We start from the raw sequence: 144,179 nt of genomic DNA, 5'->3' as shown, positions 1-144,179 counted from the left end.
CAGGCTTGGGCTGATAAGTGGCATGTAACATTTGTGCCACACAAGTGCCAGGCAATGACTATCTCCAACAAGCAAGAGTCTATCCACCGCCCCATGACATTCAATGGCATTACCATCGCTAAATCCCACTTCATCAACATCCTGGGGGTCACCAGTGACCAGAAGCTTATCTGGGCCAGCCACATAAATACTGTGGCTACAAGTGGAGGTCAGAGGCTGGGTATTCTGTGGCGAGTGTCTCACCTCCTGACTCCCCAAAGTCTTTCCACCATCTACAAAGCACAAGTCAGGAGTGTGATGGAATGCTCTCCACTTGCTTGGATGACTGCCACTTCAACAACACTCAAGAAGCTTGACACCATCCAGGACAAAGCAACCAGCTTGATTGACACCCCATCCACCACCTTAAACATTCACTCCCTCCACCATCGGCACACCATGGCTGCAGTGTGTATCATCTACAAGATGCACTTCAGCAACTCACCAAGTCTTCAACAGCACCTCCCAAACCTGTGACCTCTACCACCTAGAAGGACAAGCAGGTGCATGGGAACACCATCACCTACAACTTCCCCTCCAAGTCACACACCATCCTGACTTGGAAATATATTGCCATTCCTTCATCATCGCTGGGTCAAAATCCTGGAACTCCATCCATAACAGCACTGTGGGAATACCTTCACCACACGGACTGCAGCAGTTCAAGATGGCGGCTCACCACCACCTTCTGAAGGGCAATTAGGGATGGGCAATAAATGCTGGCCTTGCCAGTGACGCCCACATCCCAGGAACTAATAAAAAAAATATGTCTATGTGTCTAGAAGGAAACAGCTCATTGGGATAACCCAGCCCTCCAGTTCCTACCTCTAGTCCAGGTACTTCAAGCTGCTCAACTTCTCTACCAAACCTCATCCTTATATATCCTCTCATAAACTGCTTCCTTCTTGTTTCATCATTCTTGCCTAATTTGTGCAAATGTGCAGGTCAGCACATTCCCCAAAGACCCCTGACCACTAGTAGTCTATTTAGCAGAGCCTGACAGACCAGGAATATACTTCTAACAGAACCAGACAATTCTGGAGAGACAGGACAGAAGCATAGATTGTCAAGGCACTTTACACAGGAGATGATTAGAAGTAGATTATCTAGTTACTGGTTAATCACATCGCAAGTTGGTACCAAACAAAGATAACGAGGCAGCCTTGCAAAGTGAAGGATAAGGAAAAATGCCAGTCCTATTATTCAGATAAGGGATGTCTGCTTATTGCACCAGTCAGAATATACGATGCTGAGCAGTTTTCACTATATCCTTAACCCTTGCTAATTAACCTTTCCCGTAACCCTTCGCATCTTTGCTTTTTTCAGAAAACGTATCCTAAAACCTCGTCTACGTGACACTGAACACAACCTCATCACCACCAACACCATCTTCTGGTTGCCAAGTAAGAACAAGACATCTTGGATGCACCCTCGTTTCAAACACCGGAATCTACTTAATTACATCTTAGTCAGGTAGAAGGACATCAACGATGTCGAGAGCACCAAAGCAATGATAGGTGCTGAATGCTGGACAGACCATCGCCTCATTCGTGCAAAACTAAATATTCATATTAAACCTCCACTGAGGCCCCAGGAAAATAAAGCACCCAAGAAGTTAAATGTCTGTCCTACAAACTAGTCTAGCAACAATAGCTGACCTAACTGTGCTCACAGACTCTTATCTTTCAACCAACATTCCAGACTCCTCCATCACTATCACTTGGTATATCCTGGTAGACCCACCAGAGGTGGAAGCACAATGACGTGCACTGGGAGTTCTCAACATTGAGTCCAGACCTCATGATGTCTCATAGCTTCAGGTAAAGCAAGGACAAGGAAATCTGCTGATTACCACCTAACACTAATGAATCAGTACTTCTCCATGTTGAACATCCCTTAGAGAAGCACTCAGGGAAGGAAAGGCAAAGGGCTGGATTTTCTCAATGGAGACGAGTTGGAGGCAGGACTGCTGCTTGTCGTGTCAATGTCCCGCCTCCATCATCGTCTGACCAACCAGAGGGATTTTCCCCTGATTGACCTTGTTAACCCTGCCCTGCGGACTCAGCAGGTCAATTAGGGAGGAAGTCATTGACAGAGCACGTCAACGTGAAGCTGTCAAACACTGGCATTCTCTGTAGTTTGATGAAGCCTTGTGTTCAGGATTCATCAAACCTTTCAACTTTGTCGATTTCAGATGGCTGTTGGTTCGGAGGATCCAACAGCCAGTCTGTGAAATCAACAAGGAAGGTATCGGGTATCCCGATCCAGGGTGGATGAAGGCTGTAGGAAGAAAACAAGGTAAGTGAACATTTTTTAACACTTATCACTCACCTTACATGCTTACCACTCCACACTTGCACCCATCACTCACTTCTACATCTAACTTCCAGGTGCCTCTGACCGCCGCAGACCTCCTTCACGTCTCCTCCAACCCGGCGAGGCTCTCCGAGGTCGGGAAGCCTTCACCTGTGAAGGTAAAATGGCACTAATCTTTTTTTCTGCCTGTTAACTACCTGGAGACGGGACTCGAAGCAGCACATCTTCCCGCCTCCTGGCAAAAGGGCACGGAGGCGGGATGGGGGTGGGTTTGCCATCCACCCCCCATGTTCTGCTACTTTACCAGCAGTCCTGCCTCCATGCCTGCCTCCTCGCGGCTTGGAAAATCCAGCCCAAAGACTTTCATGTCCACTACTAAGAGTTATTCAGTAAGTTCTCTTTTTTGAAGGGTGTTAGGACAGAAGTACCACTGCTGGCCAAGACCTGAAGGATATAGGTTCCAGACTGGGCTTGCATCAGATGGTGAGGAAAAACCTGCTTGACCTCGTCCTCATCGATCAATCTGTTGACCTCGTCCTCATCGATCAACATGTCTTTTCATGACAGCATTGGTAGGGGTGACTACTGTACAGCCCTTGTGGAAACAAAGACTCACCTTCACAGTGAGGACATCCTCCATCATGTAGTGTGGCACCAAAACTGTGGTAAGTGGGACAGACTAAGGACAGATCAAGGAACCCAATATTGGGCATCCATGAGCATAATTGTCTATCACCACTTTGTTCCATGCCTGATATGAGGTGGCAGCCAGGTTCAATGGTGTATATAGTACCCGCAGGACCTTGGAACACAAGAGGAACAGGATGGCATAATTTAAGGAATGTGGTGAGGTAAGTACCATTTACCAGGTCGGCAACAGAAGATTGTATCCCACAAAATGTTGCCTGTCAACTTGTTCCACATTTACTGCTCACTCATGCCAAACCTTAAAGCTCTTTCATCACATCTCATACATAGTCATAGCTCAGCAGGGCAGAAAAACAGTACAATTGCAAGCCTTGCCACTTACATCTGACAAGGGGGTAGATTTTTAACTTGCCACCTGGAAATAAAACTGGCAAAAACTCCATTAGTGAAACACTATGCACCAGACACCGTTGACCAGCTGTCTTGGCACATCTCAGTCAAGGCACCTTGAAATGTGCCAATGCATAAAGGTTCAAGGCTATGGTCACATTTATTTCTATGGGTAGAGGAATTCCCATAGGAAAGCCCATCTTAACATTTTGGAGTGCTTATGATCAGTTTTAGGCTCTGTGAAATGCTGTGAGATGAAACAATAATCTAATACAAAATAAATAAAAATGCAAAAAAAAGTCAAAAACAAAAGAATAAACCAATGCACCAAACCACGTGCAACCCTCCTGCCCCCACCCCCTTCAAAAATGCAATCACAACCCAGTACAACATACCTTTAAAAAAGTAATTCTTAATGCCAGGAAGTTAACGCTCAGGTATTCCCATCTGAGGTGGGCTACAATGATGGTAAGCCTTGCCTTAATTTAAATGGTTTTTACACTTAATGAGCCTCCTATGACAGCAGCATAGGCAACCTGGAAAATAATTGCACTTTGCTCATCAGGCACATAGTTGGCCTAAAGCCTACCGGCCCGATTTTCACCCCACACCTCACCGACTTGAAATGTGCTCACTGGTGCTGGCAACACATTGGAAATTTACCCTGCGATGTTTTTTACCTTGCTATATAAGGTACAAAAGTTAACTTGGCAAAGCGTGTAATCTGCAAAATTGACTTTCTGCTGAACCCAGTAAATGCAGTGCTAATTTTGGAAAATAAGTTTTATTGTTATATTAATAACTAGCTGAAGTGCCCGGCGGTGCCGAGGCTTTTTCGAGGGCATGTTGTTGTTGGAAGAGAGAGAGAGAGCGACTGGGGGGAAGAGAGAGAGCGACTGGGGGGAAGAGAGAGAGCGACTGGGGGGAAGAGAGAGAGCGACTGGGGGGAAGAGAGGGAGGGGAGGGGAGGGGGGGAGGGGGAGGGGAGGGGGGGAGGGAGGGGGAGGGGAGGGAGGGGGGAGGGGGAGGGGAAGGGAGGGCGGGGGGGAGGGGAGGGGGGGCGGGGAAGGGGGGGAGGGGAGGGGGAGGGCGGGGAAGGGAGGGGGGGAGGGGAGGGGGGAGGAAGGGAGGGCAGGGGGAGGGGAAGGGAGGGCGGGGGGGAGGGAGGGGAAGGGAGGGCGGGGGGAGGGTGGGGAAGGGAGGGCGGGGGGGAGGAAGTGGGGGGGGAAGGAGGGCGGGGGGGGAAGGGAGGGGGGAGGGCGGGGGGGGAGAGGGAGGGGAGAGGGAGGGCGGGGGTCGCCCCCCCCCGAGGTGAAGACCGCCGATTGAGCGCGCAGCAGGAGCTGAGACGCGGCGTCTCTCTCGGCCGGCGGGCCCGGTTGCCAGGGTAACCGTGACGCTGACCAAGCCAGAGAGAGAGACGCCGCGTCTCAGCTGCTCCTGCTGCGCGCACGGCCCCCCCACCCCCCCGCCCGAGGGTCGCGGCCCCCCCCCGCCCCCCCCCCGAGGGTCGCGACCCCCCCCCCCGAGGTGAAGACCGCCGATTGCGGCTGTGCGAGACGTCCGGCGGACCCGGTTGCCAGGGTAACGCTGGACGCTCAGCAAGCCCCGCCCCCCGGCCAGCCAGAGAGAGACAGCGCGTCTCAGCTCCTGCTGCGCGCGCACCCTAGCGGCGCTGGGCTGAGGCTCGGCCCTCCAGCCTTCGAGTGGGGCCGGGAGGTGCCTAGCTCGGGCGTGGGTGCGGAGGAGACGCCGAGGCTTCTAGGCCTACCTGGAAAAACGGGGAAAGATAGGAAAATTAATGAGATTAGATAAGTTAATTACTTTCTAAATCATTTTTTTAAAAAACAATATGTGTTTTAAAAGCAACGTTTTTTTTTAAGACGCAGAAAGCGGGAAAAAGAAAGGAAAAGTTTGGAATCAAGATGGCGGCGACTCACCTCGGTTCAGAACGATAAAGCCCGGCCACACACGCACCGATTGGCCCGGCAGCACACGCCAGCAACCCAGCATACGATTGGTCGAGCTCGAGGTCACTCTGTCGCTAATGAGCGGATAATGAGATGCTAATGAGCGGAACGTTGAAGGTTTTTGGGATACCGCGGGCGCAATTTTAGCCCGGCCGAAACGTAAATACGCTTAAAACCGTCTCGGAAGCGTAAGCTTTCTTTGGAGGTAACGCGCGCGTAGGTACGCCCTGTAACTTTCGAGCGCATACCCGCAAGACGCACACGCGATGACAGACAGAATGACAGAATGACAGAATGACAGAATGACAGACAGAATGACAGAATGACAGACAGAAGTACCGATTTATATATATAGATTATATTACTGTTGTATGGATAAATATGATAAAATAATTTATTGATAATTTAGTAAAATTGTAGATGCTTGTGTAAAGAGCACATTTATAATTTTGTTTCCAATAGCGAACAGAGGAAATCTTCCTCCAAAGCGTGGCACGAAGTCTTTGTCACCTTCAAAGTGAGTTAAGAATTGTAATTCCTTGAAGTGTTTGCAGTGTATTGTCTGTGACAGTGTATGGACAACTCAGGGCCATTCGCCATCACAATATAATCTTAGACCATAAACCTAAATCTCAATTAATGTCTCCTACATTTGAAGGGAGGCCTTTCCGAGCCACCATAAGAGGCAGCAGCTGAAGCCACCATGATACATACATATGTTTAAATAAATTGTCATCAGTTTGCTTACCAAAACATACCGGAGAAGACTCCACTGAATATAGGCCCCATTGAAACAATATTACAATGTAATTGGAATATCCTGTTTTTAGTCAAACTGGAAGAAGAATACCCTATCTGGTTTTAATTTGCTGAATTGTTTTGAGAATTCAAATTGCAATGCTTAAATAAATTTGGTATTATGGTTATAATATTAGATAAGGTAAGGCATAAATGTGTTACAGTTTTAGTCAAATGTGCAACTATAAAATAAAAGCAGATTTTCCTCCATGCCACAACTTTGGCTGCCCCTTGCCTGACCTTGGCCCATTTCCTGGGGTCAGGATAATTTAAATAATTACATAGTATATTAATACTGAAGAGGACTGCGACAAAATATAAGACGTTAACAAACTTGCAGAATGGTTGTGTAAATGGCAAATTAATTTCAATATAGGTAAGTGTGAGGTGGTGCATTTTGGTATTTGGTAAGAGGATTTTGGCAGGAGGAATAAGGGGGCTACCTACTCCTTGGAAACTAAGAGACTAAATGGGGTAGAAGCGCAAAGGAATCTAGGGGCACAGATACATAAATCATTAAAAGTAGCAACGCAGGTTAACAAAGCCATAAAAAGAGCAAACAAAGCACTGGGGTTCATTTCTAGAGAAATAGAATTCTAAAGCAGAGAAGCTATGTTTAACTTATATAGAACCTTGGTTAGACCACACTTAGAGTACTGTGCACAATTCTGATCTCCATATTACAAAAAGGATATAGAAGCACTGGAGAATGTGCAAAAATGATTTACAAGGAAATTACCAGAACTGAGAGGGTACAATTATCAGGAAAAACTGAACAGGCTGGGGCTCTTTTCTTTGGAAAAAAGACTGAGAGGCAATCTGATAGAGATCTTTAAAATTATGAAGGGGTTCGATATGGTAAGCGTAGAGAAGATATTTTCAATTGTGGGGGAGACCAAAACTAGGAGCCATAAATATAAGATAGTCACTAATAAATCCAATAAGGAATTCAGGAGAAACTTTTTTACCCAGAGAGTGGCGAGAATGCGGAACTTGCTGGAGTGGTTGAGGCAAATAGCATACATAGGTTTAAAGGGAAGCTAGATAACTACGTGAGGGAGAAAGGAATAGAAGGATATGTTGATAAGGTGAGATGAAGTAATGTGGGAGGAGGCTCATGTGGAGCATAAACACTGGCCTAGTTGGGCCAAGTGGCCTGTTTCTGGGCTGTAAATTCTATGTAATTAGGGCCATTTTTGGTGCTGCTGGCGTGCCTGCCTCAGGTTGAGGAAGGAAATTGCCACGGCAACTTGTCAATGTATGGCTCAACTGGCGGTGCCAAGTGAACGTAAGAAAAATGTATTGAAATGTTTTAATTTGCCACCTTGACTAATCCAATTGGCCAGGCCTGTGTCAAAGCAGTCTTTTAAAATTTAAAACTAAAGCGCCAATGACGGGAAATATGTCATATGACACAATCACATCTTTATCGTCTTATTAGAAAATACCAGTCATATGCCACTTCTGGTGGAAGTGGCTTTTGGGTGGCACGTTAAACAGCAATTACCATGGAACAGTCAAATTTACTGAGGGTTTAGCTTATTCTCACAACACATTAACTTCTCCTATTTACATATGATATTAAAGCACTGAAGGCAGCTGGCAGAGTCCCAGTGGTAGCAGAGCAGGAGATATTGGCTAAAGGAGGAGTTCATCAGGAAACACTGCAGCATGAGCAGCACTTCAAATGTATCAATGCTAGATAATTTTGAGAAGGAAAAACAGCCAAGCTTATGCTGAACCTCTGCACAGCAACAGCCAACTCTTCTTGATCCACCACCTCTGCCCCTTCCTCACCCTTGGTCAGTGACTAACCCTATGTTGCCTCATCAAATACCTTCTGGGGTGGTGGCTGCTTCAAGTGATGTGAATTGATGTAGAACACTGAGGTGTAGATGGCAGTCTTATAGTACAGACTTGTTCCTCTTGGGCTGTGGCCTTTCTGTAAAAGCAGAAGACAATTGTAGCACCCCTGTTACTACCTTATGGAAATCAATTAACACACTAAAGACCAATAAAAAGGTTTAGGGGGAAAAATTTGGTTGATTTGCGCCTCCTGTTAGCGTCCTAAGAGGGCGCTAACAGGAGGCACAAAGCAACTAGCGCCTGGGCACGGCGCTGCCAAAGCCTCCCGCAAAATTCAGTGGGAGGTTAGCAGTGGCGGTAACCGTAGCGCCCCGCGGTGCTGCACTGCCGGCGATGAAGTCATCGCCGTGCGCAGCGCTCTGCTCATGCCCCGGCTGCGATCTTCGGTAGCACCCCCTGACTTACCGCCGGACGCTATGTCCGACAGGGTCGGGGGGCCTACCTGCGGCCGGGGCGGTGCAAATTAAAGGGGAGCTGCCGGGCGGCCATTTTTGTTGCTGGCCGCCTACCAGCACCTGCCTCCGTCGCTGTCCCAGGCTTTCTGTGCAGCCCCCCCGCAAGCTCTTTTGCCGGCACTCCGATCCCTGGTGGCCCAGCTGGACTCCGGGTCGCGCTGCGCAAGGCCCCGCCCCTTTAATAAGGGGAGGAAGGCCTGCAGTACCGTGGCGTGACGTGCCGTGATATTCACTCACAGCGCCCCAAGAAGGAGGCGGGGTGCTTCCAGTAGTCCCCCGCCTTCCTCTTGGGGCGCTACCAGTGAATTTTGGGAGTGGGGGCACTAATTTTATCGGGGAGCTAAAACCCGGCAAAGTTAGTGCCCCAAAGAGGGCGCGACCCAATTTTTCCCCCTTAGACTTTATTACGGGAACGGTGGCATTGTGGTTATGTTGCTGGACTAGTAATCTAGGGGCCTAGACTAATGATTCAGAGACATGAGTTTAAATCCCACCATGGCAGCTGTGGAACTTAAATTCAGTTAATTAAATAAATCTGGAATAAAAAGCTAGTATCAGTAATGGTGACCATGAAACTACTGGGTTGTTGTAAAAACCCATCTGGTTCACTAATGTCCTTTAGGGAAGGAAATCTGCTGCCCTTACCTGGTCCGGCCTACATGTGACTCCAGACCCACAGCAATGTGGTTGACTCTTAACTGCCCTCTGAAATGGCCTAGCAAGCCACTCAAGGGCAATTAGAGATGGGCAATAAATGCTGGTCTAGCCAGCGATGCCCACATCCTGTGAATGAATAATAAAAAAAGTACAGAAAATATTTGTGTTGTCTGTACAGTTGCCTCATTATCTCTTTCCACCCTCTTGTGGATGTGAGTAAAATAACACCCTGTAACAAAACTTTCATATTGGTTATCACAGAATCACAGAATCACAGAAACCCCACAGTGCAGATAGAGGCCATATCGGCCCATCGAGCCTGCACTGACACATATCCCACCCGATCCCCGTAACCCCTACACCAACACATATCTCACCCTATCCCCGTAACCCCACGTATTTAATCCCCCTAACACTAAGGGTCAATTTATCATAGCCAATCAACCTAACCCGCACATCCTTACATTTAAAGCCTCATTTCAGCTGTTATTTTTTGCCAGGTTTTGTTCAGGTGTACTTGTATAAACCACTATCAAATAAATCTCCATGACATTAGTTTCTTCTGTTAAATTTCTCCCTGATCCTCAAAGTCAATTGAAAATATCTCCAGGATATCAATTTAACTTTACACCCTACATTAAACAGTTGAATCACAGATAACAATCCTATGGTCTCAACAGAACAGGAAACATATGTTACACATATAGCCGAGCCTCAGAGCCAGAATCTAGACATATATGGGCGCGATCTTCAGTGCAAGTTGGGAATGGGCCAGCTGCCTTCCGGGTTCCGGACCCGCCCCCAACGACGTCCGACGTACAGACGCTATTTTGCGTCAATTGGCCTTGTTTAAGCCCGCCCTGCGGGCTTGCCGGCCAATTAAGAGAAAGCCGGTGTCAGATGACGTCAGTTGATGACGTGTCATCTGCCGGTTTTCTTAAAGGGGACACGCACATTTTTTTTGGAGAGATGATGGCCCAGAAATTCCATTCCCTACGGGTGTTTATGCGCTGTGTACTCACCCGTAGGGCCAATGGAAATGCCAGTTTTAGGCATGCACTGCACATGCGCTGGAAACCGGAACTTCCGTTCTGTGAAGAAAGGGCTTGACAGGTCAAATGCCGACACCGGATAGGCAGCGCGTACGGCTGAAACTTCTGTTTTTTTCACAGTTGCTTCAGTCCAGGTAAGTCAGAAACAGCTGCACCTAGAAAAGCAGGAGCAAGGCCTGCTTTTACCAGGCTAAGAGTTGAAGAAAGTAAAAAAAAAAAATTCCACTGATTTATCATTTTAAAATACTTTAAAGAAAGGTAAGTTTATTTTTAGCCCTATTAAAAACTTTAATTATTTTTTTCAAAAATTTAAATTTTTGTTTAAAATAGTTAATTTATGTAATTTATAGTCATTTAAAAAAAAAATTATTTGAAGTTTTACTTATGTTTTGGGGCTTCCTGTCAAATCTATGAATGGAGATTCCCTGTTCTGATTGGCTCTCCATGGCCCATGTGATCCCAGGGACACTGCAAACTACCTGCGCCCCTGGGATATGCATGCCCTGCACACTGGCAGTTTGAGGAGGCACAGCAACGGAACTTTGCGCTTCCTGGGAGCCCTCCGGTCCAGGCGGAGATTTTTCCAAATTGCAGCCCTCCGTCCACAGGAGGGCTGCGAACGGAATTTCTGTGCCGATTTTTCAGTGTTTGACAGCATTGAGATGCTGCAAACACTGCCAATCACTGTACAAAGGTGAACCCTTGAACCCAGGCTCTCCAGTGACTCTCTCCTTAGGATAAAACAGATGGCAGCTGCAGGTGAGGTTGCAGAAGCGATCTGTCACTGGTGAGAGAGGTTCTCCCAATGAGGTGGGACTACACAAACACTTCAAACTTTGTTACCTACAGAAAAGTCTAAATACATTAAAAATGATTTTCCCAACATTTTCTTACCTCTGAAACTCACCAGTGTACCATTGGATCCTTCACACCACTTCTGCAGCTATCATCAATGCACAAACCGTACAGTAGACCCACAGCATGCCACACTCACCCTGATGTGGTGTCTGGATGCCGGGAAGCTCGCAGTTGACCTGTCAAAATTGAAAAAAGCCTGTTAACTGCCTGTTAACTATCTGTTAACAAGCAGTTAAGTGCCTATAATTCTCTTCCCGCCACTAGGTGTCGGGTCCCTGTGCAAATCGGAGACCCGACACTTGGGAAGATTGTATGGAGGCGGGTTGACAGCGGGTTCGGGACCCGCTGTCAATCTTTGCAATTTTGCCAGCAGTCCCACCTCCAAATCCGCCCTCTGAGCGCTGGCAAAATTCACCCCATAGTATTGGAAGCGAATGCCTACTATTTCATTTAAAATCCCATTTTAAAGTCCTCACACAGTTTGTAATTCACTCCGTTTAGCAGATACACTCAACTATATCCTTGCCAAGGTCTGTGCCTAAGCTTTGTACCCAAGAAGTCAAGGAGGTAGTAATCTTTGCTGTTCTTTCTTCTCCTCCTCCTTATCTTCTTTCTCCTACCCCCACCCCCACCCCATTGCTGTGGAGGGTCTGCAGGAAAGGGGAGCAGAAACTAAAAATGGATGAGCAATAGCCCCTAAGGATTAAGGAGACAGAGAAGAGGGTGGATGCTTGTGCCTGTGTGAATCTTCACAGGGATGCCAGGATGACAGTTACTATCATGGCACTGGCAATATGTTGCAGACCGTACCATTTCCCACTGCATGCAGAGTAGCTCACTGCGAGCTCCATGGCCTTCTCCTCGCAGTGTGCAAGTTGTTTTAAGGTGGGGATGACCCTCTGGTGTGCACCAATTTCTCTTACAACAAGATTGAGTAAGACAGGGAGGCTCACAATTGAGGATGTGTGCCAAGTGGCATGGGAAAGCTGAAGTAACAGATGTGGGGGTATCAGCCTGGTAAAGTGGAGGAAGGGATTTTAGGGTTGTATGTGTAAGTAATTGCTGTTAGTGGAGCTGAGTAGTGATCATGCAGGATCATGAGTTAGAGCCACCCTTAACCAGAGTGCAGTGTGATAGGTTAGTTGCACAAGTGTTCCTTTAAAAGGGTGAAGAGTGTACTGATGCCCAAGGAAGAAAGGGAGAGTGTCTAGTGTGTTACTTTGCCTGCCATTCAGGCCATTAAACTTCTTGCGGTACTGGTGAGCGGTCCTGGGGGTAAGAGAGTTGGCACCCAGTGCCACTGTCTCCATGTGGCCAGATTGAGATTCTTGGTAGTCTTGCTGGTATGACCACCTAGCATTCTGTATCTCCTGAGCTCAATTTCCTTCAGGAGATTTTGCAGGTTTGAGTCTGCAAAAGCTTGTGCTCTTCTTCGGTACCTGAATGCCTAGAATATGAGATATGCAGTGATGTTAATTGAGAGTCAAATGAGTGAGCCAAGCACTGCTCCATGCTTACCTCATGTTCCCCAGTCTGCTACTGAAGCGTGCAGGCTAAGCTGTCTTTTCAAAGGATGCAATTACATTTCCACACACTGCAGCAGCTCACACGTCTCTTACACAGGATTTACACCAACCACTACTCCAATGGGTTTTCAAATTGGCTGACCCAGGACCTGCACCCACCCCACCCCCCACCCACCCAACCCCATGTAAATATGTCTCCAGACGACCAGGCGGGTGTGAATCGTTTCAATTGATGTAACAGTGGCTCTACTCTGTGGAAATTCACTTCCTTCGTGCTTTCCATTTGATTTTACGACATGAGTACCAGCAAGAAGAAGACCCATGGGAGAAAGGAAAAAACACAGGGTGGGAAACAAGGAAACTGGTAATGAGAAGATGGGAGTGGCAGAGATTTGAAAGAAAACTGCCTCCCAGTTTATACTTGATTCTGTGTGCTGCTGAATGGATCTGGGATCAAACCGTAAGGGAGTTCTGTTGATTTTGATGCTGATTTGCATTGGAACAGTTTGGTTTGTCTACAATATATATACAAACAGCCTTAATTTCCAGATGAATGGAAGCATTTTATTACTATGAAGTTGACTTTTGTGTTTTGTGCAGTATTTGATAACTTATGCTGAAGTTAATAGAACTTTCAATCCCCTTTAGAATCATATAGTCATTTAGCTTCTATTTGTTGGAACTGTTAAATCATTTGTTAATGTTTCTGGAGTCTGTTCCAGCCATTTACAACACCCTCGGGGTAAAAACATTCCCCGTCAGGAATTTCCATGGTAGTTCTCTGGCTTTCCTGCTGTTTCTCTGGGATTTCCGCCAACCTTCTGCCAAAGTTATGGCGGGAGATTGGGAAAATGCCCATGAAAATTCTACCCCCCACCCCACTCTAATTCATTCTAGATTTGTAAGTTTCCCATGGCACTAATCGAAGAAGAACACGAGAGTTCTCCTGAGGTCCCACCCAATATTTATCCCTTAACCAACTGTTACATCGTTATATTATTACATCGTTAAATGGAACTACTTGTTACATTGTTATATGGAACTGCTTTGGTTAGTGTATTTATATTGCTATGTGGCACACTGTGAAAGGCAGTGCGCAGTGTAAGGTCGGACATCTTGTATCACTCCGCACCATGCGGCAGCAACGTCATAAAAGCAAGAATACAACTGAATGAAAGTCGCAAACTAAATGAGTTAAAAGTGTCTGTATTACATAGTAATAAGAACACAAGGAGACACAACATGGTGGCAGCGGTATAAGTGAGTACAACTTGTGCCATACGAACTACGAATAAGACGAAAAGTGAATATATGAGCTGATCGTAAGTGCCGGTGTCTGTGGTGATTGAGCGTGAATCGTACGGGCAACTAAGATGGCGGCTGCCACTGCACTGACTGCGCAAATGCAACCCCTCATGAACTGGGAAGCCGACGATATAGTAGAGGCATTCCGCAAGTTCAAACAGAAATGTGACCTTACATTCAAAAGCTTCCTGAAGGGTACTGCCAACGAAGAAAAGGTTAGTTACATTCTGTTGTGGACAGGAGAAAAAGGTCTAGATTTGTATAATAGCTGGAGTTTGACTGAAGAGGAAAAGGAAAACCCTGCGACAACCTTTGAGAAATTCAGCAACCATCTAGAGCCTAAATCCAATCACCGTATACACAGATACAAATTTCAGAGTCTAAGACAGGAATCCAGTGAAACAGCTGACAATTTCCTGACAAGGCTGAGAAATGAAGCCAGCAAGTGTGCATTTAAGGAAATGGAGGAAAGGCTTGTGGACCAGCTGATATGGGGGTCAGCGCATGCAGAGGTACAAAAAACCCTGATAGGGAAAGAAAAGCTCGAAATAACAGAGGCTATAGATACTGCGAGAGCTCATGAAGCCATGAAGCAGCAAATGAGAACGCTGATTTCTCAAACGGCTGACATGCGGATGGCTTCTGAGACGGACAACAGAGTGGATACAGTGAGAGAAAAGTACAACACACAAAGACATGCACATGACAATGGGAGAAACATGTGCAGAAACTGTGGAAGACCACACGATTATACAGACAGGAGGAAATGTCCAGCATATGGAACAAGCTGCGATGTATGTGGCAAACTAAACCACTGGGAAAAGAGGTGTAGAACGAAGAAAGAAGGAACATACATCAAAAACAAAGGCGGACAGCAGAACCAGAGAAAGAAACACAATATCCATGCCATGGATGAACAGGATGATGATGATTATGGTTATGACAATACACTAAACATTGAAACCATAAAGGTACAGCTTCACGAGATGTCCAGAGCGGAAAATGCTCCGAAGAGAGAATTGCACACCATCATCCAAATCGAAAAGAGGGTCAAAGGTCAGCCCACAACCATCAACTTAAAGTTGAAGCTGGACACAGGGGCTCAGAGCAACATTCTCCCATTGAGACTGTACCAGCAGATCTTTCCCAAAAACTTGAGAGAAGATGGCTACCCGAAAAAGGGTTGTTTAAAGGCAAGTAATGTCACGCTGACAGCATACAGGGGGAGTGAGATTAAACAACTTGGAATAACCTTTGTCAAAGGGACACATAAAAGAAAGAACATCAACTGCATGTTCTATGTCACCGACACTGAGGGGCCAGCGATCCTGGGATTAAACAGCTGCGAGAAGTTGAGATTGATCACAGTGAATCATGAGCTGACGGAAACGTCACTGAGGATAGACAGCAACACCTCGCTGGTGAATCGCCCACAAATCAAGAGTAAAAAAGACCTGATAGACATGTATCCGGAATGTTTCGATGATACAGTGGGATGTTTCGGAGATTTCCAATACCACATCACCATCGATCCAGAGGTAAAGCCCGTTATCCATGCTCCACGAAAAGTACCCATCGAGCTGAAGACAAAGCTTGAAAGAGAGCTAAAGGAGATGGAAGAAAAGGGAGTGATCGTAAAGGTCACTGAACCCACAGACTGGGTAAACTCAATTGTGGTACGAGAAAAGCTAAACGGGTGTCTCACAATATGTTTGGACCCCAAAGATCTAAACCAGGCGATAAAGAGGGACCACTATCCCACCCCAACGCTAGAGGAGATTACGCCATCACTGGCAGGAGCCAAGGTTTTCTCAAAACTAGATGCCAGAAATGGATATTGGAACGTGAAGTTGGATGAGGAATCAACAACACTGACAACATTCAACACACCATTTGGGCATTACAAATTCCTGCGGCTACCATTCGGGTTAAAGGTCAGTCAAGATATCTTTCAACAGAAAGTAGACGAGACATACAGAGGCTGTGGAGGAGCTATAGGAATAGCTGATATTCAGATCTATGGAGCAGATGAAAGCGACCATGATATGCACCTACATGAGGCCATGGAGCGTACCAGGAAGGCTGGCATCAAGTTAAATGCCGATAAGTGCATAGTTAAAGTCAAGGAATGCCAATTCTTCGGTATGATTTACACACCAGAGGGAGTCAAGCCAAGTCCTGAAAAGATTGCGGCGATTGCTGAAATGAAACCACCCAAAGATAAAAAGCTGAGGAGTTACCTCGGCTTGGTCCAATACATGAGTTCTTTCATCCCAAACATGTCGGAACATACAACAAATCTCAGAGAGCTAATGAAAGAAGTCGCCGAATACCAGTGGTCTGAATCACACGAAAGGAATTTCAAACAACTTAAAGAATTGTTGTGCAAAGAAACAAGTCTGTCATATTATGACAAGAAAACCAGTCACTCTACAAGTAGACGCTTCTACTAGAGGACTAGGAGCAGCTCTTGTGCAGGGAGGAAAGCCAATAGCTTTCGCATCAAAGGCCTTGACGTCAGCCGAGACGAGATACGCCAACATAGAAAGAGAACTATTAGCAGTAGTGTATGGATGCGAGAAATTCCATACATACCTGTATGGAAGGCAGTTTACAATAGAGAGTGACCATCGTCCACTAGAACAGATCTACAAGAAGAATCTGTGCAAAGTACCTCCAAGACTGCAAAGACTACTTCTAAGGCTCCAAAGCTATGACTTCACACTTAAATATAAGCCAGGAAAGGAAATGGTGCTAGCAGATGCGTTGTCTCGATTGTCACCATATGAGAAACACGAGGTGGAGGGTCTAACAGTAAATATCCACCACCTAGTGAGTGTTACCCCTACAAAGCTTAGTCAAATCAGAGATGAGACTAGCAAAGATGAGGAATTGCAACTACTCACACAACAAGTGATACAGGGGTGGCCGGAGAGAATCCAGCAGGTACAGGCAACAATTCGTCAATACTGGACAATTAGAGATGACATCGCAATAGAAGACGGTATTCTCCTTGCTGGATCGAGGATCATCGTGCCAAAGACGATGCAGACAGAACTTCTCCATCTAATACACGAAGGCCACATGGGAATGGAGAAATGCAAGCTGAGAGCCAGATCAGCTGTATACTGGATAGGCATGTACAAAAATATCGAACAGATGGTTTCTGCATGTGGTATATGCCAGAAATACAGAAATGCTCAACAGAAAGAAGAGATGATACCTAGTGAAATACCGTCAAGACCATGGCACACTGTTGGGGCAGATCTCTTCATGTGCAATCAAGAATGGTATCTCATAGTGACAGATTACTATTCCAAGTTTCCTTTTGTGAGAAGGATGAAAGATCTGAGAGCCACAACTGCCACCAGAATTGCAAAGAGCTTGTTTGCTGAACAAGGAATCCCGGAAAAGGTAATCTGTGACAATGGAACCCAGTTCACATCGAGTGAATTCAGAGCTCTGGCAGAAAAGTATGGGTTCAAAATAGTAACCACATCCCCACATTTCCCAAGGGGACACAGGTTCATCGAAAGACAGATCCAGTCTGTCAAGAGAACTCTCATCAAAAGCAGTGAGATGGGGAAAGACCAAGACCTTGCCCTCCTATCACTCAGATCAACACCACTGAAAGCAGACATGAAATCACCTGCGGAATTGCTGAATGGGAGGAAGTTTAAGACTACCCTACCAGCAAAACTACATCCTCCCCAGGACCAGGATGACTTCAGACAGAAGCTGGCAGAAGCACAAGTCGTAGGGAGCAAACATTACGACAAACATGCAAAGATGCTACCAGAATTGCTGAATGGGCAATCAGTGCATGTGCAAGACCCGGTGTTGAAAACCTGGAATCCAGCCAAGGTCATTGGAAAAGCTGATACTCCAAGATCCTACTTCATAGAGACCGAACCTGGTAACCAATACAGATGGAACAGACTCCACATCAGACCTTCGCCTGAACTGGTTAAGCAGCAGACAACATCAGCAACATTGACAACACCAGCTACCACAAGCAGTACAATGCCAGAAACAAACGCCACAAATCAAACAACCACGAGTATGCACACTCCAACTCCAAGTGCGACAGCAACAACAACAAGAGCGGAACACACCAAAACGCCGCAGAGATGAGTGGTCACTACCAAATCCACAAGATGGAGGGACAATATCCAACCACCTGAGCCGCGAATAAGAAAAGAAAACTCACGATTCTTTGTATAGTTTAGATATATTTTTAAAAATTAAATTTCATGTTTTAGTTTTTTTGAGAAAGAGGGATGTTACATCGTTAAATGGAACTACTTGTTACATCGTTATATGGAACTACTTTGGTTAGTGTGTTTATATTGCTATGTGGCACACTGTGAAAGGCAGTGCGCAGTGCAAGGTCGGACATCTTGTATCACTGCGCACCATGCGGCAGCAACATCATAAAAGCAAAAATACAACTGAGTGAAAGTTGTAAACTAAATGAGTTAAAAGTGTTTGTATTACATAGTAATAAGAACACAAGGAGACACAACACCAACATCACAAAAAAAACAGATTAAGTTAGGAATTAGCCCATTTTCGGCCCAGGCTCAAGCATTGCCCATCCAAACAGAGAGGCCCGAAGCCAGCCCAGATTTTGGGACTCAGGCCTCATCTACATATTTGAGGCAAGCTGCGACCACCTGTCATGCCTCCACAGGCAGCTTGGCCTACGAGAAAAAAGAATTGCTGCCTCGCCAGCAGTGATTAAATTCTGGGAGGGAGGGTTGGAGTGTGCAACGGAGGGGAATGGGCGATCACCTGGACTGTGGAGTTGGGTGAAGCACTCCTGGCTCCACAGAAAGGTGTTCTTAAAAAAGAATTAAATTGACAGTTGCCTTTTGTTGGTGGCTGCAGGGGCCACTGAAGAATCCTAAGGGGGGCAGGCCCAATGTCTGCCCCACTAGTTTTGTAAAGAGGTCCTTCAACAGACATTAGGACCCTCATTAACATATTCAAGGGGCCTAACACCTGCTTTAGGCATCCATCCAGGACGCCTAAAAATGGGCCCCTTGAATTTAGCAGTTCGACCGATGCCTGTGCATATTGGACATAGCGGTAGAAAGAGCGAGGAAATTCAGTTCCAAGATATCTTCCCTCTGACTCTGCTATCTTTGACGGGGTCAGTGGCAGAGGTAATTGGCAGGCAGATTCCAGCATTTACGGCCAAATCAATGGCCTGTGGGTTTTCATCCCTTCAAGAACACAACTTCCAACTTTTGTCAATTTATCCCAGCCAATAGAATTTTCTGCATGATACAGGGTCCTGAAATACATGTCTGCAGCTCCAACTTTCTCATGCAAATGAATTCTGTTCCCACCGGCCAAAGAGCGAGTTTAAGTCTCACTATGAAATGTGAGTTTATTTGAAGTTGTGCAATTTGACAAAGGTCAGACAGCTAAATCTTTTTATGTTTAGTCTCAATTATTTTAATGGGATTTTTTTCCTTCAATGGTGAAATGGATATTTTGTTTGAGCCACATTTTATTTTGTTACTAAGATGATGGGTGATTTTGATCTGTTTTGTGACGTGTTCAAGATTCAATGAAAGGCTATTTCCAAAGCCCTTTTCATTTTCTACCAGAGTGAATTTGAAACCAGTCTATCTTTATGTTTTGTTTTTTGACTTGCTAGATTATTTTGTTTTTTTCTCCTATTTTTTCTCTATAAATCCCCTTATACCACGCACCTTCGCTAAGCAAGGAGTCTGTTAAGTATGTGTATTGTATTGAACAATTAACACAAAGACTTAAACGTATAACTCAAACAGGTCTTTACTGGTTGGAGGTAGGGACTGCACGTAGGTCTTTACTTCATGCCCACAGGCGGGAACTGAGGGGAGATCAGTACCCACAGTACTATTTATACCCCTATGGCCAGGAGTGGTACTGCGTATCACTACGCCCTACAAGTAGTGCAGTCCTGTCCATAGGTTCAAGTAGCACACATATTACATACACAACAGAGTCAATTGCAGATCTGCTCACATCTATCTAATAATAGCAAAGATAGCACAATGGGGACAACATCCAGACTAGTCTCATCCAGGTAGATAACTGCCTGGAGGCTCTGCATCAGATTACAGTTAGGCTTGGAACAGTTTACGCAAGTCAATTGGGATTTTCCTCCTCTTTAATGCCTGGGCGTTAAATGAAGGAAAATGAGATGGAGAGGCATATCGCTGGAACCCCATCCCTGGCAGCGCCTCTGGGAATTTTCACACCCTTCAGCAAGGATCTTGTGTGCCTGTGTCTTGAAGGCCACACAGCATTTAAATGACTTCGGGAAGGTGAGGCAAGAGAAACTGACATGTATCTCTGCCTGCCGTTTCAAGTGTCGCAGACCCCAGGGACCGCCAGAAGAGGGGTGGCGGGTCTTGTCAGATGAGCGTTGGGAATCCCATTGATGGCCATGTTGGAGGGAGAGAGCCTGGTAGTGGCCACCTCATTCTCTCTTCTGCCGCCATACCTTCACCCTTCTATTCATGCTTTGCCTTTTCTAGAAGTTAATAAAAAAATCTTCATGGTACTTCAGCCCCTTTAAAACAGGCTCTTCCTCCTAATCGTGCTGCAGAGGGTGTCCTGATGCAGTGCCAATGAATTTTGCTGCCTGGCAGTGGCAGGGTTTCTCTATGTGGTGGGGGATCCTGACGGGAACTTGCCATAAATTTTAATCAGCTCTGACTGTTGGGGTCAAGGCAAGGTCAGGACCACGGGTAGAAAGAAAGAAGAAGCCTTTCATGACCACCAAACGTCTCAAAGTGTTTTACAGCCAATGAAGTACTTTTGGAGTGTAGTCACTGTTGTAATGTGGGAATCGCAGCAGCCAATTTGCACACAGCAAGTTCCCACAAACAGCAATGTGATAATGACCAGATAATCTGTTTTTTGTTATGTTGGTTGAGAAATAAATATTGGCCAGGGCAGAAGTCCTGTCCTGAGCCATTTCCAGCGGCGAACCCGCCCCAGAAGAAAATCCAGCCCAATGTCTCTCCATCAGGGCAAACTCAATCTTTTCCAGGATCTCATGACTGTGGAGCCTGTCTCTCCTACAATCAAAAGGCTTTTAAACCTCAATTTTAGAGTCACCTAATCACCTCATCTTTGCACCTATTCTTTTCAACCATGGTGTTGTCCTATACAAGCTTTTGTCTCCATAGAGCCTTGGGTGTTACATATAAAACCACGTTCCCATTAACTGACATATGTGAATGGTTATTTTGGCACCATTTGGTAGCATAGCAATCAGCAATGAAATGATTGCCAAGTGAAAATCCTTGGCCTTTAGCATGCCCTTGTCTAACAATATTACTTCAGTCTGTCTGCACAATATGCATTACCCTGTCAATTTGGTTACTAATGTACAGTTGTAGTTATTGTGTAGCTTATGTCACCTTTTTTTAAGACAACCTGAATACATTTTTAAGTCTCAACTGTTTGATTGCTTTAAGCATTTATTTAGCTCTCGTCTTGTATACTGCAGCTGGAACATACTGCTTTGCCTTAGCTATTGAAGCTCAGATCAATGCAGGAGCCTGTCAACTCAAAGTTAGATTTGATGAAATTTCTAACAGCAACATTTGCTTAGTTGGCCATAATTAAAAAAAATACATAAGTCAATGGATTAAGGTTGATTCATTTTCAAGGCATGGTTATTTTATGTTTTTTTGTTATTAAACAAATTTGCTCACCTGGATTTCAAAGCATTAAAAAGAGGAGGGTGTGGCGACACGCCACCATTGGACATAATCCGCTCACGGCGGCACGGACAGTTTACGCAGGCGCACTGCCGGCAGCAGCCGCCCCCAGCCGGGGGCCCTTTCCTCCGGCAACTTGTTTCCCGCAGGGACAGGCTGCCGGGAGCACTTCCTGTCTGGGGAGTATTTAAGTGGTTGCGCGGGCTTTTCAAGCTCTCTCTTTGCCATGATGTAAATTAAAGCAGTTGTGTTCCATCAACTCTGGTCTCGACTCCCACGTTTGCCACGGTATCTCAACACTGGTGACCCCGACGCTCAGGACAAATCCTAAGCTAGCATGACGGATACAAACGCAGTCACGGTTAAACTACCGGACTTTTGGGCGAACCTGGCCGAGGCCTGGTTCGTTCAAGCCGAGTCCAGATTCCGGCTGAGAAGCATTACAGTCGACGCCACGAAGTACGACTACCTCGTCGCCTCTCTCACCTGCGCCACAGTCCCCAAGGTTTGGGCAGCGCTGCAGGATCCACCAGAGGAAGGCAAGTACGAACATCTGAAGGCTGCGCTTCTTAAAAAATTTCAGGCGTCCTCTTACCAGCGCAACTGCCAACTCCTCGGCCTCCCAGGCCTTGGTGACGCTTCACCATCAGACCTGCTTTCCCACATGCTGTCCCTCTCGGACGACAAAAACCCCGGCGCCCTCTTTCGCACGCTTTTCATTCGGCAGCTTCCCGCCAGCATCCGCCTGCTCATTATGGAGTCTGGCTCCACGGACCTCGCAGGCCGCCGCTACCGCTGGGAGTTCCTCACAGCCAAGGTCCTCTGCCCACTCATCGGCGCCGACTTCCTACGCGCCCACGGCCTCCTTGTCGACATTCCGAGGCACCGCCTCGTCGACATCAACACTATGGCCCCCATCCCTGGCGCATTCACCCCGGCCCGTTCAGCCGGCCTGACGACCTACTGTCTCGCCAGAGCCACGGACGACTACTCGGCACTACTAGCCGAGTTTCCCGCCCTCACTAACCCGACCTTTTCGGCCAAAGCCGCCAAACACGGTGTGGAGCACTATATCCCCACCACCGGCCCCCCGGTCTCTGCCCACGCCCGCAGACTCAACCCGGCCAAGCTGGAAATCGCGCGGGCCGAGTTCACCACCATGGAGCAACTCCGCCGCTCCAGCAGCCCTTGGGCCTCGCCCCTCCACATCGCCCCCAAGCCCGGCGGAGGCTGGCGCCCCTGCGGGGACTACCGCTGCCTCAACGACGCCACCACCCCCGACCGATACCCGGTGCCGCACATCCAGGACTTCTCGGCCCGACTGGCCGGACGAACCGTCTTCTCCAAGGTCGACCTGGTGTGCGGTTACCACCAAGTCCCCGTACACCCCACGGACATCCCCAAAACGGCCGTCATCACCCCATTCGGCCTGTTCGAGTTCCTGAGGATGCCCTTCGGCCTCAAGAATGCAGCCCAGGCTTTCCAGCGCCTTATGGACTCAGTCATCCGGGACCTGAACTTCCTATTCGTCTATCTAGACGACATTCTCGTGGCCAGCTCCTCCAAACAGGAACACCTCAAACACCTTCGCATCCTGTTCGGGCGCCTAGCCCAACACGGGCTCATTCTCAGCCCGGTGAAGTGCCAATTCGGCCTAGCCGAGATCGATTTTCTCGGCCACCACATCACCCCTGCTGGGGCCGTCCCCCTGCCCAACAAGGTGCAGGCCGTCCAGCAATTCACCCGCCCCAAAACCATCAAGGGCCTCCAGGAGTTCCTCGGGATGGTGAACTTCTACAACAGGTTCATCCCCAGAGCTGCAGCCCTCATGAAGCCCCTATACGACTCCCTCCGAGGTAAATCCGGCAAGATGGCCGTAGCCTGGACCGCTGACACGTCAGCTGCCTTCGACGCCACCAAAAACGCGCTCGCCGACGCCACCCTGCTCGCGCACCCGAGGGCCGATGCCCGGGTCGCGCTCACCACCGACGCCTCCGACCATGCGGTCGGAGCCGTGTTCGAGCAGTGGGTCAATGGCGCGTGGCAGCCACTTGCCTTCTACAGCTGCCAACTGCGCCCCCCGGAGGTCAAATACTCTACTTTCAACCGCGAGCTCCTCGCGCTCCACCTGTCGGTCCGCCATTTCAGGCCGCCCGTTTACCGCGTATGTGGACCACAAGCCGCTCACATACGCGATGGCCAAGAACACCGAACCCTGGTCCGCTAGGCAGCAACGCCAGCTCGCGGCCGTGTCCGAGTTTACCACGGACATCCAGCACGCCTCCGGTAGAGACACCGTTGTCACCGACTGCCTTTCCCGTCCCGCCATCTGCGCGAATCACCTAGCGGTCGACTACGCGCAACTAGCAGTGGCCCAGCTCACGGACCCAGACCTCCTCTCGGCGGCTACCAGTCTGCCAGGGCTACACCTAGCCAAGGTCGTGCACGGGCCCGAAGCCACGGCAGTCACTTGCGACGTCTCACTCTGCCAACCCAGGCCGGTCGTCCCTGCAACCTGGCTTCGACGCGCTCCACGGGCTCTCCCATCCGGGTTCCCGCACATCTGTCAAACTCCTCTCCCAGCGCTTCGTCTGGCGCGGCCTCAGCAAAGATGTTTGGACTTGGGCCACCTCCTGCCTTGCCTGCCAACGGGCTAAGGTACAGCTGCACACAAAAGCACCCCTGGGAGACTTCGAGGTACCCAGCCGCCGCTTCGACCACGTACACGTCGACATCGTCGGTCCTCTGCCGCCATCGCAAGGCCAAACTTATCTGCTCACGATGGTCGACCGCTACACACGCTGGCCTGAGGCAGTGCCGCTGACCTCCACCACCACAGCCGACATCGCCAGGGCGTTCGTTAACACCTGGGTCGCGAGGTTCGGCGTACCGGCTGACATAACCTCCGACAGAGGCGCCCAGTTCACCTCCGAACTCTGGACGGCCACAGCACGCAACCTCGGGGTGACGCTCCACCGAACCACGGCGTACCACCCGCAGGCCAACGGGCTGTGTGAATGCTTCCACAGGTCACGCAAGGCCTCACTCCGCGCCAGCCTGCAGGACAGTACCTGGACTGACCGCCTACCGTGGGTGCTACTAGGCCTACGCACCGCGGTCAAGGAAGACCTCCAGTCCTCAGCAGCGGAGTTAGTCTACGGACAACCGCTGCGAGTACCAGGCGAATTCCTCCCGGAGGCTACCACGCCTTGGTCGGCCGAACAGCAGCGGCTCAACTCTTTCTCTTCCGCTCAACAGTTCGCCCCACTTCCGGTCAACCGACACGGCGAACTCGCACCTCACGTCCCGCCAAACTTACAGCAGGCACGCTTCGTCTTCGTACGACACGACGCGCACCACGGACCCCTGCGACCCCCGTACGACGGACCGTACGAGGTACTACAAACCGGGGACAAGGTCTTCAAGCTGCGACTCGGCGACAGGGTCGAAACAGTCTCCATCGACCGACTCAAACCAGCACACACAGAACCAGGGGAACAGGTCCCCGTGGCCCGACCTCCAACTAGAGGCCGTCCCGCCAGCAAGCCAGCACAGCCAGCAGCGAACCGCCCGGCCCCACCAACTAGACCGGCGGCCACCCAGAGCCGCTCCGGCAGAACCATTAGACCACCGTCACGACTCGTCCACTCCTCCTAAGCGGATTCTGGGGGGAGCTCTGTGGTGACACGCCACCATTGGACATAATCCGCTCACGGCGGCACGGACAGTTTACGCAGGCGCACTGCCAGCAGCAGCCGCCCCCAGCCGGGGGCCCTTTCCTCCAGCAACTTGTTTCCCGCAGGGCCAGGCTGCCGGGAGCACTTCCTGCCTGGGGAGTATTTAAGTGGTTGCGCGGGCTTTTCAAGCTCTCCCTTTGCCATGATGTAAATTAAAGCAGTTGTGTTCCACCAACTCTGGTCTCGACTCCCACGTTTGCCGTGGTATCTCAACAAGGGAGAATTTATCACAAAGGGGATATATATGAAGTCAGGTGCTGAACAGCAACATCTTGCATTTATATAGCGCCTTTAATGTAGTATAATGTCCCAAGGTGCTTCACAGGAGTGTTATCAGACAAAATTTGACACCGAGCCACATAAGCTATTAGGACAGATAATACAGACAAAAGCTTGGTCAAAGAGGTAGGTTTTAAGGAGTGTCTTAAAGGAAGAGAGAGAGGTGGAGAGGTTTATGGAGGAAAATCTAGAGCTTAGGCCTAGACACCCAAAGGCACTCGGGGATGCACAAGAGGCCAGAATTGGAGGAATGCAGAGATCACGGAGGGTTGTAGAGCAGGAGGATGTTACAGAGATAGGGAGTGGTGAGGCCATGGAGGGATTTGAAAAAAGTCTGAGAATTTTAAATTTGAGGCATTGCTGGACTGGGAACCAATGTAGGTTAGCGAGTACAGGGGGGGATTGGTGAAAACAGCTTGGTGCGAGTTAGGATATGGGCAGCAGTGCTTTTGGATGAACTGAAGTTTACGGAGGGTGGTAGGTGGGAGCCCAACTAAATGCAGCAAAATGCATGAGAGCCAACTGGAGATCAGACACTATACAAATCTAAACACGTAATAACAATCTACAGTGGATTCAGAAAATATATACTTGGACACAAATTCTTAAAAATTTAATTAACAAAAGAAAACTAGGCCCTCGCGGTGCAAGTATATTTATATTGAGCATTTGCCTTGGTATTCTTGCTTAAGGATAATTGGCACAGTCAGGACCGGAAGTGCTTTTGTTTTTTTATTAATACGTTGATGTGCATGGTTTGGCTACATGTTCAAATAAAAGCCACTGTTGAAATCCTGTGATTAGTGTGAATACACACGCACACAGGGGAATTATACAAACCACACAAGGCTGAATTCAATCTCTGTTGCAAAATGTTAAATATTCTCCACATAATAAATTCCTGAGCTCAGTTAGACCATTGGAGAAAGCGGGGGGGGGGATAAAAAAAAATATTTTGGGTGAAGCTCTGTGTGGAGTTTTGGGGGGAGAAATTCGGTATCGCCCCATTTGGGGCGCAATTATCGGCCGGGTGCAAAGTTTAGCGCCTGGTGCAAATTATCGCCTCCGACTACAAACTTGGCTTCTATCGCCCCGGAGGTGATTGGAGCACTAAATCAGGCGCTACACACCTCTCTTAAGGCGCAAAGGCCGAGGAGCGAGGCGCTACCTCAGAGTGCTGGCGAAGCTCAGGTGATGTCAGTTAGCTATGGAACACAGACACACTGGCGCCAGCCAGTTCTTAAAAGGGAGGGTCGATGTTGCTCTCCAGCCACACCCTGCTCATTGCAGCCTTGAATCTCGGCCTGAACAGACCTCAACCTCAAAGCTGCTGCAAAGAACTATGGAGAGGGCCAGGGAACAAGCTCAGCGCTTCAGCGACTGGGCCTTGGTGGCTCTGGTTGGCGCAGTGGAGCGCTGAAGATCAATACTGTACCCTGAGAGTGCCAGGAGGCCATTGCCGCGCGACTACAGAAGAGTGTGGAGGGAGGTGGCTCAGCACTTCTCCTCAGTGATTTGGAGGCGCGCGTCCACAGGATTGTTGCAAGCCAGGTGATAGGTCCCGTCGCCGCTGGAGTGGTCGACCTCCTTCGGCTCAGCGATGGTAAGGTCATCATCAGCTTTCTCTCCTCTCTCATTCTACTTGTCCCTCACAACACCAGCCTTTTACACTTTCAATCCAACTTACTAAATTGCTCCAGTCCTTGCTCCCTTATTGCCCCCCTGTCCTCACACTAAAGCCACTCTTGTACCTCCCTGCTTTTAGATGGTGAACCACCAGCTGAGGAGATGGACCCTCAACCAGCCAGTGGAAGCAACACCGCAGGCGAGGAGGAAGAGGAAGCCGGAGCCTCAACGCCAGCATCTCCCAAGGGAGCCCATGCCCACACTGGCACCACATCTCCCTGGAGGGGAGCAGGGGGGAAGGGTCTGATGAGGGTGAAGTTCCAGGACCCAGCGGACTGTGAGTTGCTGCACTGGATGCTGAAATGAATACCCAGGCAGTGGACATGCACACTCAGCTCATGGGTGCAATGGGAAGGGTGCCTGAAAGCATTGATGGACTGGCAAGTAGTGTGGAGCACTCTGCTGCAGCACAGGCGGACACCACGCAAATGCTTAGTGCTGCAATTCAGTCACTGACTGCCGTGATCCAATCTCAGACTGCTCTCATGCAGTCTCAGATTGAGGCAACGCAAGCACTGACTGCTGCCATTGTCGCTGGTTTGGCCACATTGCCCCGGGGTTCTCATGGCGCCGCAGCAGGCCAGCGATCTGTGCTCGAGCAGATTGCTCCGGATGCTGAGGTGCTGCCCCGTGGGAGTACCAGTGTGTCGGTCGAGCAGGGAGGTGCTGTCCTCTCTCAGGATGACAACATTCCTGCTCCCTCCAGGGTCACTTCCCCATTGTACTTGCCACCACCTGCAACACAGCCTGCCCAGACTGCTGCCGCCCAGGCAGAGTTGGTGCAGTCTGCAGCCGGGGCCTCCAAGCCCAGAGCTGGTTGAGGGCGTCCTTCAAGGGCATCTGTAGTCTCAGGCTCTGACAAACAGCAGCCTTCCACCAGCCTTGCTGCAGCCACTGGGGCCCCATTACGGAGGAGCAGTAGGGTGGGAAGGGGGGAAGTGCGCAAGTGATGGAGATCACTCTCGAAGGGCAAAAAGTAGGAGCTCTCAAGAAATGTTGGGAATTTTTTATTAAAGGTCGAGGTTCATCTGATAACTTTTGTTTAGTGTTTTGGCCATTATCTCCAGGTTGTAAGAACCAGTTATGTTAATTGATGATCTGTTGTGTTTGTTTCTATTAGTTTGTCATGAATAAATGACGCACACAGAGTTTGTAAAATAAAGAAGTTATTGTATTCAAAATGTACATGTTTGGCCTTGGGAATCATTGCTGCCTTGGGGCAGCAGGTTGCGGGTTGCTTTCCATCATGTTGTTCTCCATGCCAGAAGCCATCTTCTGAGTAGGGGCCTAGAAGCGGCTTGTTATCAGCCGTTGACAGATGGCACATGCAGTTCCAACATTGTGGGCCTCCCTCCCGCCTTAGTGCTGCTGCTGATCATCCTCCTCCTCTTCCTCCTCCTCCTTAAATATGGTTTCCATATTTAAGAAAAGATATACTTGCTCTCGAGGCAGTTCAGAGAAGGTTCACTCGTTGATTCCGGAGATGAGGGGGTTGACTTATGAGGAAAGGTTGAGTAGGTTGGGCCTCTACTCATTGGAATTCAGAAGAATGAGAGGCGATCTTATCGAAACATATAAGATTGTAAGGGGGCTTGATCGGGTGGATGCGGGGAGGATGTTTCCACTGATGGGTGAGACTAGAACTAGGGGGCATAATCTTAGAATAAGGGGCTGCCGTTTCAAAAATCTATGAAATTTGCTACCTCAGAGAGCTGTGGAAGCTGCGACATTAAATAAATTTAAAACAGAGATAGACAGTTTCCTAGCTGATAAGGGAATTAAGGGTTATGGGGAGCGGGCAGGGAAGTGGACGTGAGTCTAGGTTCGGATCAGCCATGATCCTATTGAATGGCGGAGCAGGCCCGAGGGGCTGTATGGCCTACTCTTGCTCCTACTTCTTATGTTCTTATGTCCTCCGGTGGTGCTCCAAGGCCTGGTGGCATTGACTGGGTCCTCAGGATTGCCAGGTTGTGAAGCATGCAGCATACAACTATGAAGAGGGAGACTCGCTCAGGAGAGTACTGTAGGGCTCCTCCTTAGTGTTCCAGACAGCGGAACCGTTGCTTGAGCACGCCGATCGTCTGCTCAATGATGTTCCTGGTAGCGATATGGCTCTCATTATACCGCAGCTCGGCAGGGGTGTTGGGGTTACGGAGCGGTGTCATCAGCCAGGTGCAGAGTGGATAACCCTTGTCCCCGAGGAGCCAACCACTTGGCTGATGCGGTGTCTGGAAAAGGTCTGGCACACCAGCCTGGTGCAGGATGAAAGCATCGTGGCTGCTGCCAGGATAGTGGGCATTGACATAGAAACACAGACATAGAAACATAGAAGATAGGAGCAGGAGTAGGCCATTCGGCCCTTCGAGCCTGCTCCACCATTCAATGAGATCATGGCTGATCATCCAAATTCAGTACCCTGTCCCTGCCTTCTCCCCATATCCCTTGATCCCTTTAGCCTTAAGAAATATATCCAACTCTTTCTTGAATATATTTAATGAACTGGCCTCCACTGCCCGCTGTGGCAGAGTATTCCACAGGTTCACCACTCTCTGGGTGAAGAAATTCCTCCTCATTTCAGTCCTAAATGGCTTACCCCTTATCCTTAGACTATGACCCCTGGTTCTGGACTCCCCGGCCATCATAAACATCCTTCCTGCATCTAGTCTGTCCAGGCCTGACAGAATTTTATAGGTTTCGATGAGATCCCCTCTCAATCTTCTAAACTCCAGTGAGTATAAGCCCAATCGACACAATCTCTCCTCATACGTCATTCCTGCCATCCCAGGTATCAGCCTGGTGAATCTTCGCTGCACTCCTTCCATGGCAAGAACGTCCTTCCTCAAGTAAGGCGACCAAAACTGCACACAATACTCAAGGTGCGGACTCACCAAGGCCCTGTACAACTGTAGCAAGACATCCTTGTTCCTGTACTCGAACCCTCTTGCTACGAAGGCCAACATACCATTTGCCTTCTTAACCGCCTGCTGCACCTGCATGCTTACCTTCAGCGATTGGTGCACAAGAACACCCAGGTCTCTTTGCACTTCCCCTTCTCCCAATCTATTGCCATTCAAATAATAATCTGCCTTCCTGTTTTTGCCACCAAAGTGGATAACCTCACATTTATCCACATTATAGTGCATTTGCCATGTTTCTGTCCAATCACCCAACCTGTCCAAATCGTACTGGAGTTTCACGACATCCTCCTCACAGCTTACCCTCCCACCCAGCTTTGTGTCGTCTGCAAATTTGGAGATATTACATCCAATTCCCTCGTCCAGATCATTAATATATATTGTGAACAGCTGGGGTCCTAGGACCGATCCTTGCGGTACCCTACCAGTCACTGCCTGCCACTCGGAAAACGACCCGTTTATTCCAACTCTTTGCTTTCTGTCTGCCAACCAGTTCTCTATCCAAGTCAATACCTTGCCCCCAATCCCATGTGCCTTAATTTTGCACGCTAATCTCTTGTGTGGGACCTTATCGAAAGCCTTCTGAAAGTCCAAATACACCACATCCACTGGTTCTCCCTTATCTATTTTACCAGTTACATCCTCAAAAAATTCCAGTAGATTAGTCAAGCATGATTTACCTTTTGTAAATCCATGTTGACTTTGTCCGATCCTGTCACTGCTTTCCAAGTGCTCTACTATTACATCTTTTATAATAGACTCTAGCATTTTCCCCACTACCGATGTCAGGCTTACCGGTCTGTAATTCCCCGCTTTTTCTCTACCACCTTTTTTGAATAGTGGGGTAACATTAGCTACCCTCCATTCCATGGGTACTGTTCCAGAGTCTATCGAGTTCTGGAAGATGACCAGCAATGCATCTACTATTTCTAGGGCCACTTCCTTAAGTACCCTGGGATGTAGATTATCAGGCCCTGGGGATTTATCGGCCTTCAGTCCCATCAATTTTCCTAATACCATTTCCCTACAAATACTGATTTCTTTCAGTTCCACCCTTTCATCAGACCCTATGTTCCCCGGCATCTCTGGGAGGTTATTTGTGTCCTCCTTTGTGAAGACAGAACCAAAGTATGAATTTAGTTGGTCTGCCATTTCTTTGTTTCCCATTATAAATTCCCCTGATTCTGACTGCAAGGGACCTACGCTTGACTTCACCAATCTTTTTCTCTTCACTTATCTATAAAAGCTTTTACAGTCAGTTTTTATGTTCCCAGCTAGCTTACTCTCATATTCTATTTTCCCTTTCTTAATTAATCCCTTTGTCCTCCTTTGTTGACTCCTAAACTGCTCCCAATCCTCAGGATTATTGCTTTTTCTGGCCAATTTATATGTTGTCTCCTTGGATCTTATGCTATCCCTAATTTCCCTTGTTAGCCACGGTTGAGTCACCTTTTTTGTTTTATTTTTATGCCAAACTGGAATGAACAAATTCTGTAGCTCATCCATTCGGCCTTTGAATGTTTGCCATTGCCTATCCACCGTCAACCCTTTGAGTGCCATTCCCCAATCAATCCTACCCAACTCGCTCCTCAGACCATCGTAGTTTCCTTTATTTAAACTGAGGACCCTAGTCTCTGAGTCAACTACTTCATTCTCCATCTTAATGAAGAATTCGATCATATTATGATCGCTCCGACCCAAGGGGCCTCGTACAACAAGATTGCTAATTAATCCTTTCTCGTTACATGATACCCAGTCTAAGATGGCCTGATCTCTGGTTGGTTCCTCGACATATTGGTCCAGGAAACCATCCCGTAAACACTCCAGGAATTCCTCCTCCACAGTATTATTACTAATTTGGTTGGCCCAATCTATATGTAGATTAAAGTCACCCATGATGACTGCTGTGCCCTTATTGCACGCTTCTTTAATTTCCCTTTTCATGCCATCCCCAACCTCTGCCTTACTGTTGGGAGGTCTATATACCACTCCCACTAATGTTTTTTTCCCCTTAGTATTTCTCAATTCTACCCATACAGATTCCATACAGATGACGGCGGGTATCAGCTGTCTGTGGTCACAGACCAACTGGACATTTAAGGAGTGGTAGCCCTTGCAGTTTCGGAAAACCTCTGCATTCTCATGCGGTGCCCGCAATACCACATGCATACAGCCAATGGCGTCCTGCACCATGGGGAAGCCTGCTATCCTCGCAAAGCCAATTGCGCGTTCATGCTGTTTTGCCCGGGTCATTGGGAAAGAGATGTACTGGCATCTCCTTTTATAGTGGGCGTTTGTCACCTCCCGGATACAGCAATGGACCGTGAACTGGGAGATATTGGCGATGTCCCCAGTAGCTGCTTGAAAGGAGCCAGTGGCATAAAAATTAAGAGCCACTGTCACCTTCACTGCCACCGACAGAGATGTCCTGGTCCTCAGTTGAGGCTGCAGATCTGGTTGCAGGCCTCAGTGACCACCTCCTTGCTGAAGCGCAGTCTTCGCAAACACTGCTCCTCAGACAAATGAATGTAGGAGAATTGTTCCCGGAATACCCTGGGAGGGCAAGGTCTCCTGTGCAGAGGCCTGTTGGCCCTCCTCCCTCTGGCCATGATTGCCACTCTCTGCGTCTCTGATGCCTCCGATTCTGCAGGCGCAGGACGACGCCCCGAATCAGTGCAGTCCCCATAGTCTCTTGATAATTGAAGCAATGAAGGTCAAATTCAAAAGAACCTGCAAAGTGCTGCTCAGTAGCCAAAACTACTTCACACAGTGTTGACTCTCTGCAGAAGTCTCTCTCTCTGTCAGAATCTCTCTCTCTCTCTCTCTCAGAATGCTTGGTGCAAAAATGTCTCCCACAAAAAAAGGCAGGAAGAGGTCGCCTTTAAATAGCGTTCCCGCAGCCCCTTCCCGATTGCAAAACGTTCCAGTCTCCCTGTCGTTGCTAGCGGCAGGCGGAAGGGAAGGGGGCGCCACTCAATATCTGGTTTGGGGCACCACCGGGGCGTTGCACGCTCGACTGATGTCATGATCTGCGGGCGAAGGAGTTTGTATCGGTAGAGTTTAGCGCCGCCGCAAAAACTCTGGTCATTTTTGCGAGCGGCACAAACAGCGCCTGGGTGCTAGTTGCTTTGCGCTGTTAACGCCCTCTTAGGGTGCAAATGGGAGGCGCTAATCAACCAAATTTTTCCCCCTTGGTCTCCTTACCTAAGGAAGGATATACTTGCCTTCGAGTGAGTGCAATGAAGGTTCACCAGATTGATTTCTGGGATGAGAGGGCTGTCCTATGAGGAGAGATTGAGTAGAACGTGCCTATATTTTCTGGAGTTTAGAAGAATGAGAGGTGATCTCATTGAAACATATAAAATTCTTAGAGGGCTTGACAGGGTAGATACTGAGAGGCTGTTTCCCCTGGCTGGGAGTCTAGAACTAGGGGGTCATAGCCTCAGGATAAGGGGTCGGCCATTTCTGACTGAGATGAGGAGTAATTTCTTCACTCAGAGAGTTGTGAATCTTTGGAATTCTCTGCCCCAGAGGGCTGTCAATGCTGAGTCGTTGAGTAAATTCAAGGCTGAGATAGATAGAATTTTGGGCACTAAGGGAATCAAGGGATATGGGAATAGGGTGGGAAAATGGAGTTGAGGTAGGTCAGCCATGATCTTAGTGAATGGCAGAGCAGGCTCGAGGGGCCGTAAGGCCTACTCCTGCTCCTACTTCTTATGTTCTTATGAGAGAAAATGTGGGCTAAATTCATTATGACATAACTGGCAGCGCGCTTCCAGTGCAAGCCCACGACAGGAGGCCTGAGGACTGTCCTAAAGTGGTCCTCAGTCTTCATTGTAATAATCAGAATGACCTGCCGTCGTCTGTCACACTTCCAGAGCCAGCTCACCTGTGTGGCCGAATGGAAATTGGGTTGCTTGCCTTGCCAGCAGTGGCCCTCAGGTAAGTCCTGGGGGGAGGGAGGAGAAAGGAGAGGGGGGCCGAGCATGGACTGGCAACAGCCCGCAGTAGTGCTGTGGGGCCAGGAGGAGCACTCCTGCCCTTCCCGGCTCCACATCAAGTTACGTATGAAAACAATACTTATATTTTTGGTGGCAGCCTTTTAAGGACGGCTCGTTCGGCTGCTTATGGCCCAGGTATTGTTGAGCGAAGCAGATCTGCTCCGCTCTAGACTGATGTATTTCGTGGATGGGTCCTGAAATGGGTGCAGGATCCTCATTTCCATATTTAATCAGGACTGTGCTCATTTCAGCCGGCCACCCGCCGCATGCTCCGCTCAGCGCTGACCAATTTCCGAGAGGGATCCTTAAACAGACGTTAGGCCCCTCATTAGCATACACAAGGGGCCTAACGCCTCTTTAAAGTGGCCGTCAGGGATGTCTCAATATCGCATGAGCCCAAATGGCATCAGACGTATTTCAAGCATCCTTGGGATGTGGCACATAGCCCTGCAAAATTGGATCTTTTTTCTTCCATTTTGTACCCAAAATTACAGCTGCAACAATGTCCAATTTCTCCACCAGAGCTTCTATGCCCCAAGAGGACTCTTCAGTAGGCTGTATTAATTTTCACTTCCCTCATGGAAATAAAAATGGGGATTTACAACGGGCTGCTGACTTGCTATCACCTTGTTTACACTATCGCAGAAAGTCAAAATGAGCCCAAAACAGTTGAATGGTTTTAATGATATCTCCTGCTCTGCTCCGTACTGGGCCATGCCAACACCCTCCACTGCCTTGTGTCACTTTTATTGTAGGTGTCATTAACAGCATGTGGGCGAGAGGGCAAGACTAACCAAATTTACACATTCACTGTTAATTGGTGCTTAAGCCGAAAAATGAAGTGTCTGTGTGTTAACATGCACTATACTGGTTCACTCTAGGGGGAAGTTTTGGGAACCTGGACAGCAATATGTTAGCTCTCTCGCACAGAGCAATTTTTTCCTGCATGTTGGCAGGCTATTCAACAGTGTGGGGTGTTGTGTATGTACCTTTAAGAGAATAACTGGTCTCAGACTGCAGTACCGGCAGTGACCACCCCTGTATAAAAGGCGCTAGTGAGCCTCTGTGTTTTTAGTTTCGCTATTGACTTCCACCAGTAAAGACTTACTTTGTTCACTCCTGCTGTCCGTGTCTCAATTATTCACGGACGTAACATGGGGAGGCACTGCCAAGTCCATCTTCAGCCAACATCCATATTTCCAGCAGCAGTCCCTGTATAGCAATCAGAAGCAGGAACCGAGGCTGAGTTTTTCCCTTTTTAGCCCAGGTTGCTGAGGCTAATTGTATTGTCCCGCCAACTGTTGGCTCAGCACGAGGGAGGCATCAAACTTGGGACTTTCCAGATCCAAATGACTCAGCACCACACTGCGCAATGTGTTTATCCACTGAGAGCTCAATGTGGAAGTTAAAAAAACACATAAACATTAGCGAGATATTCACCATTCATGGTGAATGGGTGGAAAATAAGCACACTCATAATTCAGGCCACACCACTGAACCACAAAAATATAGAAACATAGACATAGAAACATAGAAGATAGGAGCAGGAGCAGGAGTAGGCCATTTGGCCCCTCGAATCTGTTCCGCCATTTAATATCATGGCTGATCATCCAAATTCAGTACACTGTCCCTGCTTTCTCCCCATATCCCTTGATCCCTTTAGCCTTAAGAAATATATCTAATTTCTTCTTGAATATATTTAATGAATTGGCCTCAACTGCCTTCTGTGGTAGAGAATTCCACAGGTTCACCACTCTCTGGGTGAAGAAATTCCTCCCCATCTCTGTCCTAAATGGCTTACCCCTTATCCTTAGACTGTGACCCCTGGTTCTGGACTCCCCCGCCATCGGGAACATCCTTCCTGCATCTAGTCTGTCTAGTCCTGTTAGAATTTTATAAGTTTCAATGAGATCCCCTCTCACTCTTCTAAACTCTAGTGAATATAAGGCTAATCGACCCAATCTCTCCTCATACGTCATTCCTGCCATCCCAGGTATCAGCCTGGTGAATCTTCGTTGCACTCCCTCCATGACAAGAACATCCTTCCTCAGACAAGGCGACCAAAACTGCACACAATACTCAAGGTGTGGTCTCACCAAGGCCCTGTACAACTCATAGAGTCATAGAGTCATAGAGTAATACAGCACGGATAGAGGCCCTTCGGCCCATCGTGTCCGCGCCGGCCATCAAGCCCTGTCTAATCTAATCCCATATTCCAGCATTTGGCCCGTAGCCTTGTATGCTATGGCATTTCAAGTGCACATCCAAATGCTTCTTAAATGTTGTGAGGGTTTCTGCCTCCACAACCCTTTCAGGCAGTGAGTTCCAGACTCCAACCACCCTCTGGGTGAAAAAGTTCTTTCTCAAATCCCCTCTAAACCTCCCGCCCTTTACCTTGAATCTATGCCCCCTAGTTATCGACCCCTCTACTAAGGGAAAAAGCTCCTCAGCATCCATCCTATCTATGCCCCTCATAATTTTGTACACCTCAATCATGTCCCCCCTCAGCCTCCTCAGCTCCAAGGAAAACAAACCCAACCTGCCCAGTCTCTCTTCATAGCTGAAGCGCTCCAGCCCTGGTAACATCCTGGTGAACCTCCTCTGCACCCTCTCTAACGCGATCACATCCTTCCTGTAGTGTGGCGACCAGAACTGCACACAATATTCCAGCTGTGGCCTAACCAGTGTTTTATACAGCTCCATCATAACCTCCTTGCTCTTATATTCAATGCCTCGGCTAATGAAGGCAAGTATCCCATATGCCTTTTTTACCACCTTATCCACCTGTTCCGCCGCCTTCAGGGATCTGTGTACTTGCACACCCAGATCCCTCTGACCCTCCGTCTTGCCTAGGGTCTTTCCATTCATTGTGTATTCCTTTGCCTTGTTAGTCCCCCCAAAGTGCATCACCTCGCACTTTTCCGGGTTAAATTCCATTTGCCACTGTTCCGCCCATCTGACCAACCCATCTATATCGTCCTGCAGACTGAGGCTACCCTCCTCGCTATTTACCACCCTACCAATTTTTGTATCATCCGCGAACTTACTGATCATACCCTTTACATTCATATCCAAGTCATTAATGTAGACCACAAACAGCAAGGGACCCAGCACCGATCCCTGTGGTACCCCACTGGCCACAGGCTTCCAGTCACAAAAACAACCTTCGACCATCACCCTCTGCCTTCTGCCACTAAGCCAGTTTTGTATCCAATGTGCCAAGGCACCCTGGATTCCATGGGCTCTTACCTTCTTGACCAGTCTCCTGTGCGGGACTTTATCGAAGGCCTTACTGAAATCCATGTATACCACATCCACTGCGTTACCCTCATCCACACACCTAGTCACCCCCTCAAAAAATTCAATCAAATTAGTCAGACATGATCTTCCCTTGACAAAGCCATGTTGACTATCCCTGATTAATCCTTGCCTCTCCAAGTGGAGACAAATTTTGTCCCTCAGGAATTTTTCCAATAATTTTCCTACCACTGATGTTAGGCTCACTGGCCTGTAGTTCCCCGGTTTTTCCCTACTACCCTTCTTGAATAATGGTACTACATTAGCGGTTCTCCAGTCCTCTGGCACATCCCCTGTGGCCAGAGAGGTCCTGAATATATGTGTGTTAGAGCCCCCGCAATCTCCTCCTTTGCCTCACACAGCAGCCTGGGATACATTTCATCCGGGCCTGGGGATTTATCCATTTTTAGGCCAGCTAAAACCGCCAATACCTCCCCCCGCTCGATGTTAATATGTTCGAGCATATCACAGTCCCCCCGCCCTATTTCTATGTCTACATCGTCCTTCTCCATAGTGAAAACAGACGCAAAAAATTCATTCAGAACCCCTCCTACATCTTCCGGCTCCACACACAGATTGCCACTTTTGTCCCTAATGGGCCCTATTTTTTCCCTAGTTATCCTCTTACCCTTAATATACTTATAAAACATCTTCGGATTTTCCTTTATTTTGCTTGCCAGTGTTATTTCATGGCCCCTCCTTGATCTCCTAATTTCTTTTTTAAGTATCCCCCTGCACTTTTTGTACTCCTCTAGGGCTTCCTCCGTCTTTAGCCTTTTGTATCTACCAAAAGCCCTCCTTTTTTTCCTAATCCATTCCCGTATATCCCCTGACATCCAAGGTTCCCTGTGGTTTTTGGAACCACCCTTGACCTTTACGGGAACATGTTGCCATTGTATGATCTCAATCTCCTTGACATCCTTGCTCCTGTACTCGAATCCTCTCGCTATGAAGGCCAACATACCATTTGCCTTCTTAACTGCCTGCTGCACCTGCATGCTTACCTTCAGCGACTGGTGCACAAGGACACCCAGGTTTCATTGCACTTCCCCTTTTCCCAATCTATTGCTGTTCAGATAATGATTGGTCTTCCTGTTTTTGCCACCGAAGTGGATAACATTACATTATACTGCACCTGCCATGCATCTGCCCAATCACCCAACCTGTCCAAATCATACTGGAGTTTCTCTGCATCCTCCTCACAGCACACACGCCCACCCAGCTTTGTGTCGTCTGCAAACTTGGAGATATTACATCTAGTTCCCTCGTCTAGATCATTTATATATATTGTGAATAGCTGGGGTCCTTGCACCAATCCCTGTGGTACCCCACTAGTCACTGCCTGTCACTCGGTAAAAGACCCATTTATTCCAACTCTTTGCTTCCTGTCTGCCAACCAGTTCTCTATCCAAGTCAGTACCTTACCCCCAATCCCATGTGCTTTAATTTGCATGCTAATCTCTAATGCGGGACCTTATCGAAAGCCTTCTGAAAGTCCAAATACACCACATCCATTGGTTCTCCCTTATCTATTCTACCAGTTACATCCTCAAAAAATTCCAGTAGATTAGTCAAGCATGATTTACCTTTTGTAAATCCTTGTTGACTTTGTCCAATCCTGTCACTGTTTTCCAAGTGCTCTGCTATTACATCTTTTATAACGGACTCTAGCATTTTCCCCACTACCGATGTCAGGCTTACCGGTCTATAATTCCCCGTTTTCTCTCTACCACCTTTTTTAAATTAGCTAGCCTATTCCAGAGTCTATAGAATTTTGGAAGATGACCAGCAATGCATCTACTATTTCTAGGGCCACTTCCTTAAGTACCCTAGGATGTAGATTATTGGCCTTCAATCCCGTCAATTTCCCTAACACCATTTCCCTACAAATACTGATTTCATGCAATTCCTCCCTCTCATTAGACCCTATGTTCCCCGACATCTCTGGGAGGTTATTTGTGTCCTCCTTTGTGAAGACAGAACCAAAGTATGGCCCAGAAATTCGGGTCTCCACGGGTGAGTACGCACGGGGTACTCACCCGTAGGCCGAATGGAAGTGCCGGTTTTCTGCATGCACTGCACATGCGCGGGAAACCGCCACTTCCGTTCCCCTGAACGAAGAGGTTCAGAGGTCAAACGCGCGCGCAGGAGAGGCTACGCGTGCGCATCGAGCTTAGTTTTTTTTTGCAGGTTTTCCCAGGATCGTAAGCCTGCAGGATTTAGAAATGTAAAAAGCAGGCGTAAGGCCTGCTTTTTACAAGGTAAGTGGTCAATTAATTAAAATTAAAACATTTTTTCCACAGGTTTATTATTTTTAAATACTTTAAAGCAAGGTAAGTTTATTTTTAGCCCCGTTAGAATATAAAATTATTTTTTTCAAAAATTTAAATTATTGTTTAAAATAGTTATTTAATGTAATTTATAGTTTATTTAAAAAGAGTGATTGAAAAAAAAAATTATTTGAAGGTTTACTGCTATTTTGGGGCCGTAGTATTTATAAGTCTTGACAGGTCTTCCTGTCAAGACTTATGAATGGGCTCTTCCCTCCTCCGATTGGCTGCCCATGGCCCACGTGATCCCAGGGGACGCATCGAACTAACTGCGCCCCTGGGACACGCAAGCACTGCGCGCCGACAGCTGGGCCAGGCCCCGGATCGGAATCCCATGGGGCCCTACAGCTCAACTGCCGGTGCGCTAGGTAAGTGCAGGTCGGGGGCTTGCACTCGCGGGAAGCCCCCGACCTGAATTTCTGGGCCTATGTATTTAATTGGTCTGCCATTTCTTTGTTCCCCATTATAAATTCCCCTGATTCTGACTGCAAGGGTCCTACGCTTGACTTCACCAATCTTTTTCTCTTCACATATCTATAGAAGTTTTTATAGTCAGTTTTTATGTTCCCTGAAAGCTTACTCTCATATTTTATTTCCCCCCTCTTAATTAATCCCTTTGTCCTCCTTTGCTGAATCCTAAACTGCTCCCAATCCTCAGGTTTGCTGCTTTTTCTGGCCAATTTATATGTCCTCTCCTTGGATCTTATGCTATCCCTAATTTCCCTTGTTAGCCACGGTTGAGTCACCTTTTTTGTTTTATTTTTATGCCAAACAAGGATGAACAAATTTTGTAGTTCATCCATGCGATCTTTAAATGTTTGCCATTGCCCATCCACCGTCAACCCTTTAAGTAACGTTCCCCAATCCATCCTAGTCAACTTGTGCCTCATATCATCGTAGTTTCCTTTATTTAAATTCATGACCCTAGTCTCTGAGTCAACTACTTCACTCGCCATCTTAATGAAGAATTCTATCATATTATGATCGCTCCGCCCCAAGGGGCCTTGCACAACAAGATTGCTAATTAATCCTTTCTTATTACATAATACCCGTCTAAGATGGCCTGATCTCTAGTTGGTTCCTCGACATATTGGTCCAGGAAACCATCCCGTATACACTCCAGGAATTCCTCCTCCACAGTATTGTTACTAATTTGGTTAGCCCAATCTATATGTAGATTAAAGTCACCCATAATAACTGCTGTGCCCTTATTGCACGCATCTCTTATTTCCCATTTAATGTCATCCCTAACCTCAGCATTACTGTTTGGGGGTCTGTATACAACTCCCACTAACGTTTTCTGCCCCATGGTATTTCTCAGCTCTGCCCATACAGATACTATGCCATATAGAAAAGACAGAACATAAATTGTCTGCAGTGGGTTATACAGAAAACATTTTCAAATGAAAGTGGATCCATCTTCGAAGTTTAATGGAAAATTAAAAGAGAAACAAATGTTTTAATTCTGCAGTGTATGATAGCTGTAGGACATTTTAGAACCAGCAATGCTTTTAGCTTATCTATAAACAGCAGCTGAAATTCCAATAATGCACACAGGCAAGCATATGGAAAGGTAAATTTTTCTGTGAAGTAATCCATCAATATTACACTACTTGTTGCTTGACATTTTAAAATGTGTCAGATGTACTTTAGTCAACATCTGTGAAACAAATGCGTGAATGAATTTGTTACAGATGGCGTATAAACCGTTTAGAAGCAGCTTTTGTTATGTATTTGTCTGCCGCGTTGAATTAAATACTCAAATAGCAATTAAATGAAATTACAGAAATTCAGAACCATTCTTGCTTTTATTGCATTGTGGGGGAGGTGGGGGATTTACTACAAACACAAATAAGTCAGAGCTCATCTGAGACACGTTTCATTGCCATAAGACCCTGCAATTTATATAAATTTAACAAAACTTTGACGTGGGATTTTTATTCTTTTGATGATACTGCCACTGAGGGCTTTATATCCATATGTACATCTATGGAACATTTCCAGAAGCTGACAATAATTATGCCCATTTAAACAATATATAATAATCACAATTGGTTATATATAAAAAGGGAAAGGATATATCTCCCCTAAAACTATAGACATCATGTAACATTATCTATGTATTTGCAGGAGTGGAGAGGAAGTTTCTTTCCTTTTTTTCATAGACTACAGTATTTAAACAAATCTTCATTAAAAAGTGTTGATATTTGCATTACCTTTTTTCAGTCAACATTTGAATTGAATTGAATTGAATCAAATTGAATTGCCGAATCTGCCTCCCTGCAGTACTTGGTACATTCATGTGAAAATATCATTATGGTCCCTGATGATAAAAGACAGGGGTTTTTATATACTGAATACATAAGTGAAACAGATCTTTCTTCCTGGATTCTAGCAACTAACAGCTTAGTGACATATATGGTGAAATTTCACAAGACTTACCCAGTTGTTTTAATTTAAACAGCATGCCAAAGGTGGATGAAAACCTACTGTGGTCCCTAAAGACCTTTCAAGAAGATAATAATCCACACGGATACCTGGCCTGGTGGACGGTGCTTGTTTTTGAATATTGTCTGATGATATTCATTAAAAGAATCAACACTGATACAGAAACAAACTCTTTGGAACAGGTAATCAAAGTTCTTTGGGAGCCCAAAATGAGTCTGAGATGATGAGTTCAACTCACAATCCGTCCTGTCTTCTGCTCCACCACAGAGGGTGTCATAGATACAATTTGAGACGCGGAGGAGCGTGCGAGCTCTACTCGTGCTGCATTTCCCAACGTCGACAGGAACTATCACCTTTCAGTTAATGCTATCCTTCCGCTGCTACGATCTCCAGGGTTATTGTGCTCATGGTTTTTCCAATGCAAGTTTACATGTTTGGAGGTGTCGTTCATGGGCACCACGTTCATGAGAGCCTGGCTCTGGCAACAGCAGCACAAACAGGACTGAAAGACACACAGATAATTAACATATTAGCTTTCTAATTTGCCCGCCAGCAGAAGCAGCTGTGGTGAGAAAAAGGATTGTTGAAAAAGTGCACGGAACAATGCCTTATTATTATGTACACTTCTAAACACAAACACAAGGCGACACATAGGCATCGATTATAATTTGATGCGGGATCGGTGTGTGGACAACCTGAAGTGGGCAGCTCGCTGGAGGAAGAGAACGAAGCGAGGCCTGGACGATTTTCACTGCCGGCCCTCATTTTTTCATTGCACATCTGTCTCCCGCCCTAAGGCGGCGGGAATGATATCAAGGCCGGCGGGAGGGAGTGAGAATTGGGGCGGGAGCATGACGCCGTCAGGAACCAAAGGGAACAGTTGGGTTGGGGGTTGCAGAGCCCATGCTGGTCGAGGGAGGGAGAGTCAAGTTCCCAGCAGCGGAGGACCAAGGATTCCTTGCAAGGCCCGGAGGAGCACTCCTGCTTCTCCTGGCCCCCAATTATTCCTTCCAAAATTTAGTCTACTGTGCAGGCGGCAAGGACACCCACCCAAAGCCGGCGAGTCCTTCCTTACATATGCACGTTAGGTCCCAATGAAGTCATCAAGACCCGACTGCATTTTTAACTGAAGCCTGAGCAGACAAGCTGCCGCGGCTTTCCCAACGGGTGAAGCCAGTTAGGTCCTTCCGGAAAGAGGAGGTCAAAAAAGATATTTCTTTCTTTCCTTTTTGGTGCCAGGAGAAGCAGGAGTTCTCCTCTGAAACCCACAGGAAAGCTTAGAGCTTCCCTGTCTCAGATCCTCCCTCCCCCCTTACCAAACACAAGACCCCAGCGAGACAGCCCCAGAAGCCAATCCCGCCACCTACCTTGCATCGGCGGGCGGCCTCTGGGCTGTACGATTTCTATCCACGACTTCCTGCTGACTTCCTGCCATTCCAGGTAGGATGTCAACCAGCGGGATTTATATGAGGCCCAGGAATTAAAATATCCCAGCCTCATTTCAGGAGCATTGAGTAGGTTTTGAACTCACATTGCTGCCCAAGCGCCCAAAACCTGCCAGGAGTTAACATCAGGACCAAGGTGTTTAGTTGTCACCGAGTGGTTGGCAGCACTAAGTGACACTCTGGAATAAAAGACCATGCTAAGATTCAAAGAAGGCATTTACTCATGTAGAAAAAAAGACTACCTCACCAAGGGCAACAAGTTCCTGGTAATTCTCCTGTTGTGTCAAGGACCTTGACATCCCATGAAGGTAAACAGGAAGTTATTTCCCTGACAGTATTGATGGTGATTCCAGTGGAAAATCTGGCAAATGCCAAGATCTTACATTTTTCCTGTGATAGACTTTCAGGTCAATTTGTAGGTCAGAGATAGGGCTAGAATATTTATTTTTTAATTCAATCTCAAGATGTGGGCGTTACAGGCAAGGCTGGCATTTATTGCTCATCTCCAGATGTCCTGAGAAGATGGTGGTGGGCCTTCTTGAACTGCTGGAGTCTTTGTAGCAGTAATTCTCTGGCTTGCACTCCCTTTGAGAAGGGTCCAATACTTTGATCACTATAGGCTGCTGAATTTATCTTTTTATGTAATATACCCAATTAATAAGTTAGATAAATATGTGTGATCTCACTCATTCTCACTTAACACGCTGAGAATCGTGTATTCTAATTACATATCTTTGTAAATGAAGCACCTACCTGGAAGCAATTTTTAAATTTCTTGCTCACAAAGTATAGGGCGATAGGATTTATACAGGAGTTCAGAGTTGCTAGATGGATACCAACGAAATCCAACACTAGCAGGAAGCTGGGGAAAGGAACAAACCAGTGTTAGTGTAGTTAACGTCAGTGTATTCTCATGTAATCTAAAATTCTCTTGGAGAGTGCACATTTATTTGTTTTCACTTGCCCTGCAACTAAAGATCAAATGCATCAGTTGACCATCTTATTACAGCTGCTGACGTGTAACTTACTAAACCCCCCGTCTCTTTGTAAGCAGACATGCCAAAAAGTTGGGGCCATTTAGTGTTGTCTGCCATGCACTTTTTCCCATCAATGTGCAGGCAGGGCAGACTTAAAACCTTGCAGAGATTAAATCAACCCTCGTCTGTCATGTTCACATTTATGCACCTTTACAAAAACAAGAAAAGGGTTTAAAAAAATTCCTGACCCAATTAGGATAGACTCCAGCATATGACCACCTGCAAGCAACATGCAGACATTCCCTCCACCCCCCCTTGGAACATGTGAGATGAGATTCCTTCCACTCAAAACGTTTCTGGTGCATTTTTTTGTAGACTATTTTCTGGCCGTCTTTAACATGGAAGAAAAATGCAACTGGGGATTGTTTGCACCCAGTTTTGCAGGTGTGCTCTAGGAAGAATTTGAGGGGAGTGTGGGCGGGGGGAAACAGACAATCAGCCCATCTTTGTCCCTCTGAAATTCAGAGTATTCATTTTGTTTCTCCCAGAATAAACCTACATAAGTATTAAAAGGAAATCAGACACATCAGGGCCTATGTAACTTTTGGTGAGAACTGCCATTGACGCCGTCACCTGCCAGGCCTCATTTCAATGCTGCGGTCAGCTGCTTGCCCGTTTTGGGTGAAAAGCGGCAGCTGGCTAGCAGGGGGAGGATGGGACGAAAATCAGGCAGCCCGGCGGCCCCTGCAGCACCAAGAAAAGGCTGCCAGCAGCAAGTTAATTCCAGGAGCGGGGGGGGGGGGAGCCGAGGGTAGTCAAGAGGGTCCCGTGGCTGGGGAGGGGAGCTAGGGGCAGCAGAGGCCCGGACTTTCCTTGTGGGGCCTGGAGGATCACTCCCGGCCCCGTTAATGACACTTTAAAAAAAAAACTTACCTTCAGCCGCCACGCTGACTTCCTGACACCAGTACCTGGCGGGGTGACTCAGCACCAGGTTAAAATGCCATCGGAGTCCCACGTGCGTCATGGAACCCCAATTTGCATTTACTAATGAGGTCCCACCAGAGTTTGGTGGGAGCCTCCTTCACTGGCCAAACCAGTGGCGTTAAAATTGCAGATCGGCAGGATTGGAGCAACAAATGGATCCCGCTGATCTGCGAGAGTTACAAATCCTCCTAGAGATGTGAGTACAATGAAATGCAAATTCTGCTTATGATGCAAGTTGTTGATGACTATAGCCTTGAAATTACCCTCCGGTATACCAAGAGAAAAGTGGACTTGAGAGATACCTTGATGAGTTAGCTACAACCAATAAAGAAAAAGAACTTGCATTTATATATGTAGCGCCTTTCAGGACCTCAGGACATCCCAAAGTGCAATACAGCCAATGAAGTACTTTTGAAGTGGAGTCACTGTTGTAATGCAGGAAATGCAGTGGCCAATTTGCACACAGCAAGGTCCTACAAACAGCAATGTGATAATGACCAGATCTGTTTTGAGGTGGTGGTTCAGGGATAAATATTGGCCAGGATACTGGGGAGAACTCCCCTGCTCTTCTTTGAAATAGTACCATGGAATCTTTTATGTCCACCTGAGAGGGCAGATGCGGCCTTTAACATCTCATCTGAAAGACGGCACCTCCGATAGTGGAAATCGGGGGGCATACTCTCCACTGGCTGGAGTCATACCTAGCACAAAGGAAGATGGTCGTGGTGGTTAGAGGTCAATCATCACAGCCCCAGGACATCGCGGCAGGAGTTCCTCAGGGCAGTGTCCTAGGCCCAACCATCTTAAGCTGCTTAATCAATGACCTTCCCTCCAACATAACGGCAGAAATGAGGATGTTTGCTGATGACTGCATAGTGTCCAGTGCGATTCGCAACTCCTCAGATAATGAAGCAGTCCATGCCCGCAAGCAACAAGACCTGGACGACGTTCAGGCTTGGGCTAATAAGTGGCAGGTAACATTTGCGCCACACAAGTGCCAGGCAATGACTATCTCCAACAAGCAAGAGTCTAATCACTGCCCCATGACATTCAATGGCATTACCATCACCAAATCCCCCACCATCAACATCCTGGGGGTCACCATTGACCAGAAACTTAACTGGACCAGCCACATAAATACTGTGGCAACAAGAGGAGGTCAGAGGCTGGGTATTCTGTGGCGAATGTCTCACCTCCTGACTCCCCAAAGCCTTTCCACCATCTACAAGGCACAAGTAAGGAGTATGATGGAATACTCTCCACTTGCCTGGATGAGTGCAGCTCCAACAACACTCAAGGAGCTCGACACCATCCAGGACAAGGCAGCCTGCTTGATTAGTTCCCCATCCACCACCATAAAAATTCACTCCCTCCACCACTGGCGTACCGTGGCTGCAGTGTGTACCATCTACAAGATGCACTGCAGCAACTCACCAAGGCTTCTTCGGCAGCACCTCCCAAACCCGTGACCTCTTCCTAGAAGGACAAGGGTAGCAGGTGCATGGGAACACCACCACCTCCAAGTTACCCTCCAAGTCACACACCATCCTGACTTGGAAGTATATCGCCGATCCTTCATCGTCGTGTAGGGTTCGAAAATCCACAACCACGTTTTACCAAAAATTGGATTGCCCTATACAGTTTAAAACCAACATTTTCGGCCAAGGCAGAGGTCCCGACAAGCAGGCTGGGATATGCCTGGGACATCCGAATACAGGGGACTGTGGCTCAGAGGCGAGCCATAGATGTCGGCCAATTGAAGCAGAGTGCATTCTCAAAGGCCAATCAGGGGACCGAGTCAGACCTGAAGCGAGGAAACCCCCAGCCAATGGGGACCACCCGGTCCGGGTTTGAATATGTGACTCACCCCTAATCGGGCTATGAATACAAGCCATCATCACCTTAATCAACTCGGACTAGGGACAATAGCCTTGGGATCACTACAGTTAAGAGGTGGCCCAAACTAATCAAGTCCCAGGACTGACACAATGGGGCAGCAGACTTGGAGGAGCCGATATGCACTCAAAACAATACCCCTGTCCTCACACCTACCTGTATAAATATGGAACACAAGAAGGACCAACGCTGAGAGAGAACTATTACCAGAAGAACGAACAGGAGAGCGAGTTAAGACGCTGAGGGAAAAGACGAGCCCGGGAGGGACGAGTTGGGGCGAACTAACATCTAAAGAACTCCAACCGCGCTGAGGAGAAGATCCACCATCAAGCCCCAGGCTCAATTGGTATACTGAAGGTTTACTCCACTACCAGACGGCGCAACATCGCCGCAAGAAGCCGTACCGTATAGCGACTCCCGTTCCGGGGACCTTGACAAGAAGACACCAACGACCGAAGTGGCTGTGGAAGATGGCATTCACTCTAGTCATTTCGGGAACCTTTTCCATCAAGCACAAACCAACCAATGACAACCGACCGAAAGCGCAATCAACAAAACCAAACTTCGAGAAAACCCGACCAGATGCAGCAAGGTCCTTTCCGAGGTTCGGGGTACGGTGAACCCCGAGGCACAGGTCGAATTCCGACGACGACAGCAACAACAACAACCCAACAACCGCACTCAAAATTCCATCTGTCAAGGGAGGAGGCTGTGAGTATAATCCAAGGGCCTGCAACTGTCAGTCTAGTTTAGGTAGGAAAGTGGGTTGGTGGGATTGGACTTGGTAAAGATAAAACTGTGTAAACATTCTCGTTGTGTCCGTTCTCTCTCATATTTTATTTATTATAGTTATAAATGTGTGTGTGTGTTTATTACGTTTGTGGTAGAACTTACCTTGGCAAATAAAATTGGTTGTCACCTGTTCTTTTCCAAGGACTACTTGTCTCCGAGTGTCTATTTAAAGTGCATCGTTCTCCACCCAAATTCTGGAGTTAGAACCAGATAGGGGCATTAGGGCGCTTCGAACCCGCCAAACAAGGGAACAGCAGACTAGGGAAAAGAGAGAGGACTCCAGGAGCACTTGGGCTCAGGAGTACCCCACAGATTAGGTATAAACTGTGTGGGTCGCCACCGTATTTTAGTCCTCCTCTATAAGCTGTTGTTCTCTATCTCCTTAGAGGGTGTTTAGTGACACCCAACCTGCAGGCTAACATAAGCTGCAAGGGTATAAAGGAGACCGAGGCCCAATACATCAACAGGCACTAAAGACCCCTGCAATTGGGCAGAGCAGAGCCCCATCCCCCTACAGTCGCTGGGTCAAAATCCTGAAACTCCCTCCCTAATTGCACTATGGGAGTACCTTCACCACACGGACTGCAGCGGTTCAAGAAGGCAGCTCACCACCACCTTCTCAAGGGATGGGCAATAAATGCTGGCCTTGCCAGCGACGCCCACATCCCACGAACAAATAAAAAAAAACTCCCTCAATACCGCTCTGGAGTGTCAGCCTAGACTTTGGACTTACGTTCCTGGAGTGGGACTTGAACCCACAACCTTCTGAGGATACATTTGTAGGATACTTTTGCAGTGAGTACACTTCAAAATTAAAATGCTTTGGGGCATTTTGAGGATATGAAAGGTGCTATCTAACTCAAAGTTCTTTCTTTCCAGTGTGTGAATGCTTAATGGTTTTTTTAATGACATGCCTTCTTCTTACTTTAAACAGGTAATCTTAAACAGGTTAATATTTCTGTTAAGATAGTGCGGGGAGGAGTTTCATCTGAACTCATTAACAATTCATGTCAGTATCCTACAAAGTGAATTCAAGGTTTATGTAAAGAGAACAGTACTTGTTGATTTCACTTACTTGAGGAATTCACATCTGTTCCGGTCATTTTCTTTGTAAATAGTTTTCTTTAAAATCCTGCCAAGATGGAGAGGGAACCAGCACAGAGCAAAAATCACAACTAAAAACAAAACTGTTTTGGCCACCTCTCGACGCTGAAAGATAAACACACAAAATGAGCTTAAGTTCAATGGGTATTTGTCATTTGTACATAGCCTCAGACAAAATGCTTCCACACAAATGTTCATAAATTGAAGGCTTGTGGCAGGAATCTATTGGATGTATATATCAAACAGATGGACCTAACCAAATAACACACAACACATTCTGGTGAAAGGTCACGGGGAGGTGATTCTGACTTTGTGCGATAGTGTAAAACGTGAGAGTAAATGAAAATTGCCCATTTTACACTATCGCACAAAGGCAAAATTACCCCCAGTTTATCCTGTGTGGTTAATTCAGTAAAACACATGGAGGGTAATTTTGACTTTTCCATTGAAGTCAATGAACGAGAAAATGGGGAGAGATGTATATTGGGGGGCTGATCTGATATCGCCTGTTTTACACTATCAGCAAAGTCAAAATTACTCCCATTCTAATGCTGCTTTCTTCCTTGGAAATTAGAACCATGATGGAAGAATTTGAAAACTGAGATAACCTAATAATTGACATTTACACAGCAGTCCTCATGTAAAGAAAATGGCTGTTTCTCTGCGGGTTCCACTAAAGTTATGGCAGGAGGTTGGGACAACCCCTGCAGAAATCCAGGCCTAACATCTCAAGCGTGCTTAAGGTCAAAAAAGGAGAAAACACCAAGCAGAAAAAAGGAAAATGTACAGGGTGTAAGGTCAAAGAGGAGATCATTTGAAAGTAAAGTGAAATGTCGGAGAGAATTGTGCAGGGCGGAGTACGGTAACAAGTGGCGTGATTCTAATTCCATAAATCACTATTAACCTCGGAATAATCACCTGATTTTTTTGTCCATACTTGCCAACCTACAAAGCCTGGAAAAGCTGATGGACTTCTTTAAAAAAGCTAACACAGCCCCACAAAAGCTGACAATGTAAAAAAATATACAACTGAAAAAACAACAACCCTGAATAAAGGCCGAAGACCAGGCCACTGCCCGAAGGTAACTGAATATGTTAAAATTATTTTTATTACATTGGATTTCAAGATTTTTATTAGTATCTTGGTGTCACATTCCACAATTCTGTGTTTTTCTGTGAAAACAGAAACACAATGGCCTTACATATGACATACAAGAAATATTTTCAATGGGAGTGCAGTGGGACATGAACTTGTCCTGACTTAAGCTGCAGCTATACTCAATAGTCCATCAGTAGCATTATTGGGAAAAAACCCGAAAGTGTACAAAAGTGCAATTTTTGCAGTGCTGGGTTTAGAATATTTTGAAGTGCAATTGTTATATCTTGGGGAGAATCTGGGGGCATGCCCCCTCCCCCCCAGAATAATTTTGATTTTTTAACACTTTTTGGTGAATTTTCCAGCATTTTTAGAGACCAACGAACATGCTCAGAAGAATTAATGCAGGAGTGAGTTTGTTGGGCAAAAAAAAGTATTTCATGCTCAGCGTTCTCAGAATGTTAGCGGTTGCCAACAACATTTGTCTCATATTTCCATGGTAACAATTAAATTGGTTGAACTTAATAATGGCTATAGACTCTTCTTGAACAGTGTGGATCAAGACAGGTGCTTACTTCTGTAGTGTATGTGCTTTAAGTCAGAACTACTTTTTACAGCTCCTGTATACTGTAGTACCGGCAGTGACCACACCGGTATATAAGCTGTGCGCATGCCTCTGTACCCCAGTCTAGAGATTACCCTCCTCCAGTAAAGACCTGTTATTTGTTTATGTACAGCATCCGTGTAATTATTTATCCACTGAACCACGGATCTAAGAGAGAGAGAGAGCCGGGCAGCGTCGACGGGGTAAGAAAGAGGGTGAAGAGAGCAGGGCGCAGCCGAGGGTTGATCACCGAGCGGCGTCGAGGAAAAATACTGCAAACCGGAGAGAGGGTAAGAAACAGCCGGGTTCTAGACTGAGCGGCGTTGACAAATATCAAGAGAAGAACGCGCAGAGCACAGCCAGGGATCACAGGCTGATCAGGGTCCGCGGGGCGAAGCAAGGGGAGACGCCATTGAGCCGCGGAGAAGCAGGGAGAGCGCGGGAGACGCCATTGAGCCGCGGAGAAGCAGGGAGAGCGCGGGAGACGCCATTTTGTGAAGCCGCAGCGGAGAAGACGGGCGAGCGCGGGAAGGAAGGAAAGCGCGGGAGACGCCATTTTATGCCAGCGGAGAAGAAGGGGAAGCGCGGGAGGCGCCATTGGTGATAGTTAACGCACAACCAAGGATGCCGAAGTGTGGCAGTATCTCTACGTTCGACAATGAAGTCGAAGATTGGGCGACATATGTGGAACGTATTGAGGTGTACTGCAGGGCGAATGAAGTGCCAGATGCTAATAAAGCACTGGTTCTGTTAAATTCCATGGGTGCAAAAACTTATGGGTTACTGCAAAATCTAATAACCCCGGAGAAGCCGGTAAACAAGAATTTTGAAAGCATAGTAGAAATCCTACAGGACCACTTAAACCCCACACCGCTGCTGATAGCAGAACGATTTAAGTTCCATAAAAGGAACCAACACAAAGGTGAAAGCAATGCTGAGTACCTAACGGAACTGCGCAAGCTATCGAAATAAGAACATAAGAAATAGGAGCAGGAGTAGGCCAATCGGCCCCTCGAGCCTGCTCCGCCATTCAATAAGATCATGGCTGATCTGATCCTAACCGCCAATCCACTATCACAGAACCATCTCCTGAATCTAACAGAATTAGACACACGAAATAGGAGCAGGATCAGGCTACACGGCCCCTGGGCCCGCTCCGCTACCCACAGGACCATGACCGATCCGAACCTAGACTCATGTCCAAATTCCTGCCCGCTCCCCGTAACCCTTAATTCCCTTTACTTCTAGGAAACTGTCTATTTCTGTTTTAAATTTATGTAATGATGTAGCTTCTACAGCTTTTTGGGGCAGCATATTCCATGGACCTACCACCCTCTGAGTGAAGTAGTTCCTCCTCATCTCAGTTTTGAAAGAGCAGCCCCTTATTCTAAGGCTATGCCCCCTAGTTCTAGTTTCACCCATCATCGGGAACATCCTCCCTGCATCCACCCGATCCAACCCTTTCACAATCTTATATGTTTCAATAAGATCGCCTCTCATTCTTCTGAACTCCAATGAGTAGAGTCCCAATCTACTCAACCTCTCCTCATATGTCCATCCCCTCATCCCCGGGATTAACCGAGTGAACCTTCTTTGTACTGACTCGAGAGCAAGTATGTCCTTTCTTAAGTATAGACACCAAAACTGTACGCAGTATTCCAGGTGCGGTCTCACCAATACCTTGTACAACTGAAGCAATACCTCCCTATTTTTATATTCTATCCCCCTAGCAATGAAAGCCAACATTCCATTGGCCATCTTAATCACTTGCTGCACCTGCATACTAACCTTTTGAGTTTCGTGCACCAGGACCCCCAGATCCCTTTGTACTTCAGTACTTTCCAGTTTCTTGCCATTAAGATAATAACTTGCTCTACGATTTTTCCTGCCAAAGTGCATAACCTCACACTTTCCAGTATTGTATTCCATCTGCCAAATCTCTGCTCACTTACTTAGCCTGTCGATGTCCCCTTGCAGGTTTTTTATGTCCTCCTCACTCACTACTTTCCCTCCCATCTTAGTATCATCTGCAAACTTTGATATGTTACACTCGGTCCCCTCCTCCAAATCGTTAATATAGATTGTAAAGAGTTGGGGACCCAGCACTGACCACTGCAGAACACCACTAGTTACTGATTGCCAGTCTGAGAATGAACCATTTATCCCAACTCTCTGCCTTCTGTTAGATAGCCAATCCTCTATCCATGCCAGAATATTACCCCCAATCCCGTGATTTTTTATCTTAAGCAATAATCTTTTGTGTGGCACCTTGTCAAATGCCAGTTTGGAGCAGGACTAGCAGACACGTTAAGGGACAAGTTTGTGTGTGGGCTACAAAGTGAAGGAACCCAGAAATGGCTTCTATCAGAAAAGGACCTTACGCTGGACAAAGCTTTCAGTATGGCAGTATCACATGAAGCAGCCGCAAGGGGCGCTGCGGAGATACAACGGAGACCGCAAGAATATGGCACCAACGAAATGACCTATGGAACAGGGAAGTGCTATCGCTGCGGCAGAACAACACATGACCAGAAAGATTGTTGGTTCAAGGACCAAGTGTGCAGACAGTGTGGGAAAGTAGGACACATAGCAAGAGTCTGCAGGTCTGGGAAGAAAACCAACAGTAAGAAATCTCCACAGGAGAAGTACAAAAAGGTACACCAGGTGATGGACAGTGGTTCAGACGAACAGAAAAGTGACACAGACTCCGGAAGCAAGGAGCTGGGTTGTCTGAAACTACATAATGTAACCGAAATGGAGGATCACCAGACTATCTGGGTTACACTCAAGATAGACGGAGTCCAAGTGGAAATGGAATTGGACACAGGGTCAGCTCTAACAGTCATAAATCAAAGAGACTACAAGCGGCTATTTTCACACATACCCTTGAAAGCTACAGAGATTGTCTTGAAGACGTATACGGGGCAAAAAGTCTACCCCAAAGGAAAAATAAGGGTGAAAGTGACATATAAAGGTCAGGAAATACCTAAAATGGATATATATGTATTGCCAAATGGAGGACCACCACTGCTAGGACGTGAATGGATCCGGAAGATACATTTAGATTGGCATTCCATACAGGCACTGAAGGTGGAGGCCAAAAAGGATGACGACGTCACACCTGGATGACTGTCAAAAATGCTAACTGACGGAAAAGAAGTGTTCCAGGAGCGACTAGGAATACTAAAAGGAATAACAGCAACAATTAAAATAGAGGATAATGCAAGCCCAAAGTTTCTGAAGGCCAGACCAGTGCCTTATGCGATCAGACCAGCGGTTGAAGCAGAGCTAGAAGGGTTGGAACGTTCAGGAGTACTGTCCAAAGTGGACTGGAGCGAGTGGGCTACACCCATCGTTCCTGTAATGAAGAGGTCGTTGAGTAATACGCCTGGGGAACCAAAGAAGGGCTGCATCTGTGGGGATTTTAAGGTGACAGTGAACCCAGTCCTTCACACGGTGGAATATCCGCTTCCACGAATTGAGGATATTTTCGCCTCGCTATCTGGTGGTAAACGCGTCACCAAAATTGATCTAGCCCAGGCGTACTTGCAAATGGAGGTAGAAGAAGCTTCGAAACATTACCTTACGATCAACACCCATAAAGGTCTCTATCAATACAACCGGCTGGTGTTTGGAGTAGCCTCGGCTCCGGCTATCTGGCAAAGGGCGATGGATCAGGTCCTGCAAGGAATTCCAGGGACCCAGTGTTATTTGGACGACATCTTGGTCACGGGCGAAAATGACGGTGATCACCTCGCTAACTTGGAGAAGGTGCTCGCCAGATTAAAGGAATATGGGCTACGAGCTAATCGCCACAAGTGCGAGTTTTTCCAGAAACAGATCTCGTATTGCGGCCACGTCATCGATGAAGAGGGGTTACATAAGTCCCCTGACAAGATAGAGGCAGTAGTCAAGGCTCCAGCACCGGAAAATGTGTCACAACTGAGGTCGTTCCTCGGGCTGGTAAACTATTACCACAAGTTCTTATCAAATTTGTCTACGGTATTACACCCGCTGAACACCCTGCTGCAAACAGGGGTACCATGGAAGTGGGATGACGAACGTAGACGAGCTTTCCAGAAGTGTAAAGAATTGATCACATCAAAAGAGGTGTTGGCCCATTTCAACCCAGCACTACCAATTCGTTTGGCATGTGATGCATCACCCTACGGCATTGGAGCGGTGCTGTCGCACAAATTCCCAGACGGGTTGGAGAGGCCAGTAGCCTTTGCGTCTCGGTCACTAACCTCAGCCGAGCGCAACTACGCCCAGATTGACAGGGAGGCCCTCAGCCTAGTATGGGGAGTAAAATAATTCAACCACTATCTGCATGGACAGAAGTTCACCTTGCTGACTGACCACCAACCACTTGTCTCCATCTTTAATCCAAAGAAGGGCGTGCCAGTAATGACTGCACAGCGGTTACAAAGATGGTCCCTGTTTCTACGGGTGAATCAATATGAAATAGAATATAAAGGCACAAGACAGCATGGGAACGCTGATGGGCTATCGCGCCTGCCACTGCCTACTGTGGAGGAAGCACCAGCAGTGGACCCTATCGAGATATTTAATTCGTCGATAACTGAACGATTGCCAGTAACAAACGCGGATATAGAGGAGACCCGCAATGATCCGACGCTGTCACGGGTATATGAATTGACGGTGAGGGGATGGCCAACACATGGCGACTCACTGTTGCCAGCATTCTCATCCAGAAGAGAACAGCTGTCAGTATGCCAGGGGACAGTGATGTGTGGATCCAGAGTGGTGATTCCACCCAAGTTAAGGGAGAGAGTGCTAAATGAGCTACATGAAGGTCATCTGGGGGGAGTGAAAATGAAAAGCCTAGCTAGGGCTTATGTGTGGTGGCCGGGAATCGATCAACAAATCGAAGACCTAACTAAGAGCTGCTTAGGATGCCAGAAGGTCCAAAATGCACCACCACATGCCCCTCTACACCCATGGGAGTGGCCCATCTCTCCATGGCAACGGGTGCACATTGATTTCGCTGGTCCATTCATGGACTCAATGTTCTTAATAGCAGTGGATGCTCATTCAAAGTGGCCTGAGGTGATAAAGATGTCTTCAACCACTACAGAGAAAACGATTGCAGTCCTACGGACCATATTTGCCAGAAACGGTTTGCCAGAGCACATCTGCTCTGATAATGGATCACAGTTTGTGTCCGACGAGTTCCAAAAATTCATGAAAAGGAATGGGGTAAGGCATTACACGTCCGCCCCATATCATCCAGCCACCAATGGATTGGCTGAGAGGTTCGTACAAACCTTTAAGAAGGCGATAAAGGCCATTTGCGATGAGGAAATTCCACCACAGCATAAGATGGAGAATTTCTTATTAGCCTACCGAAACGCGACACATGCAGTTACCAACCAGACCCCGGCCATGATGTTCTTTAACCGAAGGTTGAGATCTCGTCTGGACTTGCTCAGACCAAATGTGCGAAGAAATGTTGAGGACAAACAATTCCAGCACATCAACGAGAAGCCGACAAGGAGCTTCAATGTAGGGCAACCAGTCTTGGCCCGGGACTATCGAACAGAGAAGTGGCAACCCGGAACGATATGTACAAGGCAGGGGCCCTTAATGTACACAGTGGATGTCGGGGAGAACATTGTGAGACGCCACGTCGATCAGATCTTAGCATCACAGGAATGCGTCAACCCCATGTCTCGAGTACCTGGGGATGAACCCGACATACCGGTAGCATCTACTTCAGACCCAGTAGCAGTGGAACCCGATGAACTACCCGATGAAAGGGGGTCAGAATCGCCTCTGCACCAAGAACAAGAACCTCCGGAAAGGCGCTATCCCGAAAGGGTCAGGAAGCCGCCCCAAAGACTGAATCTATAAATGGACTTTTGTTATTGAATGTACATGTAAAAATGTAATTGTTATTCGAATATTAAGGGGGTATTATTAATCTAAAAAGGGAGGAATTGTAGTGTATGTGCTTTAAGTCAGAACTACTTTTTACAGCTCCTGTATACTGTAAGTACAGGCAGTGACCACACCGGTATATAAGCTGTGCGCATGCCTCTGTACCCCAGTCTAGAGATTACCCTCCTCCAGTAAAGACCTGTTATTTGTTTATGTACAGCATCCGTGTAATTATTTATCCATTGAACCATGGATCTAACAACTTCTGTTGCTGATTTTGTTGCAGAAAATGACAGCTTCTGTCCGCACTGGAATATTTGTAGAATTCACCTGTTCTGAGTTGAATAGATCTGTAGTAAGACTAAATCGATACCTGAGAAGTTCATCTTTGGGAATGGGGGAGAAATTGCACATTTATTCTTGAAGGTTATACCTTTGGTTGGTTGCCTTCCTCTGAAGATTATGTAGGTTAGGAAGAGTTCATGACTTGGTGAATTGTATATTGTCTGTGGAGCGAATGAGCTTAATGGGCTCAATGCCTTTTCTCATTCCATGTTTTCCTATATTCTTATGTGTACAATGGTGAACATTTGAAATAAATTAGAACCACTGAGCTCAAGATAACAACTATATAAATTTGGTTTGGACATATTGAGGGTGGAATTGACTTGGGTGATAGAGAATTGGCTGCCAGTTTTACACCCTGCCTAATTTTCTTTTCCATTGGGAATGATTTCCTGAGACTGTATCCAGCATTCTATAAGACTGCTTCTCTGACTCTGGCAAGTAGGTCTGAGCACCAGATTCATGAGGGACTGAATTGAACAGTAGAAAATGTTTGCAGATTTTGGAGGCTGTACACTGACAGTGTACTGACATTATACCTCACCATAGCAAATGGCGTGGCTGGCTCCTTCCAAGCCAACACTGGCAACATTTACTGCTTCAGTCTTTTATCCACCAATTCATTAAAAAGTGGACAAGAATCTCATTTGGTGTAGAAAAAGAAATGGTGAGCAGAAGATCTGCAAATGGGCTATGTAAGATAACAAGGGGAGTTGAGGGAGCAAGAGGCCAAAATGGATAAGGGAAAAACAGAAGAGAGATAAAAGTGCAAAGAAAGAATGGAAACAAGGCACTGTTTCCTCCAATTTAAAAGGCAATGACAGCAGAGGTGGAGGTTAAAACTGGTGGAAAACTGGGCGCAAAGCTGAAGCCACCAGTTTATTTTATATAAAAAGAATACTGCATATGCTGGAAATCTGAAATAAAAACAGAAAATGCTGGAGAAACTCAGCAGGTCAGGCAACATCTGTGAAGAGAGAAACAAAGTTAACATTTCAGGTCGATGACCTTTCGTCAGAACTGGAAAAAAGCAGGAAATGGAACAGATTTTTAAGCAAGTGTAGTGGCTGGGAAATGGGGGAGGGGATGAAAGCACAAAAGGGAAGTTCTGTGATAGGATAGAAGGCAGGAGAGATTAAGAGACATTGAGAGACATTAAGAGATATTAAAGGCAAAAGGAGATGGTAATGGGACAGGTTAAGAAACAAAGGATGGCTCTAGATGAAGTGTAAATTGCGTTGGCAGAATGGAAGACAGCTGCCCTGTGGGAGAGAAGAACAGAACAAAAGTGTGGATAAAAAAAGTATATATGATAGGGGCCGGGGTTATGATCTCAAATTGTTGAACTCTATGTTGAGTCCAGAAGGCTGTAAAGTGCCTAATCGGAAGATGAGGTGCTGTTCCTCGAGCTTATGCTGAGCTTCCGTGGAACAATGCAAGAGGCCGAGGACGGTGAGGTCCGAGTGGAAATGGGGCGGTGAATTAAAGTGACAGGCGACCGGAAGCTCGGGGTCCCCCTTACGGAATGAACGGAGGTGTTCCACAAAGCGGTCATCCAATCTGCATTTGGTCTCCCCAATGTAGAGGAGACCACATCGTGAGCAGCGAATATAATATACTATATTGCAAGAAGTACAAGTAAATCGCTGTTTCACCTGGAAGGGGTGTTTGGGGCCCTGGACAGTGGGAAGTGGGGAGGTATAAGGGCATGTGTTGCATCTCCTGCGCTTGCACGGGAAGGTGCCGGGCGAAGGGGAAGGGGTGTTGGGGGCGATAGAGGAGTGGACTAGGGTGTCGCGGAGGGAGCGGTCCCTGCGGAATGCTGAAAGGGGAGGTGAGGAGAAGATGCCTTTGGTGGTGGGATCACGCTGGAGGTGGTGGAAATGGCAGAGGGTGATCCGTTGAATGCGGAGGTTGGTGGGGTGACGGCAGAAGTGCGGGTGATAGAACGGACACGATTAAGGGCCATGTCAACCACTGTAGAGGAGAATCCTCGGTTGAGGAAAAAGGAAGACATGTCAGAAGCACTGGTGGCATCGTCAGAGCAGATGCGATGGAGACGGAAAAACTGGGAGAATGGAATAGAGTCCTTACAGGAGGCAGGGTGGGAGGAAGTGTAGTCCAGGTAGCTGTGGGAGCCAGTGGGCTTGTAGTGAATTTTTGTCAATAACCTATCCCCAGAGATGGAGACGGAGAAGTCGAGGAAGGGAAGGGAAGAGTCGGAGATGGACCATGTGAAGGTGAGGGAAGGGTGGAAGTTGGAAGCAAAGTGAATGAAACTATCTAGTTCAGGGCGAGACGGATCATCCGCCGCCATTCCCGGCATCTCCAGCGCGATCCAACCACCAAACGCATCTTCCCCTCACCTCCCCTTTCAGCATTCCGCAGGGACCGCTCCCTCCGCGACACCCTAGTCCACTCCTCTATCGCCCCCAACACCCCTTCCCCTTCGCCCGGTACCTTCCCGTGCAAGCGCAAGAGATGCAACACATGCCCTTATACCTCCCCACTTCCCACTGTCCAGGGCCCCAAACGCCCCTTCCAGGTGAAACAGCGATTTACTTGTACTTCTTGCAATATAGTATATTGTATTCGCTGCTCACGATGCGGTCTCCTCTACATTGGGGAGACCAAACGCAGATTGGGTGACCGCTTTGCGGAACACCTCCGTTCAGTCCGTAAGGGGGACCCTGAGTTTCCGGTCGCCTGTCACTTTAATTCACCGCTCCACTCCCACTCTGACCTCACCGTCCTCGGCCTCTTGCACTGTTCCCCGGAAGCTCAGCGTAAGCGCGAGGAACAGCACCTCATCTTCCGATTAGGCACTTTACAGCCTTCTGGACTCAACATAGAGTTCAACAATTTGAGATCATAACCCCGGCCCCTACCCCGGCCCCTATCATATATATACTTTTTATTATCCACACTTTTGTTCTGTTCTTCTCTCCCACATGGCAGCTGTCTTTCATTCTGCCAGTGCAATTTACACTTCATCTAGAGCCATCCTTTGTTTCTTAACCTGTCCCATTACCATCTCCTCTTGCCTTTAATATCTCTTAATGTCTCTCAATGTCTCTTAATCTCTCCTGCTTTCTATCCTATCACAGACCTTCCCTTTTGTTCTTTCATCCCCTCCCCCATTTCCCAGCCACTACACTTGCTTAAAAATCTGTTCCATTTCCTGTTTTTTTCCAGTTCTGATGAAAGATCATTAACCTGAAACGTTAACTTTGTTTCTCTCTTCACAGATGCTGCCTGACTTGCTGAGTTTCTCCAGCATTTTCTGAGTTTATTTTATATTCTGGGTTGTTATTTGTTCTGTCCAAAATGAAGGGGAGTGAGATTAACAATATTTATTTTGAAAAATCTGCTATTGCAGAGAAAGATGTGTCAGTTAAAATGACCAAGTAGGAATGTAAGGGCAAATTTACTTATTGTGTGAGTAGAGCTTGCTGTTGGAGCATTGATACTACATTGAGAGCATCTTCAAATAGTTCTACCTCCGGCCCCACTCGCTTTGAGTCTGGCTCGCCATTGAAAGCACAGGATTGGTGAATCGACCTTGTGATATTTTTATTTGGAATTATTAATGGTGTAATTTGTCTTATTGGGAGCTTCAGTTATTCATTTGTTCACAACAGTTGTCACTACATGTACCTGGAAGGGATGTGAAAGGCATGTTAATTATGCACAAACCGATCAGACATGGAGAATTCAGGAAATATCTGAACACTTTGGAATTGGGGAGCTAGGATAAGCTTAGACTTGGGCACAGCTCCTTTATGTCATTAACTAATAGTCAAAAAGATTTTACCCGTTTCAAGTGCTCACTCAAAGCGATCCTCAAGCTCTTGTTCCTCTTGTTCAACATCTCACAGGTCATTAGACTGTAGAAGAAAGCAGTGCAGGCCAGGGGCATGCAGAAATAAAACACAAACAACCACCAGTCCTTCACGGTGATGTAGAACTGAAAGAAAACAAGTAACATTCTGTTAGATGGAAACAGGCCTGATAGAAACAACAAAATACATTGTTCCTTCTAGTCATTCACAAAAACAGCACCTCCAAATATCTACACACCATTATTTTCTTTTAATTCTTTTAAAGCTAAGGTTCACAATACGGGACACCACAATGGTTGAATAGAATAATGAGCCAATTTTCCTGTTGATCGCAATGGCAGTATAACTTTGGCAGGGCAGGATATGAGAACGGATCTGGCCCGGGTAAATTGGAATAAAAGATTGGCAGGCAAAACTGTAATTGAACAATAGGCTGCCTTTAAAGAGATGATTCAGGTACAGTCGAGGTACATTCCCACGAGGAGGAAAAGTAGGGCAACCAGAGCTCCCTGGATGACAAAAGAGAAAGAGAGTAAGATGAAGCAGAAAAAGGGGGCTTATGACAGAGAATACAAGTGAGAACAGGCTGAATATAGAAAGTTCAGAGGAGAAATAGAAAAGGAAATAAGAGGGGCAAAGAGAGATTATGAGAATAGACTGGCAGCTAACATAAAAGGGAATCTAAAAGTCTTCTATAAGCATATAAATAGAAAATGGGTAGTAAGAGGAGGGGTGGGTCTGATTAGGGACCAAAAAGGAGACATACGCGCGGAGGTAGAGGGCATGGCTGAGGTACTAAATGAGTACTTTGCATCTGTCTTTACCAAGGAAGAAGATGCTGCCAAAGTCATAGTGAAAGAGGAGGTAGTGGAGATACTGGATGGGCTAAAAATTGATGAAGAGGAGGTACTAGAAAGGCTGGCAGTACTTAAAGTAGATAAGTCACCAGGACCGGATGGGATGCATCGTCAGATGCTGAGGGAAGTAAATGTGGAAATCGCGGAGGTATTGGCCATAATCTTCCATTCCTCCTTGGATACGGGGATGATGCCAGAGGACTGGAGAATTGCAAATGTTACACCCTTGTTTAAAAAAAATGCAAGGATAAACCCAGCAACTACAGGCCAGTCAGTTTAACTTCAGTAGTGGGGAAGCTTTTAGAAACTATAATCCGGGACAAAATTAACAGTCACTTGGTCAAGTGTAGATTAATTAAGGGAAGCCAGCACGGATTTGTTAAATGCTAATTTGATTGAATTTTTTGATGAGGTAACAGAGAAGTTTGATGAGGGCAATGCGGTTGACGTGGTGTACATGGACGTCCAAAAGGCGTTTGATAAAGTGCCACATAATAGGCTTGCCAGCAAAGTTGAAGCCCATGGAATAAAAGGCACAGTGGCAGCATGGATATGAAATTGGCTAAGTGACAGGAACCAGAGAGTAGTGGTGAACAGCTATTTTTCGGACTGGAGGAAGGTCTAGTGGTGTTTCCCAGGGGTCGGTACTAGGACCGCTGCTTTTCTCGATATATATTAATGACTTGGACGTGGGTGTACCGGGCACAATTTCAAAATTTGCAGATGACACAAAACTTGGAAGTATAGTGAACAGTGAGGAGGATGGTGATAGGCTTCAAGAGGAAATAGACAGGCTGGTGGAATGGGCGGACATGTGGCAGATGAAAATTAACGCAGAAAAGTGCGAAGTGGTATATTTTGGTAGAATGAATGAGGAGAGGAAATATAAACTAAAGGGTACAATCCTAAAGTGGGTGCAAGAACAGAGAGACCTGGGGGTATCTGTGCACAAATCGTTGAAGATGGCAAGGCAGGTTGAGAAAGCGGTTAAAAAAGCATATGGGAGCCTGGGCTTTATAAATAGAGGCATAGAGTACAAAAGCAAGGAAGTTATGATGAATCTTTATAAAACACTGGTTCAGCAACATCTGGAGTATTGTGTCCAATTCTGGGCACCGCACTTTAGGAAGGATGTGAAGACTTTAGAGAGAGTGCAGAAAAGATTTACAAGAATGGTTCCAGGAATGAGGGATTACAGTTACATGGATAGACTGGAGAAGTTGAATTCCAGAGAATTGAGAGTGACTGCCCTTGATATCAAGGCAGCATTTGACCGAGTGTGGCATCAAGGAGCCCTAGTAAAACTGAAGTCAGTGGGAATCAGCGGGAAAACTCTCCACTGGCTGGAGTCATACCTAGCACAAAGGAAGATGGTTGTGTTGATTGAAGGTCAATCATCACAGCACCAGGACATCGCTGCAGGAGTTCCTCAGGGCAGTGTCTTAGGCCCAACCATCTTCAGCTGCTTCATCAATGACCTTCCCTCCAATATAAGGTCAGAAATGGGGATGTTCGCTGATGACTGCACAGTGTTCAGTGCCATTCACAACTCCTCAGATAATGAAGCAGCCCATGCCCGCATGCAAAAAGACCTGGACGACATTCAGGCTTGGGCTAATAAGTGGCAGGTAACATTTGCGCCACACAAGTGCCAGGCAATGACTATCTCCAACAAGCGAGAGTCTAACCACCGCCCCTTGCCATTCAATGGCATTACCATCGCCGAATCCCGCACCATCAACATCCTGGAGGTCACCATTGACCAGAAACTTAACTGGACTAGCCACATAAATACTGTGGCAACAAGAGGAGGCCAGAGGCTGGGTATTCTGCGGTGAGTGTCTCACCTCCTGACTCCCCAAAGCCTTTCCACCATTTACAAGGCACAAGTAAGGAGTGTGATGGAATACTCTCTACTTGCCTGGATGAGTGCAGCTCCAACAACACTCAAGAAGCTCGACAGTGTCGACACCATCCAGGACAAAGCAGCCCACTTGATTGGCACCCCATCCACCACCTTAAACATTCACTCCCTCCACCACCAGCGTACCGTGGCTACAGTGTGTACTATCTACAAGATGCACTGCAGCAACTTGCCAAGGCTTCTTCGGCAGCACTTCCCAAACCAGCGACCTCTTCCACCTAGAAGGATGAAGGCAGCAGACTCATAGGAACACCATCACCTACAAGTTCCCCATCAAGTCACTCACTATCCTGACTTGGAAGTATATCGCTGATCCTTCATCATCGCTGGGTCAAAATCCTGGAACTCCCTCCCTAACAGCACTGTGGGAGTACCTTCACCACATGGACTGCAGCGGTTCAAGAAGATGGCTCACCACCACCTTCTCAAGGGCAATTAGGGATGGGCAATAAATGCTGGCCTAGCCAGCGACACCCACATCCCATAAACGAATAAAAAAAATTCTGGAGTTGTTCTCCTTAGAGCAGAGAAGATTGAGAAGAGATTTGATAGAGATATTCAAAATCATGATGGGTCTAGACAGAGTAGATAGAGAGAAATTGTTCCCAATGGCGGAAAGGTCAAGAACCAGAGGACACAGGTTTAAGGTGATTGGCAGAAGATCCAAAGGTGACATGAGGAAAATCTTTTTTACGCAGTGAGTGGTTATGATCTGGAATGCACTGCCTGAAAGGGTGGTGGAGGCAGATTCAATAGTGGCTTTCAAAAAGGGTGTTGGATAAGTACCTGAAGGAAAAAAAAATGCAGGGCTACGGGGAAAGGGCGGGGGAGTGGGACTAGCTGAATTGCTCTTGCAGAGAGCCGGCATGGGCTCGACAGGTCGAATAGACTCCTACTATGCTGTAACCATTCTATGATTACAATTAGTTTGATCATTTTTGATTCTCTTTCTCCACCAAGTGCATCATAAATACTTTAAAACTCTTGAATCATGAGGATGGGAATATTATACATAACATGTCCACAGTGAAACAGCTAGAAATATGTCTTAATTCATTTTTTTTTTGAAAGTGGAGCCTCCTTTTAAGGTATTTTCCGTCCCTCTTCTTTCTTGAATCTCTCTGCACCATCTCTGGCTGAGACGGGTGGGTGGATGGCCTGCTTCGAGAGCTCCGTTAATACAAGTCTGAAACTGTCTGAAAGCAGTTCACCCAGGGCCTCTCTTACACATCATCAACTAGGCTTGCCAACCCTCCAGGGTTGCCCTGGAGGCTCCAGGAATTAAAGATTAATCTCCCGGACACTGCTACGAGCACCCAAGAGAAAAATCATAAGGGCATTAAAAAATAATTGTGTCTGTACAGTTATAAAAATATTGGAGATGGGGAAAAAGGCTGTTTGACTGGATGGGGCAGTTGATGCCATAAGGTCATGTTGTGAAACCTACAAGAATACATCCCACCAGAGTTGGCAACCGCATCACCAACCAGCTAAATGTAGAGTCACACTGACTGACACCTTGGAGCTGCCCAGCCGCCTGTCCTCATTGGTTATTATTTAAGCGTATAAAAGTAAATTTTCCAATTGCTGTGCCAACGCGATGGGACCGGAGCATGGTGAGCTTGCTGCTTCCCAACCTCCTGCCAGGCTCATTTTCCAGGATTTACTGGGGTCGGCCTCAATTAAATGTACACATGGTGCTCCCGTGGGCCTCTGTGAGAGTGCTCACCAATGGGGAGAGCACAGGGAATTACGTGTCAGCGTAGTTAAAGGACTACAGGCAAACTTCAAAGGGATGCAGCTGTTTAAAGATAAGTGGTTGCATACATCAGGGAAAAACATTTCCAGCCTTTATGTAGGATGTAGATATTTAAAAACTTAATTTTCAGCCTTATCAAAGATTGTACGGGGCAAGAATGTGGCCAGCAAAATACAAATTAACTGTGGAGACAAAATACAGCTTTTGTAGTGACGCAGCAACCCAACCCTTGATTAGATGGCCGGAGGTGTTGTCATATGAGGTTGATGCAAGGCTGGTTGTCCTGTTTGGCACTTAGGGCACCCTCCCTAGAGGACAGCAGCGCAGCCTACCTGGCAGAAGGTGGCAGCCAGGTTCAATGTTGCATGCAATACCTGCAAAACCTTCAAAGAGATGCGGAAGAACATGGCGCACCTTAAGGAAGACAGCACAAGAGAAGACAACCCAGCCATACCATTTAGCAGATAGATGGCACAAGTATAGATGCTGCAAAATGTTGCCTGTCAACCTGTTCCATACTTGCTGCTAGTCCATGCCAAACTCTCACACAGCCTTATAGCTCTTTCATTGTTGACCATGCACGCCCTTACTGCAGCTGCAACTTACAAATGAAAGCTTCTCACATCTTCAAAGGGCTTCACACATAAAAGCACTGTAACACAACCTAGCTGCATGATCAATTGCTGATACACAGGATGGCTGCTGCTGGGATACATGTTTGACACTGTACACATGTTCCTTTCACATTACATGTCAAGGCTACTTCCCTGCTTGCACAAGGTGCCGCCTAATATAAAGGAACTGACCCAAGGCTCAGAAATTACAAGCTATTGGCCTAGAAATTTGATTAAGCCCAAAAACGGACGTGTGCCACCGCGGGCCAAGGTTAACGGCTGCCCGCAAAAAGAGCGCAGGCAGTGGTATTTTAGTGCTGCCTGCTGATTGAAATGATCCGAGCGCAAAACCTACTGTGCAACAGGCAGTAGTCTCAGCAGGAGGCCCAACGTAGTGTGGCCGCAGCATCCCTGGAGCGAGACAGCGTTATCTTCAAACTAGCCTGTCATTTTAGAAAGCAGTGTCAAGCCCTTAAAGAGGAACTGCCTTCTAAAATGAAAAAAAAAACATTTAAATCTAGGCATCTTTAGCCCTTAGAACTCAACTACCTTCTGAAAAAAATAAATATTACAAATAATTCCAAAATGGCAGTCTTCGGCTCTTAAAGCTGAACTGTCTTCTGTACATAAAAAAATGGGCAAAGTGTTTCAGCACCAACAAAAATGGCTCAACAAGCCAGGGAAAGGGCACCCAGGGTCTTGCACGCAGCACAACAGCTTTGTGCAGGGTTCAACACTGCAAGAGAGGTCCTCTACCCACAGGGACCAGGAGCCCTCCAGAAAGAAGGATGTGGGATCAGATCGCTGAGGCTGTCACTGCCAGCAATGTCACCCCCAGGACCTGGCTCCAGTGTCCAAAGAAGTTTCATGACCTCAGATGAGTGGTCAAGGTCAGTGACTGCATCTTCAAAAACCAACTGCACCACTAGCCTCACACACTGCTCAATACACAACTCCCCCTCCACATCACTCACCTATCAACAATCTGTACCAAACACAAGGCACACCTCATATTCCTAGCTTCACCTCACCCCCTTGAAGGAGACGGTACAGGCCATTCTTGGCAGCGGCATGGTTGAGCCCTTTGCCAGTGGCGGGGCTGAAGGAATACAAGATGCTGGTATCCTCATACGTTAGTCTCCTTCTCACATCCCACTTCCCCCTCATTCCACAATATCTTCTGATTTACAAGGTGCGCATAGTGTAAGCATGCACCTCTTGCTTTCCCACCCTCCCCTCACCACAACGCGACCCTTCTGCCTTCCTCATTTCAGACACCCAAGAAATGCAGCCTGCCCAGCCAATGGTTGACCAAGAAGAGGGAGAGGAGAGCGAAGAAGAAGAAAAAGAAGAAACACCATCACTCAATTTGACACTCCCAGCCACCAGCTCCTCGAGGTCGTCCTTCAAGGCCATCTGCAGTGTCCTCCACTGAAAGTCAGCAGCCTTTCACCAGCCATGCTGCAGCCACTGGGCTAGCACTGCATTACATAACTAGGATAGGCAAAGGCACACGCAATACAGTCACTAAGGAATGCACAAGGGTGATTAGTTGATTTCTTGATCTCATATTAGATGTATTTATGGATAAAGTTATATTGGAAAGTTTGCTTTGTGGTGGCTTTTATTTCAGCATTGTGGCCAAGAGGACGCTGTGATGGTCAGTAACAAAGGGAAAGTAAGGTAAATGTTGAAGGGGGAATTGGCGCTATGGTCACTGGTACCGCATGCAGATGATTCCATCCCGAATATCCCGGCCAGAAAGGGGCTGTCTGGGTTGCATCCTTCCTTCCGCTTCCTCCTCTTCTGCATTTTCCTCTTCTGCGTCTTCTTCTTCTGCTTCCTCCTCCTCCGCTTCCTCCTCTTCAGCTTCCTCCTCTTACCTCTGCGAGCAGCTTGTCCCCTTTGCTGCCTCTGCTTCATCTCCCCAGGACTGTGAGCAAGTGGTCTTCTCAGAGGCCAAATACTATGGATGCTGGAAATTGGAAATAAAAGCAGAAAATGCTGGAAATACTCAGCAGGTCAGACAACATCTCGACCTGAGACGTTAACTCTGTTTCTCTCTCCATGGATGCTGCCTGACCTGCTGAGTATTTGTAGCATTTTCTGTCTTCTCAGAGGCCTTCCTTTACCATGAAGACTTGCAAGTGTCCAGCAGCACTCCCTGCATACTTTAAGAATTTTTTTAATCTATTGCCCCAAGCCACTACTTCAATAAAATATTTTAAAATCAGTCCAAAAGCTGAAAGCCAAACTTACCTGAAAGATGTGTGTGTCCCTTTAAGAAGCGCTGACAGTGTCTCTGCAGGGTTGCTTCACGCACGCTTTTCTGTGCGTGTTCAGGACACAGTGTAATGGAGAGCGAGAACGTCCAAAAAATCAGGCGTTGTACGCCGATTGACATCACAATCTGCTTATTTAAATTTGAAAGGCCAGTGCTCTCAACGGCAGCGCAATGGCCCTTACCAAAATGGTGGCTGCTGTGTCCCACACCAGAAGCGAGACAGCCTCCATTTTTTCTACAAATTCTGGGCACCACACTTTAGGAAGGACATGAAGGCTTTGGAGAGGGTACAAAAGGGATTTACTTAAATGGTTCCAGGGATGAGGGAATACAGTTACGTGGACAGACTAGAAAATCTGGGGTTGTTCTCCTTAGAGCAGAGAAGACTAAGAGGAGATTTGATAGAGGTATTTCAAATCAGGAAGGGTTTAGATAGAGTAAATAAAGACAAACTGTTTCCAATGGCTGAAGAGTCGATAACCAGGGGGCACAGATTTAAGGTGATTAGCAAAAGAACCAGAGGCGGCATGAGGAAAAATCTTTTTATGCAACGAACAGTTAGAATTTGGAATGCACTACCTGATTCAATAGTAGCCTTCAAAAGGGAATTGGATAAATACTTGAAGGAGAAAAAATTGCAGGGATACGGGGAAAGAGTGGGGGAGTGGGACTAACTAGATTGCTCTTCGAAAGAGCCAGCGCAGACTTGATGGGCCGAATGGCCTCCTTATGTGCTGTACTATTCTATGATTCTATGAAAACATGCCTTCACGGCCGGCGTTACAACATCGAATTTCTAGGCCATTGACTTTATTGGAGGAGGTCTATAAAAGCATGGCGGTATAGGGACAAGTGAAGGCCAAAGCCTCCCCCAAGTTCTGGGTTAATACCACGCAGCTCTTAAGTTTTGTTGCCCTTCTCACTCACTGACAATCATGTCAAGAGTTGCAGAGAGATCGAGGAGGAATAATGCACCACAGTCACAGTCACAGAGGATTTCATCTTTGGCTTTGATTAGTGCCATGTTAGTTCTGTGGCAGGGGCAGGGACCTGATTGAAGAGATTTAAAAAGGGAGGTGCGGGAAAGATGGGCACAGATATTGGAGAAGAAAGGGAGATTGGAGATTACTTTGCAAGGAAAGAGGTGTCAAGGGTGAGTTTTCTGAGGAGAGGTGTGATGATGGAAGTTTTAAAAAGGAAGGGGACAGTCCCTGAGGAGTGGGAACCATTTACAATGTCTGCTAGCAGAGGGGCCGGAAAGGGAAACTGGTGGTCGTCAGTTTAGTGGGAATGGGGTCAAGAGAGCAGGAGGTGGGTCTCATGGACGAGATGAGCTCAGAGAGGACATGAGGAGAGATGGGGGAAAACTAGAGAGTGATGTGGCTTCAAAACTAGGCCGAGGGGGAAGTCTATGGGGAGGTTTGACTTGGTGGGAAAGGGTAAGGGGGGGAAGTAGTAGAGACAGTTGAACAGATGGTCTCAACTTTAGAGACACTGAAGTCCATGACATCCTCGTACATGTTGTTGGAGGCAAAGGTGTGTACGCTAGAGGAGATGGGTTTAAGGAGATGGTTGGCAGTGGAGAAAAAAAACTGTGGGTTATCCTTGTTCTCCAGGATGATCCTGGAGTAGTGGGAGGCTTTGGCAGAGGAGACTGAGGCCCAATAGTGCTTGATGTGGTCCAGCGAGATCTGGTGATGGATGGCTAAACCAGTTGTGCACTAGATACTCAAGTGTTCAAGTCTGCACCCCTTGGACTCGAGGGAGTGAAGATAGGAGCCATTCCAGATATGTGCAAAAGTTTAAGAAATTAAGGAAAAATCTATTCAGTATAGAGAGACAAATGTTTTTTAAAATTATGGAAGCTTGGGTTACAGAATAAAGATATAATGGACTACAAAGGTCTTTGTCATTTAAGAGATAACATTTTTGGAAATAGTTCAGCTATTTTAAGAAAAGTTTACTTGATTAGGAAGTAAAACTCTCAAGCAGCTAGAAGAACGTGCCAATCATTTTATAGCCTTGAGAGCGAAGGTGAACTATCGCATGGGTGGGAGGTCAGCTACCTACCCCGTCCCACAAACGCTTGGTGTGCCAACTGGTCAGTCTACCCAGAGTGAGTCTAAGTCAGAGCAGCCGAACAAATGCTGGGGACAATGAAATCAGGGGCTAGATTTTCAGTTGCTTGCGCCAGCAGTTAGCGCCTTAAGAGAAGTGAATTCCGGGCGCTATGCGTGTAGCGCCCGGGCGCAGCGCAGTTTGCGCCTCGCCCCAAATTAAGTTGGCCGTTAGCGCCGGCGCAAAGTTTAGCGCCCGCCCGGATGCGTGCGCAGAAAATGACGTCACATCCTCGTGCAACGCCCTTTGGCCGCCCCGATTCCAAACTTCAGTCGGACCGCCCCATTGTGCGGCTGGCGGCCGGAGCGTTTGAAAAAAGGAACGCAACACAACCAGCGCGGGCCCCGGGGGGCGCAAATTAAAGGGGACGTGCCCTCCAGTATAAAGGCCAGCCATTTTTCAGCAAACACTCTTATGCAACGCATTTCTGGACACACAACAAGGAGGATAGCTAACTGGTTTCAAGCAGCAACAGCTCAGGTATTTTTGGACTCAGGCCAGAGCGCTGCAAGTGGCCTTTTGGAAATTTGAGTGTTTGCCAGGATTTGATGGGGGTTGCATGGGGTGCCAACGCGGAGCTGCAGCGCCATGTCCGTAGGGCTCGCAGATGCATTGTGAGAGGGGCAGCCCTGGCTAGAGGCAGAGGGGGCTACAGGCGTCGGCCACGTAGGCCTTACCCAGTCAGGCTATACCGCCAGCAGCGCTCCTACCTAAACATGAGTGCCTTGCGATGTGTTAGAAGGCTCCGATTCCGAAAGGAGGTGATTGCAGAGATCTGCCACCTGCTTCGCAGAGATCTGCGGCCAAAGCTCAGGTGCAGGACGTCTCTGTCGGTGGAAGTGAAGGTGACGGTGGCATTGAACTTCTATGCCACCGGCTCCTTCCAATCCGCTGCTGGGGACATAGCAAACATCTCCCAGTACGGCGCGCATCGCTGCATCCGCCAGGTGACCGAAGCACTGTTCAGAAGGAGAAGCCAATTCATCTCCTTCCCCATGGCCCTGGAGAGCCAGCATCAGCGCGCATTGGGATTTGCCAGACTCGGGGACTTCCCCTTGGTGCAGGGCGCCATTGACTGTACGCATGTGGCTTTGCGGGCCCCTCTGGAGCATGGCGAGCAGTATCGCAACAGGAAGGGCTACCATTCTCTGAATGTGCAGCTGGTCTGTGACCACAAGCAGCGCATCATGGCTGTCAATGCCAGCTTCCCAGGCAGCAGCCACGATGCCTTTATCCTGCGGCAGAGTACTGTGCATGACATGTTCGAGGCACAGCCTCCCCCAAGAGGATGGCTACTCGGGGACAAAGGCTATCCTTTGTGTACCTGGCTCATGACCCCGCTCCGCGCGCCCAGGACCGCTGCTGAAGAGGCTTACAACGAGAGCCATCAAACCACCCGCAACATCATCGAGCAAACTATTGGGGTCCTCAAGCAGCGGTTCCGCTGCCTTGATCGCTCCGGAGGAGCTCTCCAGTATTCGCCGGACCGGGTCTCCCAATTTGTGGTAGTTTGCTGCATGCTACACAACCTGGCTATCCGCAGGACTCAGGCACTGCCACCTGACGTTGGAGCAGCACCTCAGGAGGAGGAGCAGGAGGAGCAGGAGGAGGAGGAGGAGGAGCAGGAGTACGTTCCCAGGAGGGAGCGACCAGGGCCAAGGGCCGCGCGACGCCACCTTATTACACGGTACTTCTAAGCCCCCTGTCAGGGAATGCCTTGGGGCCATGAGGGAAGATGAATGCAGCCGCTCCGCAAGCCCTCAGCCGGCGAAGCCAACAAACACTAAGAAGAACAATCATGGAGACTGCATGAATAAAGATAACTATTTATTACACAAAAATGAAAACCCCTTCCCACATGAATCCCCAAAAACAATCATCGGGCCCCACAAAAAGCCCAACAAACAACTCACTCCCACAAACTGGGGAGGAGTCACTACACATTTGAACAACCCGGGCCTCAACCTCGGCCTAACGCAAAAAATAAGCCCACGAACCAAACAACCATGGGCAATAGAAAGATGGCCACCGCCATATAAAATGAAAGCTGGCCACACCCTCTACTGAGTGGCCCGCGAGGGCGAGACCTTGCCCAGCCTTTTGCCTCACCTGCCCGGCCTGCTGCTCCTTCGCAAGCTCTGCCCAGTGGCTGCTGCGAGGCTGGGGGAAGGCGCCTGAGGCTCAGATGTCCTTCCGCCACATGCCGCTGGGGGGCGGCCTACACGGCCTTTGGGCCTCGAGGGGCCGTCTGCTGAGTGGCGCACCTGAGCCTGGCCAACATCAGCTCCGGCCGCTTGCCCTTGACGCCCCAGTGGGGGAATGGCGGCGACGGATGGCGCAATGTGGGCCAGCTGGCGTCTGGGATGCGCTGGCTGGTGCCGTGGCGCGCTGGCACTCGGCCGGGCCCGCACTGCAGGATCCGCAACAATCAGCCGAGGGGCGGCTCGCTGGGATGCTGCAGCGCGGCGGCTGCCCTGGCGATGCCTGCCTGAGACAGCGCGTGTGGCAGCAGTGAGTGCCCCTGTTGTCCTGGTGTGCGCCCGCATCACACCCGCCAGGGTCTTGACGGCATCAGCCAGCATGCGGCCACTCGCGGAAGTTGATGCCCCGAACTCGCGCACACTGGTCGCCAGCGACTCGATGGCCTCAGGCATGCGCCCCACCACGCTCATGAGCTCCGTGTGGCGCCGGTCCGAATCCTCGGCCATCTTATCCAGCTTCCGCGCCTCCTCCGAGGTGAAGGTGTCCGGACTGGATTCGCGACTCTCCCGCTGGGGAGGAGGGGACCGAAGTAGGGGAACCTTGCCACGTTGGTGGCGGCGAGTGTGCCGATCAACAGCACTCCCCTCTGATCCGTCCCCCCTTTGGGGGGAAGGCCGTGGGCCACGTGCACGGCTCCTGGGTGGCTGGACGCCACTGGTCCCAGAAGCTGCATTCCCCTGCGACAGCTCGTCCAGGCACTCATCCAGTGAGGACGTGTCAAGCATTTCGTCCTCTCCTGCGGGACCTGAGTGTTCCCCCGATGGTCCAGCTTGCTGTTGCTCCTCCTCCTCCTCCTCCTCCTGCTCGGAGGGGCTGTCACTGGCAGCTTCAGGGTCCTGGTCGTCACCAGCTGAAAGCAGGAATGCACAAGACTAGCTTCAGAGTGAGGAGACGGCGTCAGCGAGGGAGTTAGGACTGGTGGCATTCAGCGCATTGGTGGGACAGTGGCAAAGGAGGTAGCTCGGATGCGCAAGTGCGACGCGAGAGGGCCAAAAGGCGAGGTCCTTACCATTGCCGGGCAGTGGAGGCTCGGCTACTCCGCACGCTGTGGGGACGATCAGCCGGGCTCCCATGAGCACACACACGCGCTCCTCCAGCCGAGTGAGCTTCTGCAGCTTGGCGCGTCCTCCCCTGGCCCTGGCACGGGCCTGGCGATTATAGGCAACTTTAGCCTGCAAGAGAAAGGACGGGCTGTAAGTGCGCAGTGTAGCCCTGATGTAGTGTGCACTGCCTCCCATGGTGGAATAGCTTGGCCAGACTGTAGCCCTGATGTAGTGTGCACTGCCTCCCATGGTGGAATAGCTTGGCCAGGGTGTAGCCCTGATGTCCTGTGCACTGCCTCCCATGGTGGAATAGCTTGGCCAGAGTGTAGCCCTGATGTAGTGTGCACTGCCTCCCATGGTGGAATAGCTTGGCCAGAGTGTAGCCCTGATGTCCTGTGCACTGCCTCCCATGGTGGAATAGCTTGGCCAGAGTGTAGCCCTGATGTAGTGTGCACTGCCTCCCATGGTGGAATAGCTTGGCCAGAGTGTAGCCCTGATGTCCTGTGCACTGCCTCCAATGGTGGAATAGCTTGGCCAGAGTGTAGAGTGCAGAATGGCCAATTGATGCTCATGCCTGTCCCAATGCTGCTGGCTGAGGGCTGGCCATTAGGACTTTGAGTTCCCTTTGCCCATCATGTCAGGTGTACATGCAAGAATGAGGAGGAGACTGGAAAGGGTACTCACCCTGACAATCCTGGTCAGGTCGTTGTATTTTTTACGACATTGTTTGTGGGTCCTGGGGGCATCGCCGGTGAACGTCACCCTGTGGGCGATCTGCTTCCAGGCTCTGGTGTAATCGTGGTGGTTCGGATTCCTCCCACTCTCTGGGAACAAGATCCTGCGCCTCTGCTCCAGAGCTGTGACCATTATTTCCAGATCACCCTCTGAGAAGCGCAGGGCACGCTCACGGGCCTTCTCTGGCGTTGCCATGACTCCCTGGGGCTGAGCAGCAGTGTTGAGGCCTCTTTGCAAGGCTGCAGTGTGCAGGGCGTGGCAGCAGACCAATTCGTCCCTTCCCCCTTTAAGAGCTGGTCGGCGCCACGGGGTCTGCTGTCAATCAAAAAATGACCGCACCCGCGCTGCGCCCCGCCTGGGCGCTATCCCTCTGGACCGCCGGCTTAGCGCCTAAAGATAGTAGTGGAACGCCTCTTTTAGCGCTCCAACAACCTCTTAGGGCGAAGCCACTGAATTTCCGGCAACGGGGCGCAACTTACGGGCGGGCGCTAACTTCGGGCGGGCGCTAAGGTTAGCGCCCCAAAACTGGCTATACTGAAATTCTAGGCCCAGGTGTTTTAAGTGTGGCAAGATGGACCACCTCTGTTGGTCTTTTAGTAATCCTGCAACACAAGCTGGGAGACCCTGTGCGGATACAAGGTATGAGACGACCAGTTATGCGGTGACCACAGATATAGACAGGGTAACTCCTTTCCACCACCCAATCATGGTGAATAGAGTTTTCACACATCATATCAGTTTGGTGTTTGTTAAGATATTCTAGTAACATTCATTTCTAATATGTTGAAATAGCTCATTCATTTGGACCAGTCAGGATAACTGACGGGGAGCCCACACCTAGCTGGGCAGAAGCAGGTTTGATTGGCAGCTCAACTGACCAATCGCTGACATGGAAAGCTGGAGGAGGGTCAATATTCAAGTCTTTGGCATCCTGTCCAGCTGGGACACACGGGTAGTCTGGAGATATTTGTAAGGGAAATAATTAGAGAGAGCGAGAACTCTCTTCTAAAGGTTAGAGCTGACTAGTTTCAGATATTTGCTGGTCCCTAAAGTGAATTTAGCCTGCTAACAGGGATAGAGTGACATGTTGTTACTTTCTATGTTAAAAGGAACATTATGGAATAGATTGACTGCCAATGAAAACTGTATTCTGTTCATTCTTTATATTTTAATTAAAATAAACCAGATTGTTGGTTTACAATTGGCCTTGTTTAACGAGAATGTTTATCAGTCTACCTTGTGGGGAGTTAGAAGAAATGCACGTGGTACTATGTGTGAGATTAGTTATTATTATTTTTTAAATCTCCAACAATAATTAAAAGCTGAAGGAATGAGACTCCACACTTGTAAAAGTTCATTTTCAGTGACAGAGAGGTTGTTTGGCAGTAATGAATACTTACCATGCCGTTAAAAATTTACTTACACTGGAATGGACAATCCTTTTGGTGTGTTTAGTGGGTATCTATCAGGTATTGAAATATATGCCGTTCCATGTATTTCAATGCTGAGTCTCTCGCTGCAATACCGGTACAGCACAGCTTCTGGAGGAGCAGGGCAACTCGGACAGCAACTTCCGGATTTCCGCATTTAGCTGCTCAATCAGAAATTGCTTTCTGATTTACTCTTTAATAACAGAGAGCGCTGATAGCCTCACTGTTATTTCTACTGCAAAATCTGAACCATTATATCAGAACTAGGCAGAAAAAGTGATCGTAGGGGACGTGGGTCTGCTGACAGGAGATACTGGAGACTCTGAACCTGAGCAAATATATAGCACAGACCCATCATTTGTAACAAGCACTTTTCAGATCGGCTCTTCTTTTACCATTTTCCTGTTCTGACGAACCTTTGTGAATCTTTCTATCACAGTGGGCTTTTTGCTGATTTTGCAGGCATCTGGCTGTTATTGTTTCCAAATGAATATTCCCAACATGTTCTTATGCCAAAATAGATTTAGAAACACAAAACAAACCACAAAAAACCCCCAAAAAACAGCAACCGACACAAAAATCACATCAAAGCCGTTATGAAACATCAGCATTAAAAAGTCATTTGAAAAAAACCCCAGAAAAATATTCAATCTGCCCCTTAGGATCTCCTTTCCGAATAGAATTTTTCCTTACCCCACTCCAGCTGGGGGAGCACGATCCCATCCCCCTTGTTAAACAAAAAGTAATCATGTATTTACATAAATGAAGACCATATTTAAATATTAAAATTAAGCCCTCACACTAATAGCGGGTCATTTTAACCTGAACCGCCCATTGGGAAACCCACGGGATTGGGTGTAACACTGGTTTTACACCCCAGCTGATTCTACTCTCCATTGTAGTCAATAACGATCCCATTGGTTTCCTGACCAGGAAGTTAGGTTAAAATTACCCACTAAATGTACAGTACAAGAGCAATTTATGAGGACATGAAACCTGACTGTAAAGTTCCATGTGGCCTGAATCTTGCTGGTGGGAATATTTCCCCTTATAGCCACCTATTTGCATATCAGTGCTTATTTCATTCTAGCCATTTTCCTTGCTGAACTATGCAAAATAATAAAATCGGCCAAGAATGCAAAAGTCAGTTCTTATTTGATGCTGAAAAGGATCTAAAATAGATAAATAAATCAGTGAATTTTGATACTTATTTCATGTGTATTACATATAGGGATAAAGCAGATACATTTACTGATCTTCAGAAGAACAGCCTTACCTTATTAAATTCTGATTTTGGAAGAAGGAGGCACACGTTGTACCTATGTGCTCTATACTCCAGCTCATGTATATCAAAGGTGATGGCCTCTGGAATAGCCAGGATGATAGAGAGAACCCAGATACTGATGATCTCTAAGGCTGTCAATAGAGGGACCCCGATTCCCTGAACCCGGCTCCAGGAGATGACAGCCCGATACCTGTTTCATGACAACAAGAGTCTCAGGTTCATTTAAACAGAATGAGTCCTTTTATATATTCACCTCTATCCTCCACAATCTATACAAAACATGTAAGTGGTAAATATATAATACATATTTATCAGTGTGTTATAGAACATAAATGCATTAAAGGGTTCCAATTATGACCAGAAGTGAAGTTTGACCAGTTCATCAACACTGCCTGAACCTCAAAACCTGTTACTGTCTGGAAATATACTACCCCTGCCTGTTGTTCCATGTAAGGTTTACATTACATAGAATTTACAGCACAGAAACAGGCTATTCAGCCCAACTGGTCTGTGCTGGAGTTTATGCTCCACACGAGCCTTCTCCCACTCTATTTATTTCATTTAACGTTAACAGCATATCCTTCTATTCCTTTCTCTCTCATGTACTTATCTAGCTTCCCTTAAACGCATCTATGCTAGTTGGCTCAAATACTCTAAGTTCCACATTCTCACCACTCTCTGAGCAAAGAAGTTTCTCTTGAATTCCTCACTGGATTTATTAGTGACTATCTTATATTTATTCTGTGGTCCCACGTCCACCAATGGGGAATTGAGCATGCAGGGAATGTGGGTAAGAGAAACAGGAAAACAGAATTGTAGCCCTATCTCCAACTGCAAGCTTTCCCACTGGGATTGTGCAAAAAGGTCAGTAATATAAATCTACGTGGGTCCTGAAAATCCATGTGCCTTCCCCTATACTCTCACTGTAAGTCAGGTCAGGTGGCAGTGCAGAGGAAAACCCATGAATAAGGTCAGAGCACAGATCTGCTGGGTCCCAGCTTCTGCTCCTAAGTTCTGTGGGGCCTAGTTTGGATGGATTCTCAGTCTACACGGTGCATATCAGAGGGGGCGTGGCCAGGAGGATGAGACCATCAAGTCAGGAGTGTCTTCTATCCTGACTTGGCATTCATTGGAAGTGCAGTGTGCCAGGTGAAAGGAGCTTCTCCAGGCCGGCAGATATTCAGCCCACGTGGGGGTCCAGGCTAAGGCTTGGCATGAAACCCCATAGAGTGAAGCCAGCATAGAGGAGGATGCAGCCCCTTTAGAAAGGGATCACTTTAAACTCACAGGCTGTGAATGTAAAGAACAGCAGCTGCCCAGCATTGATTTCAATGTCAAGCACTGCCCCCCAACATTGGCTGGCAACCGAAAAACAGACACCCGCCAAAAATATCGAAAGTTTTTCTTTATTCGTTCATGGGATGTGGGCATCGCTGGCAAGGCCAGCATTTATTGCCCATCCTTAATTGCCCTTGAGAAAGCGGTGGTGAGCCGCCTTCTTCAACCGCTGCAGTCCTTGTGGTGAAGGTACTCCCACAGTGCTGTTAGGGAAGCAGTGCCAGGATTTTGATCCAGCGACGATGAAGTAATGGCAATATATTTCCAAGTCAGGATGGTGTGTAACTTGAAGGGGAACTGGCTGCCCTTGTCCTTCTAGAGGTCGCAGGTTTGGGAGGTGGTGTCGAAGAAGCCTTGGCGAGTTGCTGCAGTGCATCTTGCAGATGGTACACACTGCAGCCATGGTGCACTAGTGGTGGAGGGATTGAATGTTTAAGGTGGTGGATGGGGTGCCGATCAAGCGGGCCGCTTTGTCCTGAATTGTGTCCAGCTTCTTGAGTGTTGTTGGAGCTGCACTCATTCAGGCAAGTGGAGAGTATTCCATTACACTCCTGACTTGTGCCTTGTATACATTCTAGGGAAATTACACTCCTTGTATACATTATGGGGAAATTACACTCCTTGTATACATTCTAGGGAATTACTCTCCTTATATACATTCTAGGGAATTACTCTCCTTGTATGAATGGAGATCACCCCCAAAACATAGTAAAACTTTAAAGGCAAAAAATTCAGTATCGCCCCGTTTGGGGTGCCATTATCGGCCGTGCGCAAAGTTTAGCGCCTGGCGCCAATTATCGCCTCTGACGGCAAACTTGGCTTTTATCACCCCGGAGGTGATTGGAGTGCTAAATCAGGCGCTTCACACCTCTCTTAAGGCGCTAACGCCGAGGAGCAAGGCACTACCTCAGAGCGCTGGCGAAGCTCATGTGATGTCAGCATGCAATGGAACACAGGCACAATGGTGCCGGCCAGTTCTTAAAGGGGAAGGTTGATCTTGCTCTCCATCCACATCCTGCTCATTGCAGCCTAAAATCTCGGCCTGGAGAGACCTGTACATCAAATCTGCTGGAAAGAACAATGGAGAGGCCCAGGGAAAGAGCTCAGAGTGCAGCCCCCACAGTCTCTTCTAAATCGATACAAGGAAGGGCAAATCAAAATGAACCTGCAAAGTGCTGCTCAGTACCTAAAACTCCTTCACACAGCATTGAATCTCTCCAGAAGTCTCTCTCTCAGAATGCGTGGTGCAAAAATGTCACCAACAAAAAAAGGCAGGAAGCGGTCGCCTTTAAATAGCGCTCCCCCAGTCCCTTCCTAGCTGTAAAACGCTTCTCTCAACCTGTCGTTGCTAGCGGCAGGCGGTAAGGCAGGGGGCACCACTCAATATCTGCTCCGGGGCGCTACCGGGGCGTTGCGCACTCGACTGACGCATGATCTGCCGGCGCAGGAGATCGTGGCGGTAGTGTTTAGCGCCACCGCAAAATGTCTAGTTAATTTCGCGAGCAGCGCAAACATCGCCGCGCCCGGCCGCTAGTTGCTTTGCGCCCCATTAGCGCCCTCTTAAGGCGCTAACAGGAGGCGCAAACTAACTGAATTTTTCCCCCTAAATAAATTTTTTTTTTTAATCACATTTTTAAAATGACTTGAAAGTACAATAAATTAACTATTTTAAACAAAACTTTAAATTTTTGAAAAAAATAATTTTTTTACGGGCTAAAAATAAACTTACCTTTTAAAAAATATTTTAAACTGATAAATCACTGGAAAATTTTTTTAAAACTTTTTTTCAAACTCTTATGCGCAAGCATTGTAAGGGTTTTCTGCGGGCAGAGGGTCTCCAAAAAGCGGAACTATCCGCCCGCAGAGGCCCTTCTCCCAGGCAGCCGGAGGATCTGTCAAGAGCTTTCTTGTCAGGTCGGAAATGCCGGTTTCCAGCGCATTCGCAGTGCATGCCTGAAACTGGCATTTCCGATGTTGGAAAATTACACTCCTTGTATACATTCTAGGGAAATTACATTTCTTGTATACATTATGGGGAAATTACACACTTGGTATACATTATGGGGAAATTACACTCCTTGTATACATTATGGGGAAATTACACACTTGGTATACATTATGGGGAAATTACACTCCTTGTATACATTATGGGGAAATTACACACTTTGTATACATTCTAGGGAATTACTCTCCTTGTATACATTCTAGGGAATTACTCTCCTTATATACATTCTAGGGAATTACTCTCCTTATATACATTCTAGGGAATTACTCTCCTTGTATACATTCTAGGGAATTACACTCCTTGTATACATTCTAGGGAAATTACACTCCTTGTATACATTCTAGGGAAAATACACTGCTTGTATACATTCTAGGGAATTTACTCTCCTTGTGTACATTTTGGGAAATTACACTCCTTGTATACATTCTAGGGAATTACAGCCCTTGTAGATAGTATGGGGAAATTACACTCCTTGTATACATTATGGGGAAATTACACTCCTTGTATACATTCTAGGGAAATTGCACTCCTTGTATACATTATGGGGAAATTACTCTCCTTGTATACATTATGGGGAAATTACACCCCTTGTATACATTATGGGGAAATTACACACCTTGTATACATTCTAGGGAAATTACACTCCTTGTATACATTCTAGGGAAATTACACTCCTTGTATACATTCTAGGGAAATTACACACCTTGTTTACATTATGGGGAAATTACACACCTTGTATACATTCTAGGGAAATTACACTCCTTGTACACATTATGGGGAAATTACACACCTTGTATACATTATGGGGAAATTACACATCTTTTATACATTCTAGGGAAATTACACTCCTTGTATACATTCTAGGGAAATTACACTCCTTGTATACATTATGGGGAAATTACACACCTTGTATACATTCTAGGGAAATTACTCTCCTTGTATACATTCTAGGGAAATTACACACCTTGTATACATTCTAGGGAAATTACACATCTTTTATACATTCTAGGGAAATTACACTCCTTGCATACATTCTAGGGAAATTACACTCCTTGTATACATTCTAGGGAAATTACACTCCTTGTATACATTATGGGGAAATTACACTCCTTGTATACATTCTAGGGAAATTACACACCTTGTATACATTATGGGGAAATTACACTCTTTGTATACATTCTAGGGAAATTACACACCTTGTATACATTCTAGGGAAATTACACACCTTGTATACATTCTAGGGAAATTACACTCCTTGTATACATTCTAGGGAAATTACACACCTTGTATACATTCTAGGGAAATTACACATCTTGTATACATTCTAGGGAAATTACACACCTTGTATACATTCTAGGGAAATTACACTCCTTGTATACATTCGAGGGAAATTACACACCTTGTATACATTCTAGGGAAATTACACTCTTTATATACATTCTAGGGAAATTACACACCTTGTATACATTCTAGGGAAATTACACACCTTGTATACATTCTAGGGAAATTACACTCCTTGTATACATTCGAGGGAAATTACACACCTTGTATACATTCTAGGGAAATTACACTCTTTATATACATTCTAGGGAAATTACACACCTTGTATACATTCTAGGGAAATTACACACCTTGTATACATTCTAGGGAAATTACACACCTTGTATACATTCTAGGGAAATTACACTCCTTGTATACATTCTAGGGAAATTACACTCCTTGTATACATTCTAGGGAAATTACACTCCTTGTATACATTATGGGGAAATTACACACATTGTATACATTATGGGGAAATTACACTCTTTGTATACATTCTAGGGAAATTACACACCTTGTATACATTCTAGGGAAATTACACTCCTTGTATACATTCGAGGGAAATTACTCTCCTTGTATACATTATGGGGAAATTACACACCTTGTATACATTCTAGGGAAATTACATACCTTGTATACATTTTAGGGAAATTACACTCCTTGTGTACATTATGGTAAATTACATTCCTTGTATACATTCTAAGGAAATTACACTCCTTGTTTACATTATGGGAAATTACACTCCTTGTATACATTCTAAGGAAATTACACTCCTTGTTTACATTCTAGGGAATTACAGCCCTTGTAGATAGTATGGGGAAATTGCAATCCTTGTATACATTATGGGGAAATTACAATCCTTGTATACATTGTAGGAAAATTACACTCCTTGTATACATTCTAGGGAAATTACACTCCTTGTATACATTCTAGGGAAATTACACTCCTTGTATACATTCTAGGGGAATTACTGTAGTGTCCGTGTGTAGATAAAGACACTGAAGACAGGAGTTGGTTCATAGGTATTTACTAAGCAAGTCTGGTGGGGGGTTTCTAAAGAATATACACAATACACAGGCTTATATAGCCCAAGTGGCAATTACCGGCATTACGCACACCTGGGGCTCTTAAAGGCACATACACCATAATTGCTCTTAAAGGCACATACACCACAATTCCTCCCCTTCTAGCTAACTAGTACATCATATTTTAAGTAATTATTAATTCCATGTTATATGCAAAATAATATACATTGCTGTATTAATTAATTATAAGTTAGTCTCGCAGGAGGCTTCCTGACTCGGTCCGGATAACGCCTCGGGGGTGTAGTAGTTTCTGGTGGTGTAGTAGGTTCTTCTGGCAAGGCTGATTCGGCTTGAAGGCCAGTGTCGGGTTCATCGGGCTCCAGTATCACCGGATCGGAGGTAGATATGGGTATCTCTACTTCATCGTTAGATGTATAGCGTGGTGGTGTAGGTTGTCCCTTTTCGGATGACTTGATGATTTGGTCAGCATGGCGCCTTATTATGCTGTCTCCGATGTCCACGGTATACATCAGTGGTCCTAATCGTGTGCAGATAGTTCCAGGCTGCCATTTCTCGGTACGGTAGTCCCGGGCCAAAACCGGTTGGCCTATCTGGAAGACCCTAGTTGGCCTTTCATTCATGCCCTGAAACTGCCGGTTCTCCACGTCCCTTCGGATGTTGGGCTTGACCAAATCCAGCCGGCATCTTAGGTTTCTATTGTAGAACATCATGGCGGGAGTTTGGTTAGTAACCATATGCGTTGCATTCCTATATGCAAATAAGAAGTTATCCACCTTGTGCTGAAGTTTTATGTCTTCATTACCCATGGCCTTGATGGCCTTCTTGAAGGTCTGGACAAGCCTTTCAGCCAATCCATTGGTGGCGGGATGGTATGGGGCGGACATGTAGTGCTTTACCCCATTGTTCTTTAAGAACTTTCTGAATTCTTCGGACACAAATTGCGGTCCATTATCAGAACATATCTGCTCCGGCAGCCCATTCCTGGCAAATATGGTCCTTAATACTGTGATGGTTTTTTCCGTGGTGGTGGAGGACATCTTTATTACCTCCGGCCACTTGGAGTGTGCATCAACTGCGATTAAGAACATTGAGTCCATAAATGGACCAGCAAAGTCGATGTGCACCCTTTGCCAGGGAGATGAGGGCCACTCCCATGGATGTAGAGGGGCCTGTGGCGGAGCATTTTGGACCTTCTGGCATCCTAGGCAGCTCTTGGTCATGTCTTCGATGTCTCCATCGATACCTGGCCACCATACAAACGCCCTAGCTAGGTTCTTCATTTTCACTCCACCCAGATGCCCCTCGTGAAGCTCCTTTAGCACTTTATCCTGGAGTTTGGGTGGAATCACCACTCTGGATCCACACATCAAGGTTCCTCGGCACACTGACAGCTGTTCTCTTCTTTGCGAGAATGCTGGCAACAGTGGTTCGCCATGTGCTGGCCATCCCTTCACTGTTAAATCGTAGACCCGTGAGAGAGTAGGGTCATTTCTTGTCTCCCTTTTAATGGCAGAATTTGTCACCGGTAGACATTCCACTATGGTAGAGTGAAATATCTCTACTGGGTCCACTGTAGGTGCCTCTTCTATCGTTGGCAACGGTAGGCGTGATAAACCGTCAGCATTCCCATGCTGTTTTGACCCCTTGTATTCAATGTTGTATTGGTGTGCTCCTAGAAAAAGGGACCACCTCTGTAGTCTTTGTGCCGTCATAATGGGGACACCTTTTTTAGGGTTGAATATGGAGATGAGGGGTTGATGGTCAGTCAGCAAGGTAAATTTTTGTCCGTGTAGGTAATGGTTGAATTTCTTCACTCCCCATACCAGGCTGAGTGCTTCCCTGTCTATCTGGGCATAGTTACGCTCAGCTGAGTTCAATGAGCGTGACGCAAAAGCTATCGGCCGTTCCGAGCCATCAGGGAATCTATGGGACAATACTGCTCCTATGCCGTAAGGGGATGCATCGCACGCCAGTCTGATTGGTAGTGATGGGTTGTAATGAGCCAAAATTTTCTCGGATGTGATTAAGTCTTTACATTTATGGAAGGCACGTTTACAGTCTTCGTTCCATTTCCAAATCACTCCTGTCTGTAGAAGATCATTAAGAGGGTGTAGAATAGTTGATAAGTTTGGTAAAAATTTATGATAGTAATTTATTAATCCCAGGAATGACCTTAATTGTGAAACATTTTCAGGTGCTGGGGCTTTTATAACTGCTTCAATTTTTTCAGGTGACTTATGCAACCCTTCCTTATTAATTATGTGGCCACAATATGATATCTGATTTTGGAAAAATTCGCACTTGGGGCGATTTGCTCGTAGGCCCCGTTCTTTCAGCCTAGTGAGCACCTGCTCCAAATTGGCAAGGTGCTCGTTGTCGTTTTCTCCTGTTATAAGGATGTCGTCTAGGTAGCATTGAGTCCCCGGAATCCCTTGCAGGACTTGCTCCATAGCTCTTTGCCAGATAGCTGGAGCTGATGCTATTCCAAAAACCAGTCGATTGTACTGGTACAGGCCTTTGTGTGTGTTTATTGTGAGATACATTTTAGAGGTCTCCTCAACCTCCATCTGTAGATATGCCTGTGCCAAGTCAATTTTTGTGAAACGTTTCCCTCCGGATAGTGAGGCGAAAATATCTTCTATCCTCGGAAGAGGATACTGTACCGTGTGAAGGACCGGGTTTACAGTCACCTTAAAGTCCCCACAGATGCGAATTTTTTTCTGTTCCTCAGAGTTATTTTTCAATGTTTTTTTCATGACTGGAACGATGGGTGTTGCCCATTCGCTCCAATCTATTTTGGATAATACGCCTGCCTTTTCCAAATTCTTCAGCTCTGCCTCGACTGCCGGATGTATTGCATATGGCACCGGTCTTGCCTTAAAAAATTTTGGAATTGCTGGATCTTCCACTTTTATTGAGGCAGTGATGCCTTTCAAGGTTCCTAGTTTCTCTTGAAACACTTCTTTGGCGTTGGCCAAGATGTCTTTTAATCGTTCAGGTATGATGTCATCATTGTTTTTTTCCTTACTGGTCACCGTCAGTGTCTGAATGGAGTGCCAGTCTAAACGTATCTTCCTTATCCATTCACGTCCCAACAACGGTGGACCACCATCTTGTAGAATGTATAAATACAACTTATGTATTTCTTTGCCGTTGTATACCACAGGCACCCTTATTTTTCCTTTGGGGTAGACTTTCTGCCCCGTATATGTTTTTAAGATAATGGATGTGTCTTTTAGAGGTATATGCGAAAATAGCCTCTCGTAATCTCGTCGATTTATTACGGTTAGAGCTGATCCTGCATCTAGCTCCATTTTAACTGGGGACCCTGCTATTGTGAGGGTAACCCAAATGGTTTGGTAATCCTCTTTGGCAAGTACATTATGTAATTTGAGACAGCTTAGTCTCTTGTTTCCGGAGTCGCTATCGCTATTCTGGTCTTCGGAGCTACTGTCCGCCATCATTTGTACCTTCCTGTACTTTTCTTTATTGATTATTTGTTTTCTGTCAGTGGATTTATTTTGTCCAGATTGGCAAACCCGTGCAACGTGTCCAATCTTACCACATTGCCTGCATGCTTTGCCCTTGAACCAGCAGTCCCTCTGGTTATGGGTGGATCTGCCGCAGCGATAACATCTTCCGAACTCCTGTGTCATTTTATATGTGCCGAAGTCCTGTGTCTCTTGTTGTATCTCTGCAGCTCCTTTTGCTGCTGCTTCGTATGATACAGCCATACTGAAAGCTTTGTCCAATGTTAAATCTTTTTCAGAAAGCAGTCTTTTTTGTGTTCCTTCACTTAAGAGACCGCAAACAAATTTCTCTCGAAGATAATCCGATAGTCCTGCTCCGAATTGGCAGTACTTTGATAGCTTTCTTAATTCGGTTAGGTAATCAGCGTTACTTTCATTCTTGTGTTGATTTCTCTTGAAGAACTTGAATCGTTCCGCTATCAGCAGCGGTGTTGGGTTTAAATGCTCCTGCAGGGTATCAACAATTTCTTTAAAAGTCTTGTCCTTTGGTTTGGCTGGAGTGATTAAATTTCGTAACAGCCCGTATGTCTTCGCGCCCATTAAGTTCAGAAGTACTGAAGCTTTTTTTTCATCTGTTATTCCATTTGCAGTGCAATAAACCTCTACTCTTTCCACGTATGTGGTCCAATCTTCTATTTCGCCATCAAAAGCCTCAATATTACCAGATTTAGGCATTTCAGAAAAGATATGGCGCTTCCCGCGCTTTTTTTTTCTCTCTGTAGCAACGATATGGCGCTTCCTGCGCTTTCCCGCCGCTGCTACCGATAACAACGCTGTTGTACTGTGGTTTCCGTTTATTCACTGTTGGAGACTCGTTCCCGACGGAGGTCTAAACACTGACCTGCTTGCCGCGCCGGCCGTCTCTCGAGTGCACCCTCCCAGTCCGTTATTGCTTGCCTCCGATTTCGCTGCCTGTTTCAGCTGTAGAGCCTGCCGCTGGAGCTCCAGCCTGACGCCCAGGAAGGATTAGCGCAGTACCTGTCACCAGCTTGGCCAGCTGGTGAAACCACAGTTTCTCTTACTTCCTTGAGTCTTCTGGACGCTGGAGGAATCGATGTGCTTGAGGTGCTGCCGAATTGCAGGTAAGTCCGTTTCCACTTCGTCGCCACTGCAGTGTCCATGTGTAGATAAAGACACTGAAGACAGGAGTTGGTTCATAGGTATTTACTAAGCAAGTCTGGTGGGGGGGTTCTAAAGGATATACACAATACACAGGCTTATATAGCCCAAGTGGCAATTACCGGCATTACGCACACCTGGGGCCCTTAAAGGCACATACACCATAATTGCTCTTAAAGGCACATACACCACAATTACACTCCTTGTATACATTATGGGGAAATTACACACCTTGTATACTTTCAAGGGAAATTAGACTCCTTGTATACATTCTAGGGAAATTACTCTCCTTGTATACATTATGGGGAAGTTACACTCTTTGTATACATTCTAGGGAAATTACACTCCTTGTATACATTCTAGGGAAATTACACTCCTTGTATACATTCGAGGGAAATTACTCTCCTTGTATACATTATGGGGAAATCACACACCTTGTATACATTCTAGGGAAATTACACACCTTGTATACATTCTAGGGAAATTACACTCCTTGTATACATTCTAGGGAAATTACACTCCTTGTTTACATTATGGGGAAATTACACTCCTTGTATACATTCTGGGGAAATTACTCTCCTTGTATACATTCTGGGGAAATTACACTCCCCGTATACATTCTAGGGAAATTACACTCCTTGTAGATAGTATGGGGAAATTACACTCCTTGTATACATTATGGGGAAATTACACACCTTGTATACATTATGGGGAAATTACAATCCTTGTATACATTCTAGGGAAATTACACTCCTTGTATACATTCTAGGGAAATTACAATCCTTGTGTACATTATGGGGAAAGTACAGTCCTTGTATGCATTCTAGGGAAATTACACTCCTTGTATACATTCTGGGGAAATTACACTCCTTGTAGATAGTATGGGGAAATTACAATCCTTGTATACATTCTAGGGAAATTACACTCCTTGTATACATTATGGGGAAATTACAATCCTTGTATACATTCTGGGGAAATTACACCCCTTGTATACATTATGGGGAAATTACACACCTTGTATACATTCTAGGGAAATTACACTCCTTGTATACATTCTAGGGAAATTACAGTCCTTGTATACATTCTAGGGAAATTACACTCCTTGTATACATTATGGGGAAATTACACACCTTGTATACATTCTAGGGAAATTACACACCTTGGCCTAGAAATTCACTAGCCTTAGCGCCGCTTTTGAGGCGCTAGAGGGACTAGCGCCAGAGTTATGGCCAGTTCAAAAATTCCCTGGGGCCCTAAAGCGGCGTTGCACCGGTAGCGCTGCGCCGGCACCGATGACGTCATCGGTGTGCGCAGCGTCCCGGTTGCCATGCCGACGGGCCCCAGCACCGAAATTCAGTTGCGGCCGCCTCGCCCGTGGCAGCCGCAACTAAGACTCTGGCAACAGAGTCCAACATGTGTTTGCGCCGGCGCATTAAAGGCCCCGCGGCGGCCGGCCGCTTTCCCGCCGGCCGCCTGCCCGCAGCTCCCTCCCCGGACTTCTCCACCACCCCCCCCCGGAACAGATGCAAGCCCGGCACTTGTCCGAGGTGCCGGGCTCATTTTTGAAGAGATTTGCGCGGGCCGCGGCCGGGTGCAGGCAGCTCCTCCTTAACGGAAGGAGGAGGCCTGCACTTCCCGAGCCTGCCGCACCGCAGCGGGCGCCGCAGCGCCGGAATAGCGCCGCAATGCGGCGCGTTGCGCCAGTTTTCAGGCGCTAAAACCCTTCAGTAGCGCCGGCAGCCGTTTGGGCGCGGCGCAACTGAATTTTTGGCGCGCGCAAAGGGACTTAGCGCCGGCGCTAACTTCCAGCGCTAAAGCCCTGGCGCAGCGCAAACTCAATTTCTAGGCCCTTGTATACATTCTAGGGAAATTACACTCCTTGTATACATTCTAGGGAAATTACACTCCTTCTATACATTATGGGGAAATTACACACCTTGTATACATTATGGGGAAATTACACACCTTGTATAATTCTAGGGAAATTACACTCCTTGTATACATTCTAGGGAAATTACACACCTTGTATACATTCTAGGGAAATTACACTCCTTGTATACATTCTAGGGAAATTACACTCCTTGTATACATTGTAGGGAAATTACACTCCTTGTATACATTATGGGGAAATTACACACCTTGTATACATTCTAAGGAAATTACACTCCTTGTATACATTCAAGGGAAATTACACTCCTTGTATACATTATGGGGAAATTACAGTCCTTGTATACATTCTAGGGAAATTACACTCCTTGTATACATTCTGGGGAAATTACACTCCTTGTATACATTCTAGGGAAATTACACTCCTTGTAGATAGTATGGGGAAATTACAATACTTGTATACATTCTAGGGAAATTACACTCCTTGTATACATTATGGGGAAATTACAATCCTTGTATACATTCTGGGGAAATTACACCCCTTGTATACATTATGGGGAAATTACACACCTTGTATACATTCTAGGGAAATTACACTCCTTGTATACATTCTAGGGAAATTACACTCCTTGTATACATTCTAGGGAAATTACACTCCTTGCATACATTATGGGGAAATTACACACCTTGTATACATTCTAGGGAAATTACACACCTTGTATACATTCTAGGGAAATTACACTCCTTGTATACATTCTAGGGAAATTACACACCTTGTATACATTATGGGGAAATTACACACCTTGTATACATTCTAGGGAAATTACACATCTTTTATACATTCTAGGGAAACTACACTCCTTGTATGCATTCTAGGGAAATTACACTCCTTGTATACATTCTAGGGAAATTACTCTCCTTGTATACATTATGGGGAAATTACACTCCTTGTATAATTCTAGGGAAATTACTCTCTTTGTATACATTCTAGGGAAATTACACACCTAGTATACATTCTAGGGAAATTACACACCTTGTATACATTCTAGGGAAATTACACTCCTTGTATACATTCTAGGGAAATTACACCCCTTGCATACATTATGGGGAAATTACACTCTTTGTATACATTCTAGGGAAATTACACTCTTTGTATACATTCTAGGGAAATTACACACCCTGTATACATTCTAGGGAAATTACACACCTTGTATACATTCTAGGGAAATTACACTCCTTGTATACATTCTAGGGAAATTACACACCTTGTATACATTATGGGGAAATTACACACCTTGTATACATTCTAGGGAAATTACACTCCTTGTATACATTCGAGGGAAATTACTCTCCTTGTATACATTCTAGGGAAATTACACACCTTGTATACATTATAGGGAAATTACATACCTTGTATACATTTTAGGGAAATTACACTCCTTGTGTACATTATGGTAAATTACATTCCTTGTATACATTCTAAGGAAATTACACTCCTTGTTTACATTATGGGAAATTACACTCCTTGTATACATTCTAAGGAAATTACACTCCTTGTTTACATTATGGGGAAATTACAATCCTTGTATACATTCTAGGGAATTACAGCCCTTGTAGATAGTATGGGGAAATTACAATCCTTGTATACATTATGGGGAAATTACAATCCTTGTATACATTTTAGGGAAATTACACTCCTTGTATACATTCTAGGGAAATTACTCTCCTTGTATACATTATGGGGAAATTACACCCCTTGTATATATTCTAGGGAAATTACTCTCCTTGTATACATTATGGGGAAATTACACACTTTGTATACATTCTAGGGAAATTACACACCTTGTATACATTATGGGGAAATTACACTCCTTGTATACATTCTAGGGAAATTACACACCTTGTATACATTCTAGGGAAATTACTCTCCTTGTATACATTCTAGGGAAATTACACACCTTGTATACATTCTAAGGAAATTACACTCCTTGTATACATTCTAGGGAAATTACACACCTTGTATACATTATGGGGAAATTACACCCCTTGTATACATTCTAGGGAAATTACTCTCCTTGTATACATTCTAGGGAAATTACACACCTTGTATACATTCTAGGGAAATTACACTCCTTGTATACATTCTAGGGAAATTACACACCTTGTATACATTCGAGGGAAATTACTCTCCTTGTATACATTATGGGGAAGTTACACTCTTTGTATACATTCTAGGGAAATTACACTCCTTGTATACATTCTAGGGAAATTACACTCCTTGTATACATTCGAGGGAAATTACTCTCCTTGTATACATTATGGGGAAATTACACACCTTGTATACATTCTAGGGAAATTACACACCTTGTATACATTCTAGGGAAATTACACTCCTTGTATACATTCTAGGGAAATTACACTCCTTGTTTACATTATGGGGAAATTACACTCCCCGTATACATTCTAGGGAAATTACACTCCTTGTATACATTATGGGGAAATTACAATCCTTGTTTACATTCTAGGGAAATTACACTCCTTGTATACATTCTAGGGAAATTACACTCCTTGTATACATTATGGGGAAATTACAGTCATTGTATACATTCTAGGGAAATTACACTCCTTGTATACATTCTGGGGAAATTACACTCCTTGTATACATTCTAGGGAAATTACACTCCTTGTATACATTATGGGGAAATTACAATCCTTGTATACATTCTGGGGACATTACACCCCTTGTATACATTATGGGGAAATTACACACCTTGTCTACATTCTAGGGAAATTACACTCCTTGTATACATTATGGGGAAATTACACACCTTGTATACATTATGGGGAAATTACACACCTTGTATACATTCTAGGGAAATTACACATCTTTTATACATTCTAGGGAAACTACACTCCTTGTATACATTCTAGGGAAATTACACTCCTTGTATACATTTTGGGAAATTACTCTCCTTGTATACATTATGGGGAAATTACACTCCTTGTATAATTCTAGGGAATTTACACTCCTTGTATACATTCTAGGGAAATTACACACCTTGTATACATTCTAGGGAAATTACACCCCTTGTATACATTCTAGGGAAATTACACTCCTTGTATACATTTTTGGGAAATTACACTCCTTGTATACATTATGGGGAAATTACACACCTTGTATACATTCTAGGGAAATTACACTCCTTGTATACATTCTAGGGAAATTACAATCCTTGTATACATTATGGGGAAATGACAGTCCTTGTATACATTCTAGGGAAATTACACTCCTTGTATACATTCTGGGGAAATTACACTCCTTGTATACATTCTAGGGAAATTACACTCCTTGTATACATTCTAGGGAAATTACACTCCTTGTATACAATCTAGGGAAATTACTCTCTTTGTATACATTATGGGGAAATTACACACCTTGTATACATTCTAGGGAAATTACACACCTTGGCCTATAAATTCGGTGACGCCCCGCCAGCACGTTTGCGCCGGAAATTTAGCGCCCGCCGCCGAGCCAGTTGTGCCCGCCCCAAATTTCACTTTCAGCGCCCCAAAGCGGAAGCGGGCGCTGGTACAGGGTGTGCCCGCCCCGCTTGGGGCGCTGAAAGTGAATATTCAGCGCTGCCGGTCCCGCTGCGCCACCCGATGCGGAGCGGCAGGCTGCTGTACTGCAGGCCTCCCCCTTCTCTTAAGGGGGAGGTGCCTGCAACGGCCGGAGCCCCGTTGAAAGTGCCGGCAAAAGAGCCCGGCACAACGGCGAAGTGCCGGGCTCCACGGAAAACAGCCGGCAATGCCGCTGGGGGGGGGGGGTGGAGGAGGCCGGGGAAGGAGGTGCGGGCAGGCGGCCGCCGAAAAAGCGGCCGGCCGCACCTCCGCTTTAAATAGCGCCACTAAGGCTGCAGCACGGCCAGGTTTTCAAAACGTTGTTAGCGGCCGCCAGGGAAGAGGCAGCCGCTACTGAAGATGGGGATCGGCGTGGTTTCGGGCGGTACCGGGGCGCTGCGCACACCGATGACGTCATCGGTGCTGGCGCAGCGCTACCGGCTTACGCCGATTTAAAGGCCCACCTAATTTCAGCGGCGACGCAACTTCCGGCGCAACCCACTCTTGCGCCCCTAAATGGGCGCAAACCCAAGGGAATTTCTAGGCCCTTGTGTTCATTCTAGGGAAATTACACTCCTTGTGTACATTATGGGAAATTACATTCCTTGTATACATTCTAGGGAAATTACAGCCCTTGTAGATAGTATGGGGAAATTACACTCCTTGTATACATTATGGGGAAATTACACTCCTTGTATACATTATGGGGAAATTACAATCCTTGTATACATTCTAGGGAAATTACACTCCTTGTATACATTCTAGGGAAATTACACTCCTTGTATACATTATGGGGAAATTACACACCTTGTATACATTCTAGGGAAATTACTCTCCTTGTATACATTCCAGCGAAATTACACTCCTTGTATACATTATGGGGAAATTACACACCTTGTATACATTATGGGGAAATTACACACCTTGTATACATTCTAGGGAAATTACACATCTTTTATACATTCTAGGGAAACTACACTCCTTGTATACATTCTAGGGAAATTACTCTCCTTGTATACGTTATGGGGAAATTACACTCCTTGTATACATTCTAGGGAAATTACACTCCTTGTATACATTCTAGGGAAATTACACTCCTTGTATACATTCTAGGGAAATTACACTCCTTGTATACATTCTAGGGAAATTACACACCTTGTATACATTCCAGGGAAATTACACTCCTTGTGTACATTATGGGAAATTACATTCCTTGTATACATTCTAGGGAAATTACAGCCCTTGTAGATAGTATGGGGAAATTACACTCCTTGTATACATTATGGGGAAATTACACTCCTTGTATACATTATGGGGAAATTACACCCCTTGTATACATTATGGGGAAATTACACACCTTGTATACATTCTAGGGAAATTACACTCCTTGTATACATTCTAGGGAAATTACACTCCTTGTATACATTCTAAGGAAATTACACACCTTGTATACATTCTAGGGAATTTACTGTCCTTGTATACATTATGGGGAAATTACACCCCTTGTATACATTATGGGGAAATTACACACCTTGTATACATTCTAGGGAAATTACACTCCTTGTATACATTCTAGGGAAATTACTCTCCTTGTTTACATTATGGGGAAATTACTCTCCTTGTGTACATTCTAGGGAAATTACACACCTTGTATACATTCTAGGGAAATTACTCTCCTTGTGTACATTATGGGGAAATTACACTCCTTGTATACATTCTAGGGAAATTACACTCCTTGTATACATTCCAGGGAAATTACTCTCCTTGTGTGCATTATGGGGAAATTACACTCCTTGTATACATTCTAGGGAAATTACACTCCTTGTATACATTCCAGGGAAATTACTCTCCTTGTGTACATTATGGGGAAATTACACACCTTGTATACATTCTAGGGAAATTACACTCCTTGTATACATTCTAGGGAAATTACACACCTTGTGTACATTCTAGGGAAATTAAACTCCTTGTATACATTCTAGGGAAATTACACTCCTTGTATACATTCTAGGGAAATTAAACTCCTTGTATACATTCTCGGGAAATTACATTCCTTGTGTACATTATGGGGAAATTGCATTCCTTGTATACATTATGGGGAAATTACTCTCCTTGTATACATTAGAGGGAAATTACACACCTTGTATACATTCTAGGGAACTTACACTCCTTGTATATATTCTGGGGAAATTAATCTCCTTGTATACATTATGGGGAAATTACACCCCTTGTATACATTGTGCGGAAATTACACACCTTGTCTACATTCTAGGGAAATTAAACTCCTTGTATACATTCTAGGGAAATTACATTCCTTGTGTACATTCTAGGGAAATTACACTCCTTGTATACATTCTAGGGAAATTAAACTCCTTGGCCTAGAAATTGAGTTTTGACGCAGCCAGGGCTTTAGCGCCGGAAGTTAGTGCCGGCGCTAAGTCCCCCTGCGCGCGCCAAAAATTCAGTAGCGCCGCGCCCAAACGGCTGCCGGCGCTACTGGAGGGTTTCAGCGCCTCCCAATGGGCGCTAACTGCCCCATTGCGGCGCTGTTCCGGCGCTGTGGCACCCGATGCGGTGCGGCAGGCTGGGGACGTGCAGGCCTCCTCCTCCCGTTAAGGAGGAGCTGCCTGCACCCGGCCGCGGCCCGCGCAAATCAGCTTAAAAATGAGCCCGGCACCTCGGACAAGTGCCGGGCTTGCATCTGTTCCGGGGGGTGGGGGGGGGAGAAGTCCGGGGAGGGAGCTGCGGGCAGGCGGCCGGCGGGAAAGTGGCCGGCCGCCGCGGGGCCTTTAATGCGCCGGCGCAAACTGGAGTAAGGCACCTCTGACAGAACGTTGCTTGCGGCTGCCACGGGCGAGGCGGCCGCAACTCAATTTCGGAGTTCGGGCGGGTTACCACGGCAACCGGGACGCTGCGCACACCAATGACGTCATCGGTGCCGGCGCAGCGCTACCGGTGCAATGCCGATTTAGGGCCCCAGGGAATTTTTAAACTGGCCACAACTCTGGCACTAGTCCCTCTAGCGCCTCAAAAGCGGCGCTAAGGCAACTGAATTTCTAGGCCCTTGTATACATTCTAGGGAAATTACATTCCTTGTGTACATTATTGGGAAATTACATTCCTTGCATACATAGAAACATAGAAGATAGGAGCAGGAGTGGGCCATTCGGCCGCTCGAGCCTGCTCCGCCATTCAATGCGATCATGGCTGATCATCCAAATTCAGTACCCTGTCCCTGCTTTCTCCCCATACCCCTTGATCCCTTTAGCCTTAAGAAATATATCCAACTCCTTCTTGAATATATTAAATGAATTGGCCTCTACTGCCTTCTGTGGTAGAGAATTCCACAGGTTCACCACTCTCTGGGTGAAGAAATTCCTCCTAATTTCTGTCCTAAATGGCCTACCCCTTATCCTTAGACTGTGACCCCTGGTTCTGGACTCCCCGACCAACCGGAACATCCTTCCTGCTTCTAGCCTGTCCAGTCCTGTCAGAATTTTATAAGTTTCAATGAGATCCCCTCTCATTCTTCTAAACTCCAGCGAGTACAAGCCCAATCGACCCAATCTCTCCTCATACGTCATTCCTGCCATCCCAGGTATCAGCCTGGTGAATCTTCGCTGAATTCCTTCCATGGCAAGAACATCCTTCCTCAGATAAGGCGACCAAAACTGCACACAATACTCAAGATGTGGTCTCACCAAGGCCCTGTACAACTGCAGCAAGACATCCTTGTTCCTGGACTCAAACCCTCTCGCTACGAAGGCCAACATTCCATTTGCCTTCTTAACCGCCTGCTGCACCTGCATGCTTACCTTCAACGACTGGTGCAGAAGGACGCCCAGGTCTCGTTGCACTTCCCCTTCTCCCAATCTATTGCCATTCATATAATAATCTACCTTCCTGTTTTTGCCACCAAAGTGGATAACCTCACATTTATCCACATTATATTGCATCTGCCATGCTTCTGCCCAATCACCCAACCTGTCCAAATCATCCTGGAGTTTCTCGGCATCCTCCTCGCAGCACACACGCCCACCCAGCTTTGTGTCATCTGCAAATTTGGAGATATTACATCTAGTTCCCTTGTCTAGATCATTAATATATATTGTGAATAGCTGGGGTCCAAGGACCGATCCCTGTGGTACCCCACTAGTCACTGCCTGCCACTCTGCCACTGCATTTACATCCCGACGATGTGTTCGGCGGGTCGGGCGGAGGCAGCGCAGCGCAACGAGCAGCAGCCACGACAACCCGCTACAGCACGTCGGCCGGCAGCTCCTTGGAGGGAAGCTCGCAGTCCGACTGGGAGGAGGGGAGCCGGGCATGGTGACCAGAGGTCGGATCGTGAGCGGGAGAAGCAGGCCACCACACGTGGAGCCGGCAACAGTGAGGAGGAGGCCGCGGTGACGAGGAGGACGGAGCGGCTGAGGGACATCGTGCTCCCACTGCCACTGGATGCCATTGAATTGACTTTCTGAACACGGCGCTCTAAGAATAGCTGACGTGTCCCTACGGGGAGTAAGCATTCCATTGTACTAGTTACATATTAGTTACATGTGGCAAATAAAATTGAATTGAATTGAATTGACCTCGGAAAAAGACCCGTTTATTCCAACTCTTTGCTTTCTGTCTGCAAACCAGTTCTCTATCCAAGTCAATACCTTGCCCCCAATCCCATGTGCCCTAACTTTACAAGCTAATCTCTTATGCGGGACCTTATCGAAAGCCTTCTGAAAGCCCAAATAAACCACATCCACTGGTTCTCCCTTATCTATTTTACCAGTTACATCCTCAAAAAATTCCAGTAGATTAGTCAAGCACGATTTACCTTTTGTAAATCCATGTTGACTTTGTCCGATCCTGTCACTGTTTTCCAAGTGCTCTGCTATTACATCTTTTATAATGGACTCTAGCATTTTCCCCACTACCGACGTCAGGCTTACTGGTCTGTAATTCTCCATTTTCTCTCTACATTATGGGGAAATTACTCTCCTTGTGTACATTTGGGAAATTACATTCCTTGCATACATTCTAGGGAAATTACACTCCTTGTATACATTATGGGAAATTACAATCCTTGTATACCTTCTAGGGAATTACAGCCCTTGTAGATAGTATGGGGAAATTACATTCCTTGTATACATTATGGGGAAATTACACTCCTTGTATACATTATGGGGAAATTACACTCCTTGTATACATTCTAGGGAATTACAGCCCTTGTATACATTCTAGGGAATTACTCTCCTTGTATACATTATGGGGAAATTACACTCCTTGCGTACATTTTAGGGAATTACTCTCCTTGTATACATTCTAGGGAAATTACACACCTTGCATACATTATGGGGAAATTACATTCCTTGTATACATTATGGGGAAATTACTCTCCTTGTGTACATTATGGGAAATTACACTCCTTGTATACATTATGGGAAATTACAATCCTTGTATACATTCTAGGGAATTACAGCTCTTGTAAATAGTATGGGGAAATTACACTCCTTGTATACATTATGGGGAAATTACTCTCCTTGCATACATTCTAGGGAAATTACATTCCTTGTGTACATTATGGGGAAATTACATTCCTTGTATACATTATGGGGAAATTACATTCCTTGTATACATTATGGGGAAATTACATTCCTTGTATACATTCTAGGGAAATTACATTCCTTGTATACATTATGGGGAAATTACATTCCTTGTATACATTCTAGGGAATTACTCTCCTTGTGTACATTCTAGGGAAATTACACACCTTGCATAAATTATGGGGATATTACACTCCTTGTATGCATTCTATGAATTACAGCCCTTGTATACATTCTATGAATTACACTCCTTGTATACATTCTAGGGAAATTACACACCTTGCATACATTATGGGGAAATTACCCTCCTTGTATACATTCTAGGGAAATTGCTCTCCTTGTGTACATTATGGGAAATTACACTCCTTGTGTACATTCTATGGAAATTACATTCCTTGTATACATTCTAGGGAAATTACACTCCTTGTATACATTATGGGGAAATTACATTCCTTGTATACATTATGGGGAAATTACACTCCCTGGGCTGGATTTTCATTGAGGAGTCGGGTAGGAGGCGGGACTACAACTTTTGGGGTTGTAGTCCCGCCTCAAACGAGTTCTAGCCAACCCACGCGATTTTGACTTGATTGACCTTGTTAAGCCCGCCCAACGGGCTCAGCAGGCCAATTAAGGACCACCTGGCAACAGGTGACGCCACAGATTGAAATTTCATCTGTCAAGACCTTTGGACAAGCTGTCAAACACTGACAATCTGTACTCCAGGTAAATTCCTTCCTCTCAGGATGATTTAGAGATCTCCCCGGAACAGAAAGCAGAGGCTGCAGATTTTGACAGCTGGCGGCCATTCTGCTTTCTGCGCAGTTGAGATGAGGGACTCCCGAGACCTGAAGGAAGGAAGGCTGTAAAGGTAAGTAAAGGTTAGTAGAACTTCTTTAAACACTTTACACAGACCAAACACACTTACCTCTGCACTCATGCACCCATCACTTACCTGAACACCGGATATTTCGAACCCTCCAAGCCCTTCATCCCGACAGCCCACCTCGCTAACTTGGCATGGTTTGGAGCCGTCGGGAATCCCACATTTCAACAATGAAAATAGGGATTAGGCTACAAACTGCCTGTTAACTACCTGTTAACAGGCAGTTAATTGGCACTAATCCCCTTCCCACCTCGGGGAGGCGGGTCCCAGTGCGGGGCAGGTACCCGCCTCCTTTGAAACTGTCATGGAGGCGGGTTGGGGTTGGGACCCCCGATTTCAGGATTTTAAACCCCCACACGTCTCCAATCCTGACTCCACGGCCCAATGAAAATCCAGCCCCTTGTGTACATTATGGGAAAATTACACTCCTTGTATACCTTTTAGGGAATTACTCTCCTTGTATACATTCTAGTGTGGCGGAGACCACATAGGGACAATAACACAATTCACAATGTATAGCCAATGTTGTTATATGTACCTAAACACAATTCACTATGTATAGCCAATGTTGTTATATGTACGTACTGGGTTGAGTTATCGGGGCAGGGTCCCTTTAAGAGCGTCGGTAGCGTGATGACGTCATGCGTCGGTAGCGTGATGACGTCATAGCCCTGCAACGAGGCTGAGACCCTCAGTCCTCATGGAGAGTGAATAAAGTAACATGCGTTTTGCCTTTGCTGCAACAAAAGTCTCAGAGCCTGTTGATTTCTAGCGACTCCAACATTGGTGACCCCGCTGCTCTTTTGGACGATTCCAAAGACCTCATCCGAAATGGCGACGAACGCCATTTCCATCAAATTACCCGAGTTTTGGGAATGACAGGCTGCCGCTTGGTTCGCCCAGGCCGAGACTCAATTTGCACTCCGGGACATCACCGCGGACGACACGAGGTACTACTACATTGTCTCTGCTGTCGGCAGCTCCACCGTGGCCAGAGTCGTGAGCCTGCTCGAGAACCCCCCGGAGCTCAACAAATTCGAAACGCTGAAAACGCACCTCTTAGAAACTTTTGGACTCACCGAAGCCGAGCGCGCACGCCGGCTTCTCTCTCTATCCGGGCTTGGCGACTCCAAGCCCTCGGAGCTGATGGACCACATGCTGGCCCTCCTGGGCACACACAGGCCGTGCTTCCTCTTCAAGGAACTGTTACTTCAACAGCTGCCAGGTCAGGTACGGTCGGCTTTAGCCAACTCTTCCAGTACCGATTTCCGCGACCTGGCCAAGGAGGCCGACAAATTTTTCTCTGCCGGGCAACAGCACTGCGCGGCCATGCGGAGCCCTGCCCCCATCAATACAGCTCAACGGCGGCAGCCCCCAAGCCTCTGCTTCTACCACGCGCAGTTCGGCCCCAAAGCCAGGAAGTGCCGGCCCCCATGCAGTTTTCCTGCGTCGAAACAAACAAAAGACCACTCGTCGGCTGCTATGGCTGTCGGCCATTCAGGCAGTTTGTTATTTATTACGGACACCGACTTCGGACGTCGTTTTCTTTGCGACACGGGTGCCCAGGTGAGCGTCCTGCCCGCGTCAACCATAAACATGCAAGGGGGGAACCACGCCCCGTCCTTGAAGCCGCCAACAGCAGTTCCATCCGCACCTTCGGGAAACGGAGCCTGGCGCTTTGTTTTGGTGGGCAGCGGTTCACCTGGGACTTTGTCACGGCAAAAGTGTCCACCCCCCTTCTCGGCGCTGACTTCCTCTGAGCCAATGGCCTTTTGGTGGACGTCAAGAACCGACGTCTCATCAACGCTGAGACTTTCAGCTCGCTCCCATGTTCCCTCAGCAGGTCCAGCATGACGAAGTTGTCAAGCGCACTCTCGGCCTCCGATGAGTTTTCCCGCCTCCTCGCCGAGTTCCCGGACCTCACGAAGCCCACGTTCTCGTCCGCCGCCACCAAACACGGGGTAGAGCACCACATCTCGACCACCGGACCGCCCGTCTACGCCCGCACTCGGCGCCTTGACCCGGGGAAACTCGCCATCGCTAAAGCCGAGTTCGACACCATGGAACGCCTCGGCATCATCCGTCAGTCGAACAGTCTGTGGACCTCGCCCCTCCACATCGCTCCGAAACCAGGCGGCAGGTGGTGCCCGTGCGGCGATTACCGGCGCCTCAACGATGCTACGACCCCCGACCGCTACCCGATTCCACACATCCAGGACTTTTCCGCCCGCCTGGCCGGGAAAGTGGTATTCTCGAAAGTGGACCTCATCCGGGGTTACCGCAGGACGTCCCGAAAACCGCGGTGATCACCCCGTTCGGGCTGTTCGAATTCCTCCGCATGCCATTCGGCCTCAAAAACACCGCCCAGGCTTTTCAACGCCTAATGGACACCGTGTTACGGGACCTGACATTCCTGTTCATATACCTGGACGACATCCTCATCGCCAGCGCCTCCAGGACGGAGCATGTGTTGCACCTTCGGACTCTCTTCCAACGCCTCAGCCAGCACGGCCTAATCGTCAACCCGGCCAAGTGCCAGTTCGGGCTGTCCTCGATCGACTTTCTCGGGCACCGCATCACGAAGGACGGGGCGGTGCCACTGCCATCGAAAGTGGAGGCCGTGATGGACTTCCCACGACCCCGCACCGTGAAGGCCCTGCAGGAGTTTTTGGGCATGTTGAACTTTTACCATTGCTTCGTCCCCCGAGCAGCCTAGCTTATGCGGCCCCTTTACGAGGCCCTCAAAGGCAAGCCCGACAAGCTCGCTGTCAACTGGTCCGAGGAGATGGCCAATTCTTTCACGGACACGAAAAGGGCCTTGGCTAACACGACCATGCTGGCGCATCCGTTACCTGATGCGCTGATCGCTCTCACCACTGACGCCTCGGACTATGCGGTCGGCGCCGTCCACGAACAGTGGGTCAACGGCACCTGGCAGCCGCTCGCCTTCTTCAGCCGGCAGCTCCGCCCCAACGAGCGGAAGTACAGCACCTTCGATCGCGAGCTTCTCGGCCTCTACCTCGCCGTCCGACACTTCCGTTTCCTACTGGAGGCTTGCCCGTTCACAGCGTTCGTGGACCACAAACCGTTGACCTTCGCCATGGCCAAAGCTTCCGAGCCGTGGTCGGCCCGTCAGCAACGCCAGCTGGCCTTCATCTCAGAGTTTACAATAGACATCCAGCATGTGGCTGGGAAAGACAACCCCGTCGCCGACTGTCTCTCCCGAGCCGTCGCCAGCACCGTACACCTCGGCATCGACTACACCCGCATGGCGGCCGACCAGGCCTCCGACCCGGATGTCCAGGCCTACAGGATGGCGGTCACGGGCCTTCAACTAGCGGACATCGCGTTCGACGATGCCAGCACCACACTCCTGTGCGACGTCTCCGTTGGGCAGCCACGTCCCGTCGTGCCCGACGGGTGGAGACGGCAAGTTTTCGACGCCGTCCATAATCTTTCCCACCCGGGCAGGAAGCCGTCACAGAAGCTGGTGGTGGCTAAGCTCATCTGGCACGGGCTCAGGAAAGACGTTCGCGACTGGGCCAGCACCTGCGTGGTATGCCAATGCTCGAAAGTGCATCACCATACTAAGGCCCCGTTGGCGCCTTTCGCGGTGCCCGAGAGGCGGTTCGACCAGGTTAACGTGGACCTGGTGGGGCCCCTGCCGCCCTCCCGCAGGTTCACCCACCTCCTCACAATGGTCGACAGAACCACCCGATGGCCGGAAGCCGTCCCGCTGTCTTCAACGACGTCCGCCGATGTGGCTCAGGTGTTCATCAGCACTTGGGTCGCCCGGTTCAGCGCCCCATCTGACATTTCCTCCAACCGGGGGCCCCAGTTCACGTCGGAGCTCTGGAACGCTGTCGCCCGAGGCCTCGGGTTGAGACTCCACCGCACCACAGCATACCACCCTCAGGCTAACGGACTGTGCGAATGGTTTCATCGCTCCATGAAGGCCGCGCTCCGGGCCAGCCTCCGGGATGACAGTTGGATCGACAGACTCCCGTGGGTCATGCTGGGACTCAGGACCGCCCCCAAGGAGGACCTCCAGTCCTTGTCCGCCGAGCTCGTCTACGGACAGCCGTTGCGGGTTCCCGGGGATTTCGTCCCCAACGCAATGGAACCTTGGTCCGCAGCCCGTCAGCAGTCCAACCTTCTGGACAACGCCAAGGTTTTCACACCGGTGCCCACGTCGCAGCACGGCCTCCCGCAGTCCCACGTTCCGCTCAACCTTCGTGCGGCGGAGTACATTTTCGTCCGCCACGACGCCCACCGGGGACCTCTTCAGCCACCCTACGATGGACCATTACGCATCCTGGAAACTGGGGACAAGACCTTCGTAGTGGATGTCGGCGGTAAGCCGGACTGCATTTCCGTGGACCGTCTTAAGCCAGCCCACCTGGATCTGGACTGACCTGTTGAGTTGGCACAGCCCCCGAGGCGGGGCCGACCTCTGGTTTCTGCACCCTCAGTCCACCACCGAGCGCCCGAGGTCCCTCCGACGAACCCCCTGGTCCCTGCCCCGGAATTGAGGAGCCGTTCCGACCGTGTGATCCGGCCCCCCCCAACGACTGACATTGCCAGTGCTAGTGAATTCTGGGGGGACGTATGTGGCGGAGACCACATAGGGACAATAACACAATTCACAATGTATAGCCAATGTTGTTATGTGTATCTAAACACAATTCACTATGTATAGCCAATGTTGTTATATGTACGTACTGGGTTGGGTTATCGGGGCACGGTCCCTTTAAGAGCGTCGGTAGCATGATGATGTCATGCGTCGGTAGCGTGATGACCTCATAGCCCTGCAACGAGGCTGAGACCCTCAGTCCTCATGGAGAGTGAATAAAGTAACACGCGTTTTGCCTTTGCTGCAACAAAAGTCTCAGAGCCTGTTGATTTCTAGCGACTCCAACGCTAGGGAATTACTCTCCTTGTATACATTATGGGGAAATTACACTCCTTGTATACATTATGGGGAAATTACACTCCTTGTGTACATTATGGGGATATTACATACCTTGTGTACATTATGGGGAAATTACACACCTTGTGTACATTATGGGGAAATTACACTCCTTGTGTACATTATGGGGATATTACATACCTTGTGTACATTATGGGGAAATTACACACCTTGTGTACATTATGGGGAAATTACACTCCTTGTGTACATTATGGGGATATTACATACCTTGTGTACATTATGGGGAAATTACACACCTTGTGTACATTATGGGGAAATTACACTCCTTGTATACATTCTAGGGAATTACTCTCCTTGTATATATTATGGGGAAATTACACTCCTTGTATACATTATGGAGATATTACATTCCTTGTATACATTATGGGGAAGTGGCACCCATTTTAAGTGAGCTAATCAAATTCTAATTCAAGCAAAATGCCGTGCACTTTAGATTATTTTTATTAAAAACTTATAAAATATGTCCATTTAAATAATAGCTGTCTTCATGGAAAATTTTATTGCGAACCATTATTTATTTGCGTTGAACATATGCTCAATATGTTTGTTTGAAATGTTTTCTCTGCTTATTAGGAAGAGTTAAGCCATTTAGAATTTTTACAAACTATGCATTGATGTAAATCGCTTCAATATGTGTCATCATGTCAATTGTGTGACATATGATCATGATGAAAATTACACATTCCTTTCTGGTTCATCTAATTCTTAGACAAAAATATGTTTGCCAAATGTTTTTTCATCATGATAATGCCACCTTAAAGTTATTTTTCTGCCTGTTCTGGGGCCTGGCCAAGCTTCCTGTAATTCCCCAACCATCTGTTTGTACCAGTAGATATGCAGCTGACTTTCTCCCAATGTACAGCAGTGCTGCTTTCAACACATTGGCTTGCAAATTCAGTGAGAGTTCTCCAGATTGCCCATCGTACCTTTAGCGACACACCCGCGACGCCTCAGAGAAACGTTGTAAACGGCTACTTTTATCCATTTATGCTATTTCTCCAAAAGTTCCGCTGGTCTCCTGCTGAACTTATGCCGAGAGATTTGGAGAACCATCACGTAATTCCAGGGGATGTCACTACAATGTCCTCCCTTCACAAGAAATATTTCGCCTGTACTCACTGAATTCCCCAATAGCATGGCTGAGATTGGGTTCTGGTGACTCATGGGTATAAACCCATATCCCATCATTCTGTGACACAGTGCACTGCAACATCACCATCCATGGGCCTAGATAATGTATAATGCCCGTGGTTATAGCATACTCCTGTTTGTGTGAATTTTAGTGCAGGGAAATGGAAAGCAAGCTTCACATCAGAAACTCCCAGGTCAGGTATAGCATGGTTAGATACGGAGTAAAGCTACTGGTCAACAACGTGCCTCAACCTGAACTTCAGAACAGAGAAAAAAAGGAAATATTTAATTTGCATAGTGCCTTAGAGAACTCACCATAAAAGTGGAAGTTGTGATGGTGGCAGAATAGTGGACTAATTGTTTCTGATGGCACAGCGGAGACTAGTGAGAAACACTGCTTTCTTTGATGTGGACATGTGGAAGGTCCTGCTGTAGAAGGTGCCCCAAAGGAGAATGGCTCTAAGTGGGTCTGATGGGTACCAGCAAAAGTATGAGTTCCACCCATATGGAAAGAGGTTGCTGAACAAGTCAATGCAATCATCCTGCTCCCTCGGACCTGACTGTAAATGAGGAAGAGGTTTGCTGCTCTCGGGAGTGAACAAAGGTGAGTGTGCTCCTCATTTTTTCACATATTTCTTGTGGACCCATGAAGCATGGCAAAAAACTAATCAGAACTCCTGCACCCTCTGGGAGGTACCATTTCAAGCATTGTGCACAACCATTGCCCTTTCATTGTTCCTAAACTGGATAGTGCACCTTTCCTGAAGATGGAGGTGGCAGTGAGGAACAGCAAGCAGAGGGTGAGGCTTCCAGGCTAAGGTGCTCCTCTGTTCTTAAAGATGTTCCCAGTCAGCACAGCAGAGAACTGTCCTGTTCTCCCAATGTTCATTCATGCAGTGTTTCTTCTCCTACACATAATGCGGCCCCCACGTATTGTCAAACATTAAAGGCATCATGGCTGCTTCCTGGATAACAGCCACTGATCTGCACAATGACGTTTCTGTGATCAGATACCACCTTAACATTAATTAAGTGCAAAGTCTTCCTCTCCTCGAAGGCCATGGGGTTAAAATGAAGTCTATTCATGAAAAATGTTGCAGGTGATCCATTAGCGAATTTTAGAAGATAAATCAGAGTGACACTAATTTTACGGCACTAATCTGTTTAACATCAAAACGGCAAATTGTTTGTATATCAAAGAGAAGGGAATTCTTGTAGAATAGTATAATCCATAACTTGCTGTACCGCGACTGGGCAATATGGATATCAATAATGCTGATACATGATGATGAACATCAATTAATACCATGTCCATTTACCCAACCTTCAATCAAAATTCTTTGGAAATTTGTTTTTCAGCTTCTCTGCCCTCTTCCCCCTCAAAACAGAACTGTGACTTAAAGGGATTGTGTAGCCCTGCTTGAATTCCTCACTTATTGAATGGGTTAAAGGTTATCCATTGAAATCTATTTCTATCTTACAATAAATTACAATAATTTATGTGGTATACACAGAATGCTTTATTGAGCATTTTATGTAGCAAAAGAAATAAAAATTATTTCACAACTACTGAATCATGTTTTGCAAAGAAATAAATTAAAACACTATTATTATGCTAGCTGAGGCTTACAGAGGTTGAATAAAGGCAGAACACACTCCCTAGTATCCTTTCACAATCGGCCCTGCTTGAATATAAGCTTAAGTAAAGGCTACAGGATTGAAATTCCACTCCTTTGTGGGATGGATTTTTGGGGCAGGCACATTGCAGGAACCATATTTTGAGTCAGAATACAGATGTGTTGGGTTTCCACCCCATTAATAATATCACAGAACATTCCAATAGAGATGTTTGTGCTTCTTATGCCCCATCCCACTTATGTTGGGGCAGCAGTTTGTGGCCATATCTAAGTGCGTTCCTGAGTTACCCTTGGATTCCCACCAGATGCTCTACTGCTAGGCCCAGTGGAACCTATGGTGGGGGGTGGGGTGGGGGATAGGGTGTGTTTCCTTGGGGCTTCTCCCACTCCACCTCTGTAACTTTGGCGGAAACTCCATTTACGTACTGACAGCAGGCATAGACTCTGTCTGGGCCTAGTATAGGCCACAGCACTGAGGAATGGAATGGCAATTGATCCCAGACTGGGCCTACTGTCCTGGGGAAAAATTGGGAAAAAAATAGGCTCATCTTTATTTTCATGCTGATTTGGCCTCTGGCTGTCACTCTCAGAGCTCAGGGATCATGGTGCTTCTGCGGGGCAGGCACCCCTGTTGTGCCCCTACAGGAGTGGGTGCCGGCCCCTATTATTTATATGACCCCATCCCCAGGATAATGGATGGGTTCGTGGCCAGGTCAAAGCAGCAAGTGGATTTTTCCCCCAGAATCAGTTTTTTTTTTACATCAGCCATTGCATCAATTTTCTCTTTATCTGAACCTGGAATTCAAACCAAACATTTCCAGCTAATTGCAGATCATCAGTTACTCTATAAGTGACTAGCTTTCATCGCAGGCCCCTTCCATGAAAAAATGCAATATAACATTTTTTAAATTTTTGACGCTTTTTGAAGTATACAAGTACAGGGTAGTATTACAAGTTTATGCAGTCTTTTTTTGAGTAAAACCAGGGGTTTACTTCAGACAAAACTTTGGGAAAAAAAACACACTGGAAAAATTAGCCTTACTTTTTTTGCGAAGTGGTTCTCTTGAGCATTCTCAAAGGCCCAGATTTAATAAAAAAAACTCTTTGCAATCTGAAACTTTCTCAAAGTTCGAGTATTTTCAACAGGAGCCGAGGAGCTGCTTTTGGTCACTTTGAAGCACTTCCTTCTATTTCGCTGAGGCTGCCCTCCAGCTCTTTTTAAAAAGGGCTAAAGTGCTTCACTGGCACTGATCTGCATGTTTGACAATGGAGGTTTTATTAGAGAGCAGAGTCACCATTACTGCCCTTAAAGATCCAGTAACAGAGGTTAATGAGCAGGCCATGAATAATATACTGCAGCTTTCTTTCTGCCTGACTCTTGTCATATTAATGTTGGCTATGCAACACGTATTTGGTGCATACCAGTGGTTTACCACTCATGCCCAGTGGTTTATGTCTCCATTGAGTTAGCACTGGAATTGTTAGAACAAGTAATTTATATTTATTTATTATAAATCACCTGGCCCTGAAATATGTCCCATTTTAAAATTTAGAATTCTTTGTTTTAAGATTATTATGAACAAAAAAAAATGCTAAGAATTATAGGTGCAGATTCACATGAGGTGGCCAACCAGAAAACATTTCTTCCAACAAAATCCAGCAGTAAAGATCCCATCAATTTTGAGCTGGACTTAGCCGAACTGAGGAGGTAACAAGGAGGGTCGATGAGGGTAGCACATTTGATGTAGTCTACATGGATTTTAGCAAGGCTTTTGACAAGGTCCCACATGGCAGACTGGTCAGAAAAGTAAAAGCCCATGGGATCCAAGGGAAAGTGACAAGTTGGATCCAAAATTGGCTCACTGGCAGGAAGCAAAGGGTAATGGTCGAAGGGTGTTTTTGTGACTGAAAGGCGGTTTCCAGTGGGGCTCCGCAGGGCTCAGTACTAAGTCCCTTGCTTTTGTGGTATATATCAATAATTTAGACTTCAATGTAGGGGTACCATTAAGAAGTTTGCAGATATTATAAAAATTGGCTGTGTGGTGGATAATGTGGAAGAAAGCTGTAGACTGCAGGAAGATATCAATGGACTGGTCAGGTGGGTAGAACAGTGGCAACTGGAATTCAATCTGGAGAAGAGTGAGGTAATGCATTTGGGGAGGGCTAACAAAGCAAGGGATTCACAATAAATGGAAGGAAACTGAGAAGTGTAGAGGAACTGAAGGACCTTGGAGTGTGTGTCCACAGATAACTGAAGGTAGCAGGACAGGTAGATAAGGTGGTTAAGAAGGCATACGGGATACTTTCCTTTATTAGCCGAGGCATAGAATATAAGAGCAGGGAAGTTATGCTTGAACTGTATAAAACACTAGTTTGGCCACAGCTAGAGTACTGCGTACAGTTCTGGTCACCACATTACAGGAAAGATGTGATTGCACTAGAGAGGGTACAGAGGAGATTTATGAGGATGTTGCCAGGACTGGAGAGTTTTAGCTATGAAGAAAGATTGGATAGGCTGGGGTTGTTTTCCTTGGAACAGAGGAGGCTGAGGGGCATATACACTTATGAGGGGCCTTGATAGAGTGGATAGGAAGGACCTATTTCCCTTAGCAGAGAGGTCAAGAACCAGGGTGCATAGATTTAAAGTAACTGGTAGAAGGATTAGAGGGGAGTTGAGGAGAAATTTGATCACCCAGAGGATGGTGGGGGTCTGGAACTCACTGCCTGAAAGGGTGGTAGAGGCAAAAACTCTCATTACATTTAAAAAGTACTTGGCTGTGCACTTGAAGTGCTGCAACCGACAGGGCTACAGACCAAGAGCTGGAAAGTGCGATTAGGCTGAGTAGCTCTTTTTCGGTCGGCACAGTCACAAATGGGCCAAATGGCCTCCTTCTGTACCATAAATTTCTATGATTCTAAGGAATAGAACACCCAGTTAAGGTGGGGAGAGAAATTCGTTTTTAAAAATCAAGCAAGAGGAAAGGGGATTTGCTTCTTAAATTGCACTGGTGATACTTAGGAATCTTTCTCTTCACTAAACTTACTAGTTCCAAATCTGACATAAAGGGGGTTAAACTGACTTCAATACAAAAGAAACTCCGCCATGTTGTAAAACAGGCTGCCAATTTGCTCGCAACCCCTTTCACACTACTGGCGGAGACCAAGTTCACCCCGAAAATATTCATGCCCTGAAATTTAGGTGGGTGACATGCTGTCGGATCTCTGCCAATAGCCATCTTTGGTCAGTGCTGGAAACATGTGGCACTGCCCATGCTTAGCTACCCTGCAAGGGAGATGCCACAGCATTTGTGTGGCAGCAACCATGTAAGGCTAAGCTTATATACTGTTCAGTGTGCTGGATTTAGCTTGTGACATCCTGTTCTGTAACTCCAAGCATTAGTACTAGGTCAAGACTGGGGGTAAGGGTTAGGCCAAGAGTAAGGATAAGTCTTAGGGTTAGTGCTGTTACACTCAGCACTGCTACAACTGCAACAAAAAAGAACTTTGAACCTTCCCAGAGATTAAAATCATGGCATTCAAGGCTTGTCAAAACCAACAAAAAGGTATGGCTAAAGAATGTGTAGGATAAATATAACTAATTGCCATGTAATTCAATCTGTCCATTTGTAATTGTTTTAAAAATGTAACTTTTAAAAATTGCTTCAATAAAGTAATAATCAAATTAAAACATTAATGTGATCCTGTCAGATTGTGACTTTATTTCAAAGTCAGGACTCCGGTCTTACACTTGAGCATTTTGCAGTTGTAGAATGCTAGTGAGAAAGGCAGATGGAGACAGTTACCAGTTACACCAGGAAAGTGAATCCAGTTACCACTCAAACCTCAGGCATGCTGTTTACACACTTTCCACAAATGGAAGCAACAGGAATATGTTTTCATTGGGAAGGTTCTAAGATTTTGGCATTTTGTTTCATGTCTTAACCATCATGCTCTTCATAGAGTTTTTGTTTAGGATCCGGTATGCTTACATTTTTAATTTGTTACTCTATAAGATAACGCCATTTCGATGTGCCAGTCACCTCAATTACGTTCACAATGGGGAGCTCTGAAACCCCATCAGCCATTAAGTTATATTACAGTTTACTTCTTGCAGATTTGAACTTCTGCTGTCACTTCACAATCAATCTCTACCTTTCCATTATATATTAAACGTCTTGCATGTAGCATACACTTTCTGTGTCACCCTTACTTCCTATAACACTTCCTCTGTCATGAAATTTCCTATATCTGTCATGCTTTTCTGTCACTCTTTACTGCTATTTGAATTTTTTTTTTAATTGATTTTACTTACCTCTGATTAAATCCTCCATGCCTGGCATTGAAGGGTAGGTGGCCTTGTTGTGTACTTACCTTTGAAATCTCCTAGCTGAGACTCCAGACTAAGAGACACCATGAGGGTAATTTTAATCCCCAAAAATGGATGAGTTTAGGTTGGGTGTGAAGTTTAAACCCAACTCCAAATCATCTTGAACTTGCCCACAACGGAAGCGGATGGGAGGGTGGGGGGCAAGCAACCAATCCGCTCTCACGAGGTGGGTCCGTCAGTAAAACATTTTAAAGAGGTTGCGTGCCTCCATTTTAACAACCTTTTTATTTTTAAGTCATGTCGGCTGGGTTTCCTGGACCTCGGGAAACCCGGCAGGTAAAAGGAGGCGAGAAGGGCTGGATCCATAAAGTAAGCATATTTACAGCACTGCTTGTGGGCCAGGAGGAGTAGGAGTGTTTCTTCTGAGCTTAACAAGCTTACCTGAAAACTCCCACTTCCCGTGATCTCCCCCCCACAATCTGTCCGCTCCCCGCCCCCCATGATCTCACCCCTCCCGCAAACTCCCCCACCCAACACCATCTCCACCCCCCGCAATCTCACACTGCCCCCCATTAGACCTCCCTCTGAAGGCGATCTTTCCCTACCTGCTCCTCCAATACGTCCTTCTGCTGCAGGCTTTCCCGCTCGACAGGCGGCCAACCTGTTTTCAGGCTGACTGTCAGGCGGGAAACCTGAGCGAAAAATTCAATGCCATCTGCTTACAAATTGCAGGGCCTTGGGGAAATCTGTACTTCTGGTCTCCCGTCAATAACTATTCCCCTCACTCTGAATGTGCAGCCCCATAAATATCGGGGCCTGTGAAATATATATTTTTAACCATTTTTAATATATTTTTAATTTTTATGTTATGTTATGTTTAATGGGACCTGTATGTGGTCCCCCCACTCATGCATCCCCACTGGTTCTTGCTACTGCTATCAGTTCCAGCTGCCCATTCCCACACATCTGCCTAGTTCCACTGCTCCCCCACCCCACCCCCTCCAACCCCCCCATCCCCTGCTTAGTCATGCTGCAGAAAGGAGAACAGATGAGAGGGTGGGCATGGAGGGAGTGAAGAGTAGGGTTAGAATGAATGCTGTTGGTTTGTTGTTCGCCACTCCTTTCTTCCAAAATATTGCCAAACTGCAGGCCTCCTTACCCCAACAGTCTCATCTACCACATCAACCTTGATCATCTGTCTCAACCAATCACTATTAGACCACTCATCCTAACCTCCCCTGACTCCAGTCTGACAGCTGGTGAAGATAAGGTTGGTGGATTAGGGATCTGGCAGTGGCATGTTGTGAGGGAGCACCAGGGGCTGATGGTTTGGTGAGACTGATGAGGAGGGCAGTGATTGCCTGCCCAGCTCCCCTTGCTGCCAGACCCAAGAACCTCTCCTACTGCTGCCAGATCCTAGAACCACCCTCCCCTCTCACCCCGCCTTCCCCCACGGTCCAATGCTGGCAGATCTGAGGACCACCCCTCCATAACTCTCACAGACCCTATGGCCGGGGTTTTGCTCACCTTGGCGGGTCCGGGGCGGGTGGTGTCGGGTCCCGACCCCGGTGCGGCTCCATCCTGCTCTGTGAAATGACTTTCTGCTGATAGGGCTTGTTAGGCTTGTTAAGCCCGCCCAGCGCGTTTACCGGTCCAATTAGAGGAAGCGGGTCTGGTGACGTCATTTCATGATACGTCATCAGCCGGTTTCCATAAAGGGGCCATGGCCAACTTTACTTTGACATTTGTGCTGTCAGTGTTCTACAGCATTGAAGTGCTGCAAACACTGACAATGACTGCACAGAGGTTCTCACATGACTCCCTCCATATGCTTATGCAGGGAGTCACAGCACGCATGGAGGTCCTCTTTGTAGTGTATGTGCCTTGAAGAAGGAACTATATTCTGCAGCCCCTGTATACTGCAGTACCAGTAGTGACCACCCCTGTATATAAGCCTGTGTAGTAACTTTGTATAGTAGTTCCAGTTTTGTCTCCATTCAGTAAACACCTATTATAACCAACTTCTGCAGTCCGTGTCTTAATTACACACGAATGTTACATTGGCGGCGAACAGATCCGAACTTACCTACAGTTCTGCACCACCTCACGGGGATCCATCCCTGAAGTGAAGTTGTTAGAGGTCGAGGCCAGAAGGAAGAAATCCAAAATGAAAAAAAAAACAGAAGAAACGGGCGTCGACCGTAGGCAACCGCCCTCTGATTCATCGAATTCGAAGATTTGCAGGAGAGGCTGTCGAAAGCTGGGCTTGGTTCTCCAGTCTATGGTGTCCCAGCTAATCGGGCTGGTGGCAGGTAGTACACTGATCCTTCCTGGGCTGCGGCGGGCTAGAGCTCGATCGGGTGGCTTTTCAACGGGGCTGAGCAGCGTTGTCGGGAAGAGGAGAGAGGGTGGAGCACACAGGGCGCGGCCGGTGCTACGAAGCCTGGCAGCGTACAGACCCAAGAAGAGGGAGGAAAGTGTCCCATAGGGTCTGCTCTGACGACGGGAACAGTAATTAAAATAAAAGAAATTAGAAGCGCAGAAAGCCGCGAGGAACTGCAGTTTGCCACGGGGACCGCGGAGAGCGGCGTTGGCAGCAGCGCGGGGGGAAGTGCGCAAAGACCATAGGGCGTCGCCATCAAGGCATAAAAATGCCAGCAACAGCGCTGGCAGCAGCAGAAAAGACAGAAAGCGCGGGAGGCGCCATCTTAATCCAGCGGGGAAGAAGGCAAAGCGCGGGAGGCGCCATTTTGTTCAATCGGGGAAGAAGGCAAAGCGCGGGAGGCGCCATCTTAGATCTCCAAGATGCCGAAGACTGGCAATATCACTGCCTTCGATAATGAAATAGAAGACTGGACCACGTATGTGGAAAGAGTCGAAGTATATTGCAAGGCAAATGGAGTAGCCGATGAGAAAAAGGCATCGGTACTACTAAACTTAATGGGCGCAAGAACGTACAGCCTATTGCGGAACCTGATCACTCCAGTCAAACTGATGGAGAAGAGTTTTAACGAAATTGTTGATATCCTACAGGAACAAATAAATCCTGCACCGCTGCTGATAGCAGAAAGATTTAAATTCCACAAGAGAAATCAGCATAAAGATGAGAGCAATGCTGATTACCTTACGGAACTACGCAAGCTATCAAAGCACTGCCAGTTCGGAGCAGGACTGGCAGATATCCTACGGGACAAATTTGTCTGTGGACTCCTGAGTGAAGGAACCCAGAAGAGGTTACTCTCAGAGAAAGAGTTGACGCTAGATAAGGCTTTCAGCGTGGCAGTATCGTACGAAGCAGCAACAAGGGGAGCTGCGGAAATACAGCAAAAGCCACAGGAATACGGCACCCATGAAATGACACGGGGATTTGAAAAATGTTATCGCTGCGGCAGGACAACCCATGACCAGAAGGACTGCTGGTTCAAGGACAAAACATGCAGGCAATGCGGAAAGATGGGACACATTGCACGAGTTTGCAGGTCCGGGAAGAAGACTAACGACAACAAAAAGACTACTAAGGAAAAGTACAGGAAAGTACAAAAGATGACGGACAGTAGTTCCGAATACCAGAAGAGCGATCGTGAATCCGGGAACAAGAGACTAAGCTGTCTCAAACTACGCAACGTAATCACAAAAGAGGATCACCGAACCATTTGGGTCACCCTCACGATAGCAGGGTCCCAAGTCAAAATGGAATTGGATACAGATCAGCCCTGACCGTCATGAATCGACGAGACTACGAGCGGCTATTCTCACACATACCCTTGAAAGACACATCCATTGTCTTGAAGACATATACGGGGCAGAAAGTATACCCCAGAGGGAAAATAAGGGTGCCTGTCGAATACAACGGCAAGGAAATACAGAAATTGTATCTGTACATACTGCAAGATGGTGGACCACCGTTATTGGGACGTGAATGGATCAGAAAGATAAGTTTAGACTGGCACTCCATTCAGGCACTGACTGTGGCTGGTAAAAAGGATGACGACGTCACACCTGGACGATTGTCAAAAATCTTGGCTAACGCTAAAGAGGTATTTCAACAAGAACTGGGAACTCTTAAAGGCGTAACCGCCTCGATAAAAATAGAAGAGAATGCAATTCCCAAGTTTTTCAATGCAAGACCGGTACCGTATGCAATTCGCCCAGCCGTCAAGGCAGAGCTGGAGAATTTGGAGAATGCAGGCGTGTTAACTAAGGTAGACTGGAGCGAGTGGGCGACACCCATCGTTCCTGTCATAAAGAAAACGTTAAACAATAAGTCTGAGGAGCCAAGGAAGGTTCGCATCTGTGGGGACTTCAAGGTGACTGTGAACCCAGTCCTTCACACAGTACAGTATCCTCTTCCGAGGATAGAAGATATTTTCGCCTCACTATCTGGAGGGAAACGTTTTACAAAAATTGACCTAGCGCAAGCATATTTACAGATGGAGGTTGAAGAATTCTCTAGGAAATATCTCACGATAAACACTCACAAAGTTCTTTACCAGTATAATCGACTGGTATTCGGAGTTGCATCAGCTCCGGCTATATGGCAAAGAGCGATGGAACAAGTCCTGCGAGGGATTCCGGGGACTCAGTGTTACTTGGACGACATCCTAGTGACAGGCGAAAATGACAGTGAACACCTTGCCAACCTAGAGCAGGTGCTCACTAGACTAAGAGAACATGGGCTATGAGCCAATCGGCCCAAGTGCGAGTTTTTAAAGAAACAAATATCGTATTGTGGCCACGTGATTGATGAAGAGGGGTTACATAAGTCCCCTGACAAAATTGAAGCGGTAGTTAAGGCTCCAGCGCCTGAAAATGTGTCGCAACTGAGGTCATTCCTCGGATTGGTGAATTACTACCATAAGTTTTTGCCGAATTTGTCCACAATTCTGCACCCACTGAACGCCCTGCTACAAACTGGAGTAGCATGGAAATGGAGCGATGAATGTAAGCGGGCCTTTCAGAAGTGTAAAGGCCTGATCACTTCAAGAGAAGTATTGGCTCACTACAACCCATCACTACCGATAAGACTGGCGTGTGATGTGTCTCCCTACGGCGTTGGAGCGGTACTGTCACATAAATCCCTTGATGGTTCAGAGAGGCCGATAGCTTTTGCGTCACGCTCATTAACTGCAGCCGAGCGTAACTACGCCCAGATTGACAGAGAGGCCCTCAGCCTGGTGTGGGAGGTGAATAAGTTCAATCACTACCTGCACGGACAGAAATTTACTCTACTAACTGATCATCAACCTCTTGTCTCCATTTTCAACCCTAAGAAGGGCGTCCCGATAATGACAGCACAACGGCTACAGAGGTGGTCCCTTTTCCTAGGGGCACACCAATATGACATCGAGTACAAAGGAACTAAACAGCATGGGAATGCTGATGGATTGTCATGCCTACCGTTGCCGACGGTGGAAGAAGCACCTGCAGTGGATCCTGTGGAGATATTCCACTCGACCATAGTCGAATGTCTACCTGTGACGAATGCAAACATAGAAAAGGAAACACAAAATGACCCGACACTCTCCAGGGTCTATGATTTAATGGTGAAGGGATGGCCAGCACATGGCGAACCACTGTTGCCAGCATTCTCGCCGAGAAGAGAACAGCTGTCAGTGTGCCGAGGAACCTTGATGTGTGGATCCAGAGTAGTAATTCCACCCAAATTGAAGGATAGAGTGTTCAATGAGCTTCATGAGGGTCATCTGGGAGGGGTAAAAATGAAGAACTTAGCCAGAGCGTTTGTGTGGTGGCCGGGAATCGATAGAGAAATCGAAGAGATGACCAAGAGCTGTACAGGATGCCAGAAGGTCCAAAACGCCCCACCACAAGCCCCTCTGCATCCATGGGAGTGGCCCTCATCTCCATGGCAAAGGGTACACATTGATTTTGCTGGTCCATTTATGGACTCGATGTTTTTAATTGCGGTGGATGCACATTCAAAGTGGCCAGAGGTAATAAAAATGTCCTCAACCACCACAGAAAAAACTATCACAGTCTTACGAACTATATTCGCCAGAAATGGGCTGCCTGAACAGATTTGCTCCGACAATGGACCACAGTTTGTGTCTGAAGAGTTCCGGAGGTTCTTAAAGAACAATGGTGTTAAGCATTACACATCCGCCCCATATCATCCAGCCACCAATGGATTGGCTGAGAGGTTCGTTCAAACATTCAAGAAGGCTATCAAGGCAATGTGTAATGAAGACATACCCCTACAACACAAGGTGGATAACTTCTTGTTTGCCTACCGGAATACGACACATGCGGTTACCAACCAAACTCTAGCCATGATGTTCTTCAATCGAAGACTAAGATGCCACTTGGATTTGGTTAAGCCAAACATCAGAAGAGATGTGGAGAACAGGCAGTTTCAGAATATGAATGAAAGGCCAACCAGGAGTTTCAAGATAGGTCAACCAGTTTTGGCCCGGGACTACCGCACAGAGAAATGGCAGCCAGGAACGATCTGCACACGGCAAGGACCTCTAATGTATACTGTGGACGTTGGAGAGAGCATTATAAGACACCATGCTGACCAGATTCTAGAGTCACTGGAAAACGTCAAATCTGCACCACGATCCGATACACCTGGTGATGAAACCGAAGTACCAATTGCATCTACCTCAGAATCGGTGATATTGGAAGCAAACGAACCAAACAACGACGTTGATCCCGAATCAACTTTGCCAGAAGAACCTGATACCCCAAAGAGGCGTTATCCGGACAGAATCAGGAAGCCTCCTCAAAGACTGAATTTATAATTGATTAACTTCAGCTAATGTATATAGCAACTGTAATTGTAAATATGTTATTTAATTATTAATCGAATGTTATGTACTGTTTAGCTAAAAGGAGAGGAATTGTAGTGTATGTACCTTGAAGAAGGAACTATATTCTGCAGCCCCTGTATACTGCAGTACCAGTAGTGACCACCCCTGTATATAAGCCGGTGTAGTAACTTTGTATAGTCGTTCCAGTTTTGTCTCCATTCAGTAAACACCTGTTATAACCAACTTCTGCAGTCCGTGTCTCAATTACACATGGGCGTTACACTCTTCCCTTCAAATGGGTGGAAGAGACCTCCCTACGAGACCTCTCTCTCTATCTACATTATCATATCCCCATCTCACTATCCACCCCTCACACTCACCCTCATCCTATTGCAATCATACCAACTAACAACACACAAGGGTAGGCACTTGGGTGTTTTAGCCAATGTTCATGTAAAGTTTCTGTTAATGTGCTGTCAAACATTGAAACCTTTCTTTTCAACACTTTCCCTTCTTAGACAGGTTTGTGTGCACCTTTGGAAGTGGCTTAGAGAGTTGCAGTGAATGGTGAGTTATAACGGTACTCCCCGCAATGGTGGTGAGTGTGAAAGGAATGGCTTGGACATTGTAGGGATGCTTTATGGTGTTGGTGTGGGGTGGTGCCAACCTGGCACATCATGTGGCAGCTAGAGTGTACAGCGTCAAGTGAAGTAAATGTGGCCATGGTGAGGCCATCCCTGGCGTCCCGGGCAGCAATGTGGTTGGGTGCTGACGTCCTGTGTCCTGTGCAGCATCAATTGATTGCGGAGAAGGTTAGTGTTGTTGTTGGTGCTGCTGGTGTGCCTGGTGCTGCTGGTGTTGGGGCTGATCATGGTGGGATTCTGAGGACCAAGGTGAGAGAGTATAAAGGACATCCATGCTGATGGAATAGATGGCAGGTGAAGTAGAGATGGCAGAAGAATTTTGTCAATGGTGAGAGAGATTGTTCCAATGAGCTAATACTGGATGGAGAGTGGAAAATGGAAAGCCTGCTCAATTAATTCACAGAATTTTAATATTAACACAGTGGGTTATTCAGCAAAGAGAAATTAATTTTACGGGAAATGCAATTAATCTGTTTCTGATGTTCCTTGGTGACTTAGTGGGTTAATGGAAAGTCCCAGGTTCAATCCCTGATCAGAAAGAACTTGCATTTAAACAGCTTCAGGATATCTCAAACTGCTTTATCTCCAATGAATCCATTTTTGAAAAGCACTTAATTCTTTTGTTAGCAAAATTTGCACACAGCAAAGCCACACAAACAGCAATGGGATTAATGACCCATTAATCTATTTTTTCATATTGTTGTTTGAAGAAGGAATGTTGACTAGGATGAGATATGATGCACTTCCAATAGTGCCATGGGATAAATTATGTCAATCTGAATAGGTAGGCAGGGCTTTGGTTTATCATCTCATCTAAAAGATAGCACCTCCCTGGAGTGTCAGCCTCATCACCTGAAGTGGGGCTTGAACCCAGAACTTCTGGACTCAGAAGTGAAAATGCAACAACTGAGCTGAGCTGATGGCGATCTACGCTAAATTAGTGAGCCCATTACAATATTCCCCAGTATTCATGGGCTAGAAAGGGAAAATAATCAGGTATTATTCCATCTCCTGATTTCTATCTGAAACGTGTGGATATCAGGAGAGAACAGGATTGGGATTTGGTTCCATTACTCCCAGCAGTGGAGCAGCCTGTTGGCGTTCACTGACCAAGGTCACAATGAAGAAGGGTGAGTTTATGCTGGAGCTGCCAGTGACCAAAGGACTGTACCTGGAAAGGAGGGGTGAAATTTGGGGGAAAGTTATGCCACAAGGGGGTGGATTTTGACTCTTGGGCGACTGACCGGCGGACCACGCTGGTCGGCCACCCATTCCGGCGGCAAAGAATCCCTCACAATTTCTAGGCCCCAGCCTCTTTTAAATTTTGCAGGTGAGCTGCGGTGTGCCAAATAGGCATCCTGATGCAGCTTGCTGGATTGAGGCCTCAAGATCAGGCTGGCGCAGCCACCAGCAAGGTGAGTTGCAGGTGAGGGGGTGGGGGGGGTGTTGGGGGGTCCCATTCACAGAGCATGGGGGTCCTGGGGCAGCAGTGGCCTGGTTCCTCCGGGGCCCACAAAAATTATTTGACACTTACCTTTGGCGGGTCTCTTTGGTTCCATCGCCCATGGAGCAGGTTAGTTCCAGCCTAAAATGGCAATCATGATCCTATTTACATCATAGGGCCCAGATTTCCATATTAAAAGGGGTCTATCACCTGAATCAGGCAGGTTCTTTATACACCTAACGGTAGGTCCCTTTCAAATCAAGATGCTGGCTGCATCGTTGGTGTTAAATAGGCGTTAAGGCTACAGAGCCCATTTTGAGGCCATTACCACCCCGTTAACACCAAGCAAAGGCAGTGAAAGTTAACCCCAACTAATCAATTTTCTGAACAGTGTCATTAGCTTTGAAGACTAATTCCTATAGATGAAGTTATGGTGTTAATGATGCAACTTCATGCAGAAATGTATCTTATACAGAATGTTATACACTGTGGGTAGATTTTTGTTTTCAATGCCAGGCTGTTAAAAATCTTCTGGGTGGAATGCAGAGTAGAAAATCAAACAGGAAGGATTGCATGTCCAAGATGTAGTGTGACTGATTTTCCTTCCGTTAACTTAAATGAAAGGATAATTGGGTGGGCTCCATCATGGATTTGATATCCCTCTGCCCGATTTTGCTCTTTATGCTCTCCCCAGGTGATGTTTTATGACCAGGTGGTAAAGACTAAAAAAAATTATTTAAGTTTATAACTGCAATAATCACAGAGTGATTTAATCTTAAAGCAATGTTATGTTAAGACAAACTGTTAAAGTAAGACCATCTCACCTCTGATCAGGAAGATTTTTTTTTCTCAACCTTCTAAACAACTAACATCAATTTCCAGCCTTTATTCTTCAGTTGGGGTTATACAAGTTAACATCTAATTAATGTAATTGGTATAATTATATCCCCTAGACATAGGTTTGATAAACAGAGGCCCGGAATTTGCGGTCAGCGGCGAACTGGTAGCATTTGTCGTCATCCCGACTGCAAATTCCAGGCCATTGTATTTTATTTTATAAAATCTGTTACACAAAAGTACTCCTCCATCGTCACTCATCTCAGAAGCATAATAACGATAAGGACATGGCTTCTTGTTTAAAATCTAAAAACGATCTGTTACAATTTGTTTTTTGGTGGTGATTTGAGGTGGGGGATTTTGTAATCATTAAGGCAAGGGATTTCAGTGTTTGAGATATAACCTTTCTTTCAGTTGTTGCCCCGTGTGAGTGTCAAATGCTCCCAGATCAGATATAATGTGGGCCAGATGTGAGGTGAAGCTAACCTTATCCATATACCTCCACCTCAAAATCCACCCTGAGTGAAATTGTCAGTTTTTTGCAATTAATGTCAACTTATAGGTAATTCTGTGGACCTAGATCCACTTAGAGCTGGGTTGAAACTTTTCAAATGTATTTCATTTAGGAGAATGAGAGCCAACATTTGTCTGGGCTGGATTCAAATCCAGGTCTCAGAAGTCGAACAATGTGGTAACATAGATACCAAAAAACTTCATTCAAATTGAATCTGAATAAATGCATACTGGAGAGTTACCATACAATGACATTTATTATCTTTTTTAAAGTCTTGCTTGCAATGTATTGTATTTTAGAGACACAAAAATGTCATTCAATTTGCAATGAAATGACACTAAGGATAGCAGAGAGCCATCAAACTGCAGTGAGTTTCAAAAGTTTAACAAATAATAGTGAATATCCTTTAAGGATGTGTAAAGAACACATCAAAAATCTCAGAGAACAGTTTACCAGAATGCACTTAACTGTTACCATAGCTGACAGCAATGTGAAGCCCTTTAATTAAGTTGAAAGCACAGGCATATTTATACTTAACCTTATTTTATAACATACTAGCTGGGGGTGCCCGGCTTTGCCAGGGCAATTTTGGGCCGCGCGGTCTCCCTGTGCCTGTCTGTCCCCTCTCTCTGTCCCTCCCTCTCCCCCTCTCCTCTCCCTCCCTCCCCCTCTCTCTGTCCCTCCCTCTCCCCCTCTCCTCTCCCTCCCTCCCCCTCTCTCTGTCCCTCCCTCCCCTCTTGCTGCCTAGTGCCTGAGGCCCGGTGCCGTTGTGATACCAGCCGTGCGGGGCCTAGCGCTTCAGGCCCGGCCGGGCTCTCGGGCCGAGACGGACCCCAGCTGAGCTCCCCCGCGGGTGGCGCGGTTGACGGCCGGCAGCTGCCGCTCCCCTGCCCGCTGTGTGTAAACTCACCTGCCGCTCCCGGAGCCGCAATGTGGGGTTTGTTTGGCTGGTGCTATCGCTGTGGGGATGAAAAAAATGGTGGCGAAGTTTCGGGAGACTGGAGGATTAGGTCCCGCCCGTGACACACCGATTGGTCAACCATCAGGTCACTGAACTGTAGGATTGGTCAACCAGCACGTCACGCAACGCTAATGAGAGGTAGGATTGGTCAACCGCTAATGAGCGGAGTTTTGAGGATTTTTGAACGTTTTTTGTATACTGTCCGAACAATTTTTGTCTGACCAAAAAGTAAATATGCCTATGAGACTCCCCTAATGATAAGCTTTCTTTTGATATAACATGCGTGTAGGTACGCTCTATAACTTTTGATTGTATAGCCGGACAGACAGACAGACAGACAAACAGACAAACTCTTTTATATATATATAGATAGATGCAAGCATGCATATACATTAAAAAAATCTATCATTGCTCAATTTGTTTTAGTAAAAGTCATATAAATAATTTATGTTTTTATTAATCAGTACATAACTCCAAAAAAATTCTGAGGGTACTGAACTTTAAATTCCCACATAACCAGATTCTGTTCCTTTTAGAGATATTTTTTCTGTGTTTCATGTTGAGTGCCGGGAACATTTGTACAATGTCAAAATAACATATTCCTGGTCACAAGGTTGCCTAACATGCTAGAGTACCAAAGTCTGGATAACTCACAGAATTGGAGATCGTCATACAATATGCAATAACAGCAAATCTGCAAATGCTCCAGAGAGATAAGTGTGAGGCCTACCTGTCCACACTGAGCGCACACAGGTTCAGCACTGTGATCCCCGCCGAAGTTTTCTGCAAGAAAGGCAGCAGCTTGCAAACAACAATTCCAAAAGGCCACTCTCGAGCCAGAAGCTGGAAAAGATGATTGGCAAAGGACACAAATGTCAATTAATGTGTCTAAATAGGAAAAAATTAGCAAAGTGGGGGGGGGGGGGGGAAGAAATAAAAACAAGATATCAATTAACCCGCAAGTCCACTTATATAGAATAATATAAAGAGAAATAAATGGCAAGAGTTAACAACTGACAGATGGATAGAAGCCACAAAGAAGTTATGTTAAAATCAGAGTGAAAACTATTGAAGACCACATGTAGAAGATAGAGGACGATGCGAGGAGTAGGAAGAGCCAGCTTAGATAGGTGGAAATAGTGAATGAGTGAATATTGTACAAGGAATGAGGCCTGAAGAGAATGGCTTGGTTAACACCAAAAAGTGAGAATTGACTAACATTATTAGGACTAAATTGGAATACAGAATTCTGTCAGGAACCTGAGGCTTTTTTATTTATTTTTAAATGTCATGAATTAAAATGCAAGAGATAAAAATACACCATAAAAGTAGATAAGAGAACATGGCCTGAGAGTACAATAGATACAGAGAAGTGGCCAGGTTAGTTAATAGACAGAGGATATGAATATATATTGAGGGACAAAGGAAGGACAGAGACATTGGAAAAGGGGAAAAGAAACAGGAAATAAAATAAATGCTACAGAATGAGAGAACAAGAAAGGAGAGCACAGGATAGGAGTGTGGAGGGTCGGAAGAAGAAACTGTGAGAGGTAAGGACTGGAATGAAGAGGGCAGACAAAGATTGGAGGTGAGAGAACAAGAAAATATTTGACGTTGAGGCAAGAAATAAGAGAACAGGGCAGAAGTGAAGATGACAAGAGGTGAGATGAAGAAACCTACAGGAGAGGTGATGACGGGAATGAGATCAGGGGGCTACAGAGGAAGGCAGATTTACCTTGTAGACATGGATGGGGATGTCGATAGTGATATAGAGCAAGTCTCCCAGGGCCAGGCTCCCGATCAACAAATTGGGACCATTCCTCATGCACTTGTTCTTGTAGATAATCCTCAGCAAGGTCGCGTTGCCAATCACCCCGATTACGAAAATGGCACAAGCGACCACGGCGGTGATGTATTTGAAGATGCTGCTGCTGGCGGGCGCAAAGGAGCAGGCAGGAATGCTCACATTGCCCATGCTTGTGTTGAAGCCGCTCATCTCGTCCATTTCATCAGGACGGGCGCTGCTCCTTTGAGGCAATCCATCCTGCTGGGGCCAGACAGTGGTGTAATGGAATAAATCCATGTGATGGGAAGGTGAAACAAACCCCCCTCCGGTCTCATTTTCAGATTCCGGATATTCTTCGGCGGTCATCTGTGACATTCCAAAGCCAACAAATAAAGAGATCCAACACAGACTCATGCAAACACGCAGCAGCTCCATTCTCAGGAAGTCCAAGGGAATCACACACACAAGACACACTCCGAGAAGTGCCTAAAGTGCACGAATCGTCCTGATTTTACACGTTAAAATCACACCAAACCTGTAGCGTTCGCCAGATCTTTACAGTGCCCAAGAGCTGTGCAGATAGACCAAGCTCCCGGCCGGGGTTGGCAGTCAGTGGAAGGTGACTTTGTCCTCACTTTCTCAGCACTCTTACTCCGCTCTGGTCCTTGTCTGATCCGAAGCCCGCGTCTGGTGCTGGGTGAAGATGCAGCCCGTTCGAGAGCTCACTCTAGCTGGTAACGAAGGCTTGTGTGACCTGGGCTGCGCCGCGGATCCCAGCTCCTCAATCCTCAGGCTGGAGGTTGTCCCAGTGAAGTTCGTCACTCTTTGAAGCTCCCAAAAACGGAGCGGCGGGAGAGAGAGGGACAGACCCAGGCAGAAAGTCGAAAGCCTCTCCCACCCCCAGGCTCAGCAACAACCCAGTCCTCTCGGGATCGGACGGGGCGGGGGCTGTCCAGACACTAACCCAAGAACCAGCCGCACCAGCGCTCTGCACTGTGTTCTAGCAGTCTGGGCAGCCTGTGCAGACACCAACTCCACATATACTGGGTGGACAAGGGAAGATTGATGCAAGTATATACAGTATATATATGGTGCTTCGCGTGCATTGGACCACTAGAAAGAGTTTGGAAATAAATGTTTTACACTCGTACAAACCTTTTTAAATTTCGCTCGATAACTACACAAATGTCACCGCGTTCGTTATTTACTCATTTCAACATTTATAAAACAAAAGGATTTGGGTTAGTGATAAGTCAGTCTGCACACTCACCCCTTGTATAATCTTGGGTTTATATTCAAAGCAGCTGAACACATGTCCTAAGGTGAAGCGGAAGCCGTGACTTTTTTTTAAACTTTCTGTTAAGCTTTCCTCTGTTCCATAAACATTAGTTAAATCTCCAGGACTCGTCATCTCACTTTCCGGTAAACAGTGTGAAAACAAAATATCCGCAAAATGTTTGAACTCTATGATCTGAGTTGTTTATAATCTCAAAGTTATTAAGTGGAGTTTTTCCCATCGGTTTCAGTAACAGCAACCTCGGCCTTCAGTACAGAGTACAGTGCCAAGCTGCTTCACACAGGGGAAATAAGCTGCAATAAACGGGGAGAGCGTTAGGGAAGCACGATTGGAGAGTGAAGAGAGTTGATCTTTTTGAGAAGGTTTTGAAAGATGGAGAATGAAGAGGCGAGGAAGGAGGGTGGGTGGAGGCAGGAGGAAGCAATTCCAAGGAGTGGGCAGCACTTGGCCCAAGGCTTTGCTGCCAGTGGTGGGGAGAAAATGGCCAAAAGGCCAGACTTAGAGGACCAGATGCATGGGAGGGGAGGTAATGTTGTAGGGGATTGCAGAGTGTAGGGTGGGGGCAAATTCATGGAGGGATTTGAAGAGGAGGATGAAGGTTTTCATTTCAGTTGGGGAGCCAGTCAGTGAGGATGGGGGTTAATAAAAGAGCAGGACTTATTGTGGGACAAGATATAGGCAGCTGAGTTTTGGACAAGTTGAATTCATGTAGGACGGGAGGCCAGAGGAGGAGGAGAACCATTGCAAGGGCAATCTCATGGAGCTGGGTAATGGAGGAGAGGCTATAGAGAAAGATGGTGTTGTCAACCATAGCAAATGCAATGAAGTGGTGGAGGAGAACAAGAAAGTCTAAAACAGCAGTCACAGAGGATGTCATTTGTGACTTTGGCCAGGATGGTCTCAGTGCTGTGACTAGAGCGGAAAATGAATTGAAGTGGACACATGTTCAAGGACTTTAGAGATGAAAAGGAGGTTAGAGTTAGGGCGGTACTTGGAGTGTATGGATCAGTTGAGGGGGGAGGATTTATGGAGGGGAGGATGACGGCTCTTTTGAAAGAGTGAGGGATAGTGCCTGAATAAACGGAGCTGTTAACAATATCAGCAAGCATGTGGGCCAGGAGGAGAAGTACAGTTGTCAGGAGTTGAGTGGGTTTGGAGGATTGAGGGACCAGGAGTTGGGCCTCATGGCAGTTGAGTTTGAAGAGGATTGTGAGGGGAAGGTGGGAGAGAAACTACAGAGTGGGATGTAGGGTTGGGGGGACTGGGGCCAAGTCAGGAGCAGGGGAAAGGTGGGGTAAGTGGTAGCAGAGGCAGTTGCATGAATAGTCTCAATCTTAGAGTTCAAAAAATCCATGAGATCTTCAGATTTGGTATTGGAGGTGATGGTCAAGTGGGCATGGGAAAAGGGTTTGAGGAGACACTTCAACATGGAGAAAATTAACACTGAGTTATCATGCTCTCCAAGATGATCCTGGATTAGCAGGAGGATTTGTCTGAGAAGCATGAGGCTGATTTGGTGTTTAACATGGTTGACCCAGATCTAGACCTGTTGTATTTCCGATGTGCTCAGGTTCGTAGCCTTCAGACTTAAGTGAGTGAAGATGGGGTCTAAACTGGGGCAACAACAGTGATAGAGATGGTAAGTGATTTGGTGTAAATGAGGATGTGCAAGACAGGTGAGGGAGCAGTTGAACAGGTTTAATAGTGGCAGAGGTGTCGAGTGGTGGAGGGCCAGTAGAATGAGAGTTGGAAGTTTAAGAATAAATTTGTGAGGGAGCTGGAGGAGAGTTTTTTTGGGGGTGAATGGTGAGATTAGTAGGTTTGCGGGAAGTTAGGGGGTTGTGAGTTGTATGGAAGAGGAGGAAGTGGTCAGAGTTTCAATATCTTACACATGTACTTAATGGCAGTTTATGTGAACAATTGTTTATACATTGCAAGTAAATAGCTACATGGTTTTCAACTTGTTGCCTGGGTGTAAAACTGGCATTGTGGATCAGCCATAATAAACAGAAAATGCTGGAAAAACTCAGCAGGCCAGGCAACATCCGTGGAGAGAAAATAGAGTCAACGTTTCGGGTGAAAACCCTTTGTCAAGACAAAGGGTTTTCACCCGAAATGTTGACTCTATTTTCTCTCCACGGATGTTGCCTGGCCTGCTGAGTTTTTTCAGCATTTTCTGTTGTTATTTCGGATTTCCAGCATCTGCAGTATTTTGCTATCGTACTAGTAATTGTGGATCAGCTGTCTGTTATAGAAACCATAACATTTTTATTTCCATTGATTTCAATGAAATTAAGATTGTGCGGTTTCTATAATGAGTGGGCCATCCATAGTGCCAGTTTTACACGCAGGTGGCAAGTTGAAAATCTCCCCGTGGAATTTATATCCAGAACTAATCAATTTCCCTTGGCATCAGACACAGGTACTCAAGATCAAGAATAGTCTTCAGGTGAAGCAGGGTAGAGGATGGGGTTAATGTTGGACCAGGGCTTGCAGATATAATTCAGTCCCCATTTTGAAGTCATACATTCTGTCCTTATTTTAATATAAGGCTAATTTTATATTATTTATGGTTAAATAGCAACATTTATGTAATTTGGGAAATAGAGCTGGTTAGAGCATAGAAGTTTCTCTGCAGTACAGGATGAGGAGCTGGATGGTGCAATATAGATGTGACAATGTCACCATTAGTGGGAGGGTGTAATTACAGTTTACATAGGCAGTTTCTATTAGAAATGTGGAATGGATTTTATGATGAGAAAAGCTGGCAAAAATATTACAACAGGAAGTAAGTTTTTTTAGAGAGGAAATGCATGCAGATAGAACTTTTTGATATATTATAGATATGTATCAGTCTCAGGAAATACATCTTGGGTGTGTACGAGACAATGAGACTTGGGCCTCGATATTAAACCCACCCCCACCCCACCACGACGGGTGGGAGAGGATTGTTCAATCGTCGTAGACCCCGCCTGACTTTCATCCATTGATTTCAATAGCTTGAAAGTTGGGTGGGTTCTACAAGTGGGTGATCCGCTCCACCTGATTACCGCCCAGGCAGTGAAGGTGAAAATGACCCCTGTGGCCTCTCAGATTCAGAAAGGAACGGTCCATCTAATGGAAACCGAACCAATCATGAAGTCTGCATATATTTGAAAACGACATGTTAGACATTCTCTCACACCTGTTACCAGGGAGACTATAAGAACAAACCTCTAAACATTGTATGGTGATAAACCTGGTGCAAGGTTCTGGCTTAGATGGTTATTGATTCCCTGAGCACAATGACTGAGTTTTAAAGAGACAACCACTAAATTAAAACTGAGATGAAAATACACCTTTTTTGGTCACAGCAACTTTTCAGAATAGTTTATGTAATACTGTATCAGAAATAGCTTGTAGTCCCTTAATATTAGAGTAAGCTATCCATAAATTAAACTATGACAAAGAGTGTGTTTTGGAAATTATAAGCTATTTGTAATTCTCTGTAAACTAAGAAAACATTTATATCCAGATGCGTTGTTCTGGAAACTGGGAGCATGATAACAAAATAATTATTGCAATGAAATCCTTTTATAGTGAGCAACACTTCCCTTATATCAAGATTCCACTTTATCAAGCGGTGACTGAATGAACCCATAGCCTACCAGTGTGGGAAGCAATGGCCTCTTAAAACTAAAAAAAGAACTGCTCCCTCCCTAGTTCAGTGGGAGAGGGCTATGATTAAACTTTGAGACCAATATTAAAATAGCCATATATCCACATGTCCAATGGCTGCCTGACATTCCAGTTAGGAACTAAAGGAAAAACAGATGTCCTAACTAGGCTCCTGCCAGTATAATAGATATTAAGAGGCTGGTAAATTGATGCTTTCTAGTAAGTTTAATAGCACATTACACTTAAAGCATGCAAAAGACTAGATGTAAAACACCACAACTTTATCAATATTTTCCCACTCTGACTCCCTAAATCCAACATTGGTCTTCTGAAATGTAACCAACTGAACATGAATGGATTCCCTTTTTTCAGAATGCTAGCTCTACCAGTGCTTGGGAATAACTAGTTTGTCCTCATCTCATGCACTGAGCTCATAGTTCAGTAGTAGTACCCAGCAATTCTCACACAGCAGTCTAATCCTTTGCTCAGTACACTCAGTACAAACACTGCACTACTTCCTGATGCACGATTGTCATTTTTATATTTGGCAAGGAGAAATATGTCCAGATCATCCCCAAAACTCTATGGAGCTGAATAAACGATTCCAGCGGGTCCAGCATAGTGGGAGTGAATTTCCCAAACCATGCTGTTTATTTAAGGATAAACAGCATTACTATAGAGAAGGCAAAAATAAAAATGTTATATCTAAGCTGATTTACAGATTTTTTAACTCACTTATGTCTGGTCTAAAATGTTGTGCCCTGATGTTAAAATGCAAATGTTTCTTTTATAAATTGTGTTGCAAACACATATTGGGGATAAGTTTAACTTTTATTGCCGGGCAGAAATTGAGCGAAAGCGAATTGTCACTTGCTTTACACCCCATCCAATTTTCTATTCCAGTATTTACAGTATAAATCCTATCAATCTCGTCAAAGCGGAAACTATTTAAAGATCACAAATCTAAATGCTAATTTGTATCTCTAAAACCAACTGTTATATATACAGCTCTCCTTCTCGATGTAGAATTTCATCAATCTGGATGGAAAATGGGGACAAAAATGATCAATTTTGCCAGAAACGTCTGGAAAATGTTTGCTGCCTAAAAGCGGCGTTAGGCCCCTTGCATATACTAATGACTGGGTCTAACGTCTTTTTAGGACCCCACTGAGAAATTGAGCTGCCCTGAGTGAAGCAAGGGCTGGGCCTCAGGTTTGCCGGTCATGGATGCGGCCTAGGAACCAGCCACCACTGAAAAGGTGTAAGTTTTGATTTTTTTTAAATTCATGTGGAGCCAAGAGGAGCAGGAGTGCTCCTTTGGGCATAACAGCACTCCTGCCAGCCACAATTGATCCCCCCTCTCTCTCTGCCTCCCTCCGCATGGAGGCACTTACTTGAGGGCCACTGCTGGTGAGGCAGGTAGCCCAAAATTTGAATGCCCAGTTGGGCAAGCTGCCAGTGGAGCTTGACAGGTGCTGGCAGTGCACCTAGATTATTTAGAAAAGGCCCATGGCCCAATTTCAGGTCGGCTTTGGGGCTCCTGCCTTTGCACCCAAAAGTGGGCACCGACAAATTTCTACCCCCTTGTCCCCTTATGAACTGTGGGAACTGGCTAAAATCCACCTACCTCTTTATGAAGATTTCAGTTTGTTTGATTCAACTTCAGTCAGTTCATTTACTCTTTTCTATAGCTCTTGACTTGTTGTCAAGACTCAGTAGAAATTCAGAACTGCCAACCTCTGTCCTATTCAGAACTGATCAAATCACAAAATCCGTTTATATTTGAAAATTGTGTGTTAGACCTTCTCCAGCTTGTTACCCAATAGTCAATAAAAAAAATTGAAATTATATTTATATATATAAAAGGATTGATCTGTCTGTCTGTCTGTCTATCTGTCTGTCTGTCTGTCTGTCCTTTGGTGCGTCTGTCCGGCTATACACTCGAAAGTTAGAAAGTGTACCTACGCGTGCGTTACGTCCAAAGAAAGCTTACCGTTCCAGGACGGTCGTAAGTGTATTTACTTTTCGGTCGGACAAAAATTGTTCGCGCGTTATACAAAAAACCTTCAAAATTAAACTCATTATCTGCTAATTACCATTGATTGACTGACGTCAAGGTCGACCAATCCTGTGCCGTCATGATTGACCAATCCTACAGTTCAGTCACCTGATGGTCTGTGGGCGGGACTAATCGTTTTCATCTCAGGGATCTGGCAGCCATTGCTTCAACTACTTCCAGCTCAAAATCTGCTAATCCAGCTTCGAAAAAGTTAGTATCTCTTTTAAAAATAACATAAGATTTACCAAAAACGTTTTATAAGTACTTTCACTTTCATCTTTCAAGGTATTAAAAGGTACAAATGTTGCCCGGCAGCAGATTCACAGAGGGACACAGAGACAGGCCCGAAAGCCTGGGACTCGATTTAAAATGTTGCCCGGCAGCAGATTCACAGAGGGACACAGAGACAGGGCCCAAAGCCTGGGACTCGATTTAAACCGCCCGGCCCAAAACAGCCCTGGCAACGCGGGGCCCCCCCAGCCAACAAAATTGATTGAAGCTGTAGGCGGTTTTTTAATATCTTGTGTATTGTGCCTAATTTAAAGGACAGCTACCAGACCAAAACAAGACAGAGCCACGTCATGTTTGTCACACATTGAAAGTAGAATTGTTGCTGGTCACATGGGTTTGGTTTATGTTAATATGCTAAAGGTTCAGTGAGTAGAATTACTTTACTCATCCACAACTTCTCTTACTTTGTGTATTGGTACGGGTGAATTTTGCTTTGTAGTTGCAGTAACGTTCTGTCCATACATGAAAAGTGATAAGACAAGGATAAGACCCCATGGAAAACATTCCCACCCACTTTTACACAGATACAGTATCAGGCAATTAAACCATTGTCACATATTTTAAATGCTCAGTGACATTCTTATAGCTCATACAACATAGCCATATCAGTTAGCTGACCTACACTTAAAGATAAGAGGTGCAAAGCTAAGCTGAAAGTGTCAAGTATCAGTGTCTGGTGCAGTGTCTGTTCAGGGACTGTATGCTGCACTGACCCCAGAAGGAGTCAGAATAATCTGTGTCTGCAGATCCTTACTCTTATTATTAGGAAGAGGACAAGATCTTTCTATGTGATGCATCTCACATACTAAGAATAACCTCCGTAACTCCTTATTTGTAGTTTTATGAAGGACTGGAAAGGTAACACAGCATTGAATATTTCTGTATAATTGGCACTTATTGTCACATAAGAATTTTCACCATTAAACCTGTTGAATTCCTGCTTGTCCTATCCTGTCACATAATGTTTTCCACAACCTTCGGAAGACTGTCATGATAAAGATTTGTGGGCAAAGGTAGAATCCATAGCAGTGGTGATCTTTACAATCCCACGCAATCGCAGGAATCACAATGACCTGACTGTGACTGGTATATATACTACCTAGAGTTAGCAAAAGGTTACAATGCAATTCTAGGGTTAGAGAATGTTTGCAAACCTGAGTTTTGTTTTCCTAAGTTAAGATGTCATTTGAGCCCTTTGATTGCCATAGGGACTTGTATAACACTCCATGACAAGTGTTATTCTAGGTATAATATCCATTGCATAGGAAACTGTTTTGGTTTTTATAATTAAACTACTAATTTCCCTGTTGTACTAATTTACTTTAATTCTTTGGTGCCATAGTTTAGTTACAAATATCATCATCAATTGACATTTACAATTTCCCCATTATGGTATTGGAGTGAAACCACCAATATCGTGGGCTTCAGGGATAACTTGGCCCATTTAAAAAACTGAAATTTTATCATACAAACTTAATATAAAATATAAATAAAAAGAGACATTATGATTTAAATTTACAAATGATGGCTGCATTGAATTAAGTAATGAAATAGCTTTTCCAGAGTAATTGTATGTATTGATGTTCCAGTGGCAGCAGCTGTTTAAAGGTCTCAGCTCCAATGGTATTTATAGTTTAGAAAGCTATTGTTTCAATTTGAATTTTAATAGTATCCCAAAGGTTATCTAAACAGTTCTCTCTCTGAGGATTTTCAACATAACAAGACAATGTTTTAATGGTTTATTTGAGTAGTGCTTTGACTTGAGCATGTATCTGTCATTCAGTACATTTTTATAACTCTGTTGTGTAATGTCATTGTAAATGTATAAAACACTAGTTGATCTCCCATTGTGTCGCACACAGGGGTCTGGTTTTAACTTTAGATGCACAATTGGCAGTTGGAGAGAGAATGAAGAAAGATGTCTGCCTTTCTCTCTATTTGTGCATTTCTGTCTGTCTGTCTCTCTCTCTCTCTGCATTTCTCTCTTTCTCCCTCTGTCTCATAGATAGAATCATAGAATCATACTGCACAGAAGGAGGTCATTCGGCCCATCGGCCTGTGCCAGCTCTTTGAAAGAACTATCCAATTAGTCCCAATCAACTGCTCTTGTCCCCGTAGCCCTGCAAATGTTTCTATTTCAAATATTTATCCAATTTCCTTTTGAACGTTATTATTCAATCCGCTTTCACCACCCTTTCAGGCAGTGCATTCCACATCATAACAATGCACTGTGTAAAAAAAATTCTCCTCATCTCCCCTCTGGTGCTTTGGGTAATGTTAGAAATGAGAATATTGATGAGTTTTCTAACTGTCAACAACGCATGTCTGTGTGTATACACTTGTTGATCTCCCATGGTGTTGCACACCTGGAGTCAAGACCAACTGCAGCCTTCAGGTGTAGCAGGGTTAGAAGAGGGTAATTAATTAGACCAGGGCTGACAGAAGATTGATGGAGAGCGGAAGGGAGGGTGAGGAGCAGAGAAGGTAGAGTGGGGTAGAGTGGGGCTGGATGCGCAACAACCAGCAGAGCACCATGTTAAGGCAGGAGCCTAAGGCCTAGTGGGAATGGGGTATGGAGTGACTTGAGTGGGATACCCATGCAGGCCATCTATTGTAGGGTCCCACGGGACACCTTGGCCCCAATATTTATGGGGAGATGGGGCCAGTTCAGGTGGGGCTGAAAACAACTGAAAAACCATGGCAAGGCCGAGGATGTGGAGGTCCTGCCAAACTTAACAGCAGGATCTCACTAACATTTTTTAGCTTTGTTTCCCACCCGGCAGCCGACCAAATGGACAACCTGATCGGTGAGGGAGAGGGAACACCAGCGGTATGAGGCCTTAGCTAGTGACACTTGGGAGCAGTCCTCGACAATTGGGAGGAGGGAAAGAGAGGCCACAATCGAGCGGGGCAGGGGGAAGTCGGCAATCGGGTAGGCTGGGGGATGGGTGGTTAGCTGGTGATCAGGGCGGGGGGGAGGCTGAAGGCTTCCTTGAGTGCCGGGAGAGCACTCCTGCTTCTTCTGGCCCACAAGGAGTGCTGTAAAAAGCACTTACCCTGTGGAGCCGGCAGCTCCTGCCTCCCTTTCACTGCCGGGTTTCCTCACCCCTGGGAAACCCGGACAGCAACCGTCAATTTTAAATCGGGCTCCCAATTGCACTGTGGGAGCCCAGTTTAAATATGTTAATGAAGTCTCCCGCCTCTCCATGGCGGGACACGTGGACGCCCCGATATCCACCGGCAGGCATGTGCCTTCCCCATGTTTAACTCCTTAACTGATCCTCTCCTGCCTGTCATGAGAGTGTTAATAGCGAGGCCCTTGAGAAAGTTTAAGTAAAATCAAGCTGGCAGACGAGTTTGCACAGAAAGTTGCTCCACAGTCACCCGTGCCTGTTAAATTGACATGTTTGCATAGGCAAAATCCATGTTTATTTTGGACATTAGGATTCATAAGGAAAAAGGTTGACACAAATAATGTGACTGAAACAAAACAACAGGAAGTGAAGTAGCACCACCAGAACATGAGCAAAAACACAAGATTTTTAATTTATTATAGTTATAGATAGAATAGCCTATTATTATTTTTGATGATGTAGGAAAGAAGCACACTTTAAAACCTGAAATGTATTTCAGTATTCACGGAGTTAATGTGTAACTCTATCAAATCTCACCATGATTTTAAGCAACAGCAACATAATGAATTTCAAATAGGGGTTTGTGGACTTTACAGAAGCTTTTTTTAAATTCATTCACGGGATGTAGGCGTCACTGGCAAAGCCAGAATTTATTGCCCATCCCTAATTGCCCTTGAGAAGGTGGTGGTGAGCTGCCTTTTAGAACTGCTGCAGTCCGTGTGGTGAAGGTAATCCCACAGTGCTGTTAGGGAGGGAGTTCCAGGCTTTTGACCCAACGATGATGAAGGAACGGTGTTATATATCCAAGTTGCGAATGGTCTGTGACTTGGAGCTGGTGGTCCCATGTGCCTGCTGCCCTTGTCCTTCTAGTTGGTAGAGGTTGCGGGTTTGGGAGGTGCTGTCAAAGAAGCCTTGGCGAGTTGCTGCAGTGCATCTTGTATATGTTACACACTGCAGCCATGGTACGCCAGTGGTGGAGGGAGTGAAAGTTTAAGGTGGTGGATGGGGTGCCAATCAAGTGGGCTGCTTTGTCCTTGATGGTGTCCAGCTTCTTGAGTGTTGTTGGAGCTACACTCATCCAGGCAAGTGGAGAGTATTCCATCACACTCCTGACTTGTGCCTTGCATATGGTGAAAAGGCTTTGGGGAATCAGGAAGTGAGTTACTCACTGCAGAATACCCAGCCTCTGACCTGCTCTTGTAACCACAGTTTTGATATGGCTGGTCCAGTTAAGTTTCTGGTCAATGGTGACCCCCAGGATATTGATGGTGGGAGATTTGACGATGGTGATGTAATTGAATGTCAAGGAGAGGTGGTTAGACTTTCTCTTGCTGGAGATGATCATTGCCTGGTACTTGTGTGGCGTGAATGTTACTTGCCACTTTTCAGCCCAAGCTTGAACGTTGTCCGGGTCTTCCTGCATGCGGGCATGGACTGCTTCATTATCTGAGGATTTGCTAATGGAACTGAACACTGTGCAATCATCAGCGAACATCCCCACTTCTGACCTTATGATGGAGGGAAGGTCATTGATGAAGTAGCTGAAGATGGTTGAGCCTGGGACACTGCCCTGAGGAACTCCTGCAGTGATGTCCTGGAGCTGAGATGATTGACCTCCAACAACCACAACCATCTTCCTTTGTGCTAGGTATGACTCCAGCTAGTGGAGAGCTTTTCCCCTGATTCCCATTGACTTCAATTCTACTCAGGCTCCTTGATGCCACACTTGGTCAAATGCTGCCTTGATGTCAAGGGCAGTCACTCTCACCTCACTCTGGAATTCAGCACTTTTGTCCATGTTTGGACCAAGGCTGTAATGAGGTTGGGAGCCGAATGGTCCTGGCGGAACCCAATCTGAGCATTGGTGAGCAGGTTATTGGTGAGTAAGTGCCGCTTGATAGCACTGTCAACGACACCTTCCATCACTTTGCTACTCTGTGAGGCTACAGGAAAGAATACGTGCCATGATGGTCCCAGAACAGCGAGAGACTGCTGGCAGAGTTCAATGTCACTCAAGGCCCGAATACAGCAACAGCACTCATGGATTCCCTGGACGAAGGCAGATTAGGGCGATGGCGAGAAACCACTGAAAACCTGGATTTCTCACACTCCAGCAGGAACCCCTGGAACCTGCTCCATTGGCTTGGTGCCACCTCACGGCCCCCACGAGGCACCAGAGATCAGTGCAGATGTCATTGTGGCCTGCCTCCTAACCAACTCAAAGGCAACGACTACCGCCGAAAACAAACGCAGAGAGAGAAAGCTGCTTAAGCTCTCTCTGCAAAAAGCTGCTCCGCACACCATCTTTTGGGTGGCCTTCAGCAACGATGAGGTGGACACAGCTCCATGTTTGGAAAGACTGCCAGGATTGATGGCATCTACCCAGAATTCCTCAAGAACCAGGGCCCAAATGAATGGATGTGCCTTGCCAAACTCGCCTCCAACATCCTTGACACTGGGATAATCCCAGAAGTTTGGTGCTATTCCAAAGTAATTGCTATCCTAAAGCCAGGAAACCAGCCAATGATCCCAAAAGCTACTGCCCCATCATGCTTCTGTCTACAGTCTACAAGGTAGTTGAACGGCTCGTCCTTAACCGGAAAGAAAGGGAAGAAGTTGCTCTGAACAGGTCCTTGCACTCTCTACTAACATTAAAAAAAAATTAATTCCTGGGATGTGGGTGTCGCTGGCAAGGCCAGCATTTATTGTCCATCCCTAATTGCCCTTGAGAAGGTGCCTTCTTGAACCGCTGCAGTCGTGTGGTGAAGGTACTCCCACAGTGCTGTTAGGGGGGAAGTTCCAGGATTTTGACCCAGCGATGAAGGAACAGCGATATATTTTCAAGTTAGGGTGGTGTGTGACTTGGAGGGGAACTTGGAGGTGGTGGTGTTCCCATGCGCCTGCTGCCCTTGTCCTTCTAGGTGGTAGCGGTTGCGGGTTTGGGAGGTGTTGCTGAAGAAGCCTTGGCAAGTTGCTGCAGTGCATCTTGTAGATGGTACACACTGCAGCCACGGTGTACCGGTGGTGGAGGTAGTGAAAGTTTAAGGTGGTGGATGGGGTGCCAATCAAGAGGACTGCTTTGTCCTGGATGGTGTCGAGCTTCTTAAGTATTGCTGGAGCTGCACTCATCCAGGCAAGTGGAGAATATTCCATCACACTCCTTACTTGTGCCTTGTAGATGGTGGAAAGGCTTTGGGGAGTCAGGGGGTGAGACACACGCTGCAGAATACCCAGCCTCTGACCTGCTCATGTAGCCACAGTATGTATGTGGCTGGTCCAGTTAAGTTTCTGGTCAAAGGTGACCCCCCAGGATGTTGATGGTGGGGCATTCAGCGATGGTAATGCCGTTGAATGGTTAGACGCTCTCTTGTTGGAGATTGTCATTGCCTGGCACTTGTGTGGCGCAAATTTTACTTGCCACTTATCAGCCCAAGCCTGAATGTCATCCAGTGAACATTGGAATGACACTGCAATCATCAGTGAACATGTCGATGTCTGACCTTATGATGGAGGGAAGGTCATTGATGAAGCAGCTGAAGATGGTTGGGCCTAGGGCACTGCCCTGAGGAACTCCTGCAGCGATGTCCTGGGGCTGTGATGATTGACCTCCAACAACCGCAACCATCTTCCTTTGTGCTAGGTATGACTCCAGCCAGTGGAGTTTTTTCCGCCTGATTCCGATTGACTTCAGTTTTACTAGGGCTCCTTGATGTCACACTCAGTCCAATGCTGCCTTGATGTCAAGGGCAGTCACTCTCACCTCACCTCTGCAATTCAGCTCTTCTGTCCATGTTTGGACCAAGGCTGTAATAAGGTCTGGAGCCGAGTGGTCCTGGCAGAACCCAAACTGAGCATCGGTGAGCAGGTTATTGGTGAGTAAGTGGCACTTGATAGCACTGTCAATGATACTTTCCTTCACTTTGCTGATGATTGAGAGTAGACTGATGGGGCAGTAATTGGCCGGATTGGTCTTGTTGTGCCTTTTGTGGACAGGACATACCAAGGCAGTTTTCCACATTGTAAGGTTGATGCCAGTGTTGTAGCTTACTGGAACAGCTTGGCTAGAGGCGCGGCTAGTTCTGGAGCACGACAGCCGGGATGTTGTCGGGCCCATTAACTTTGCTGTATCCAGTGCGTTCAGCCGTTTCTTGATATCACGTGGAGTAAATCGAATAGTCTGAAGACTGGCTTCTGTGATGGTGGGGACTTAGGAGGAGGCCGAGATGGATCATACACTCGGCACCTCTGGCTGAAGATGGTTGCAAACGCTTCAGCCTTGTATTTTGTACTCATTGAGGATGGGGATGTTCACGGAGCCTCCTACTCCTGTTAGTTGTTTAATTGTCCATCATCATTCATGACTGGATGTGGCAGGACTGCAGAGCTTTGACCTGATCCATTGGTTGTGGATTGCTTAGCTCTGTCTATAGCATGCTGCTTCTGCTGTTTTGCATGCATGTAGTCCTGTGTTGCAGCTTCCCCAGGTTGGCACCTAATTTTTAGGTATGCCTGGTGCTGCTCCTGATATGCTCTTCTACATTGAGGCAGGGTTCCAGAAGCAGCTGAAGACTGGAGCTGCCTTCATAGACTTGTCATCGGCATATGACACTGCCTGACGCGAAGGTCTGCTACTGAAGCTTTCAATAATCATCCAATACGGCAAGACTTTCAGGCTTATCAACACCCTAATGAGCAACCGTAAGTTCCACGTCTATCTTGGTGAAAAGACCAGATGAACACGGACGCTCAACAATGGTCTACCACAGGGGTTCAGTGCTCACACCGGCCTTTTTCAACATCTATACGGTGGACATGCCCTGCCCCAAATCCCGGAAGTTTACCTATGATGATGACATAGCACTGCTGACGCAGGCATCAATGCTAGAGGAAACAAGTAAGATGCTAACAAGCGACCTGGACCTACTGGAATGGTACTTCCAGACCTGGCGCCTCCACCCCAATCCAGAGAAGTTCCATCTGAATAACATCGCCGCCAAAATAGAACTCAGCATTTCCTTCTGCGGAAAGCAACTTACCCACAAACCCAACTGAAAATACCAGGCAGTCACCCTGTACAGGTCTCTCATCTGTTGGCCTCATCTCACCAACACCGGCTAAAAAGTAAAAACCAGGGTGAACCTAGTCTGGAAACACACTGGAATATCAGAAGGGAGCACAGCCAGAACACTTCACACCACAACAGTGGCCCTGGTCTACTGTGCTACAGAATACTGCTCTGCCTCATGGTCCTGCAGCCACACAAAAATTGTGGACATGCAGCTAAACGCCGCCATGAGGACAGTGCCAGAGACACTCAAGTCCACTCCAGCTGAGTGGCTCCCGGTGCTGTCCCACATTGTCCCGCCTGCCATTCACCACGATGCCAACGTGCTCTGTGAGATGGAAAAAATTATCAACAACATCGACCTTACCATTCACAAAGACTTGAAAAACCCACCACAAAAGTGCTTAAAATCGCACCAGCCATTCTGGGAAACAGCAGCCAATATTCTTGCAGCTGGTATCAACCCACTATCCAGATGGATGGAATTGTGGGACGCATACAGCATAAAGAAGCAACACCTCATCACTGACCCAACAGCAGAGGTCCCTGGCTTCGACCTCCCTTGAAGACAGTGGACAGTGTTCAACTGAATCCGCACAGGGTACGGACGATGCGGCCACCTGCTCCACAAGGGAAGATGAGGGATGACCCAAAGTGCGATTGCGGCCATGCTTGCCAGACCATGGAACACATCACATCAACCTGCCCAATAAGATCTGTTGTGGGAGGCACCTCATTTCTCCACTCGGCATCTCAGGAAGCCATTGAATGGATAGTCAAACTAGACATCCCATTATAAGCTTATGATTAAGAGTAGACTCATGGGGCGGTAATTGGCTTGATTGGATTTGTCCTGCTTTTTGTGGACAGGACTTGGGCAATTTTCCACTTTGTCAGGTAGATGCCAATGTCATAACTGTACTGGAACAGCTTGGCTAGAGGCATGGCCAGTTCTGGAGCACAAGTCTTCAGCACTATGGCCGGGATGTTGTCAGGTCCCATAACCTTTGGTGTGTCCAGTGCGCTCAGCCATTTCTTGATATCATGTGGAATGAATAAAATTGGCTGAAGAATGGCTTCTGTGGTGGTGGGGACCTCAGGAGGAAGCTGAGATGGATCATCCACTCGGCACTTCTGACTGAAGATGGTTGCAAACGCTTCAGCCTTGTCTGTTGCACTCATGTGCTGGGCTCCGGCATCATTGAGGATGGGGATGTTCACGTAGCCTCCTCCTCCTCCTGTTAGTTGTTTAATTGTCCACCACCCTTCATGACTGAATGTGGTAGGACTGCACAGCTTTGATCTGATTAGTTGGTTTTGGGATCACTTAGCTCTGTCTATAGCATGCCGATTCCGCTGTTTAGCATGCAAATTGTCCTGTGTTGTAGCTTCACCAGGTTGCCACCTCATTTTAGGTACGCCTGGTGCTGCTCCTGGCATGCTCTTCTACACTTCTCATTGAACCAGGGTTGGTCCCCTGGCTTGATGGTAATGGTAGCGTGAGGGATGTGCCAGGCCATGAGGTTACAGATTGTGGTGGAGTGCAATTCTGCTGCTGCTGATGACCCACAGCACCTCATGGATGCCCAGTTTTGAGCTGCTAGATCTGTTCTGAATCTATCCCATTTAGCACGGTGGTAGTGTCACACAACATGATAGAGTGTGTCCTCAGTGTGAAGATGGGACTTTGTCTCCACCAGGACTGTGTGGTGGTCACTGCTACCAATGCTGTCATGGACAGATGCATCTGCGACAGGTAGATTGGTGAGAACGAGGTCAAGTAGGTTTTTCCCTTGTGTTGGTTATCGCACCATGTGCCGCAGTCCCAGTCTGGCAGCTATGTCCTTCAGGACTGAGCCAGCTCGGTCAGTATTGGTGCTACCGAGCTACTCTTGGTGATGGACATTGAAGTCCCCCACCCAGAGTGCATTCTGTGCCTTTGCTACCCTCAGTGCTTCTTTCAAGTGGTGTTCAACATGGAGGAGTACTGATTCATCAACTGAGGGAGGGCGGTAGGTGGTAATCAATGTTTCCTCTAATTTTGTTTTGGCCCACATGGCCCCTTTAATGGGCTGTGCGGGTCATTAAAAATTCCGCACATACGTGGTTTTTCTATTTAAAAGCCGGCTCACCGGCTGCACGGGAGCTGCAGAGCACTGCACGGCCGCACAGCTTAAAGGGAACATTAGTGGTAAGCAGCAGGAGGTTTCTGCCCATGTTTGACCTGAAGCCATGAGACTTCATGGGGTCCGGAGTCAATGTTGAGAACTCCCAGGGCCACTCCCTCCTGACTGTATACCACTGTGCCGCCACCACAGGTGGGCCTGTCCTGCCAGTGGGACAGGAAATACCCAGGGATGGTGATGGAGGAGTCTGGGAGGTTGGCTGAAAAGTATGATTCTGTGAGTATGACTAGTCTGTGGGACAGCTCTCCCAATTTTGGCAACAAGTCCCCAGATGTTAGTTAGGAGGACTTTGCAGGGTTGACTGGGCTGGGTTTGCCTTTGTTGTGTCCGAATCCGGTGCCTAGGTCAATGCCGGGTGGTCCATCCGTTTTTATTCTTATTATTGTTGTTAAATATCAGGCCAACACTACCTGTTTAAATAACTTAGCTATGCTTCTCCCATTCCTACATTTATAAATTTATGGAAGTTCTGGTCATTCCGAGCATCCCTTGGGATTGTTTGCAGTTGTTGCTGAGTCTTTCAACTGCAGCATTGGGTCACACTTTCACAGACGAACCTCTGCTTGTGTCGATTGTCCCCCAAGAGCCCTGTTTCTGGTAAGCAAGTGGTAATCATTTGCACAGATTATTCATACTGCACTTTTGCCTTTGCTTCTAAGGGCTTAGCTTAAAACTAAAAAAAATCTTCCACATATCCTGTAAAATGGGTCCCCTGTTTGCAGACTCTACTCCTGTGAGTCTGAAAGGTATTTGCCTGAGGGGCTAACAGCATGACTGAAGGAAATTCGGACCATTTTTGAAACTGTTGCAGCCCCACAATACATCTGCTTTGCAACATTTTCCTGAAAGCATCATTTTGCTGATGCATGACATGTCACGAGGCTACTACTCTCATTTAGATATTGTAAAACCCTTTTCTTGTGTTGTTTTAGTTGTCCTTTTGGCTCCTCAGTCGTTTGTTCTTTTATTTTGTATTTACATTGTTAAGTCAACAGGTTGTGACTTCTGCAGTTTGACTGATAGTTCCAAGTTACTTCCCTTATGGCCGTAACAACGAGGCTAATGCTGGGCCCATCAGACATTTGTATCATTATCTTAAAAATTTCTGCAGAGCAATTCTGCATAATTACAAAAGTTCAGGGGACTAGGTGGTGCATTGAGTTTAGCACATAGCCTAATAACCTCTGGGAGCAAGGTTTGAATTCTGGCCAAATTGGCAAGATGAAAGTCTGCTCTCTCTCTTTGTTGGCTGCACAATTAGTGAAATTAGTTTGTTCGGGCATGGGTCCATGACACAAATCTGACTTTAGTTCAGCACAAATTGGCAATCTCGTTCAGAAAGACCATACAGACCGCTTCTGATTGAGGTGGAAAATTCACAGTAGTGCAGTAGCAAATACTTTTTTGAAGTTGGAGTTAAGCAGATTGCTGGGGTAAAGTAGAAACAGCTTTACATTCGGCTGTTGTGCGCCTGATCTGTGAATTCCTTGATGCTTG

General features: G+C 46.5%; 1 protein-coding gene across 1 annotated transcript; it reads right to left on the bottom strand.

Moving 5' to 3' along the window:
- Positions 1–41,644: 41,644 nt before the first annotated feature.
- Positions 41,645–126,025, bottom strand: ednraa (endothelin receptor type Aa). Its single transcript, XM_086011475.1, has 7 exons — positions 124,943–126,025; positions 123,938–124,050; positions 77,592–77,790; positions 61,262–61,414; positions 49,473–49,606; positions 44,502–44,610; positions 41,645–42,805 (listed from the first exon to the last, which is right to left on the bottom strand). The coding sequence occupies exons 1-7, from the start codon at positions 125,426–125,428 to the stop codon at positions 42,653–42,655; spliced, it is 1,347 nt and encodes a 448-aa protein (XP_085867601.1). The 5' UTR covers positions 125,429–126,025; the 3' UTR covers positions 41,645–42,652.
- Between the last annotated feature and the right edge of the window lie 18,154 nt (positions 126,026–144,179).

The sequence above is a fragment of the Somniosus microcephalus genome, chromosome 2 (genome assembly GCF_052327205.1).
Source record: "Somniosus microcephalus isolate GS21.2 chromosome 2, FLI_Smic_1.0, whole genome shotgun sequence".
NCBI lineage: Eukaryota > Metazoa > Chordata > Chondrichthyes > Squaliformes > Somniosidae > Somniosus > Somniosus microcephalus.
The sequence above is the reverse complement of the archived record's forward strand: the minus strand, read 5'-3'. Positions and strand labels throughout refer to the sequence as shown.

Coding starts and splice junctions, on each gene's coding strand:
- ednraa (XM_086011475.1), bottom strand. CDS start 125,428: ATGGAGCTGCTGCGTGTTTGCATGAGTCTGTGTTGGATCTCTTTATTT. Junction 124,051..124,942: donor TCCCCATCCATGTCTACAAG/GTAAATCTGCCT, acceptor CATCTTTTCCAG/CTTCTGGCTCGAGAGTGGCC. Junction 42,806..44,501: donor AATTTAAAAATTGCTTCCAG/GTAGGTGCTTCA, acceptor TGTGTCTTTCAG/TCCTGTTTGTGCTGCTGTTG.